The sequence below is a fragment of the Arvicola amphibius genome, chromosome 2 (assembly GCF_903992535.2).
Source record: "Arvicola amphibius chromosome 2, mArvAmp1.2, whole genome shotgun sequence".
In the NCBI taxonomy this organism is placed as follows: Eukaryota; Metazoa; Chordata; class Mammalia; order Rodentia; family Cricetidae; genus Arvicola; species Arvicola amphibius.
Genome location: NC_052048.2, coordinates 107,058,118 through 107,180,013, shown reverse-complemented (window position 1 = coordinate 107,180,013; position 121,896 = coordinate 107,058,118). Strand labels below are relative to the sequence as shown.

Genomic DNA, 121,896 nt, shown 5'->3' with positions numbered 1-121,896 from the left:
TTTAATTTTTAAAAAATTTGATGTGGTCCAGGCTAGCTCCAAACTAGTGATTTTCCTGCTTCGGTTTCCCCCAAAAGTTCTAGGTTCAAGACAAAACTGAGCACAAAGTATAGACTTGCTGTAAGCCACCCCCCAACAAACCCCTGCCCCAATACATAGTGTCTCCTGTTATCAATACCCAACACAAAAGTGACACAGAAGTGACAATCAATGAGACTCTATTGACACACCAGGCACTCAAAGTCCACAGTCTACAGCGGTGTGTCTCCTGGTGCCATTCACTTGGACTCATATCAATGCTACTGTTTGCTGTGCTACGGGTGGAACCCAGGGCCTCACATGTTAGGTAAGTATTCTATCCATGGGCTAAATAAACCCCAATCCTTTTTCTATCGAGACAGGAGCTCATTAAGTTTTCTTTAAAACTATTTATTTTTATTTCTTGTGTGTGTATTTTATGCACACTGGTATATGCATGCACTTCTGTGTGCTTGTGTGTTGGTCAAAGGTCAGCATTTCCTCTCTTCTTCCCTCCTTTTCTTCTCTTACCTACTTACTGGTTTCTTTCTTTTATCTTTTTTGTTTCTTTTTTCTTTTTTGTTTTTTGTTTTTGTTTTTGTTTTTTTTTTTTTTTGAGACAGGGTTTCTCTGTAGCTCTGGAGCCTGTCCTGGAACTGTCTTGTAGACCAGGCTAGCCTTGAACTCACAAAAATCTATCTGCCTCTACCTCCCAAGTGCTGGGATTAAAAGTGTGTGCCACCACTGCTCGGCTTCTTTTTGTTTCTTTAGATGGGGTCTCAATACATAATCTTGGCTGGAACTCCCTATTAGACCACAGTGGCCTCAAATGCACAGAGATCCACCTGACTCTGTCCACCAAGTGCTGGATTAAAGGTGTGCACCACTACTGTAGTGATAGGAGCAGCGGGCTGCATTACTGCATGGCTCCCGCATGGCTAGCTTTACACCCAAAATAATTACACGAAAACTATTCATTTAAACACTGCCTGGCCCATTAGTTTCAGCCTCTTATTGGCTAATTCTCACATCTTGCTTTAACCCGTATTTAGTAATCTGTGTAGCACCACGAGGTGGTGGCTTACCAGGAGAGATCTTAACCTGCGTCTGTCTTGGAGAGGAGAGGTATGGCGACTGCCTGAGGAGTCTGCCTGACTCTGCTTTCTTTCTCCCACAATTCTGTTCTGTCTACTCCGCCTACCTAATTTTCTGTCCTATTAAAGGGCCAAGGCAGTTTCTTTATTAACTAATGAGAGTAACACATAGACAGATGACCCTCCTCCATTACCACTACACTTGGTCCTTCCTGGTTTCTTGAGATCGGGTCTTATTATAGAGCACTGACTGGCCTGGTACTTTGATACATAACCTAGACTGGTCTCAAACTCATGGCAACCTTCCTGCATAAACCCTTTGAGTGCAACAATTACCAGCATGCACCACAATGCTTAGATTTATCCTTTCTTCCTCCCTTCCTCCCTCTCTCCTTTTCTCCCTTTGTCTCTCTTGCAATAAATATTGGGAATTGAACTCAGTGTCTTGCACATGCTAAGCAAATGATTTACCATTGAGCCTCATTCTTAGATCTGTTAATTGAAAGCAATTTTTAGTTAGGTGTGGTGGTAAAAAGACTTTAATCCTAGCACTCAGAAGGCAGAGCATAGAATTCTTTGAGTTCAAGCCAGCCTAGTCTACATAGTGTGTTTCAAGACAGTCAGAGGTACACATTTCAAGAAGTCAGAGAACTTCTCTCATAAAAATTGTATATATATATATATGTGTGTGTGTGTGTGTGTGTATCTTGTATGTATATGTTCATATGGGTATGGGTGTATGTGTGGATGTACATGCAAATGTGTGCTCCTGCATGCAGATGCCAGAGGCTGACATAAATTATTCCTCAATTGCTCTCACATTACTTTTTGACACAGGGTTTTTCAATAAATTTACAACTTGTAGATTCAACCAGACTGGTTGGCTAAGGAGCTCCAGAGAAATGCCTGTCTCTGCCCCCTGGTTTTGGAATTACGGACAGGAGTCATCATGTCTAGCTTTTTAGAATGATGTTAAGGGCCTTATGATTTTGTGGCAGGAACTTACTGACTAAACCATCTCCAAGATCTCTCTCTCTTTCTCTCTCTGGGTCTAATTTTGAGATAGGACTTCACCGAGTTGAACTCATTCTGTAGCCCAGACAGGCCTCCTGAGTCAGCCTCCTCAGTAGATGAAATTATCTAGCTTCTTGCTTTCTTCATCACTGCACGTTTCACATAGCCCAGGCTGCAGGCCTGCCTTCTCGCTTTTCCTTTATCTTTTTCTGTATGTTATTTATTTTGTGTGCTACGGTGTGCGTCTGTCTGTCTGTCGGTCTGTCTGTCTGTGCGTAGGTTAAAGGACAACTTGTGGGAGTCGGTTCTTTCCTTCCACTCTGTGAGTCCAGGGGGTCAAATAGGAAGTCGGGCTTGGTGGCAAGTGTTTATCCACTGAGCCATTTTGCTATCCCAAGGACTATACTCCCTATCTTATCTCTTATCGGCTCTGTTGCCCCAAGATAAGTTCTGGAGTGTTTAGGGACCAATTAGGGATTGTTTGCTGAGGAAGTGAAAGCTTCAGTAAGATAGGCTTCAGGATCAGGCTAGGCTGGGCTCTGAAACACGCAAACACACATGCCCACACATCAGATACCCACCCACCAACGTACCTGGGCTGGGCTGGGCCTGGGTGGCAGCAGAAAATCAGGAGATTCCATGATGAATCATCCCATTCTGTAAGCTGCCCTCCTAATTCATTAGGCTTGCCCATAAGGAGAGGCCAGCACTTCCAGGCTGATAGAAAGACAGGGTCTCAGGAGAACAAACCCTGGCCAGAACCTGGAGCACTGGCAAAGATAGGTAGAGCCTTGAGGCCTTGAGAAGGACCAGAATCAGAGAAGAAACTTGAAGCAGGGCTAGACTTGGGGTCACAGTCATAGTTAAAAGTGTTCATTGTGGGTCTGGTGAGATGCCACCAACCACCAAATCTGAGTTAGATCTCCAAGATCCAAAGGTTAGAAGGAGAGAACTGACTTCTGCATGTATACCATTACACATCTGCAAACCACACACACACACACACACACAATGAATAAAAAGAAATTCGCTATTCAGGTTAGGGACATAGCTTAGTGGTGAGAGTGTTCACTTAGCATATGCAAGGCTAATTCCCTAGTACTGCAAATTCTGCCACCTAGAAACAAATCAAATCCCACCATGATAACGGTCGCGACAATCTTTGCAAACAAGCCCCTTGTTAATAATAACAAAAGCTGCTATGAGGAGAAGGCTTCCAGGTTAAGCGTCCGAATGTTCCTTAGAGGACAACCTGTGTGAGTTGGAGCTCTCCTTTGTCAAGTGGGTCTGTCCCAGGGGTTGAACTTAGGCTTGGCAGCAAGTACCTTCACCCACTGACTCATCCTATCTGCTCAAGAGTTTGAACTTGATTTTCTTGTTTGTTTGTTTTTGTTTTTCGAAACAGGGTTTTTTGGGTTTGTTTTTTGTTTTGTTTTATTTTATTATTATTATTATTATTATTATTTTTTGTATAACCTTGGCTGTCCTGGAGTTCACGTTACAGACCAGGCTGGCCTTGAACTCACAGAGATTCACTAGCCTCTACCTCCTGAGTGGTGTTGAGATTAAAGGCGTGCACCACCCCCACCCCAAAGTTGTTTTGTTGTTGTTGTTGTTGCGATAAGAACTGATTCACTGTGTAGACCAGGCTGGCCTCAAACTCACAGAGATTCACCTGTCCCTGTCTCCAGAGTGTTAGGATTAAAGTGTGTGTCCTAGGTTGAATTTTTCTTTTTAGATTTACTTATTTATAGTTTATGTGTATGGCTGTTTTGCTTACATGTATGCTTGTGTATCACATGCAGGTGGAAGCTGGAAAAGGGCTTCCTTGGAATTTGTGTTTCAAATAGTTGAGAGCTGCTATGTGGGTGCTGGGTATTGAAACTTGGTCCTCTGAAAGAGCAGCCAGTGTTCTTAACCACTGAACCAATTCTTTAGCCCTTGGGTTGAGATTTTATGAGCCTTTTTCTCAGTGCTATGTATGGAGTCTTGGGTTTCCTGCATAGGAGGTCAGGGCTCCATAAGTGAGTAAAGCCCTAGACCGTCACCGGGGGTTCTAGGCTGGGGCTCTTTTCTCAAGCCACACCTCAGTCTTTGGGTCTATATTTTAAAATTTAGCTCTAGATTTTACTTACATATATCCATGAATGGAGTCAGTTTATGGGTTGACTGTTTTGTAAACATTTTTGGGAGGGCGTGTATAAAATTTATCTATTATAATCCTCAGTGGTGGCCCACAACTTTAATCCCAGCACTCAAGAGGCAAAGGCAGGCAGATCTCTATGAGATTGAGGCCAGTCTTGTTTACAGAGTGACTTCCAGGACAGCCAGAGCCCCACAGTGAATCTCTTTCTCAAAAAACCTAAAAAACAATTTTTGTTTTTTATATAAAATTATGTTACTTTAAACAGTTTTTAAATAGGTCAACTAATTTTATTTATGTGTTGTTGTTGTGAATGGAATTGTCATGTGTGCTAAGTATTTACACTCCCCTCAGACCAAGCTCAAAATTTTTAGTAGACATGAAAAAATACCAAACTTATTTTGGTGGCAAGTGAGGGGTATCTTGGTCACCGTTCTATTGCTGTGAAGAGACACCACAACTGTAGGAGGAGGAAGCTTGTTCATCCCGGCCTCCCAGAACCAAAATAATCACACAGAAACTGTATTACTTAAAACACGGCTTGGTCCATTAGCTCTAGCTTCTTATTGGCTAATTCTTACATCTTAATTTAACCCATTTCTATTAATCTGCGTATCACCATGAGGTTGTGGCCTACCACCAAAGTTCCGGCATGTCTGACTCTGGCGGTGGCTCCATAGTGTCTCTCTGACTCTGCCTTCCTTCTACCTTGCTATAGGCCAAGCCAGTTTTTTTATTCATTGACCAATAAAAGCAACACACAGACAGAAGGACCTCCCACACCACATGACCATGACCACTCTTAGAAAAGGAAGCATTGTTCACAGTTCCAGAGGTGTAGTCCATTGTCATCATAGTAGAGAACACTGTGGCAGGTATGGCAGGCGTGGCGCTGGAAAAGTAAGTGGTTGAGAGCTACACTCTCATCCACAGATGGGCCTGGCCTGGGCTTGGCATGGGCTCTTGAAAGCCCTAAACCCACCCCTGGTGACACATTTCTTCCATAAAGGTCACATCTCCTAATCCTTTCAAGGAGTGCCACTCCCTGGTGACTAAGGATTCAAATCTATGATCCTGTGGGGGCCATTCTTGTTCAAACCGCCACAGGAGGGAACAGCAAGAGGCTCAGTGGGCAAAGGCACATGGTATCAAGCCTGACTACTTGATTTTACCCTACCCCCTCACCCCTACTCCCTTGACGCACATAGTGGAAAGAGAACTGATTTCTTAAATTTTCCTCTGGCCTCCATAAGTATGTACACACAGGTGTCAGCCAACCAATCAATCTGTTAACACAACTTAAAAAGATACAACTAGGCTGGGAGAGATGGTTCAGCTGTTAAGAACACTTGTTCAAGCCGGGCGGTGGTGCTGTATGCCTTTAATCCCAGCACTCGGGAGGCAGAGGCAGGCAGATCTCTGTGAGTTTAAGGCCAGCCTGGTCTACAAGAGCTAATTCCAGGACAGGCCCTAAAACTACAGAGAAACCCTGTCTCGAAAAAAAACCAACCAACCAACCAACCAACCAAGCAACCAAGCAACCAACCAACCAACCAAACAAACAACCAAACAACCAACCAACCAAACAACAGAAATAACACTTGCTCTTGCAGAGGACCTGGGTTTGGTTCCCAGAACACACAAGCTGGCTCACAACATCTGTAACTTCCATGTAGTCTGATGTTTACTGTTGACCTCTGCAGGCACCAGACAGCCATGTGGTGTGCAGACATACATGCAGGCAGAACACTCACATAAATAAAATAAAGAAATCATATGTATATACAGGCTGGTGAGATGGCTCAGTGGGTAAAGCCTGAAGGCTTGAGTTCCATCTTGGAAACTTACATGGTGGAAGGGAAGGACTAACTCCTGCTGTTGGCCTCTGACCTCCATATGTAGCCCGTGCACATGTTTTCACCCAGTACGTAAATGAGAGAAAATTTAAAAGTATTAATGCATGGACTGGAGAGATGGCTCAGCGGTTAAGAGCACTGGCTGCTCTTCCAGAGGTCCTGAGTTCAATTCCCAGCACCCACATGGTGGCTCACAACTATCTGTAATGAGATCTGGTGCTCTCTTCTGGCCTGCAGGCCTACTTGCAGGCAGAATACTGTATATATTAATAAATAAATCTTTACAAAAAATAAGTCTTTACAAAAAGTATTAAAACAGAGTCCTACAGGTCAGCGTGGGAAGCATAAGGGACTTCAAAGTGTTCAGCACTAAATGGGTCATCTATGTCACATATCCTCCTCCCAGTACTAAAGGATTGCAAGAACCAGAGGTCATGGATGACTGCCATGAGACTGTATTCTGGACACAACAGTGTGCCCCTGGCACACATGAGTTCATGATGACTGGGGTTTAAATGCACAAAATTAAGCCAGATATAATCCCAGTACGAAGTGAACGGTGGTCAGGAGGTCCCACCCCTAGCTGAGAAGCTATGCAATTGATGGCTGTTGGGACAGGGTGAGCCAGTTTTATTAGGGTTGTGGCACCTGAGAGGCCACCCATGCTCCAGTAGGTGGCCCTGTATCCATTCGGAAATAGGCAGCATTTAGTGTTAACACATTGATTTAAAAAAAAAAAACAAAACAAAGTCCATGAAATTGGGAAGGAATTGGGTAGGGGGATAAGGGAGGAATTGGAGAGGACAGAATGGAAAGACTTAATCAGACCACATTGTGTCTGTGTATGAAATTCTCAAACAGTAAAAAATAATTAAAAAAAATAACAAATTCCTGATCTACCTCTAATTGCAGCAAGTAGTTTCATGTCTTGCCCTCATTCTGTCCTCCTTGAGAATGGAAGTGGAGGCCCTCCTACAGACACCATGAAGATGAAATCAGGCCATAGGGATCAAATGCTTAGAACACCGTGTGGGATGTGGTTGAGGAGACTGTGGTCAGGGTCCTGTGTCCTACACACCTGTCTTGAAGGCCCCAGCTGTGGCAGAGTCTAGCCAGTGGGAGTAATCCATGCCATTAACCGGATATCTGGACTCCCACATCTGAGGCGAATCCAGGCTCATTATTTCCACATCTGGAGCTCCCCCAGCTTCCTGCAGGCTGCCTGGCCTCCGGGCTGGGATTGGATCCCATCTGGAGCAGCTGCCAAGCCACCTAAGCTGGTTTAGGCCAGCCCAGGATTTAGAGGAGCCCAGAGTCAGAGTGCCAAAGGGAAAAATAAAACTGTTTGCTCTTGGAGCTGCCTCCAGTGGCCTCCAATAGGCAGTAGGTGGCTTAGACTGAGTTTCTGGAAGGGAAGGAAGAGATTTAATCATGGGGCATCTCGTCCTGTAGCTGGGGATAAGTTTTGTAATTGATTTGGGACACTGTGCTGATGTGTTGCGTTCAAACCATGATGGAGTGCTAGGGGCCCAGGATCGATGGGGGTGAGTGGACCCGGAAGCTGATGCTCTCTGGGCAAACAGTACCATATGCCCACAAACTAGCGCCATCCCTTCCTCAAGAGAAGGACATAGAAGTTGGGAGTGTTGGTGCTGGATAGATGGGGGTGCGAGGATCAGAAGTTCAAGGCCAGCTTTAGCTGCACATTGAATTTGTTGCCATCCTGGTCTGCATGAGATACTAAGAGACAGTTTTTCCTTTTGTTTTGTTTTTTAGAGGCAGGGTTTCTCTGGGTAGCCCTGGCTATCCTGGAACTTGGTCCATAGACTGAGCCTCAGTTCTAAGCCTCTACTTTTATTTTCCTTTCCAAACAATGTCTCATGTAATATAGACTGGCCTTGAAGTATGTTTGAAGATGACCTTGAACTTATTTTTTTTAAATATTTATTTTATTAGCCCAGCACTCTGGAGGCAGAGAGGCTGGTGGAGCCCTGTGAGTTCAAGGACAGCCTAATCTACTTAGTGAGTTCCAGGACAGCAAGGGTTACCTAATGAGACTCTTATTTCAAACAAGCAAGCAAGCAATCAAACAAACAAAGATTTACTTATTTTATATGTGTGAGAGGTTTGATCACAGCTACGTATGCCTGTGCACTACATAAGTGCCTGGTACCCAAGGCAGAAGGAGGTATCAAATCCCCTGGAACTGGAGTTGCCATGGTTGTGAGCCACCATGTGGGCACTGGGGCTCGAACCCGGGTTCCCTACAAAAACAATAAGTGCTCTTAACCACAGAACCAGCTTTCTGGCCCCTTTAAAAAATATTATTTATTGTTTGTCTGTAGAATTACTCTGTATAGCTCTGGCTGTCCTGGAACTTGCTCTGTAGACCAGGCTGGTCTCAAATTCAGAGATCCTCCTGCCTCTGCCTCCTTAGTGCTTGAACTAAAGGTGTGCACCACCACTGCCCAGCTAATTAATTAATTTTTAATAAATTGTAACAGATGCTGGAGAGCCTGGGGGGAGACAGGAACCTTTATGAACTGCTGGGGTTGGGGTTTAAGCTGGTGTAGCCATTAAGGAAAATTGAAATTTTTTGAAAAAAAAATCTACAAGTGGAATTTCCACAGGATTCAGCTCCTGGGCAGGTATCAGAAGGACTCTAAGTCAGCCTAGCACAGAGACACTTGCTCAGCCATGCTAACCGCAGCTGTTTTCACAACAGCTAAGAAGTGGAATTACCTTAAATAGATGACTAGATAATAAAAATGTAGTGTGGTGTGTGTGTGTGGAGTGTGTATGTGTGTGTGGTGTGATATTATACAACGTGAAAGTAGAAGGACCATTTGGGAAGAAGAAGGGGGATAGAAGACAATAATACGATGAATCAAGTTACGAGAACCTGATGGACTTGAGTGAACGGCTTGAAGTATCCCGTAATGTTTCCAATACGTTGAATAAAGATAAATGCTGAGAAAAGTTCAAAATGTACTCACAAGCTTTTTGACTTGATCTGGTAGGCTCCTACATAGTCTTCAAAGTCCTTTGGCAATAGCTCCCTTTCCAGAAAGCCTTTCTCTCTTCTCTGGTTTCCCCAGTTCCTTTGTTCCTCGAGACTCCGAGAAAGGATCATCCGTAACTTTGAGAAGTTGGGTCCATCTTATTCTGGCCTTGGCAATTCCAGACCATGAGTTCCTTGAGACACAGCCCAAGGACAGCGCTGAGAGCTCTCAGAGTAGAGTGGGGGAAACATGGTGGATGGCTTACTTCCTGAACAGAGGGCCTGCCTCTTAGCTGTGGGTCTCCCCGGCTCTGCTTCTCTGAGCAAAGAAAACGTTCTAGGTCAAGATGGCCAACCTCCTGAATTCTGCTCTCTGTTCTCTTTCTGAGTCATTGTGCTGGGGTGGTAACTTCACTGTGGGTGTATTATCACCTCTGTTACTCCTTGGCCAAAAGAAAGGTTTCAGTACAGGCTTCCCGGCCGCATAAGGTAGAGCCTTTCCTTTCCATGTGCCTCATTTTCTCCATCTCTACAATGGGAACAGCAGTGTGCTTATCTCTTGGCTGTGCTGAAGGAATGGATGGGATTCATTTCTCACCACCCACCTGTTACTGAGAGAAATTCACAGGACAAAGTGTTAGCAAAGTAATTAATAATTAATTATTGTTTGAGAAAGGATCCTCTGTAATCCAGGCTGACCTTTAACTTCCTGAGACTGATCTTGCTTCTGTTTCTGAAGTGCTTTGATGAATACACACGCATCATCATATACTCAGTTTATTCAAAAATATTTTAAAAACCTCACATTTGGCAGGTAGTATGGCCCGGGGGAGGGGGTGAGAGCTAGGGAGGGGCATAAAGGTTGTGCTTCCCATCCTGAATTCAGCCCTCACACCCTGAATCCACATGGTGGAAGGAAAGAATCAACTTACAAAGAGTTGACCTCTGCATACTCACAGAAAACAAACTAAAGTAAGAGAATTTATATTCTCTGCCGTGTGTGTGCGTGTGTGTGTGCAGATCGAAGGATAGCTTTCAGAAGTCTGTTCTCCTTCTGCCGTGTGCCTCAGGGATCAAAGGCTGGCAGGTTTGGTGGCAGGTACCCTTTACCCACTGACTTATTTTTCTGCCTTTGTTTTGTTTTCTTGAAGCAGAGCTTCATGGAGTCCAGGCTAGACTTGAATTTGTAATTCTTTTGACATTCCCAAGTGCTAGGACGGCAAGTGTGTACCATCATGCACAAAATTAATCACTGCGAAGCAAGCAACTTAAAACTATAAACCCAGCAATCAGTGACATTTAACACACAATAGAGTTTTGCAAGCACCACTTGTCTACAGAGCCAAAAAAAAAAATTTCTCCATCCCAAGTGGAAACCCCAAACATATCACTCCCTGTGCCCATCCCTTCAGGCTCAGGTAGCCTCTGCTCTGCTCTCTGTGATCTTTCCATGCTGACATTTCATATAGATGGATCTATACACTGTCTAGCCTTCTGGGTCTGGCTTCTCCCGGTACCACTGTGCTTTCAAGGTTCAGCCTTGCTACAGTGCGTGTTGGTGCCTCGTTCCTTTATGCAGCAGAGTAATGCCACACTGCACTGCTGATAACATTTTCTTTATCCATCACCAAGAGCTCACTTGGATTCTCTCTGTTCTTGCTCATTTGAACTGTGCATTGATGTGCACAAGTTCTCAGCATACCTGGGGGAAAGGGGAAGTGTGTGTGAGCGCGCTGTGTGTGTACCTGCGTGTAGAGGTCAGAGGAAGACTGCTTTTGGGAGTTGGCTTTCTCTTTCCATCACAAGGGTTCTGGTGATCACACTCACATTGGCAGACTTGAAAGTAAGCACTTTTACACCACCACCCCCCCAGCCATCTTGCTGGTCCTTGTTTGTTTTGTTGTCTTTGTAAACACAGGAACTCACTTAGGTAGCCTAGGCTGGCTTTAAACCCTCAGTCCTCCTGCTTTGGCCTCCCAAGGGCTTCTGTAACCAAGTAAAAGTGTGTGCCACCAGGCCTAGTTCTGTTTTGTTTTTTCTTTTTCCTCCTCCTTCTCTTTTTCATTTTCTACTGCTATTGAGCCAAATCTCATGTAGCCCAGACCAGCTTTGAACTTGCCAAGTATCCTAGTGTAGCTTCATCCTTCTCGAGTGCTGGGATTATAGGTGTGTGCTGCCTGGCCAAGGTTTGCTTTTAGACATCTATTATTATTATTATTATTATTATTATTATTATTATTATTATTATATTCTGTGTATATTTGTGTGTGCTCATCTTGGTGTGTATATGGAGGTCAGAGGATAACTTTTTTGAGTTGGTTCTTTTTCTGCTGTGGGTTCCAGGGATTGAACTCAAGTTGTCAGACTTACATTGCAAATGCTTTTTTATCTACTGAATCATTATTTTATTTATTTTTTTTTTTTGGAGACAGGGTGTCTTGTAGCACAGGATGGCTTTGAACTCACTGCGTAGCAGAAGATGACCTTGAACTCTTGATCACACTCCTCTTTCCTAGTGCTGGGATTACAGATGTATACCACCACCAGGTTTAGATTTGTTTCTGTTGGGCTCTGTAGTCCCTGTGTGTAGCATTCTGAGGAACAAGAAGTGTGTACCGTCTATTTTTACACACTTTAAATTCCTGCTGTCTCCTAAGCAAAGTGAGGACAGCTCTAGGAAGAGACTCCTTCACACCTGCATTTTGCAGACAAGGCAGTTGAGGATGGGAGGGGTGATTCCTGTGCCAGTTTGAGATTGAAGGTGAAGGCCTCCCATCAGCTGCTGGACACCGGAACTAGGCACCGATTTATGAATATAACAGAATATCATTTGGGATCATTTCATTAATTTATCTTTTATTCTTTAATTTTGCCAGCTGTGTTTGGTTCTACCCTAGGTATCTGGGTTATCCAGCCTCCGGTTCCTGGTCATCCAGTTAATGTCAGACATGAGCTCCCTCTTGTGGGAGGGACCAGCACCAGGGTATAGTACCACTGTGTGCCAGCCTCTTGCTGAGAAGGGTCTTATACCAATCCCCAAAAAGTTTCACCAGTCTCGGGGCCAAATAGAGCTGAGTTTAACAGTGAGCCTGAATAAGTTATGTCCTCCTTTTGAGTGTCTGGGACTCTCCCTGGGGTCAGGCACTTTCCAGAGCCATACCTCACAGTCTCAGGGTAGGAATTAATGATGGGGGAATTAATGATGCAGGTAGGTGTATCTGATGAGTGAGGGAAAAGTGGTCAACCTAGCTCAGAGAGGTGAAGTAACTTGATAAAAGCCACCTAGCAACGGACAAAACCTGGATTCAGCCTAAAGTATTTTCAGATTTCTAGAGACATTCTAGAAGGCAGGTCCTCCAAAAAAAGGGAACGTGCTACTGTTCTGATTTATTTTGAGGGGAGCTGACTTTTGACACCGTAGCTTACCAAATTTGCCTGAAGAAGCTTTTGGCTGTGAAGAGCAGAGGCTGTATCCCCGGCGGAGGTGGAGGGGTGCTCTAGCCACAGCCCACTTCCTCCCCTATCGGTTCCTATCTGCAGAGCCAGCGACCTCGGGCGCTCCAGATGGGGCAACAGAGCAAGTGTTTCCATTCCTCCAAGGCCTGGCTCCTGCAAGGCACCCCTGCTCTGGCTTCCTTCTTCTCTTTTGTTACATTTTATTATTTATCCTGGACTGGGTATGTGTTCTCTGTGTGGAGGTCAAAGGCTAATTTGCAAGAGTCTGTCCTCTCCTTTCAATACGAGGATCCCAGGGATGGAACTCGGATCCTCATGCTCAGCACCAAGTGCCTTTTCCTGCTAACCACTTTTCTCCTGTTTCTGTCAGGCACACGGTGGCATCATGCAAGGACATGGACAATTCAGCTTCCACTGTCTCCCCTGAGGCCTCCACACTCTGTCTTCTTGAGGATGCTGGTCTCCTACTGACCTGGACTAGATACACTGACAATATTCCACATTAGATTTCCAGGTCTTCCTGGCAACCTCATCCAATTTACAAAGACTCTTATCTGACATTTCTTTAATTAATTATTAATTAATTAGTCAGTCATTATCTTGTAGCCCAAGTTGTAGTCATGGATGACTTTGAATACTGTTTTTTTTTTTATTTTAAAAGAGATTTTGTGTGTGTGTGTGTGTGTGTGTGAGAGAGAGAGGGGGGGGGTATCGTGGTGCTTTTAGAGTCCAGAAGAAGAAGGCATGGGATTCCCTGGTGCTGGAGTTGCAGATGGTTGTGAGCCACCTGATGTGGGTGCTAGGTACTGAAATTGAATCCTCTGCCATCTCTCCATCCTTCAACTGACTGACCCTCTTAAGTTATTACTATTTTCTGCATTGGGATTGAACCTCGGACCTCATGCATGTCAGGCAGATGTTCTACCAACTGAGCTATGCCCATAGCTCTCTCCCTTTAGTTTATTATTATAAATATAAATCTCATGTAGTGAGGCAGAGCGGCGGGCTGTATCCCGCCGCCCGGCTAGCTTAACTCCCCTGAAATAACCACACGGAAATTGTATTAATTAGATTACTGCCTGGCCCATTAGCTTTAGCCTCTTATTGGCTAATTCTTACATCTTTATTCAACCCATTTCTAATAATCTGTGTAGAACCACGAGGCTGTGGCTTACTGGGAAAGATTCAGCATGTCTGACCTGGCAGCTTCATGGTGGCTCACTCTTCCTGCCTTCTTCCTCCCAGAATTCTGTTCTGTCTTTCCTGCCTACCTAAGATTTTGCCCTATCAAAAGGCCAAGGCAGATTCTTTATTCAACCAATGAAATCAACACAAATACAGAAGGACCTCCTCATCATTTCCCCTTTTTCTGTTTAAACAAAAAAGAAAGGCTTTCACCTTAACATAGTAAAATTACATATAACAGTCATAAAGCAAGATTTGCAGTTACAATACTTATATCTACTTTATCTTTTATCATAATAATGGAAAACTATAACTATCTATTCTTCAACTTTATCAAAGACTCCAGAAGGATATAATATTACCTAAGTAAACAGGAAGTACATTGTAAGCAACTTCCAAAACTCTAGAAATGACAGAGACATCTTGCTGTCTGAACAGTCACCCAAAGTTCTTCTGTACTGTTGGGGCATCCATCTTCAGCCTATAGGCACATAGTATCCAGCAGACTTTCCCATGAAGCAGGAAATTTCAAAGACAGTTCAGTCACTTTCTTCTGTATCCTGAAGAATGTCTTGCAGACTCTTTCATGAATCAGTAACCCCAAAGGATCATCTCACTTTTAGGTTCAAGTTCAGCAGTTCTCTCTCTGTGGGTTCTTCATGTCCAGTTTATGCAACAGTCCAGGAAAGAGCAGTTTCTTGTCCAAATGGCTAACCAACTCCATAAGGAGCCTCTTCATTGCCCATCTTCCTCTTGAAGTAGATTGGTGCTGCCAGGAGCAGACATGTCTCATTGTCATAAAAAGCCCTAAGTTATTAAAACATTTTAAATGCCAAATTCTGTAGTCTTTGAAAGAGATGAAGAATGCCTATCTAACTGAAATATATCTCTATATACCTAGAAAATCTAGCTAACATGACTACAAGCTTGACTATTATTTATAATTATCCATTAACAACCTATATTTCCTAATTATACATTAAATTTTTAAAAGGAACTATACAATCACAATACCTTAATCAAGATCAGAAATACATATACATATAACAAAATTGACCTTAAACTTGTATCAATAAATCAAGATTTATACCAGTGCAAATTATTCATATCTATATCATATCCCCCTTTAAATGTAAAAGAACATTTATAAACAATATTTGGGAATATGGGTGGAGTTATTTCTCTCCAAACTGCTTCCTGTTGTATGGGGGCTCTGTTATTCAGGTCTTTCATGGTGTAACCTGTGTGCTAGGTTCCTCTCAGTCAACATTTGAGCAAAGTAATTTTTTGAGGGTTTTCACAGCAACCTTTCAGGAGGGTGTGGTCTATCATATCATACCATATTGATCTAGAAGGAATCCACAGGGCCTCATCTTCTGTGAAAGCAAAAGAAGAGCCTCCTTTCCAAAGCATCATATCCTTAGACCCAAACTTTGAAGTCAAGATACCTTTAGAACATATATGTTGGTTTAGCTTAGCAGTGAAATGTCTCTCTGCACTTAGCTCTTTTACAGTTAAAAAATTTAAAGAAAACACAATAATACTAATAATACAGACTCTGTGTGAATTTTCCATTTTTACATGGCTTATTTTTCTTTTTTTTTAATCTATGACTATCTGTACTCTGTCTTTTTAAAGATTTTACCCTTTTTTAAGGCATTAACTTTATTCTCTATACTCTTTTTCTTCTCTCTCCCAAGTCTATGTACACCCATCCAACACTGTGACCCATTTAGAGGTCTTTTATGTCTGAATCTGGCTTATTGCATTGTTTGTAATTCTCTACTGTCTTGAAGAGCTTTTAAAATGCTGAGCAGCTTGGTTGTGGCTGCTCTGGATGTTGACTCCACCTCTCTCCAATTTCAAAATGATGGACGTACCATTTCTGCTAGCTCTGGGGCTGCCAGGCAGGAGCTGCACTCAGCAGTCCAACCCGGAGAATGAGCATGCCACACATAAATCCTTTTTATCTGATTTTCAGCCAAATCTGCCACGCAGAGCAGTGCACAGCCTGAAAACATCTCTCTGTATGGTGGCAGGAATCTCCCATGCTCTCCCACCTGCCCAAGTCTGATTCTGCCATCTGCCCAGGCAGGAAGAGCTGAGCCATGGGCATGGTCTCAGCTACTTTCCTCCTGATCCCAAGTAGACACACAAACATCTGAACCCACGAATGCTCCATAGCTGGAGTTTGCACCAGCGGCAGGGCCCAGGAAGCCTCGTTTTAAAATGGTGCTGCTTTTTTTTTTCAAATCGCTGAATCAGGAAAATCTCTCTGTAGCAAACAACAAAAAGCTGTGTTAATCTCTCTCTCTCTCTCTCTCTCTCTCTCTCTCTCTCTCTCCCTCTCTTTTAAGCCCCCTCAGGTTTTACGTGGTGTTAGTAGACCATGTTGGAGTGCCACTTTGTCATAGCAATCTCCTTTCCTCCTAAGTGAGTTTATAAAGGTGAAGGGTTCTTTGCTCAGCTTCACGGTGTGGTTTCCTGAGGACAAGGACTGACATCTCAAGGCATCACTCTGCACCTACCTGCTCTTCCCTTCAACCCAGACTCACATTAAACCATTAAAACCCACCCACCATAGCACTTCTTACAGGAATCTTTCTATGCCCCTTCCAGGTCTCACTGTGTAGCCCAGGCTCCCTGGAACTCCTGTCCATTTCCCTCAGTTCACCAGGAGCCACCATGCTCAATTCTTGTCTGGGTTTTTACTGCTGCTGTGCTGTTCCTCTGGAATTGCTTCCACCTTCTCCCCATACTGGTCTTTCTTTCTGTTGCTCTTTCTTAACTTTTTCCCCCAGGTCCCTTCTAGAAAAACTTCAGCTTATTACTCCCCAAGCCAAAAAGTTTTCTGTCACTATGAGTTGTCATCTGACATCCCTGCATCCAATCTGTCAGCGAATTTCATTTGTTTCACCGTTTGAAAATTTCACAGCCAAAATGTGGCTCAGTGGTGGAGTGCAAGGCCCTGGGTTCCATCTCCAACACTGGAAATAAAACCAAGAGAGCCGGGCGTGGTAGAGCACTTTTAGTACCAGTACGAGGGAGGCAGAGGCAGGTAGATCTCTATGCGTCTGAAGCCAACCTGGTCTACAGAGTGAGTTCCAAGACAGAACTACACAGAGAAACCCTGTTTAAAACCAAACAAACAAACAAAAATAAACACAAAAGAGAACAAAATTCACTCACTCACTTTCTTCACCAATCTCCTGTTCCTCCTTCAACCTATTCATAACGTTGCAGCCAGAGGGCGCCTGTTACAGCCTTTGCTTAGAGCCTTCTCAGCTCAGAACCTGGTGTAGCTCCCACCTTCCCCAGAATAATAACCCCAGTCCTGGGCAGGTGAGATGGCTCAAAGGGTGTCTTAGTTAGGGTTACTATTATTGTGATGAAACACCATGACCAAAAGCAACTTGAGAAGGAAAGGGTTTATTTCAGTCACAGTTCACCTTCAAGGTCAGTGATGGCAGAAATTTTCAAGGACAGGAAGCTGAGGCAGGAGCTGAGGCAGAGATCATGGAGGGGAGCTGCTTCCTGGCTTGCTCCCCAGGGTCTGCACAGTCTGCTTTCTTATAGAACCCAGGGCCAGCAGCCCAGAGATAATATCACCCACAATGGACTGGGCCCTCCCCCATCAATCACTAATTAAAATACTCTACAGGCTTGCCTACAGCTGAATTTTTTAAATTATTTTTATTGAGCTATATATTTTTCTCCACTCCCTTCCCTTTCTCCCCTCTCCCCTTCTGCCCTCTTCCATGATCCCATGCTTCCAATTTACTCAGGAGATCTTATCTTTTTCTACTTCCCATGTAGATTATATTCATGTTTGTCTCTCTTAGGATCCTCTTTGTTGTCTAGGTTCTCTGGAGTTGTGAATTGTAGGCTGGTTTTTCTTTGATTTATGTCTAAAAGCCACTTATGAGTGAGTACATATGATATTTGTCTTTCTGGGTCTGGGTTACCTAACTTAATATATTTTCTAGATCTATCCATTTGCCTGCAAATTTCAAGTTGTCATTATTTTTTTCTGCTGTGTAGTACTTCATTGTGTAATGTACTACATCTTCTTCAGTTGAGGGGCATTTAGGTTGTTTCCAGGTTCTTGCTATGACAAACAATGCTGCTATGAACATAGTTGAGCACATGTCCTTGTGGTATGATTGAACATCCTTTGGGTATATACCCAAAAGTGGTATTGCTGGGTATTCAGGAAGGTTGTTTCCTAATTTTCTGAGAAATCACCATACTGATTTTCAAAGCAGCTGTACCAGTTTGGACTCCCACCTGCAATGGAGGAGCATTCCCTTTACCCCACATCCTCTCCAGCATAAGCTGTCATCAGTGTTTTTGATCTTGGCCATTCTAACAGGTATAAGATGGAATCTCAGAGTTGTTTTGATTTGCATTTCTTTGATGGCTAAGAATGTTGAGCATTTCCTTAAGTGTCTTTCAGCCATTTTAGATTTCTCTGTTGAGAGTTCTCTGTTTAGGTCTGTACCCCATTTTTTTATTGGATTATTTGTTCTTTTGACGACCAATTTCTTGAGTTCTTTGTACATTTTGGAGATCAGACCTCTATCTGATGTGGAGTTAGTGAAGATCTTTTCCCATTCTGTAGGCTGTCATTTTGTTTTGTTGACTGTGCCCTTAGCTTTACAGAAGCTTCTCAGTTTCAGGAGGCCCCATCTATTAATTGTTGCTCTCAGTGTCTGTGCTACTGGGATTATATTTAGGAAGGGGTCTCCTGTGCCAATGCGTTTAAATGTATTTCCCACTTTCTCTTTTATGAGGTTCAATGTGGTTGGTTTTATGTTGAGGTCTTTGATCCATTTGGACTTGAGTTTTGTGCATGGTGATAGATATGGATCTAATTTCACTCTTCTACATGTTGATATCCAGTTATGTCAGCACCATTTAGTTTTTTGTTTTTTTTCAAGGCAAGGTTTCTCTGTAGCTTTGGAGCCTGTCCTGGAACTAGCTCTTGTAGACCAGACAGGCCTCGAACTCACAAAGATCTGCCTGCCTCTGCCTCCCGAGGGCTGGGATTAAAGGCATTCGCCACCACCGCCTGGCCCCAGCACCATTTGTTAAATATGTTTTCTTTTTTCCATTTGACAGTTTTTGCTTCTTTGTCAAAAATCAGGTGTTTGTGGGTGTGTGAATTGATATCCAGGTCTTTGATTTGGTTCCATTGGTCCTCCTGTCTGTTTTTATGTCAATACCAGGCCGTTTTCAATACTGTAGCTCTATAGTAGAGTTTGAAGTCGGGGATTGCGATGCCTCCAGAAGTTCCTTTATTTTACAGGATTGTTTTGGCTATCCTGGTTTTTTGCTTTTCCATATGAAGTTGAGTACCGTTCTTTTGCAGTCTGTGAAGAATTTTGCTGGGATTTTGATGGGCATTGCATTGAATCTGTAGAATGCTTTTGGTAAGATTGCCATTTTTACTATGTTAATTCTACCTACCCAAGAGCATGGGAGATCTCTCCATTTTCTGGTGTCTTCTTCAATTTCATTTTCCAAAGATTAAAGTTCTTGCCATACAGATCTTCCACTTGTTTGATTAGAGTTATGCCAAGATCTTTTATGGTATTTGTGGCTATTGTGAAGGGTGATGATTCTCTGATTTCTTTCTCAGCCCATTTATCATCTGTGCAAAGAAGGGATACTGATTTTTTTCGAAGTAATCTTGTATCCTGCTACATTACTGAAAGTGTTTATGAGTTGTAGATGTTCCTTGGTAGAATTTTTGGGGTCACTTATGTAAACTATTATATTATCAGCAAATAGTGAGAGTTTGACTTCTTTTCTGATTTGTATCCCCTTGATCTCCTTTTATTGTTTTATTGCTCTAGCTAGGACCTCAAGTGTTATATTGAATAGATGTAGAAAGAGTGGATAACCTTATCTTGTTCCTAATTTCAGTGGTATCATTTTGAGTTTCTCTCCATTTAGTTTGTTGACTGTTGGCTTTGCAGCTGGATCTTATGGAGGTGTGCTCACCCTCCCTCCCTCCCTCCCTCCCTCCCTCCCTCCCTCCCTCCCCCTCTCTCTTTCTCTCTCTCTCTTTCTGTTTTTCAAGATAGAGTTTCTCTGTGTAGCCTTGGATGTCCTAGAACTTGTACTATAGATCTGCCTGCCTCTGCTTCCTGAGTGCTGAGATAGAAAGTGTGTACCATTCCCCACCACTATCCACCAAGCTTGGAGGTATTTTCTCAATTGAGGTTCCCTCTTTTTCGATAACTTTAACTCGTGTTGAGTTGACCTAACACTAGCCAGTACATCAGGTAAAGGTGCTTGCCACAGAGGACAATGACCTGAGTTTCATCCCCAGAACCCACACGGTGGAAGGGGAGAACTAACTTATGCAAGCTGTCCTCTGATATTCACACAATACATACACAAAATAAGTAACCCCAATCCTTTTCATAAGAGCCCACAGGGCAGGATCTAGTGAACTTTGCAACCTTCTTGCTCTGCTCTCCTCCCCTCTCTTCCTGTGTTTCTCTCAGTTCCAGCTGGCTGTTCTTCTAGGTAGAGCACAGCCTCGGGACCTTCGCGCAAGCCCTATCATCTACCTGGAATGTGTTTCTTCTTTCTCTTAAGGTCTGTGCTCAAGTCACACTTCTTTAGAGAGGCCTCTTCTGCCACCTTGCCTTCTTAACTTTCCCTTCATCACAGGGTTGTATTAAGATTTGCCTTCTGAAGTTGCCCATTTCTAATTATTCAGCATGGAAGATAGCTAGTGTTTGTTGAACAAATATATGTTGTACAACAGATAGTTGGGGGAAAGGCAGAAAATGAATGAGAAAAACCCTGGAGCTGGTAACAAATGCTGCCAAGAGCAGTTTTGTCAGGCCTGAATCAAGCAAGGACTCCCAAAGATCTCAGGCATCTGGGAGAAGCAGGTCCATATAGATTATCTAAGCTTTGCCTTGTAGCTTTCCATTTGACCCAACTAATAGGGAGCTAGCTACCAGTGGCATTAGAAGAGGGAGAAGAGGAAGGGTGCATGCATTTCATCTCTTTCCCTGTGTGGCTCACATCTATGTCTGTGCTCCTGAAAGGGAGGTATATGGCTCTGAGTCAGCCTTGTTCACATAGTCCTGTTTGGTTCAGATTCCAGTAACCATTGAAGGCCCTTGATTCAGGACTGGTAATAACTCTTAGCTGTTTCTATCCTCCAGGGTGCTTCTTCTTTCCTTCTTTCCTTCTTTCCTTTTTTCCTTCCTTCCTTCCTTCCTTCCTTTCTTCCTTCCTTCCTTCCCTCCCTCCCTCCCTCCCTCCCTCCCTCCCTCCCTCCCTTCCTTCCTTTCCTTCTTTCTTTCTAAGACAAGGTTTCGCTGTGTAGCTCTGACCATCCTGATACTCACTCTGTAGACAGGCTTTCCTCAAACTCAGAGATTTGCCTGCCTCTGCTTCCTAAGTCCTAAGATCAAAGACACGCACCACCCCACCCCATTCAGGCTGTTTCTATTAATTAAGCTTCACTTTGTCTGACCATTCTGTTTTAATCTATTGTGAAACTCAGGGATGTATCTATAAATATACCTGTGGAAGTGATCTACCAACAAGCCACTCCCCTAGCTCATAATCTTTTTAAACAGCGATAAATTGGGGGGCTGGAGAGTTGGCTCAGCCATTTGAAGAACTGGCTGCTCAGTTCCCAGAACCCACATAGTGGTTCACAACCATCTGTAACTCCAGTTTCAGGGGATCTGACGCTTCCTTCTGACCTTCTCAGGCACTGCATACATGTGGTGCACAGACATACATGCAGACAAACATTCATATACATACAAAATAGATAGACATCTCAAAAAAATGAATCGGCATAGTCATGCATGTAATGCCTGCACTCAGGAGGTTAAGGCAGGAAGATCAGCTCCGGGTTAGTATGGTCTATAAAGTGAGATACTGTCTTAAAAAAAAAAAAAACCAACACAAAACAAAATGGTGAAGGCTGAGGAGTTGGATCAGTGGTTAAGAGAATTTATTGCTCTTGCAGAGACCTGGCTCAGCTCTCAGCACCCACATGATGATTGTAACTCCAGTTCCAGGGGTATCTGACACCTTCTTCTGAACTCCTTTGGGCACCAGGCACACACATGTTATATAGACATACATGTGGGCAGAACATTCATAAACATAATTTTTTTTAAAAATAAGGCTTAAGCAGGTAAATGCATGTGGCACCAAATCTGATGACTGGCGTCTTGTCCCTGGGACTCCAGTAGCAGGACAGAACAATGGTTGTCCTCTGACCTCCATGCAAACTTGCCCCCTCTCTCACATCATATATGTATACACACATAGAAACAGATACACAGATCTAGGAATAGAAAAAATAACAAGAGAAAGAAGGAGTTTGGAGCTAGATGTAGTAGCACAGGCCTGTAATCCCAGAGCTTGGGTGGTGGAGGTGGGCATGTCAGGTATTTTAGACCACCCTCAATGACATTTGAGGCCAGCCTGGACTACATGAGGCACTGTCTCAAAAACAGAAAAAAAAAAACCAACCACACATATCATTAGTTTTTATGACTGGCTACTATTCTATCACCCAGATGAGGGGCTTTCCTTTTTTTTTTTGATGGGTCAATGATTTTTTTCCATCTTATTGATCATGCCTAGTGCTACTGTATGTACAAAAGTGAACATGTGCGTGTCCTTTCAACTTCCTGGGGTCTGTGCTTAGGAGTGGAATCTCTGAGTGACGTGATCACTCTGTGCTGAACTTCTAGAGCCCCTGCTGCACCCCTCCACCTTCCCGCCAGTGTCAGAGAAGTGCAAGCTATTTTTTGCTTTGTTTTTTGAGACAGGATTTCTCTGTGTAATAGCCCTAGTTGTGCTTGCTCTATAGACCAGGCAGGACTTGATCTCACAGAGATCCACTTGCCTCTGCCTCTTTTTTTTTCATGGTTTATTTTATTTTTTTAATATTAAAAAATTTCCATCTCCTCCCCTCCTCCCCTCCCCTCCACCCATACCCCTCCCTCTCCAGGCCAAGGAGCCATCAGGGTTCCCTACTCTATGTTAAGACCAAGGTCCTCCCAACTCCCCCCAGGTCCGGGAAGGTGATCAACCAAGCTGAGAAGGCTCCCACAGAGCCTGTCCATGCAGAAGAATCGAAGCCCAACGCCATTGTCCTTCTGCCTCTGCCTCTTAAGTGCTGGAATTAAAGGTGTACACCACCACAGCCCGGCCGAGGAGGGCAAACTCTTGCTCTCACTCTCATCTGATGTCAGCGTTAAAAGCCCTGGGAAACGTCTTTCTATTTTATTTTGAAAGTTGCATTTAGGGCTGGAGAGATGGCTCAGAGGTTAAGAGCATTGCCTGCTCTTCCAAAGGTCCTGAGTTCAAATCCCAGCAACCACATGGTGGCTCACAACCATCTGTAATTGGGTCTGGTGCCCTCCTCTGGCCTGCAGGCATACACACAGACAGAATATTGTATACATAATAAATAAATAAATATTTTTTTTTAAAAAGAAAGTTGCGTTTATTTATTGGAAGAGGTGCATCATCAGCAATGCGGATGTTAGAGAACATCTTGTAGGAGCTGACTCTCTCTTCTCATCATGCGTGTCCTAGTTAGGGTTACTGTTGCTGTGATGAAACAACACGACCAAGAGCAAGTTGGGGAGGAAAGAATTTACTTGGCTTACACTTTGGGATTGCTGTTCATTATTAAGGAAAATCTGGACAGGAACTCAAAGAGGGCAGGAGCCTGGAGGCAGGAGTTGAAGCAGAGGTCATGGCAGGGGTGCTGCTCACTGACTTGCTCAGCCTGTTTTTTTTTTTTTCTTTTATATATGGAATCCAGGACCACCAGCCCAGGGGTGCTACTACCCACAATTGGCTGAGTCCCCGACTCATTAATTACTGTTTAGAAAACATTCTACAGGCTCGACTACAGCTTGATTCTGTAGAGGGATTTTCTCAGTGGATTTCTCCTCTCTGATGACTCAAGCTTGTATCAGGTTGACATAGAACCAGGCAGCGTAATGTGGGCCATGGGGATCAAACACAGGCTTTCAGCCTGGCCAACAGGGAGCTTTACCCATTGAGCCATCTTTTTGACCTAAAAAAAGTACTTTTAAAAGATTTTTCTTTTTAAGACAGTCTCTGTATATAGCTTGACTGGCCTAGAATTCACTATCTGGCCTTGAACTCACCAGTATGCCTCTGCCGCCCACTTTTTTTTACAATAAAAATTCTTTAATTATGTTTATTTGTGGTGGAGCATGCATGTGCACATGGGTGCAGTGCCTGTCAGGTCAGAAGAGGGAGCTGGAATTGCAGGTGATTGTGGGTTGCTTACCATGAATGCAGTGAACTGAGCCTGGGTCCCCCTCCAGAACTGCAAGTGCTCTTAACTGATGAGCTGTCTCTCCAGACCCTGGAAAGACCTTTAAAAAAGTTAATGATGCTGGGATAGGAGCACACACCTTTAATTCCATGGAAGGCAGAGGCATGGTGGAGCTCCAGGAGTTCAATACCAGCCTGGTCTACATAGTGCATTCCAGGACAGCCGGGTTTACGTAGTGAGACCTTGTCTCAAACCTGCTTTTTAAATGAGTTCTTTGAATTTCATATGTGTATGTGCTTACATTTTGAGCACATTCATCTCTCTTTCTCACTCTCACCCTTTCTTCCCAACAATTCCCCCTCCCACTTTCTTGTTTATTTTATGATTTAATAGGAGCTTCTTGCATAAGCAATGTCAGGGGGTGCCATTTCTAAAACACTAACTAGCCCCTTCTGTGCTCTGCTTCTGGGGTCCACACAGCTGTCGGGAACCGTCCCCTGAACTTTACCATTGCTTCTGTCCCATCCAGTTTTCCGGTCTCAGTCCTATTCTGCCTCTTTTCTTTTGCCCACTCCCATTCTGTGAAGAGGGAGGTGGACCAGTGTGAACTCCTCTGTTCGGACCTAGTGGTTTTTGCGTTGGCTTCAACCACAGTAGGCTTTAGAGGAAAGGAGGAAAATGAGGGGCTCTGTCCAAGGATCCTTTTGTGACCTGGTGACCACATAGCTTTCTATTTTTTGAAGGCTCAGGGTCCTTGTGATGGACAATTCATGTGATGTTACCTGTCACTACCCTTCCTTAATCTCCACCTCCAGGTCTGTGTCTGTCTGTCCTTGTTGTAAATGTGTTGTCACCCACAGTTTTTTCCTTCCACAACCTTGTCCTTCTCCTTCACCCAAGTGACCCATCCACCCACTCCCATGTTGTCTACTTTCTTCCCAGTGAGGTAACTCAGACTCTCACATGTGTCCTGCTGCCTAACCAAACATCCCACGGCCCTTGTGGACTGAAGGTGACTGCCTTAGAGTTTTCCTCAGCACCGCTGACACTGTGACCCATTATTCTCTGTGGCTGGGGTGGGGGTGGGGGGAGCTGTGTGGTAGGACATTGAACAGCGTCTTGTCTCCATGGAGCACATGCCAGTGCTACCTTTTACCCCAGTGTGACAACCACAAGTATCAGCAGATACTGCCCATGTCTGCTAGGCTAGCCCAAATCAGTTCCCAAACTCAAAGAGCCAATATTTGCTCCATGCCAGATGGAGGGCTCAACACCCTGCACGCACCACCCCACTTCACCGTCCATTTCATCTGCCGAAGGATGGGTGGCTCAGAGCAGCTGTGTGACTTTCACAGCACCACATAGCCAAGAAGCCCACTGCAGTGCCTCTACACCCAGGCTGGTTTATTCCTCTTTCCTGGTATCCATCTGTCTTCTCCAATCCCACATCCAGCCTGTGATGGAAGTGGCTAAAGGGTCTTGGGCCTCAGTCTCAATAACCCCGTGGCTTTCCACCAGGTCTCCACTAGCTACCTTCAGCCACTGGAAAGATCCTTCTCAAACTCTCTGCGTTTGGGAATTGGTGTGTCTCCCATGTCCCCAGTAAGATCTCCGTTAGCATCATCGGCAAAACTAAAACCGCACGGCTAAAAAGATACAAGTACGTTCTAATATGTTTTAAATCCAGACAAGCAATATGAGGGCTCTTCTGCTCAGACACTGTCTGTGACTCCCCATTGCCCATCAGATCAACCCATGCCCACTGAAACAGAACCCCAAAGCCCTCCCATCAGCTCCTGGGCCCTTCCAACCTCCTCATCTCTCACACCCCAGGCCAGGAAAAGCTACTTGCCAGACTACACCTTCTGGTTTCTCTGTGCCCGAGCCCCACCCCCTCTGGTGAACCTGTTGAAATTCAACCTCTCCCCACAGGCCTAGCTCGAATGTCACCTGCTTCAGGCCACTTGGTCTGCCCTCCCTTCTGTGGCTTCCAAGCAGAAAACTTCGATTATTTCTAACTCTAGTTCTTTACGGCAGATCCTCACCTTCCAGGGCAGAACGAGACAGGGTTACTGGAGACAGAAAGAAATCTTTCAAGTGGAGGCCAAGTGGGCTTTCTTCAGTTGGTTCTCCCCTCTGTCTGTCAACTGGCCCGAGTCAGCCGCCTGCCCACCCACCAGCTGACCTGACCAAGCCATTTGGTCTGTCTCACATCCAAGGGCGGGGCCAACTGGATACCTTTGGAGCAGACAGGCTGGCCAAGCACAGTATCCTTGTGCAAGGTCAGGGTGCCTGTGAGTGGGTGGGTCGGGTGGGATGGGTACTAAATAGTCTAATTCTTCTGGAGGTCCTTCTCTCATCTTTATTTTTTTCATTTAAAATTTTATATTTTTAGATTATTATTTATTCTATTTTGTATACATGAGTATTTTTGTCTGCCATGTATGTTTGGGCATCATGTGCATGCCTGGTACCCTCAAGATCAGAAGAGGGTGTTTCATCCCCTGGAACAGGAATTACAGATGGCTGTGAGCTGCACTGTGGGTACTGGGAACTGAACTCGAGCCATCTGTATTTATTTATGTAGTGTGTGGGTCACAGTGGCTTGTGGTGGGCCTGTAGCGGTCAGAGGACAACTTGTGGGTATCGGTTCTCTCCCTTCCATCACGTGAGTCCTGGGGACTGAACTCAAGAACCGCCTTTGACCTGATAAGCCATCTGATTTGCCCCTTTACCTTTTTCCTTTAAAACAATTATTGTTCTTACTTAAAGATTTATTTATTTATTTATTTTGATTGTGTGTGTGTGTGTGTGTGTGTGTGTGTGTGTGTGCTTCTGTGTGAGGACATACACACATGAGTGCAGAGCCCCTGCATCCTCTTCCCTGGAATTCATAGGCAACTGTGAACAGCAAACGCTTTAAACCTCTGAACCCTCATTCTAGCTCCCCTTTCCCCAACATTCCCTTTCCCTTTTACATATATTGCAACATTTATAAATAAATAAATAAACAAACAGACACATGTTGCGAAAGGATTTCTTTCCTTAAGTAGCCCAGGCTGGCCTGGAATTTGCCATCCTGTTACCAAGTGCTTGGACAACGGAGATGAGAGAGGGCTTGGGAGTCTGGCGGAACAGCTGTAGACTCAAGTGGGCAGGTAGGGCCAGGTCCAGGAAAAGCAGGCAGCCCCCACCTGGGCCGGATGGAACTTGAGAACTCTTAAGAGCCCTCAAAGAGCGCTCCTGTTGGACAGTGAGTGTCTCAGAGGTGATGGTTTAGGGAGTTCTGTGTAAGCTTGAGAGCCAATTCTGCCCTGGGGCTCTGAAGGATTGGTGCGAGATGGGTGACCCTGAATGGTAAGGAAGCTCTAACAGGAGCCAGGACCAAGGGTCGGGGATGTTAGCTGTCTGAGTCTTCACGACTCCCTCTCTGTCTGTTAAGCTCTTGCTTTTGGCACCTGTCCCCGCCTAGTTTAGTGCTCTGGATCTTGGGGGCCAGCCTGGTGAGTGACAGGGCAGGGGCGTTGCCGAATGGGCGTGGCCCTGCCACTGAGAGGAAGGGCTCAGGGCTCAGTCCGGCGGGTTTAAAGGGCTGGGGCTGTCAGACCGCGTTGTCAGAGCCGAGGTGGTGGCACTTGCAGATCTGGATCTAGATCGAGAGCAGCAGGCTGCGACCCGGGTAAGTGAGCCGGTCCAGCGGCATTGGTCTGAGCAGGGCGGGGCGTGCATCTGTGGGCGCAGCCAGTTCCAGGACCCACGACCAGCAGGTGAAGTTGAATGACCAGGACGCTGGTGGAGTGAGCTGTTGGTGTATCCTAGAAGGTTGCTGGGGTTATACCCTTTTAAATTTACTGAGTGCTCCCGGTGTCCTGCAGTAGTTCATTTTTGAGTGCTGGTGGTGGAGAGATAGGGTGCATCATAGGCCAAAGATTTCTGCTCTGGGACATCTCTTTAGGAGCTGCCTGAGTCGCTGACAGATTGTCATGAAAATGAGGCCTGAGCTCTGAGCCAGCATGTAGTTCAGCGGTACAAGTTTTTAAAGTATACTTGAAGCTGTGCATCCTGTGTATGAAATTCATCTGCTGTATATGCTGTGTCCATCCACAGAAGTGTCAGCATCTCCAAGTTCCCTTTTTAAAAAATAAAGTGGTGGCCCAGCCCCTCTGTGTTTGGCTATGAGTTCTGGAAATCAGTCAAAGGTGGTATTTATCCCAAAAGTGCTGACTGGTGTCTCTATTGATGGGGTTGGCCAGCTTGGACTTTGCAAGGGGCTGTGGCTCATTACCTGGGGGATTTCTGGCTTGAGGTGAGTGATAGGAAGGAAGAGACTGTCTTTGGCCTCTGCACGGGCATGCGGGGGGGGGGGGGGGGGTCCTGACTCACAGTCTCTTTCCTGGTCTCTCTTCCTTCGTAGTTCACTGTGCTCACTTTGTCTCCCAGTGAAGGTCTCTCTCCATGTTCCCCTCCACTCCCAATTTCTCTGTCTTGAAGCTGACTCTAGCAAGAGCTTGTGACATCTATTGTCTTGAAGATAAAACCCCTGAGATTCTTGCCCAGACTCTGATGTGATCGACTGGGGAGGACTAGAGAAAGTGAACACATACCTGTGGACACTCAGTGGGCAAGCTGGGATTGGAACAAACCAACCCTGCCTGACCTCAACATCCTGAGCCACTTTCTGATGGCCTTGACATCTCTGTAGAGCCTAGCTTAGGTTTCCGAGCGGTAACATTAGCCGTGGGCTCATGTCTTGGTGTTGACTGGAGTTGGGAACTGCATAGGGGCTCGGATGACCTGGAAGATATTGAGAGAATGAGACCTCATCTCCCCTGTGTTCTGTAAATCTCAGATGTCCAGGTAGCAGGAATGAATATGTTTACATTAACAAGTGGTGCCATACCTGTAGTGAGTGAACACTTTGTTCTTTTTTTTTAAAGTTTGTGTGTGTGTGTGTGTGTGTGTGTGTGTGTGTGTGTGTGTATGTGTGTGTGGGCACAAGTGTGAAAGTCATAGAACACTTTCAGGAGTCTGTTCTCTCCTTCAAGTACGTGGGTGTCAGGAACTGAACCCAGGTTCTGAGGCTTGGCAGCAGGTACTTCTACTCACTGAGCTATCTTGATGACTCATAAACATTTTATATGTCATCATAGCTTTGTGAGGTGGAGAAATAGGGTTTCTGTCTGAAGCAACCAAGGCTCAGAGAGGCATAGACGCCTGCCTCAAGTCACACAATCACAAGGGGAGAGTGCACCATAGAATCCCTTTCGTGGCTCGTGTCCAAGTGTGGCCATGTATGCAGAGGCCATAACATCCCAGGCTGCCAGTGACCTTAGGACTTCTTTTAGGCTGGGTGAGGGTGGTGCACCCCTTTAATCCCAGGACTCAGGAAGCAGAGACAGGCAGATCTCTGTGTGTATAAGGCCAACCTGATCTTCAGAGTGAGATCCAGGATAGCTAGGGACACAGAGAAACCCTGTCTCAAGACCATAATAAATAAATAAATGAATTATTAAATACTTCTTTTGAAGGCAGGACCTATGTAGGGACAAGGAATCTACGTGCATCAAGTCTGCGTTCAACTCTTCCCTGCTTGATCTGACAACCCGGTCTGATCCCGTACTTTCCCTCTGATTTCCAGAAATTCGGCACGTTCAGTGTGGAGAAGCAGACCCAAAAGGCTGCTTTCAGTCCAGACCTGGAGTCTGGCACCTTGTGGGGGAGAGGAGTCCCTAGGATGTGGCAGATGTTTGTGTTGAGAGTCAAGGCTAGGCTGCGAGAGGAAGGCTGGTTTGTGGGGTGAGATATCAACTTTGGGGTGTTCTTATGCCAAGCCCTGACCAATGCCCGACATTCAGGAAAAGGCATGTATGCAGTACCTGAGCAGAGCCCATGTTCCGAGTTCTTTCTTGTGAGCCCACACACCTTGTATAGCAAGTCCCTGGCCGGTGACTTGCCAGTGGAACCTGACAAACCAGCCCTCCCTGGGTGTGGGTTGGGCTAGGCCAGGCTGCAGGACTGGTTGATGGTACCACCTATGCCAGATAAGGCAGCCCCAGCAGAGTGGGAGGGATGTTGTGACTAGGCAGGCTGGGTATCTTGCTGATATCAGGATGACACTGGGAGCTTCTTTAAGGAGAAATGGCCCTGACAGTTTTAAATCCATTCCACTTTTTAATTTTGATGAGAGGGTATCTCTTGTAGCCCATACTGGCCTCAAACTGCTTTGTGGCTGAGGATGACCTTGAACTTCTGATCCACCTGCCTCTACCTCCCAGGTGCAGGGATGACAGGCAGAGATGCCAACATACATGGTTATCTATGATGCTAGGAATCAAACGTAGGGCTTTACTAGAAAAGCAACCCATCAATTGAGCTATACCCTCAGTCCCATTTCCTCAACTTCTGCAAAGTACTAATAAGATGTGGGAACTGGTTCATGCCTGCCACCCCAGCACTTCAGAGGCTAATGCAGGAGGATTTTGAGTTCCAGGCCAGCCTGGACTACAGAGCAAATTTTGGACTAGCTTAACCTATGGGACACTATTTCAATCCAAAACTAAAACCCAAAATCAATCACGAAATAGTGGTCATAGGAATGGCTAACATACTAATGTGTATGTAACATGCCCTCACATACTACTGAATTCTCGTCCCAACAACTTCAAGAGATAAACCTAATTGTTGTTATGTTGCTATATATTATTGATTTATATTTAGGAAACAGGGTCTTACTATGTAGCTTTGGCTGGCCTGGAACTCACTTTGTAGACAAGACTGACCTTGAATTCTCAGAGATTTATCTGTCTCTGCCTCCCTAGTGCTGGTATTAAAAGTATGTGCCACCACATTCAGACCCAAATTCTTAAATTTTATCACATTTATTAGAGAGAGAGGAGAGAGGAGAGAGAGGAGAGAGAGAGAGAGAGAGAGAGAGAGAGGGAGAGGGAGAGGGAGAGGGAGAGAGAGAGAGAGCAAGCACCTTTACACACTGAACCTGAGCCCTCTTGCTGGACCCTTAAAAAGAAACAAAACAAAAGTCTGACTGTATAGCTCAGGTTGGTCTCAAACTCTCAGTCATCTTGTATTGTACCTCAGCCTCCCAAATGTTGGGATTGCAGCCTGCATGACCACACCTGGCTATTGTGTTGCTGTTATCCTTCCTTCCTTTCTTCCTCCCTCCCTTCCTCCCTCCCTCCCTCCTCCCTCCCTCCTCCCTCCCTCCTTCCCTCCCTCCCCCCTCCTTCCCTCCCTCCTCCCTCCCTCCTCCCTCCCTCCTTCCTCCCTCCCTCCTCCCTCCCTTCCCCTTCCCCTTCCCTCCTTCCCCCCCTTCCTCCCTCCCCCCCCCCCTCCCCCCCTCCCCCCCTCCCTCCCTCCCTCCCTCTCTTTTTCTTTCTTTCTAATTGTGTGTACAAGCATGTGTATGTGAGGTTTGTGCACATGAATGCAGGTACCTGTGGAGGTCAGAAGGATGCGTCAGCTCCCCTAGAATTGGAGTCATAGGCACTTGTGAAATATTTAATGTGGGTGCTGGGAACTGAACTCTGGTCCTCTGGAAGAGCAGAATGTTATTTTAATTTGGCTTTTAGGCATTGAGCTGACATCATCAGGCTTGTGTGGCAAACACTTTTATTCACTGAAATACCTTTTGGGCCCCCATATGTATTTTTTTAAATTAAGGCTTAGCTATTCAATATACAACTAACTTTTTTGGTGTTAGGTGCTCACACTCCACCATCTTGCTGTATCCTTTGCTTGAAATAAACCCTGTTACTGTGCATAGTGGATATTTGATTCTAGCACCTGCACAATGGTGGTACCTGCCCCCTCTTAGGGGCTGTAAAGGAGACCTCGTGCCCATTAGCATCCCTTTCCATCCTCCCTCCTCTGTCCCTGACACTCACTCATCTGAGTGGACCAGAGATGACCTGTAAGGCTTTCACATCTGCCCTCTGTCATGTAGAATCATGTCTGCAGGTCCATCCATTTTCTAACAGCCTCATTCTTTTCCATGTCTAAGTAGCATGTGGTGTGAATATGTCATATTTATTTGTCTTTTCATCTGTGCTGGGCACTTAGAGTTTTCCTCTTCTTGACAGTTGTGAATCACGCTGGTATGAAAATTCTTTGAATACTTGTTTTCTATTACACCTAAAAATGGAACTACTTGGTCATGTGATAATTTAAGGTTTAACTTTATGAGAAATAACCAAGTTGTTTCTTCTGGTGGTTGTACCTCAAAACTTTTTTTGTTTGTTTGTTTGGGTTTTTTTTGTTTGTTTTTTGAGACAGGATTTTAGCTCAGGCCATCCTGGAACTCACAGAGCTGGGAACTCTCAAATGCTGGGATTAAAGGCCCGTGTGAAGGTTTGAAGACAACTTGGAGGACGTGGTTTTTCTTCTCCCACCGTGTGGGTAACAGGAGTTGAACTCAGGTTGCCAGACTAGGCAGCAAGCACCTTTACCTGTGAGCCATCTTGCTGGCCCTCAAAACTTCGTAGTGTGTGTGTGTGTGTGTGTGTGTGTGTGTGTGTCCTTTGGGGTTGGGAGGTACTCTAATGTGAAAAGGGTATGTTTCTCAGTGGCAGAATGCTTGTTCAGCATGTGTGAGGCCCTTAAGTCCATCCTTAGAACAGAAAAACAAACAAACAAACAAACAAACAAATGATTCCCAAATGTACTGTTTATGCAATTTTCATTATTTTTTAAAAATATGTGTGCGTGCGCACACATGCATACATAGGTGAGCATGTGGAGCCCAGCGGAGGACCTCACTCTCTCACTGAGCATGGGGCTCACTAGTGTTGGTAGCAGACCACTGATAAGCCTCAGTCACCCTGCTGTCTCCACCCACAACAGCACTTGGGTGGTTCAAGCAGCCATGTTGGCTTTTTGTGTAAGTGCTAGAAATCTTACCTGAGTTCCTCATGCTTGCTTAGCAGGTGCTCTTATCCACTGAGCTATTTCCAGCTCTGATTGATTCTCTCTCTCTCTCTTTCTCTGAAACAGGGTCTGGATCTGTAGCTCAGGTTGGTCTGGGACTCATGATTGTCCTGGAATTACAGACATGCTCCATCATTCTGATTCCAATGAACCTAAATGTTTTTGTTTTTAAAAACCACATTAATTAGGTAAGGCATGGTAGTCTCTGCCTTTAATCTCAGAACTTGGAAAGCAGAGGCAGGCATATCCTTGTGAGTTCAAGGCCAGCATGGTCTACATAGGAAGATCCAGGCCAGCAGATGCTACGTAGTGCGACCCTATGTAAAAACAAAACAAAACAACAAAACCCACAGTTATTTATATTGGTGGGGTGACACACATGCCAGGGATCATGTGTAAGGTTCAAAAGACAGCTTGAAGGTGTTGGTTCTTTCTTCCACCATGTGGGGATAGGAGGTTGAATTCATTGTCAGGGTTGGAAGCAAGCCTTTTATCTGCTGAGCCAGGCCCCTCAATGCACTGTTTACCTCGGGGATCCAATGAACCTTTCCACGTTATTCCCATTTTTTTTTCAGATGAGGATCCTGAGGAGAGTCTCACTTGGACACCACAGTGCCTTCTCCCAGGGGTAGAACTGGGAGCGTGTCGGGAGGGCTGGAGCCCACACTTGGCATGGGATGAGGAGAGGTGGGCACAGGACTTCAGAACCCTTCTTTTTTCTTCTTCTTTTTCTTTTTTTTGGTTTTTCGAGACAGGGTTTCTCTGTAGCTTTTTTAAAGCCTGTCCTGGAACTAGCTCTTGTAGACCAGGCTGGCCTCGAACTCACAGAGATCTGCCTGCCTCTGCCTCCCGAGTGCTGGGATTAAAGGCGTGCGCCACCACCGCCCGGCTCAGACCCCTTCTTATCCTTGCACAGTGCCCCTGTATTGTACCCAGCCCCTAGAACTAAAGCCGAGAGTCCTCTAGCCCACATTCCTCCCCATGGACCTCAGCTTGATGTGGCTTTTGCTTTGTCTGCACTGGGTTGTGTTCTGACTTCCTCCAAATGCTCCTGACCAGAGGAAATGAACGGCTGTGAAAGCTACAGCCTAGGGCTGGTGCTCGCTCATTGTTCTGAGAATGATGGCGGGGTGGAGGCTGACTGGGTGAAATAGGCTGGTGTCAGGGCTGGGCTTGGCAACGAGAAGGAGCTGGCGTGGGCAGAGCAGGGGAAAGGCATGCTAGCGGAAGGAACAGCATACGCAAAGTCTTAGAGGTGAGAATCTGCTTGGCCTGTGGCCAGTGTAAACTGGAGTTGTCAAAGACCGTGAGTGAGGACGAGAGAGGAGCAGGAGACAGTACTACAAGGATAAACGGGAGCCAGCCCATACAGCCGTCACAGTCCAGGCAAGGTGTCTGAATGTCATTCAGAGTGTAGTGGGGACTCATGTAGTTTTGAGCAGGGGAATTTTATGATCCGATTTAAATTTTATGATTTTAGAAACATTTTCATTTTTTTTGGTTGTTGTTGTTGTTGTTGTTGTTGTTGGTGGTGGTGGTGGTGGTGGTGTGTGTGTGTGTGTGTGTGTGTGTGTGTGTTATGGTCCACCCTGTGGGAATTGAAATCGGGTTGCCTGAGTTAGGAGCAAGCACTTTTATCCACTGAGACTTCTTGCTGGCCCCTGATCTTATTTCTAGAAAATGCTTTTAGCTTCTGTATTGACTTTGGAAGACTGTGGGAGCAAGAGCAAACCAGTGGTGGATTGCTACTGTGGCAGGCAGATGTGGGGTGAGAAGATGGGCTTGAAGAACTATTCTGCATTGCAAAAGAATCCACAGGCACATGGCATCCCTTTGAGGCAGTGATTGTGAAACTTGGGCTTAAAAAAAATCTGTTAACTATTGATCCAACAGGAGCTGAACAAGGCTAGTCCCTGAATATATTTGTTGAATTGATCCACTCAGAAAAAGGGACTAAAAAGAACTGTTTGTAGGAAGGGGCTTTGTAATCTGAAAATCTTTCTCCTTTTTCTTCTGTTTAAAGCTATATAAAAGCATTTTACTGTAGTGGTGTTTAATATGGAAATGGTATTGTTAGAAATATTTTTTCTAGTGTTTTTAAAGATTTATTTTATTTGTGTGTGTGTGTGTGTGTGTGTTTGTGTGCATGTCTATGTGCACTCATGAGTGCAGGTGCCTTTAGAAGCCAGGGGCTTTGGAATCTCCTGGAGCTGGAGTTATCTGTTGTGAGCTGGCTGTTGTGTGTGTTGAAAACAGAATTCAGGTCCTCTGCAAGAACAGCAAGTGCTTTTAACGGCTGAGACATCTCTCCACATAGAGCCATCTCTCCGGCCTGGAGAATTCTTTTTTTTTTTTTTAATGTTTAATTTGGATGTAGGAAGGGGGCGAGGTAAATCTGAGAGTTTGAAATTCTTTCAAACACATCAGGGAAAACTCACTATTAGGTACTGAGGCATAGGAATCAGCTCTGATAGGAGGTTGCTGAAGACCTGGGAGTCAGGTGGAGATCCTGGGGAAGGTATGTAGAGGAAGAAGGAGAAACAATGCAGCTAAGAACCCCCCACATCTATAACTTGCATAGCAAAGAGGACTCCACACAGACTGGGAAAAAGACTCTTGGTGAGGGAGAGAGTGTTGGAAGTGGGAACTCCTAAGGGGCTCTGAAGCATGGCTGAAGACAGTGGGGACCCATGGAGGAAAGTGGCAGAGCATAGGACTGGCAGGCATTTAGGAAGCTGATATGGTAGGGCTGGTAGATGGTTTAGCTGGCAAACAAGCAGATCTGAGTTCAGGGCCCAGTACCCACATAAAAAGCTGGGCACGACAGTGTGAATCCTCCCCTCTGGGGAAGCGGGGACAGGAGACAGTGATGGCAGGGTAGGGGACAATTGAGAAAGAAGCCTGACATGGATCACATAAGCACAAACACAAAGAAAGAAAGAAAAAAGAAAGAAAGAAAGAAAGAAAGAAAGAAAGAAAGAAAGAAAGAAAAAAAGAAAGAAAGAAAGAAAGAAAGGAAAGCTGCTCATGGTGGTTTATGCCTGCAATCCCAACATTTAGAAGCTGCGGCTGGAGGATCTGTAGCTCAGGGCCAGTCTGGGTGTCACAAAATAAATAAATGAAGTTGGGGAGATGGCTCAGTGGGTAAAGGTACCTGCCACCAAGCCTGGCCACTTGAGTTCAATGCCTAGGATCCACATGGCAGGAGGGAAAAACCAGTTCTTGAAAGGCTGACTTCTGACTCCACATGTGAACTGTGGTGTACTTGCCTCCTCAATACATACATAAATGAGTAAATATAATTTAAAAAACAAAACAAAGAGAAAAATGGGAGGGGATGGAGGAAGGAAGAAAGCCACCCACTCCCCATGCCCCTACCCTGATCCCGGCGATTAGAAAGTACCTCATTGGAGAGATGGCTCAACTGGTGAAGTCACTTGTTATAACCCTTGATAGCCTGAGTTTGATCTCCTGATCCCATATGGTGCAAGGAGAGGACCGATTCTTGCAAGTTGTTCTCTGACCTCAGCATGGCCCCAGGATGGACGGACACACACACACACACACACACACACACACACACACGCACGCACAAATAAACACTCCGTGAGTTCAGTGAGTTCAAGGTTAGCCTGCTCTACAAAGTGAGTTCCAGGACAGCCAGTGTTACACAGAGGAACCCTGTCTTGAAAATACAAACAACAAGCTGGGTGGTGGTGGCATACTCCTTTAATACCAGCACTTGGGAGGCAGAGGCAGGAGGATCTTTGTGAGTTTGAGGCCAGCCTGGTTTACAGAGCTAGTTCCAGTACAGTCAGGGCTACACATAGTAACCCTGTACTCAGAAACCAACAACCCCTCAAACAAAAAAACTGAAAAGCCAAAACACCCTCCCCAAATAACCCAACAAACCAAACCAAATCAAACTAAACCAAAAAAAAAAAAAATAGCAAAATACCTGTAAAATTTCCAAAAAAAAAAAAAAAAAAAGGACCTAAATGCCACTCTCCCCTGCTCCTTGGCAACCTCACTAGATACCTTGTAGCTGGTGGTTGCTTCATCGCCATAAGTGGCCTCCTCCCTCCAGAGCCAGGGCCACGTCTGTCATGTTCACCACTTTAATCCCAACGCCCAGACCTGAGTCACTGGCATTGCTGGGCCCTGAAAGGATTTGCCAAGCAGCTTTCTGAGGAAAGCTGGTGGAGCACCCACAGTGGGTGTGGCCGCGAGGCCTGTGGAGCACCTAGCCTAGGTGTGCCTGGCGGAGGCCTTTGAAAACGGTCTCAGAGGGTGCGGTCAGTCACTGGCTGGCTTCCCTGACCTCGGCAGACAGTTTCTCAGCAGCTACTGGTAACCTGTTATGGATCCTTCTTAGGGGGTGTGACCTTGGGAGTTGCCCAGGTGAAACGTCACCCATTTTTTTCTCTTTCTACTTTTAAAGATTTATTTTAGGCATAGAAATGTTTTCCTGCATATTTGCCTGTGTATCACACATGTGTGGGGAACCTGAGGAGGTCAGAAGAAGGCACTGGATCCCCTGGAACTGAAGTTGTGGATGGCTGGGAACCGCCATGTGGGTGCTAAGAATGGAACCCAAGTGTACTGCAGGAGCAGTCGGTACTCCATTTAGCCTAGAAGCCATCTCTCTAGGCCTCCCTTTAAAGATTCTCTCTCTCTTTCTCTCTCTCTCTCTCTCTCTCATCTATCTATCTATCTATCTATCTATCTATCTATCTATCTATCTATCTATCATCTATCTATCTATCTTTATTTATTTTTGTGAGACAGGGTTTCTTTGTGTAGTTTTTTTGGAGTCTATTCTGGAACTTTCCCTCTACACCAGACTGGCCTCGACCTAACAGAGATCCACCTGCCTCAGCCTTTTGAGTGCTGGGGATTAAAGGCCTGCAAAAATTATGTGTATGTGTGCATGTCTGTGTGTGGGTATGCACTTGTGAATACAGTTGCCTGTGGAGGCAGAGGCTTGGATTCCCTGACATTGCAGCTGTCTGACATCAGGGCTGGGAGTCAAATATAGGTCCTCTAGAAAAGCAGTATGGTCCTCAGTATTATTTTTGCTAGTTTTTTTTGGGGGGGGGGTAGGGTTCACGTAATCCATGCTAGAATTTAACACAACATGTATCTAAGGATGGTCTTGAAATCCTGATCCTCCTGCCTCTCCTTCCTGAGCACACCAGTTTCCTCTTCCCTGTGACGCAGTGCTGGGGATGAAACCTAGGGCCTTGTGCATCCTGGGAAAGTGCTCTACCCATTGCACTATGCCGACAACCCCTCTTTTTGGGGTATTTATTTGTTTACTTATTTTGATGCAGGGTTGCTGTGGGACAATGGTCTGTACCCCATCACTTGTATTTTAAATAAATGCTGATCGGCCAGTAGCCAGGCAGGAAGTAGAGGCGGGACAATGTGAATTCTGGGAATTTCAGTCTGCAGTCGTCACTCAGACACAGAAGAAGCAACATGTGACTGCTTCACCTAAAAATGTGCCAAGCCACGTGGCTAACACAGACAAGAATTATGGGCTAATATAAGTTATAAGAGTTAATTAAAAAACATGAGCTAGGCCAACTAGTTTATGATTAATGGAGACCTCTCTGTATTTATTTGGGACTAAATGACAGAAACCTCAGTCAACACAGGATCTCACTCTGTAACCCAGGCTGGCCTTGGACTCAGAGCAATTCCCCTGTCTCAGTCTGCTGAGTGCTCGCAGAAGAGGTGTGAGCCACAGTGCTCAGCTAGCATGACCACTTTTGAGCATCTGCCTGGGACTTGAGGCACTGGAGCTGCTATGCTTCAGTTTGAGGAGTTGGTTACTTCTCACTTCTGCCTCCACCTCAGGCCTTCCAAAGAGACACACCTGATTTTCCTGGCCTGCACGCGTGCGTGCATGTGTGCGCGTTCGTGTGTGTGTGTGTGTGTGTGTGTGTGTGTGTGTGTGTGTGCATGAGCCTGTGAGTGTATGTGGAGGCCAGATGAGGACTTCTGTTGTCCTGCTCTCTACTTTTTTCATTGATGTAGGGTCTCTCACCGAACCTGGAGCTTGTCATTTTGGGGCTCCAGGAATCTGCCCATTTCCAGCCCTGTGCTTATCTCTGTCCCACAACACCAGGGTTATAGGTGCACAAATCACAGCTGGTTTTTTTTTTTAAAAAAAAATTCTATTTACTTTTAATTTTATTACATTTATTTTTGGTATACCTGCATTTATCCATGACTCCTGTATGAAAACTCAGTGGACTAGAGCCAGGTGTGGTGGCATACTCCATTAAACCCAGAACTCTGGAGGCAGGTGGATCTCTGAGTTCAAGGCCAGCCTGGTCTACAGAATCAGGTCCAGATCAGCCAGGGCTGCACAGAGAAACTGGAGGACAGAGTCTGTTGGAGTCAGTTCTCTTCTTCCACTGGGGCTTTCGATGCAAGTGCTCTCCCACAACGACCCACCTCACAGGCCAATAGACAGCTTCAAACTGTAGTAGAAGAGAGTCCATGTAAGTTTCCCCATCAGAACTGTTTAGAGCATAGCTCAGCGACACAGAGAAGGTCATCATGTGGCACAGCCTCCTGTCTCCACCCTGTGGGAACTCTATTCCAGTTGCACACTCAGTGAGCACATGGCTTACACTTGCCCTTGGGATCTCTGCTTCTGCTTCCCATATCCACACCTCAAATAACTCTAGGGCCTTAAAAAACAGAACATTATTGGTCTGGCATTCCATTTATTTGTTTCTTGTTTTATTTAAAAGACAGAGACTCATTATAGCCCAGGCTGGACTTGAATGCACAATTCTCCTGTCTCAGCCTCCTGAATGCTGGGATTACAGTCATGAGCTACGATGTCTAATACTAATCTTTTTTGCAATGGGTTATTTCACTGAGTGTAATGACCTCAAGATTCATCTGTATCATGGAGCATTCCTGACTTTTTCTTTTCTTGTCTTCTCTGAGTATTATTCTGCAATACACACACACACACACACACACACACACACACACACACACACACACACACACACACCGTCTTCTACTTATCAACTCACCTGTCTAAGGACAGTATGGTGGTTTGTACTTTTTTGTCTGTTGTTTATATTGCTGCTATTGGACAAGCTGTACAAATACCTTTTTGAGATCTTTCATCTAGATATGCATCCAGAGGCAGACTTCTGGATCATATGTTATTCTAGGCTTATACTATTTATTTATTTTTCTTTGTGTATGTGTGTGTGCCTGCCATGGCATACATGTAGAGGTCATAGAATAACTAATAGGAGTTGATTCTCTCCTTCTACCATGAGGATCCTGGGAATCAAATTCAAATCATCAGGCTTGATGTTGAGGGCCTTTACCCATGGAACCATCTCTTTGGCCCTTTGTGTGTGTGCACTCCCACGTGTGTTTAAAAAGATAAGATCTCATGTAGTTCAGGCTAGACTTAAACTTACCATTTAACTGAGAACGGTCTTGAATTCCTGTTCTTCCTTCCTTCATCCTCTGAGTGCAGAAACGTGCGGGCACCACCACACACCTGCTTCATTCTTACAGGACTATTAGAGCACCTTACAAAGTGAGCAAACTCTTTATATTCTTCTCAGCGTGCACAGGCTCCAGTTTCTCCACTTTCTCACCAAAACCTTATTCTTTTTGGTTCTTTTAGTTTTCTGTATTGCTGAGACTGAAACCAAGAGCTTTGGGCATGCTGAGCTAGTGTTAGCCCTGAGCCATGTCTTAGCCCCTCACTGGGGGATTCTAGGCAGGTGCTCTACAGCTGACATGGTCTCTGGTACCTATCAGTTCTCTGACTGGGAGGAAAGGAGGTGGGATTCAACCTCCTGGTCTGGAAAATCTACTCCAGGGAAGCTGTGTGAGATTCCCTGAGACGAAGGCCTCACATTCCTGTGGTGTGTGATGCCATGCACTGGGAGCACCGTATCCCTGCCCCTGTGGTGTGTGGTGCCATGCATGGGAGCACCGTATCCCTGCTCTCCCTTTAATTCATGTCACAGCTTTGCTTCTTTCAGGAGCTGACCCTACGTCAAGGATCTGAGTTTCAGTAACTGGGCTGAGAAGCCATTTCAGCAAATACCAGTAAAGAAAGAAGAGAGTCAAGAGAATTGAAAGCAGGTACCCAAAGGAATACATATAGGTACATGCTCAGAGTAGCACGTTTCCCCATCCCCAGAGACGGAGACAGCCCAAATATCCATCAAGAGATGAGTGGTTGAACCAAAGTGTGCCATGTCCAGAGAATGGGATATTACTCAGCAATACAAAGATCACAGTGACGATCCTTGCCAATGTGGTCAGATTGGGAAGAGGGAGAGGGAATAAGCCAGGCAAGAATGGTGCCATTGTGTGAAAGTGAAGAAAGCCCATAGCATCACAAGGAAGATCAGGCACTGAGAAAACTGGGTGTGACTTCATCCCCACACTTGGGAGGTAGTGCCCTGTAAGAGGATCAGATCCAGCCTCAGCTACACAGCATGTTTGAGGCTAGCCTGCCCCAAAGATTTGCCTGTCCAGATTCACTGGGGAGTGATTGCTAATGGGCACTGGTATTGTTCTGCTAAACATGTTCCAGATAGAGGCAAGGGTTGACAAAGTTGTGAAGGTGCTAAATGCCAGCGAAGCTTTTACTTCCTTACGGATTTCATAATCTTTATTAATGGTGTTTGTGGCAGGATGTACGTACTCTGAGGCCGTTCTGGCTCAGAACGTACTCTGTAGCCCAGGCTGGCTACAGCCTGAGTCTCTCGGGTGCTGATATTTCAGGCACACAGCTCCACACTTGGTTCTCAATCCATTATTTTCTCTTTATTTTGAGACTGAGTCTCACCATGTTGTTGGTCTGGCCTGGACCATATTGTGTGATCTGAACAAACCTTGGATGTAATTTTTTCTTTTGCTTTTATGTGTACATACATGTGTGGCCATATGTGTGTATGCACATGTAAGTAGGTAGGTACCCGAGGAAACTGGAAGAGGGTGTCAGATCCTCCGCAGCTGGAGTTCCAGGTGGTTGAGAGCTGCCTGAGGTGATTTGTTAAAAGTGAAAAAACCTCAGGTCCTCTAGAAGAGCATAAAGAGTTCTTTTTTTTGTTTGTTTGTTTTTCGAGACAGGGTTTCTCTGCGGCTTTGGAGCCTGTCCTGGATCTAGCTCTTGTAGACCAGGCTGGTCTTGAACTCACAGAGATCCGCCTGCCTCTGCCTCCCGAGTGCTGGGATTAAAGGCGTGCGCCACCACCGCCCGGCCATAAAGGGTTCTTAACCACTGAGCCAGCTCTTCTGCCCAGCCCCTATTACTTGGTCTTTTTGTGAAGGGTTTCTCTGTGTAGCCCTGGCTGTCCTGGAACTTGCTCTATAGACCAGGCTGGCCTGGGACTCAGAGATCCACCTCCCTCTGCCTCCAGAGTGCTGGGATTAGAGGTGTGTGCCACCACAGCCTGGCTGGCCTTGGGTACTTATAATCCTCTTGTCTCAATCTTCTGAGTATTAGAATTGCTGACTTGTGCCACCTGGCCCAGATTTCTTTCATACTCTAAATAATCACTTTTATATCTCAGTGAACTTAAAGGAAAAAGTATTCATATGAGAGAGAATTTAAGGGTTTTTTTGCCTGCCCTCTTTTCTCATCTGAGAAAAATCTAGCTATGAAGTCCAGGCCTCACTTGCAATTCTTCTGCCTCAGCTCCTTGACTCTGGGAATATAAACATGTGCCTCCATGCTTGGCCTGCCATTTATTTTTCTATGTTTGACTTATTTCCCTTGCCCTGCATGGTTGCACAAACCTGCAGTTCCAGTCACTCAGGAGGCTGAAGAAGAATATCATTTCATACCAGGAGTTAAAGGGCAGCCTGAATATATAACAACCAGCCGATCAATGAAAGAAGGCTGAGCGGGTTGTTTTACTTAACATGATGTCTTCCAGTACCCTTTGGTCAAAAATAAAAGGCTATTCTTTTTTTGTGACCAAATAATATTCTTTAGTATGAATTGCTTATTTAAATGGCATTTTAGGGCCTAAGAGAATACTCAGTGGTGAAGAGTATGCACTGCTCTAATGAGAAGGGGTTCTGCTCCCCGCACCCAAGTTAGTTGACTCTCAACTGCCCAAAGTTCCAGTCCTGGGGATCCACTGCTTCTGGCCTCCAAAAACACCTGAACATGAGTGCACATACAGACACATGCACACACAGACTCATGCAAACACAGACACATGCACACAGTTAAACACTTTACATCCAAAAATTAAGAAAAATGGTGTTGTATATTATGTGAATCTTCACTTTAATTGAAAAAAGAAAGAAGAAAAAGAAGAGGGAAAGTAAGACAGGGAAGTAGAAAGCCAGTCAGGGATGTTCTTGCTTTGGGCTGCTGGACTTAATCTTACCATGGAAAACCCTGAATAGAGTTCATGTCTTGGTGCTATTATACACACACACACACACACACACACACACACACACCAAAGAGAGAGAGAGAGAGAGAGAGAGAGAGAGAGAGAGAGAGAGAGAGAGAGGGAGAGGGAGAGGGAGAGGGAGAGGGAGAGAGAGGGAGGGAGGGAAGAGGGAGGGAGAGAAAGAGCTGGAGAGTTGATTTACCAAGACTCTAGAGCCATTGCTTGAGGGCTACTTTGTGTTTGTGTGGGCGTGCGTATGCCTGCATGCATGTTTATTGCTTCCTGGGACTCTATTGGTGCCCAAACAGAGAAAGTCCTATGACAGAAGTTTCCAGAGTGTGTCTTGGGGCTGGAGACATAGACGGAGGTTAGACTACCTTCTGGATATAGCATCTCCTTCCAGTACTGCAAAAACAAACAAACAAACAAAAAAAAAAACAAATGAAAATTAAATAAATAGAAAAGAAGGAAAATAAAGGTGGTGGGGATTAGGGCTGGAGAGATGGCTCAGCAGCTAAAAGCAATGACTTCTCTTCCAGAGGACCTGAGTTTGGGGCTCATAACTCTATAACTCGGAACCCACTTTTAGCCTCCACAGGCACTGCACTCACAAGCACAGTCCCTTCACCCCGATACACATAAAAAAGTTTTCTTTTTTAAAAAATTTAAAAGTTGTCTTTGTTTTCTAAAGAAAGGTGTGTGTGCTGCCAAAGTGAAGGTTGGGGGTGAGCCCAGAGACACTCGGGGATCCTCCTGTGTGCGGAACAGGCTTGCAGGAGCCTGGTCCCTCTCCGCCTGTGTTGATTAGTCCCGCGTGTTTTCTAGGATGCTGCCCATCACCGACTACGTGTTGCACCTGCTGGGGCTGGAGAAGACAGCCTTTCGAGTGTATGCCGTGTCCGCGCTGCTTCTGTTTCTCCTTTTCTTCCTCTTCCGCCTGCTCCTGCAGGTGTTCAAATTATGTTGGGACTTCCGCATCACTCGTCGCAGGCTGAGCTGCTTCCCGGAGCCTCCAGGCCGCCACTGGCTGCTGGGCCACGTGAGCATGGTGAGGGTAGAAGCTCTGTGGAGTAGGAGACCAAACTTTAGAGAAGGCAAACATTTGCCCAGGGTCACACGGTTGGGAGGAGGCCGAGCTGATGATAAAGTTAAATTCGTACCCTCTGCTGGCTAACTTTGCTAATACTGGAAGCTGCAATGTAGGCCACTGGTTACTGGACTGTGGATCAGTGCTCTTACTTAGAGCTGAGTGTTACAATAAAGACCTGCCAGGTTATATGTAGCCACTAGTACAACAGCGGCTTTACAGTTACCGGGGTAACCAACTGCCCTTTAAAGAAAAGTATCCATGCTGCCTAGAACAAAATAGTAGTAGTAGTAGTAATGATGATGGCGATTATGATGATGATAATTTCTTTCTGTAGTTCTATATGTAAGCAGCAATTCCAGTGTAGCGGGGAGGTACTGATGCCCATAAAATTTGGGGTCTGGGGCCTAGAGTGGGAACACGGAGGGGGCTCCTGGAGATTTTATTCCCTAACCTTACCTGTTAGGATGATTCTACTCTTGTTCTTTTGCTTGTTTGTTTTGAAACAAGGACTCTCTACGTATTCCTAGCTTCCTAGAACTTGCTCTGTAGACCAGTCTGGTCTTGAACTCACAGAGATCTGCCTGCCTCTGCCTCTCAAACTGGGTTTAAAGACGTGCACTACCATAGCTAGCTACTCTCATTATTGGAATCCTATGATACTATACTGGGATTCTAACTCTTTCTTTGCATTTTTTTTTTACAAAGTCTTGTCATTATAGGCCAGGCTAGCCTCAAACTCATAACCCTTCTGCCTCAGCCTCTTGAGTGCTGGGATTATAGACATATGTAAGCATGCCTGACTCATCTAAATTTTTGTTTTTAATTTCATTTTGAGATGGTCTCACTCTGCAGCTCAACCTGGCCTGGGATTCACACGTAGCTCAGGCTAGCCTCATGCTCACAGCAAATCCTTTGGCCTCAGCCTCATGAGTGTTGAGGTTACTGCTGGGAACTCATACCTGAGACAGAAAGAGTCTCTTTTAAAAGGTGGGGAGCTAAACATAAATTGAGAGTCCCTGCTTAGGGACACACACACACCATTCAAGACATAAAGATTGGTTCACATGGTGGCAAAGCTCTGGACCCAGTTATTCAGGCTGATCACAGAACACAGACATTCATCTTGGGTAACACGGGAAGACCTTGTCTTTTGTAGCTAGGCTGACTTTGAAGCTGCTGTCTTCTAGCCTTCCTGAGAAATTCTGGATTCCAATCATTCCAACCCTTTCCTGCTCACACACCAACATGGCTCCCCATTGCTATTCGGAGGAAGGCTAAGGTTCAAAGTCTTCTGGACTGGGAACCCCTTGACTTGTCCTGCCCTCCTCCTGCAGTCTCCAGAACTGGCTTCCTATTTCTTAAGCTGGCCCCTATGAAATTGTGTCCTTGGTCCAAATATCTTTTTCTTATAGATGAATTTTCATGCTGATCTCCAAGCACATTTTGGCAGAAGGCCTTCTCTGCTTTCAGGCTTAGTTTGTTTTTCCTGAGAAAAGAGTCTTACTGTGTAACCTAGGCTACTATAACTGTTATTATCTTCCTGAAAGCTGGGGTTGCAGAAGTTAACTGCTAGGCCCAGCTCCTCTCTCTCTCTCTCTCTCTCTCTCTCTCTCTCTCTCTCTCTCTCTCTCTCTCTGTGTGTGTGTGTGTATGTATGTATGTCTCTGTGCCTCTATCTTTCTGTCTTTCTCTCTCACTCACTTCCCAGGGAATTCCTATAACACAGTCTGGTCTTAGACCTATTGTGTAGCTAAAGATGATATTGAATTTCTGATCTGCCTGCCCTCTACCTGTCGAGTGCTGAGTCAGCAGACATTTGCCACTATAAATGCTTTAATAGCATTTTTTAAACTAATATTGTATTATTGTATTGTACTTTGCTTTTCTGTGGCTATGATAAAACACCCTGACCTAAAGCCACTTAGGGAAGGAAAGGGTTTGTTTGACTATGCTTCCAGGTCACCGTACATCATTGGGGAAAGTCGGGGGATAAGCAGAAACCATGGGGGTACACTGCTTACTAGCTTGCTCCCCTTGGCTTGGGGAGCTTTCTTATACAACTGGGTCCACCTGCCCAGGGGTGGTACCGACCACAGTGGGTTGGACCCTCTCACCATCAATTACACATAGCTACAGGCCAGTCAGATCTGCACAACCCCTCTATTCTCAGCCGTCCAGGTGACAAAACTAAACAGGACATACATCAAATATTTGATAAATCCAACTCTTATTGCTGTATTTACTATTTTCTCTCTCTTTTCCTCTTTTGCTCCCTCTCCCTGTTATATGTTAACTTTGAAAGCCATGTTCTCACAAATACTAGGCAAGAGTTCTACCCCTGAGCCACACCCCTGCCCCTCACTAAGGGATTCTAAGCTGAGTCGTCATGTCTTTGTTGCCCGTTTCTCTCTGCCACAGTATCTTCCCAACGAGAAGGGCCTTCAGAATGAGAAGAAAGTCCTGGATACCATGCACCACATCATCCTGGCATGGGTTGGACCTTTCCTGCCTCTCTTGGTGCTTGTACATCCCGATTACATCAAGCCTGTGTTGGGTGCTTCAGGTAGGCTGGTTGGGCCTCAAAGGCATGAGTGAACTTCCAACTCCCAGAACCTTCCTGTGCTTGTAGACATGAGGGTGCTATAAAGGAAGGGTTACTTGAGTAGGGATTTGAGGAATGAACAGAAGCTCACCAAAGAGGGCCAGGCAATAAAGGCTGGGAGAACAATACGGGAAAAAGTGTGAGAGTGTGAGAATCTCAGGAACTGTGCAAGGCTCTGCACCTACTGCAAGTCACATCTAAGTAATTTGTTCATCCAAATTTTTCTTCCAGATTTGGTTAAGTGTTGCTCAATTCTAGGCCATGGTACTCTCTTTATTAAGACTGTGACCTGCTCACCATGACCAAGCGTTTCAGTGATCCATGGGCAGCCGGCTGGCAGGGAGGCAGATATGGATTCTTCTGTCTGCTGTCCTAACTTATCTCCCAGGTGTGCTTGATGACTTCTCAGTCATTCTCAGCACTCAGCTCCAACGGCCTCGTCTTCCAGGAAGTCCTTCCCGAATCCTCCAGGGGTCTCTGTCTTTTAGACCTGCCATTCTCAGTCCTAATTCTTTGGGGTGAGTGAGTCTGACCAGCTCTATTCTTCTTGAAGTGGATCTTCAAGAATGACCTTACCTGGAGCTGATTGTCTTCATAGCCCCAAGGGGACTGGTTTTGTATTTGGAGAAAAGGGTCTCTTTATTTAGCTCAGGCTGGCTCACACCAAAGATCCCCTCAGATGTGTGTCACCACTCTGGTAGTGTGGGGCCTCGGGAGCTTCCAGCCCTCCTGCCCCTCCCTGTGAGTCTGTCCACCTCCATTGTCACTGTTTCCCAGGCTAGACGCCGTTCCCCTTCACTGTGTTCTCTCCTTATTGAGGCAGAACCAGCCCAGGGTACAGTGCACTGTTGTGCGTCGGTGTGTTCATAAGGTTGTGCAACAGCTCACTCTTTCTAGTTTCAAAGGTTTTCATCATTCCCACAAGTAGCTTGTGCCTGAGGCAGTCTTGCCTCTGGTTCCTCCCTGCTGAACTTCCTGGCTCCCAGAACCTGCTTTCCATCTAGATGGACTTGCTGCTTCCAGAATTTTTTTTTGGTCTGGTTTCTCCCAGTCAGCCTTTTGTCTTCCCGGTCCCTCCATACCACTGTGCTCTTTTTATGATCCATCGTAGAGATGGATCCAGCTTCACTTGTTCAGCTACCCGATGGCTGTTGTGAACAATCCTGCGGGGAATGTTTGCTCTCAGTCTTCCTCCTTCTGCTTCTGCCCCTTTATTCCTTCTTTCTTTTTTCCCACAACAGAATTTTTTTAAATGTGTGTGTGTGTGTGTGTGTATGTCTGTGTGTGTGTAGGTTAGAGAACAATTTGTGGTAATCAATTCTCTTTCAACCACGCAGGTCCCAGGTATCAAACTCAGGCTGTTTGGCCTGTGCGGCAGGTGCCATCTTACCGGCCCTCCTTGGCCTTTCTCCCCCGATACTGGGCATGGAACTCCGGGCCTTGAGGACCACTGGCAAATGCTCTGCTACTGAATCCTGTCTCCTGAGTCTTATATTTCACTTTTTAAGAAAGGCTTTATTGCTTTTATTTGTGTATGCATGTTTACGTGCATGAGTATGGAGCTTGGAAGCTCGTACCTGTTGAGTTAGCTGTGGGGTCCAGGGTCTCTTGTTCACTGCTGTTGGCCAGAGACCTTCACCTGTCCCCACCTCCCGCCTCACTGCAGAGGTATTACCGTGTCTGGTCTTAAATGGCTCCAGGAGATCCGAACCCAAGTCCTCACCATTGGGAGGCAAGCATCTTACCTACTGAATCATACTCCCCAGCTCTGTATTTTACTTTCTAAGGAATTCCGTTGCCGTTTTCCACAGAAGCTGTGCATTAATTGTTTAGTACTCAATCCACAAGTGGTTGCTGCCAATAAGTGATAGCTGTAATTAGAGTAACGAACCAGCCAACAGTTGGTTCATCTGTCAATGACACACGTGCAGCTTTATGGAGTATCTGTCGGGATGAGGGGCAGGATGGCTCGGCAGGCAAAGGTGCTTGCTGCCAAGCCAGATGACCTGAGTTTGGTTCCCAGAACCCCATGGTGGAAGGAGAGAACCTCCTCCTGCAGGGTGTCCTCTGACCTTCACCTGCATACCTTGCTTGGCACTCACACACATACACGTGCCCACTCATACACGGAAATGTTATTAAAAATAATAAAGAAAATAAGATGGAGGGTCAGAGTGGTGGCCTGTCTAGGTTTTCATAACAAGTATCAGCAGGGCTGAAGTCTGACCCGAGGCCTGGCTGTCAAGCACAGTTGTGTGTGTATGAGCATCTCTGAGCTGGGCACCGTGTAGTAGGAGCTTTCCTAAAGCACTTTCCCTTGAAGTGGCACTGCCGGTCTGGTAGAGATAGTTTTCTTTCTAGCATGACTGTCATGTAAGAACAGGGATAGAGTTGAGGATGAGCCAGAGGATGGGATAGTAAAGGATCCCCCTGCGAGAGACCTTCCTGAAAAAGGGGTCAATAAAGCCAGGCTTTGAAGGATGGGTAGGAGTTAACATGGTGTAGAGTCTGAGACGGAGAGACTTGCCAGTCCAGAGGTACAGAAGTGGGAAGGTCTAGGGGAACTCAGGTGCTCTGAGTGCATAGAGCGGAGGGGGTGTGCATGGGGAGTGGGAAATGAGACTGAGAGTTCAGAGGAAGCTGGACCAAGAAGCAGATGGGTCTCCACTTTATCCTGGGGTACTAGGGTCAATGGCAGGTATATGAACCAGGCAGCAGTTGACCAGATCTGGGTGTCAGTAAGACTCCTGACAAGTTTAGTCAAGATGAGAGGGGTTGACTGTCCTGCTACCTTGCTTTCAGTGCTACTTCCGCTTAGAAGCCTGTTTGGCCTTTCCAAGAGCCCTACCTCTGTGGCTCTCTTAGCACCTGGCACACCCTCTGCCAGCTTGATAATTGACTGGTGTGGGCCTCTCCTTCCCTTTCCCACCCCACCCAGGAGCTCCTGCAGGCAGGGAGTGGAGCAGAGCCATCCTTGGATCACTGGCTTCACCTTGCATGGGCTGGGCACAGAAAGGCAGCAGAAGGGGCGTGCCGGTGTGCCCATGAGTGATGACTGTGCATGCGTTTGCCAGTGCAGGGAAGGGTGCGAGGGTGGCTGAGTCACACTGGGTGCATGCATCTCTTTCTTGGGTGCCTCTCCACTCAAACCTTTCTATCGTGTGTAGCTTTGTTTTTTACTCTGTGGGGGCCCACCACCCACCTCCCACATAAATACATGGAGACTTATTCTTACTTATGAATGGCCAGCCTTAGTTAGGCTAGCATTTCTAACTTAAATCATCCCATTTCTCTTTAACTACATTTGCCTCTGGGATTTTCACCTTCCTTTATTCTATATGTCTTTTTTTCCTTCTTACTCCGTGGCTGGATGTATAACTGGTTGGCTGTATCCCAGCATCCTCCTCTCCTCCTTTTTTCGCTTCTCCTCATTTCTCCTCTTCCTCTTCTCTCTCTTAGATTTCTCCTCCTATTTATTCTTTCTGCCTGGTAGCCCCATCTATTCCTCTCCTGCCTAGCTATTGGATGGCCAGCTCTTCATTGGACCAATCAGGTGTTTTAGACAGGCAAAATAACACAGCTTTACAAAGTGAAACAAATGCAACATAAAAGAATTCGATACATCTTTTCATTGTTAAACAGATATTCTACAGCATAAACAAATGTAACACATCTTAAATTAAACATTGGTGTACAAGAAGGACATATCCATTAATCCAGCTAGCCAGCCAGCCAGCCAGCCAGCCAGTCACTCATCTTTCTGTTCATTCATCTACTCATCTCTTCTTCCACTTGCCCAATCACAAAATCATACATCCATGCATGCATACATGTAATTTTCCATGTATTCATCCATCCATTCATCCATCCATCCATCCAATCACTCAATCATTCATGTACATATCAACCATTAATCTACCACCTACCCATCTACCTATCCCTCTTTTCATCCATCCATCCACTAATCCCATCCATCCATCCATCTCTCCTTCCTTCCTTTTTTGCTTTATTCTTCTAAAATAAGAAACAAGTATGCATGTGTGTCTGTGTGTGCATGAATACATGTGTGCACACACATGTATGTGTAAGACTCTGTTTTTACTCCCAAGCATTGGGATCACAGGTGCTTGCAGCTATGCCTGTCTTATTTTAATTAGTTTTTATTTACTTATTTTGTATGTGTGTTAGGGCAGGTGTGAACCACAGCACACAAGCAGAGGTAAGAGAACAACTTGCAAGAGTCTGTTCTCTCCTTCAACCATGGGCATTCATGGGATCTAACTTGGGTCTTTGGGCTTGGTGACAAGCACCTTTTCCCACTGAAGCATCTCACTGGGCTGTGACTTTTTTCCAGGGTTCTGGGGATCCACACTCAGTCCTCCTGCTTGTACAACAAGCACACTTACTCTCAGATCCCTTTTTCCAGCTCCTATTTTTTCTCTCACCCATCTACTATTTGATTCATTCATTCACTGAATGAAAAAAAATTTTTTTTTGAGGCAATGTCCCAGGCTGACTTTGAACTCACTACATAGCCTAAGGTGTTTTTGAACTTCTGAACTTCCTACCTCTTCCTAGGATTGCAGGTTTGTGCCACCAAGCCCAGCTCATTACATCAGCTTTGATTTCTCTGGGTTTCCTCTGTTAGCAATCTTTGTAACATCATCTACAAAGATCTGCGATTCACATTTGATGTTCTGAACCTCATAGTGCCAAATAGCACCCCCATCTTTTGAAGATCTTGGGGACATGATGTCCCATGGTGACATGGGATTCCTTCCTAGATCTCATTGCAAAGCTTATGATTTGCTTCTTCACAGATAAACTGTGGTACTATACCAGGCTTCTGTCCAAAGCCATCAGTAGCAGGACGTTCACCCTGGCATCCAGGGTCTCTGGCCACTCTGGAGTCTCTCCCCTTGAAGAACTGCTGGGGGTTCAACCCTGGCCCCATGACCTGCCTCTTTAGTTCATGCTCAGACAAAGCTTCCATGTCTGCTTTTCTGGAGCTTCTTGGTCATCATGGCTGCCAGATCCAGTCAGAAAACTTGGTGGATGTGGGTAAAAAAGCTTCACGATTCCCTAACCTGTGACTCAGGCAATATCTAGCTTTTGGTGTGTGTGTGTGTGTGTTGGCTTGTGGGTGTGTGTATATGCATGCATGCATGTAAAGTCCTAAGGGTATCCCAGCTGTCACTCCTCATGTGCCTTCCATCTTGGTGTTGTGAGATGGATCTCCACTGGCTTGGAGCTTGTGAAGACTGGTTGGCCAGTGAGCCCCAGATATTCACTTCTCTTTACCTTCACATGGCTGGGATTATAGGTACATCTTAAAAAATAAATTAACTTTTATTCGGTATGTGGGGAAAGAAGAGGAGGCACTAAAGTGTCGTAGTACATATGAAGAGGTCAGAGAACAGCACTTAATTCTCTCCACCTTGTACATACCATAAGAGGGAACCAGAACTCATAGATGACTGTGAGCCACCATGTGGTTGCTGGGAGTTGAATTCAGGACCTCTGGTAGAACAGCCTGTGCTCTGAGCCATCTCTCCAGTCCATTTATTTTTAATATAAGGAAGTCCAGTATTCAGGGCCAATGAGGTGGCTCCGTGGGCAAAGTCAATTGTTGGCAAGCCTGACAAACTGAATTTACTCTCTGAGACCCAGATGGAAGAGGAGTACTGACTCCTACAAGTTGTCCTTTGACCTCCATGTAAGTGCCATGGCATGTGTGTGCTTACACACACACACACACACACACACTCACACATACACACAGGTAGATAAATACATACATATATACATGCAAATTTTCTAAAACTTGGGTTTCTTTTGTATTTATTATTAGTGTGTACATGCATGCACATATGTATAAGTATGCACTTCATCATGTATGTGGATGTCAGAGCACAGGTTGTGGGAGTCAGTTCTCTCCTTTTTCCTTCTGAGTCCCAGGAATTAAACTCAGGTCATCAGACTAGCAGGAAGCATCCTTACACACAGAGATATCTTGCAGGCCCAAGGTTTTTTTTTTATTTCTTTCCTTTTAGTAAAACTATTAATACACAGCAGCCCAGGTTGGCCTGGAACTTATTGTGCACATAACTGAAGCTGCCCTGAAATGTCCAATGCTCTTTCTGACTTAGTGTGTCAGCTGCTCATATTACAGGCATACAAAACCATGCCCAACTCAAGGTTCTCCCGTGAGAGCAATCGGGAGCTATGGGAGGTGTTTGAGCAGGAGAGGCTTGAGTTCAGATCAGCATGTTGTAAGATTTATCAAGGGATGGATGTGAAGGTGGGGAGAGATGGGAGGGCAGGAGCCCAGAGAAGAGGCCCAAGGAAGTCATAAGCAGAGGTCGGAACTCGGTCTGGGATCACCGCTGCCTCTTCTCTCTCCACAGCTGCCATTGCACCCAAGGATGAGTTTTTCTACAGCTTCCTGAAGCCTTGGTTAGGTGAGTGCCACAGGGAGGAGGGTAATACTCAGAGCAGTGGAAGGAAACCAGTTTACTTTGCAACTTTGCAAAGTTGGGTGCTAGCATGGAGAACAGGCAAAATGGCTGCCTCCCCTCTCGATTCAATCCCAACTGGTTTTTATATTTCTTTTTATTTATTTATGTTTGTTTATTTATTTTAGTATATTGGTGGTTTTTCCTGCATGCATGTCTGTATGAGGATGTCGGATCCCCTGGAATTGGAGTTACAGACAGTTGTGAGCTGCCATGTGGGTGCTGGGAATTGAGCCTGGGTCCTCTGGAAGAGCAGCCAGTGCTCTTAACTGCTGAACTATCTCTCCAGCCCCAGGTTTTTATATTTCTAATGGATTTCTCCTTGGCTAAGTTCTTCAGGGAGGTGTCTAGCTTTGTCCCTTCCTCAGGTCCCTGTCCCATGAGGACAAAAAGGCTCATCTGTTGTGTATCTTGGGACTGGAGACTCCCTCCGCTTCTGACACAGGGGCTTAGACTTCCTATACCTTTCAATTTTAGGATAAATTGAGATCACATACAGCAGGCACTGGTAGGCAGCTGGGGAAGATGGGGCGGGAGGTGGGTTGTCCCCTGATTTTCTATCATTTTCCAATGGACTCTAAACACACCTCATATTGAAAAGGGAGCCAAAGTGGTGGTCTTTGAGACAGGGAAGTCAGGGGAATGTATGGGGTTTCTTGGAGGGATTCGGTCGAGAAGAGGAGCGGTCTCTAGCCTTTGGTTTTCTGGGTTCAGGGGATGGACTTTTGCTCAGCAAAGGGAACAAGTGGAGCCGGCATCGCCGCCTGCTGACACCTGCTTTCCACTTTGACATCCTGAAGCCCTACATGAAGATCTTCAACCAGAGCACAGACATCATGCATGTGAGTCCCGAGACTCATCTGTGCAGGCCTCAGAGCAGAGGGGGCAGTGTCCTTGCTACACCTGAAATGGCTTGGCAGTGGGTCCCCCTTGCTCCTGTCTGAGCAGCTATGGTCTGCGGTCTTCACGCCTGGTGGCCTCGTGTTTCCCTTCCAGGCTAAATGGCGGCGGCGTCTGGCAGAGGGCTCGGTGACCTCCTTTGATATGTTCGAGCATGTCAGTCTTCTGACCCTGGACAGCCTTCAGAAATGTGTGTTCAGTTACAACAGTGACTGCCAGGAGTGAGTGTGGCCCCCAGGGTAGGTGGGGGTGGAAGGAGAGCAGGACCCTCCCTGCTGTGAAGCAAGCTTGACTGTGCACCCTGAACCTTGTTTTATTTCCTTTTTTTTTCCTGGTGGCCCCCAAGGTGACATCGCCTCTCTCAGCCTCCGTGCTCCTATAAAAAAGGATCAAGTGAGATTTTGGCTGGGTGTGGTAGTCCACACCTGTGATCCATAATTGCAGCATTTGAGAGGTTGAGGCAAGAGGATCTTGAGTGTGAGTTTAGCCTGGACAGCTTAGTGAAGCCTTGTCTCCCAAACCCCACAGAGCAAGGTGGCACACATCTTTAAACTGAGCACTCAGGACGCAGAGGCAGGAAGATTGCTCTGAGGTAAGGCCAGCTTGCACAGTGACTTTTAGGATAACCTGGGCTACATCTTGAGAACTTGTCTCAAAAGCAAGCAAGCAAGCAAAACCCCCATACAAATACATAATTAAGTAGGTAAAATGGTGTCAGCTAGTGTCCTCGCATTTAGTGGATGCTCAGTAAATGCTGTTCTCCCTATTCCTCCACAAAGAGGGCACAGCACAGAAATGTCCACCTCTTGCTTTCTTTGGTTCCACCCTCTCCTTCCTCTTTTCTCTCCTTCCTCTCCTCTTGTCCTTTCTATCCTTTTTCTTCCTTCTTATTTTATCTTATCCCCTCTTCTTCCTCATTTTCCTTTTCTTCATCTCCTTTCTGTATTGCTATTTTCTTCATCCCCATCTCCCTCCTTCTCCTTCTTTATGCCCACTTTCTTTTCCTCCTTTAAAATATATATGAAAACTTTATTTTTGAATGCTATGCCTATGTGTCCACACATGGGCAGGCATGTGCACATGAGTACAGGTGCCCATCGAGCCTAGAGGTGTCAGAGGCCCCGGAGCTGGAGTTACAGGCAAGCTGTGAACTGTCCAGCATGGGTGCTGGGAATTAAACTTTATTCCTCTGGGAGACTAGCATCTGCTCTTAACTATTGGGTCGTACTTCCATTCCATCCTACAGGCTTTCATTCAGTACCCAGGGTAGCCTCTTGATCACCCCTGATTCCACCTCTCTAGTGTTGGGATTACAGGGATGCCACCACCCCTAATCCTTTGCCAAAGAAAGATGAAAATATCTGATTTTGAGAAATGCTCCAAGGATATAATAATGTGGCATCTTTCCTGGCTTGTAAAAAGCATTCAGTGAATAGCTGTTGACTGAACTAATAAAATAATAATCACTTAGGTTTGTTCATTTCCCAAATATTCCTTATGGGGCTGATTGTGCAACTCTGAAGTAGGGTGCCTCTTATGTAGGAGGCCCTTGGTTCCATCTTTAGTCTTGCACAGTGAAATATAATAAGCTAGGAACAGGGTTTAAGAGATGATCCAGTGGTTACAAGCCCATGATGCTCTTGCACAGGATGGGAAATTTTGTTCTGAGCACAAATGATGGGCAGTTAACAAACCACCTATAGCTCCGGTTCCAGGGGTATCTGGTGCCCTCTTCTGGTCACTTAGGGCACCTGCATGCATGTGGTGAACACATACAGATGGTGGCAGACATCTGTAATCCCAGCTCCTGGGAGGCAGATGCTGGAGGATTTCTGAATTCAAGGCCAGCCTGGTCTACAGAGCAAGTTCTAGGACAGCCAGGGCTACACAGAGAAACCCTGTCTCAAAAAACCAAAAAACCAAAACCAAACCAAAACAAAAAAGCCTCACAGGCTGGAGAGATAATTTAGTGATTAAGGGCACTTGATGCTGCTGTGTAGGACCTGGTTTGATCCCTAGCACCTTACTGGCAGTTCAGCACCATCTGTAATTCTAGGTTCATGGGATCCAGCTCCCGTTTCTGACTTCTGAGCACACCAGTAGTGTACAGATGTGCAAGCAAAGCGCTCATACACATAAAATAAAAATAAAAATAAAAGAATAATAAAACAAACCCCTTTAAATAGAATAAGTCATGTGGTAGTGGTGCAAGCCTGCAATCCAAGTACTTGATGGGTAAAGACAGGGCAACAAGAGATTGTGTCTCAAAAATCACAAAAAGACTGATGATATAGCTCAATTGGTAAAGTGCTTGCCTAGTACACGCAAAACCTTGCAATCCATCTCCAGCCACAGCCACACACACACACACACACACACACACACACACACACAGAGAGAGAGAGAGAGAGAGAGAGAGAGAGAGAGAGAGAGAGAGGCAGACAGAGACACAGAGAGACATAAAGAGAGACAGAGAGAGGCAGAGACAGACACACAGACAGACAGACACACACACAGAGAGGGGGGGGAGAGGGAGGGACAGAGGGAGAGAGACAGAGACAGACACAGAGAGAGAGCCAGAGACAGACAGAGACAGACACACAGACACACACACACACACACACACACACACACACACACACACACACACACACAATACAGGGGCTGAAGAGGTGGCCCAGCTATAAGAGCACTTGCTGCTTTAGAGAACTCAGCATTCAGTTCCAAATACCCACGTGGTAGCCATCAATCAATTGTAACTCCAGCCCCAGTGGATCAGACTCCTTTTGGTCCCTTCACGCACTACACACAGCTGGTGCACAGACATACACGCTGGCAAACACTCATACACATAAAATAAAAGCATAAAAAATAACAAAATAATACAGAAGTTCTGTCTGTCATTATGCAATGGAGACGGGGCTCATGCATGTCTCTGGGCCGAGCGGGTGGCTCACTACCCTTCTCTCTGCAGGAGAATGAGCGATTACATCTCTTCCATCATCGAACTGAGCGCTCTGGTGGTGAAACGCCAATACCGCCTGCATCACTACCTGGATTTCATCTACTATTTCACGGCCGACGGGCGGCGGTTCCGCCGGGCCTGCGAAACGGTGCACAAGTTCACCACCGAAGTCATCCAGGAGCGGCGGCGGGCCCTGCACCAGCAGGGCGCAGAGGCATGGCTGAAGGCCAAGCAAGGCAAAACCTTGGACTTCATAGACGTGCTGCTGCTGGCCAAGGTGAGGCTGGGTGGAAGTAGGCTCCTGGCCCTAAAATTACACCCAGTGCTGAAAAAAGATTCTCAGACTCGTGGGGATTACAGTTATGAGCAGCAGTTCTACAAAAGCAGCAAGTGCTCTTAACTACTGAACTATCTTTCCAGTCGTTTTGTGTTCGTTATTTGAGACAAGGTTTCTCCACAGCTTTGAAACCTGTCCTGGAACTAGCTCTTGTAGACCAGGCTGGGCTTGAACTCACAGGGATCCGCCTGCCTTTGCCTCCTGATGCTGGGATTAAAGGCATGCGCCACCACCATCAGGCTCTTTCCAATCTTTCTCATTTGTTGCCTCTTCTTTCCTTTTGAGGCAGTATCTTATTTAGCCAACACTAACCTCAAGCTCTTTGTGTAGCCGAGGATGACTTTGAATTTCGGATACTCCTGCCTCCATCTCCCTAGTGCTGGCATCACAGGGATGTTTCACTCAGCTTCTTGTGTGGAATTTTTGATACAGTTCTGGACCCCAGCCCTGACTCTGCCACTCAGAGGGTATCTGATTGAGATCATCATACCCATCTCTTGTAACCTGGTGCTCATAAGACCTGATGACAAAGTTGCTGGGTATCGAGCAGGATAAATGGCTGTCAGGAGTTACTCAGTAAATGCAGGTTTGCAGCATGCAAGAGTAAACGGTGGCGTGCAAATATGATGGTAGCCTTTGCGGAGATTTAAGTCATCTCTAGGTAACTTAGAATAGCTGGGTATGGTGACACAAAACCGCAGAACTTGGAAGGTTGAAACAGGAGGATTGAGAGTTTGAGACTACTCTAAGCTATATGACCTGTGAAGAAATAGAAAGGATCAAAATGAGAAAGGAAGAGAGGGAAGAGGAGGAGGGCTGGCAAGATGGCTAGGGGCTAAAGAGGCTTGTCAGCAAGTCTGATGACCTGAGTTCGAGCCATAGAACTCACTTGATAGAAAGAGAGAACTGAAAATTGTTCTGACCCCATAGGCAGTATCTCCCAGGAGAGGCTTGAGAGGCAGGTGTGTCTAGGAAGTACACAGTCCTGACTCCATCTGCAGCAGCAGCAACAACACCACACACACACACACACACACACACACACACACCACACTCCTAATCATTTAGTGAAATTGTATCTGGTAGTTTATATAAATGGCAAAATTACATAATGTATTTCCTCTTCCTTTTACATTTATTTATTTATTTGTTTGTTTGTCTGTCTGTCTGTCTGTCTGTCTATCTATTTATTTATTTATTTATTTATTTATTTATTTATTTCGCGAGTCCATGAAGGTGTGTGAGCATGCTGTCATGGTGAAATTACCTAATGCATTTCCTCTTCTTTTTTTACATTTATTTATTTATTGAATCTATGAAGGTGTGTGAGCATGCATGTGCACAACATGAATGTGGAGGTCAGAGGGCAAACTGTGGGAGTTGATTCTCTCCTACCATGTGGGTTCTGGGGATCGAACTCAGGCTGTCAGGATGAGTAGGAGACACCTTTATGTACTGATTCATCTTTCTCTCCCCCTCATTCATTTTTTGAACTGTCACATAATTGTCAAGTGATGCCTGTATGAACTCCCTTTGACATTCCTTCCCCTTTCTCCCCTTTCATCTTTTATAGTACGTTGTATCCTTCACTCTGCTTGGAGTATTTATACCCTGTTTAGTTTAGGAGAGGGGTGGATGGGAAGCCAGGCACAGTGGTGCACAGAGGTGCATGGTCCTTGGGAGACTGAGGTGGAAGGAAGTTTGCGACAAGTCTGGGCTGCATATGGAGTCTCAGAGAGAGTGGGGTAGAAAGGAAGAGCTGCAAAGACTGAAGACCTGAGTTCAGTCCTGTGACCTACATGTTCAAGGGAGAAAGGATCCAGCAAGTTGTCTTCTGATTCTCTCATGTGCAGCACATTTGTGTGTGAACGCAAGTACACACAAATGTAAACACACACACATTAAATAAGTAAATGTATTCACACACTAAATAAATGTATGCACACAATAAATAAATAAATAAATGTAAAAAATAGAAGTAGGAAGAGAGAAAGAAAGACAAGAAAAAGGCAAATGGAAAGAGGTAGGTTTTACTTTGGGGGACCTCTAGGATGTGGAAAGTGGGGTAAAGCGGTCTCAGTATCCTCCACTGCTACTCCAGGATGAAGAGGGAAAGGAATTGTCTGATGAGGACATCCGGGCAGAGGCTGATACATTCATGTTTGAAGGTAAGGATGCCGAGTTAGGCAGAGAAGTGCAGCTGTCCTCCCGGTTTGGGGAACACCCCAGGGGACACTGTAGTCTGCCTGGAGGTGACAGCTTTGCCATACCTATCTGCCACAGGTCATGACACAACATCTAGTGGGCTGTCGTGGGCACTGTTCAACCTGGCGAAGTACCCGGAGTACCAGGAGAAGTGTCGGAAAGAGATCCAAGAAGTCATGAAAGGCCGGGAGCTGGAAGAGCTGGACTGGTCAGTTGGGAGGGTCAGGAGGATTGAAGGGAGGAGTCTCTCTGCTCTATCACTTTCGCGTTATGTGGCCTTAGACAAGCCCCTTAAGATTCCAGAATTCCAATTAGTACCATGGGGCTGACTGTGATGCCTACCCCATCTTCCATAGTTCTCAGAACCACTTCACCTAGCAAACATCCCTCAAATTCAATGGCATTTAGTTATCACTTTACCCACATGTGATTTTTTTTTTGTGGTTATTGAACCCCGTTGTATGGACTGGACCTACTTCCAAACTGTTGTCTGGATTCAGGTTTCTTCCAGGAGTCCCTTAATTCTGCTAGGATCCGGTGTTCCTCTGGGGCTTGTTCTTCTCAAAGATTCCAGAAGTGTAAAAAAAAAAAAAAAGTTCTGCATGCACCAAAACATTGTGGAGGAGGCAAGTCCCACGGTGAAATGCAACAAGAGTGGAAGGTCCCAGTGGCCTGAGAAGAATGCCTGTAGACACATCACCCTCTGGGAAGGAATGTTTCAGTTTGGAGGCAGCGGCATGCCAGGGTGATCATGTTTCCAGGGAGGAAGTGCAGAAGAGAGAGCAGGAAGACAGTCTTGAGATGTGAGCTGACTCTGAGGGATGCAGAGCAGAGTCCTGTAGCCAGGCATGGTGGCAAACAACGCAATGCATACATACATGCATGCACGCGTGCACAAGAAGAAAAGAAAGAGTTTTGATTAAAAAATGAATTAATAGTTATAACCAGTCCATTTTGGATTTCTGAGTACAATAAACTATTCTGAAATTGGCAATGAAACAGAAAATACAAGAGATGAAATCTGCAAAGGATGCATACAGGCTGGTAACTTGCTCCTGCTCTTAGGTTCCCAACTGCTCTGATACCTCCCGTGATTGCACAACAATTCATCAATGTTAGGTTAGTGATGGCGCCAGCAGCCATCCCCATTGCTTGCTGTTTCTTTTGTCACTATTGTGACCAGTTGTTCGTCAGATAATTGTGTCTGAACCTAGGGCCTCATATATACCAACCAGTTGGACTATCACTGAGAAACATCCTCGGTCATCTTTTCCTTTTTTGTTTCTATTACATTTATTTATTTATCTAACATATGTGTGTGCGTGCATGCACATGTGTATTACTGTATACATGTGGATGTTGGAGGACAACCTGCAGGAGTTGGCTTTCTCCTTCTCCAGGGACTGAATCCAGATAGTCAGGCTTGGAAGCAAGCTTAACTCACTGAGCCTTATCACTGCTTTCCTCTGGTTTTTGTTTTGTTCTGTTTTAGGACAGGGCCTCACTACGTTGCTTGGGCTGACTTTGAACTCACTCTCTAGCACAGTGTCCCAGGTAACCAGAATATAGGCATGGTGGTCAGATATTTTGTATCCTAAGGGTTTGTTATGAGACTTGAGGTCACAGTCAGTGCCTTCAACAAACCAGGTTCAGTAGCACATTCTCCATTACTCAATTAAAGCAGCCAAATTTACTAATGGGAACCAGAAAAAAGGAGATTTATTCAAAGTGGTCACATTGGGAAGGAGAGGGGCAGACAACAAAGAGTAACAGTGTTACTTTCTCAAGTCCATTTTTTGGGTCTTGGAATGAGGTTAAGGTTTAAGGAAAGGCCAGAGTTACATATGTGTAAGCAGCCCTGTCAAGGTGTGGTTCCACCTGGGATTGGCTCATTGCCATATGTACTGTAAAGTGATCTAACTGTAAGTCTCTTCCTGGGAGAGAGTAGAGTTTCCCTCCTGGATGCTGAGCCTTTACATTTTCCCCTTTCCTGGCATTAGATCCCTGGGGGAATTTCAGTTTCCTGGACTCCATTGCTTGAGTAGTCAGATCGTCAGATTGAGAGGCGCAGTGTCTCTTTAGAACCCTCTTCCTTCCTTCCTGGCCAGTCACACTCCTGACACCAGCCTGGGACACTGCAGACTGCAGAAGCTGTGGGGCCATGGCGGATCTCCGAATTGGTTCTACGAAAACCATTCCCGTGTGCGCATTCGTGTGTTCAGGAATTACACGTGAGTGTGTTCGAGGAGTCACACACGGTTCCTTTCTCTTCAGGGACGACCTGACTCAGCTGCCCTTCACCACCATGTGTATCAAAGAGAGCCTCCGCCAGTTCCCACCGGTGACGCTCATCTCTCGCCGATGCACTGAGGACATCAAGCTGCCAGATGGGCGCATCATTCCCAAAGGTGCCTGCTCCGGCATGGTTTACAGGGGTCCAGCCACGCCTGCTGTGGGTGCAGGACCCCTACGATGGGGAAGATCCCTGTGGGTCTGTTGCTAGTGATGCAGGCGTCCTAGTTTCATTTCCTGCCGATGTGACAATATACATAACCCGGCAAAAGCGATTTTAGGGGTAAAGTCTTTATTTGGTTCATGATTCCCAGTTATAGTCTATCATGGTAGATGGGTTAGGGTATTGCACCCACATACTAAAGCAGAGAGCAAGGAATGACTCCATGCATGCCAGTGTTCAATTCTCTCCTTTTTATTCTGTCCAGGTCCTAGCCCATGAAACGGTACCACTCACATTCAATGCGTCTTCTCACCATAAGTAATCTAGTTAAGAAGATCTTTTATGGGGACTGGAGACATGGCTTAGAGCTTTAAGAGCGCTGGCTCCCAGCACCCATATGGTGGCTCACAACTGTCTGTAACTCCAGTCCCAGAGAATCCGATACCTTGTTTTTTAACTCTGTAGGCACCAGGCTTGCATGCGATACACATACATACAGCAGGTATACTTATACACAAAATAAATAAATAAATAAACCTAAAATATATATATATATATAATAATAAAAGGGCTTGCTATTATTGTAGAGGACCAGAGTTTAGTTCCAAGAACCTTGTTGGGCAGTTCACATCCACCCATAATTCCAGAGCCAGGGTATCCGACACTCACTTCTGGCCTCTGTGGGCACCTTCATACATAAGTCATACATAAGACATATACACACAGAGAGAGTATATATAAAATAAAAATAAATTTTGAAAAGGAAAACTTCTCACTGGCATGTCTACAGACCAGTCTGACGAGGTAGCCCCTCACTGAGACTCCTTTTCCAGGTGATTCTAGATTGTTGATATAACTGTCCAGCACAGAGGGTAACCTGGGTGTGTGGAGGAGGTAAATGTGTCTGTAGCCAGAGTGGAGAGGCCTGGATCTGGGTGGGTGCTGGTTGTAGAGGGTTAGTTTCTTTAAAACAAATTATTCTCAATTTATTATTATTATTACTACTACTGCTACCCCCTTTTTATTACTATTACCACCACCCCGTGTGTGTGTGTGTGTGTGTGTGTGTGTGTGTGTGCGTGTACATGCACATATATGGAGGTCAGGACAGTTTTCAGCAGTCAATTTGTTTCTTTCACCATGAGTTCTAAGGTTTGAACCCAGGGTCTCAGGATTTCACAGCAAGCATTTCTACCTGCTGAGCCTTTTTAAAAAATTCTGACCCAGAAGGTTAGGTTCATTCAGTAGCCATCTCTCTCCTGAGAGCCAAGCTATATTTGGGGTGATGCTTGGGCCTCAGACTGAAGAACCACCCAGTTTCTGGAGAGCTGCAGTAGGCTCCACACCTTCCTGTCCATGTGGCATCAATGATGGAGGGAAGACCTCATCCAGGGAAGAAATGTGGACAGCCATTCTCCAAGACGAAAGACAAGTATGTTTATGGAGCAGAACTTCAGGGTGCAGGTGGTGAATGAATGGCCTTGAGGGCCCAGTGCAGGCACCTGACTCCGTCCAGAGGGCAGGGAAGCCAAAGGAAGTGGCTACACGTAGTAGGAGCATTCATATACCTGTGAGCAGAAAAGTTATTCTGCATGGGCAGTAAGGTGATGAGGTTTGCTAGAGAGAAACAGGGAGAACAGACACGGCAGCAAATGTTTTCAGAAAAGGACAGACAGGAAGTGGTGGTAGCTGGCATGCAGTCTCTCCCTAATTGAAGAGAGAATCAGAAGTGTTTGTGTGTGTGCACGTGGGTGCGTGCGTGCGTGCATGCGTGTGTGTGTGTGTGTGTGTGTGTGTGTGTGTGTGTGTGTGTGCGCGCTCCCTCAAAGGCTCCCTTGGGCCTAACTAATTCCAAATGTCTCTACAGGTATTATCTGCCTGCTCAGTATCTATGGGACACACTACAACCCCCTAGTGTGGCCTGACTCTAAGGTAAGTTCCTCCCTTTGTCCTCCTGTGGCCTTGGCTCCTTCTCAGGGCTGGTTGCAGGAACTGGCCCTCGCTCTGGAGCTGCAGTCAGTTCTTGTTAGGAGGTCAACAGTCACTGAGCCAGCTGCTGTGTGTTGTGTTCAGGGCTCAGTATAGATAACTTTGCCCTCAGGGCAGCAAGCCAATAGATAAGATCACTTTGGGAACTGCTAACTGCTCTAAGAAAGTAAAAACAGATGGGGTGGGGCATTTCGCTCAGGGAGTCAGGAGAGGCCTAGAAGACAAGATAATGTTTGAGCTGAGAAACCTGTTCCAAGCTCAGGAAAAAGCAAGTGCAAAGGCCCCCGGGGTAGAAAAGAGCCTGGACGTAGACTCTTGACAACGGGAGATAGGCAGAGCTAAACTGTAGTGTGTGTGGTAGGTTGGAACAGATGGCCCTGAGGTGTTCCAGCTGCAGGGGCCCTCAGAGGTTGAGGTGCAGACTAGGCAGTATTGTTGGGCCAGTCGCCAGACTCACTCAGGCAATTCCTCTCTAGGTGTACAATCCTTACCGCTTTGATCCGGACATCCCACACCAGCGCTCCCCACTGGCCTACGTACCTTTCTCAGCAGGTCCCAGGTAAGGCTTCCACTGACCTGAAATATTGCCACAAACGGGAGGGACTGGGCCAGTGTCAGGTCAGGGGTGTGCTCCACGGAAGTAGAGACCAAGCCTCACCCACAGGTAATTTCTGGCAACACAAGTCCCTTTGTACCCTTGGCTAAACCAAGGGTTCGAAATCAGATGGCAATTCCATCCCTGAGGACAGGGTACCCCTCCAGTATGTTAGCCCGGGTTTTTGGACTCACACATTTCTTACAGCTCTGTATGCGGTCTTCGGTTCTACAGAGACAGGAACTGAAGTTCAGATAAGGGTGCTCATCCATCAGGATGTACTATAATAGTAGGGTTTGAAACTTTGATTCCAGGGTTGCACGTCCTAAGGATTCTTGCCTCTCATTTGTACCCTTCCTGCAGGAACTGCATTGGGCAGAGCTTCGCAATGGCAGAGATGCGAGTGGTCGTGGCTCTGACACTGCTGCGCTTCCGCCTGAGCGTGGACCGAACGCACAAGGTGCGGCGGAAGCCGGAGCTCATTCTGCGTACGGAGAACGGGCTTTGGCTCAAAGTGGAGCCTTTGCCCCCGAGGGCCTGAACGTGCCGGGCGGGGCCCGGCGGATCCCGGGGTTCAAGCTCCGCCCACTCAGGCCTAGACCACGCCTCCAAGGGTCTGGGTCCGCCTCCAGGATCTTGAAGGCGTAGACTATGCTCCTCGAAAGTACGGGAGGTTAAAGCTTTATGGAGGAGCCTCTTGTTGGTGCCGACCACACCCCTCAGGACAAGGCCCAGCCCCTTGGGATCTGATTCCTGCATTTGAGGTCAAAGTCCCGCCTTAAATTACCCTCATCCATCTATCAGCGTGAGGGAATCAGGCTAGGCTCCGCCCCCTCGGGTTTGGGCCGCGCTCCCAAGACAAGGCAGATCAACCTGAATCCGCGGATCCAGGTTCCCAGACATGACCCGTAGAACCTTCCCTAGACCTAAGACTCAACGCTGGGACTGGATTCTCGTCTTACCTCCGGCTTCGCCCAGGTTAGCTTCTAAACTGAGGTTTTAGAAGCTGGAGCGTGGGGTTGCAGCCCTGAACCTTCAACATCACCTTTCTAAGACTCGCACCTATGTGGAAGGACTGCACAAGCTGAATCTCAGGACTTTGGCTGTTTGCTTTGTTGTTGTTGTTGTTTGAAACCCGGACCCTTACAAGCCCCTTCCTTCTTGGTCACCGTTCCTTTGTTGAGTTTTCTCAGTTTTTAAGAGTAAAAGCAAAGGGATGCTTTCACCTTTCACCTCAACCCATCTCAGATCCGGAGCCCAAGACGGGGAGGAGGGGTTCTTGGCAGTTGGGAAGTGACGGGGGGGGGGGGGGGGGGGGGAAGGGAGTTGTTTGTTCTCGAACTAAACTCGGATTTTGGGGGGCAGTTTTTGCGCTGTTTATTTGGTCAATAGATTGCAAATTCATTCAATGTCTACTGTCGTGGGGCCGGGACCACAGACCAGCCTAGTTACTACTCTCGTTAGGGAGAAGCAGATGTTGAACAAACAATTATACATATCAGCGATTTATTTGAAACCTATGACAAATGCTTCAAACATGAGACTCTGGTTCTGGGTGGATATAACGGAGGTGTGGGGAGTGGAGGGCCAGGGGAACGTTGATGCTGGAGATTGGAAGCTGGTCAGGAGGGAAGAGTCACAGGCAGAGGAAGAGTGTGGGCAAAGGCCTGGGCTGGGGAAGACCGTGAAGAACCTTAGAAACTCACACCAAGCAGAGCTGTTTGCTTCCATCTGGGTAGTGGGAGCAGAATGGTGGAAGGATAGTGGCCAGGGAGCAGACAGCAGCAGGGAGTCAATGGCAGGTGTGAGCAGGAACAGAAAGAACATGGTTAGATCAGGCTTAGTATGAAGGAGGTATACTGTGAGTTAGGCCCAGACAGGATGGCTCTGGATCCGGGTAGTTAGCTAACTGTGGAACTAAAAGGAGGGAGGAAGTAAGGGAGGCACCCACGCCTGACTGAGGGAGCCAGGCTGTGGAGTAATTGCTGACATGCAGAATATTAAAGTTGGGGGCAGTGATGATATTGACAATATTAATTCATCCAATATTAATAGGCATCTGTTGAGATCCATGTATATGTTGGGCCTTGGCGTATGTGACATTTAGAGGGCAAGATGATTTTTTTTTTTTTTTTTTTTTTTGGTTTTTGGTTTTTCGAGACAGGGTTTCCCTGTAGTTTCTAGAGCCTGTCCTGGAACTAGCTCTTGTAGACCAGGCTGGCCTCGAACTCAGTAATCCGCCTGCCTCTGCCTCCTGAGTGCTGGGATTAAAGGCATGCGCCACCACCGCCCAGCTAGAGGGGAAGATGATGAATGACAATAGCCAGCACATTCACTGAGCACGCTGGAGGATACTGTCTGGAGGATACCTTCTCTTGTGAGAAGAAACAGGGAACCACAGAGGGGCCTAAACCGAAGTGGGCCACGATTGGTCAGCTGCTATGTTGAATGGACACTTCAAGAGGCAAAGGGGACCGGTCAGATGGAGGTGACTGTGTTGGTTCTGATGATGACTGAATCAACATGGTGCTCTAGAGGGGATCGAGGTGATAGGATTTTTGGGAGGAGCGGCCATTCCACGAAGGAAGTTCTGGCAGGTTTGCCTCTGTGGGGTTCATTAGAAGGGGGGAGGCTCTAGGTTTGGGCTCAATCTCTTGACGAAGTGGACCTGCCACAGGCACGTGAGGGTGCAGAGCGGAGCCGATGTCTTGGTGAGATCAGGGTGTCAGTTTTTGAGATGTGAAACAGGCCCTATGATGTGTGCAGCGTGGGAATCAAATCTAGGGCCTTGTGTGTACTGGGCAAACACACTACCACTGAGTTACACCCCTGTCGAATAGGCCTTGAGCTTGAATGTGGATTCCAAGCTGGGACATACATTTTGGAAGTCTACGTGTTTAGAAAACATTTCAAGACTTAGGAAGCTGGGCTCGGTGGTGCATATCTTTCATCCCAGCACTCCAGAGGCAGAGGCAGGTGGGTCTCTGTGAGTGTGAAGCCAGCTTGGTCTATACAGGGAGCTACACAACAGCCAGGACTATAAAGAGAGGGTTGGGGCGGGACTGTAGCTCGTTTAGCAGAGCACTACACTTGATCTACGGTGTGCTTGAGCTCTTGCGTTTGATCTCTGCATTGCAAGAAACATCACCCCCCACCCTGACGAAGACTGTGTGTGTGTCCTTACATTTGCGTGCGCATGTGAGTGTAGTGTAATGCACACACACACAGGTGATGAAGCCTTGGAGCACTCCACAGTTAATGTCCGAATGAGATTCGGGTGAGACCTAATTCTTCCTATGCGCTCTCCTAAGGCTTGGCAGAGGTGGACAATCACATCTAGTCCTTGTTTCCTTGAGACGGGGTTTCCACCTGGGCCAAGCTAGCCTTGAACTCCAGATGGAAGGACTCTCGTCACTTGGTTCCGTTGTCTTCCCACAGGCTCTCATTTAATCCAGGCACAGCTCCGCAGTTTAGATGACTTCTGATTATCTCCTTTAATAGACGCTGAAACTGAGGTCCCATAGGGAAGCAACTCACTAAATATCATTATCTTGGGGTCTCAGCGCAGATCCTCTCCTGTAGCATCTTTCAGGGTTCCTGTGTGGTTGAGTCCCTAAGCCACTGTGCTGCGCCGGGAGTCAGCAGGTGTCTGGAAAATCCGTTCAATTGAAGTTGAAGACAGTGGCAACGTCGCTGTGTGTCCTGGGGCGACCCCTGGTGGCACGTTGTGGGAACGTCGGCCCGTGTTCACTGTCCGCGGAACTAGCGGGTTGAGCTCCTAAACTGGCCAATCCGGGTTCTACCTAAGCCACGTGACCTTCGGTGGTGTTGTTGCTCCCACATCGTCGCCACGATGAGGGGCTCCAAAAGCGCATTATTTCCCAACACCTTTCTACTTCTGTCATGTGCAACCTTGTCGCCCTCCAGTACCATGGCAAAACAAAACAATCACAAACACTTGGTCTTGGGAGCCAATATCTAACTTTGTTAGCTCCGCTTCCTAGAGGTGGTTTTGGACATCGGATTGCTCCTCTCTGCAGCTCAATTTCCCTGGTACCTTAAGTCTTACCATTTCATAAACCCTGTGAGGGTGAATAAATGAGAGGAAGAAGGGAGGGATAGCGCCAGAGTTTAGGGGGCTGCCGCATCTTCAGGCCCCTTCTTCTTTCTTGGGACAGAGTCTCATGTAGCCTAGGGTGGCCTGGAACTACCTATATAGCCACTAAGGGTGATTCTGAGCTCCTGGATTTCTTACCTCTACTCTCATGTGTATTGAGATTACAGGTGTACATCACCAGGACTATGCGTACGCAGTCTGTGGGATTGATTTTTTAAAATTAATTACTTTTCCATCTCTACTGCAATTTTAGTGACTGATCCTTTTCAGACCACGAAGCTGGGGAGGAGGCACCCTATTCTTCTCGTACGTGTGTAAGAGGCTCCCCCTGCTGGTGAGCGACACCAGTCCAGACATTGTTCCTCCAAGAATCCCCGAGTTTAGGTGTGAACACCTGCCAATGGACTTGTGTGTACCTGTGACCTTGAACGTATCTAGGCAACTACATGCACATATCTCAGGGTCTGTGCAAATGTTTATGTGCATGAACATTTGTGTATTATGTAAATGAGTATGCCTGTGTTTCTGTGTGTATGTGATTATGTGTGCGTGTATTGGTGGCAAAGCAGGAGAGACACCGCTGCGCTTGCGACTGTCCACATAGCCGTGTTCACGGTCAGTGCCGCAGCTCTCTGCCCTAGTCTCCAAGCTTGACCCTTTTCGCGCAGGCGCCACACTCCAGAGGGACACAGTCCTTGGAAGCAGCCCCAGGTCTTCGCTCCGGCAAGGATGGGGTTCTCTGTCCAGAACTGAGCACTGCTTGTCCACAGTGCAAACTTTCTTCAAACTGCCATTCACTCCCATCGCCCTTTCCCACCCCACTTCCCATGGAATGTTTCTGGTATTTCCTGGGATCCCCTCCCAAAGAGATGCCTGTCAGTTAAACCTTGTCTTAGGATTGCTGCCAGGGAAAGTCTTTGATCTGGAATCCTTGTATTAGGGTCTGATGTTGAGCTCAAACTCACAAGACATGATACTGGCTGGTTCACCTGACTCCTATAGTCATATTCTTGTGTCCTGATCACCAAGGAGGGATTTGAACCCAGAGGGTAAATCACTTGCTCAAGCCACACATAGTTGGTGAGTGGCAGAGCCCAGCCTTGACCTTGGTCTGTCGGATCCCAAGCCAGACGGTCAGTGCTTTCCCAACAGCATGCTGAGGGTCAGTGAATTCACGACGGGCGTTCATTGCAGTGAGTTCCTTGACAAAATGACCCCAACATCATAGCTGGTGTATATGTCCTCATTCTGCCATCAAAACAGGTGTCAACACATGCTGCAATCTGCCCATTCTACTCATGTGTTAAGGAGTATTGTACATCCCTTTTCCTCACTCCCTCCCCGGCTGTTTGTTTTTTTTAAAAAGTGGTGCCTATGGGAAATTGCCTGTAAATGTACAAATTCATACTTTGGTGAAAACTTAGCAGCGCTGACTTCCTATACTCAAGTGAACATTATCAAGAGCAGCCTGTCTGAGGGGAAGAAGCCATTGCCAAGATGGCTGACTCTCACGGTGGACAAATGGCTGGGTATCTCAGGTCTTTTCAGGCAAGGCCTCTTTGTGGGGCTGCTAGGGCTTCCTCTTACAGTGCCCATTGGGGCCAAGATTGTGCAGTCCAATGGGACTGGAAGGAAACTGTACACATCTGTGACATAAACACCAATGTCCAAGGCGTCATAGGGACTGCCCAGATTCCAGGAGAGAGGTATTAGGCTTCCATTCTTGAATTGGTAGGGTTCCCTGGAGAACCAATAACTAGATGGCTTCATGTGTATAATATTTTGACATTTTAAAATGACATTGTCATCTTTGAAGTTGGTACTTAAGAAATACATAATCAAGTTACCAAAAAAGAAAAAAAAGGAAAAATGTTAGTGATGTTAATAAATGCAGCAATCTTGGGTGGACTAAGACAGCATGGTGGGGAGAGGGGCCCATGCAAACCCTGCTGACCAAGTGTTTCTTTTTCTGGCATGAGCCTAAATAGCCTTTGGGAGTGGTCCTGAACCTCCATGGGGGCAGGGTCAGTGCTTGGCAGGCTGGGAATTGGAGTCCAAGTGCTTGGCAGGCTGGGAATTGGAGTCTGGACCAGGGCAATTCCCAGGCCAGGGGCTGGGGTGACACTTCCAACTCAATATTACATTCCAGACTCTGTGGATATAGGGGTGTTAGAGGGCTGGGATCTTACTTTTGACCAACCATCCCAGAATTCTTGAGTATAGGGGCATCGGCTCAAGTCTGGCTACTTCCTGCGGACATGGGGCGAGGTGGGATAGGGGAGAGCTGGGAGTTGGTGCTCACGCTCAGTGAGAGGTGTGGCTGGGAGGCATCCTGTTTACTGTCATCCTGGAGTCCTTAGGAAGCTGCTTTTGAGGGAGATGAGAAGGCAAGGAGAAAAAAATATTGTTATTACTGGTCCTATGCATTAACTGCCAGAAAGAATGGAACAGGGAAATGCCCTGGTTATACAGGTGAGGCTCAGGTGTATCAGATACAACCAGATTTTAGTTGGTGGGTGTCCTTGATCTAGGAGAGTTGGTACCAATGGTGAAGTCCCAGGAGCTATTGCAGGTACTTGGAATTATCTGGAGAGCACTTTGTGAGTTGATTTCAGCTCAGGTAGCAGGAATGACCTGTAAAATATGCTTGAAACTGGCTGGGGTTAGTGTAGCAGAACTTTTTCCTGGAACTGAAAGAGAGCTGGAACAGATCAAAAGGCTATTGCTTTAGGTTAAAAGGTAAAAAGAAATTGGGAACTCTGAACCTCTGAAGACACACTTGAAACCTGTCAGTCCTGGACTCTGAAGCCTGTGAGAGAGGCACTCCTGTCTGTATTTTAGCAGGAAACTTTATTAAATGCCATGGATGAAGTAGTAAGTTAACAGTACCGTAAGTCGTCAAATGCCATTAGACAGGTCTGGGAGGGATAAATGAGCAAAAATGAGACAGCTTTTTAGCTATGTAGGCAATCCCAGATCCTCTCCTCAGAACTCCAGACTTAGAAGCAGTGCTTGCTGTTAGCTGCTGAGTACAAGAGGCCCAAAGATTTTCCTGTGGCGGCAGCAGGCGGTGGAGGAGATTTAATCTACTTGGCTTGGCAGGATGAGGAGATCGATTTTCTGGGTGAAGAAGCATCCAGGATGCTGAAGAGGTGAAAGGGCACTTTTTGCTGCTACAATACAGACAGGTATGCCTCCTTCACAGGCTTCAGAGTCCAGCCTGCCAAGTGCTGACCCCTCCACCAGGGAGGTTCAGGACCACTCCCACAGGCTATTTAGGCTCATGCTGGAAAAAGAAACACATGATCTCTGGGGTTTGTGTGGGCTCCTCTCCCTGCCATGTTGTCTCAGTCCACCCTAGAGTGCTGCATTTATTAAACGCTGGCATTTTAATTTGGTCAAATCCAGTCTAATTGGAGTTATTTGTGTAGGCAAAGTGGCTTTTCTTAAGATTAAACCAAACGTGTAGGCTTAAGAATAAAGATTTAGAAAGCAATTTGATGGGCACAGTAGCTTATGCCTTGTCCTGGTTAGTTTTATGTCAACTGAACGTAAGCTAGAGTTATTTGGGAAGAAGGGCTCTCAGTTGAGAAAATGCTCTCATCTGTATTGTCTATACAAGGCAAGTCTGTAGGGTATTTTTTTAAATTAATAATTGATGCAGAAGGGCCCAGTCTACTGTGGGTAGTGCTACTTTGGGCCAGTTGTCCTGTGTTGTGTAAGGAAGCAGTGAAAGCCATGAAAATCAAGCTAGTTGTTATTCCCCCATCCATGAAGCCCCCCCAAACCAGCAAGGAGACCGAGTCCTGTATGTAAAAGCAAAGAGCCTTTAATTTATTCAAGTTTGCAAACTCGGTCTCTCTGCATGTCCAATGTATTGGAATAAACGGAGAGCCCTGAGCTCAGTTAGAGTTGGGTTTTTATAGTAGTAAAGGTGGGAGTGAGGGGTTTCTGAGGTTCAGGACCCCTGATTGGCTGACATTTGTCTAGGGGTGTCCTGGTGAGTATGCTGGCAGGTGATCCTGTCTACAGTGGTTGGAATGTTAGGCATTTCCTTTGGATGGTCTGTTCTTGGATGGTGTTCAGGTAATCTCAGTTTGTGGTCCTTCCTGCAACTAGGTATTGTTTCAGGGTAAACTACTGAGATTCAGGCCTCCATTAAACTTATCGATGGCAAGTGATAATGGTTGGAAGTAAAGAACTTCCTTTGGGTGCTCTGTTTCTATTTAGCTTATCATGGCTGGCTCCTGCACTAGTAAGCAGTGTTCTTCCATGGTTTCTGCTTCAGTTCCTGCTTCTAGGTTCCAGCCATGACTTCCTTCAGTGATGAACTATTATGTGCAGGTATAATGGGACATAAACCCTTCTCTCCCCAAGTTGCCTCTGGTCATGGTATTTCATCACAACAATAGAAAGCTCAACTAAGATGCCCCCTAAGTATGATCTCCATAGCTTCAGCGTTTTGATGGGTTCAGTTCAGACTATCAGACTTGAATTCCTTCCTGTGGAGTGGATTTCAAAACCAGTCAGAAAGGAGTTCGTTACCCCCATAACAGTTCTGCCACTATTGCTTCAGTGTATACATCTTGCCCGCTCAGTCACTAATATCTTGTCTTAGTTGCTGTAATAAAGCACAGGACCAAGGTGATTTACGGGGGGAGGGGGGAGAGAGAGCACACTTTACTTTCTAGTTCCAGAGTCCCCAGTGGCAAGAAAAGCATGGCAGCATGTGGCAGACATGGTGGCTGGAGCAGGAAGCTGAGAGCTCACACCTTGTAAGCACAAGGCACAGAACAAACTGCAAGCAGGGAAGGCTTTTAAAATCTCAAAGCCTTCCCCCAGTGATATACTTCCTCCCAGCAAGACTGAAGCATCTAAACCTCCCCAAACAACTTGGGATCAAGGGTTCTCGTTCAAACCACCGCATACTCTGAGTAGACAGGTGAGTGGGACTGTTGACAATTCTGCTTCATCACCCCACATAGCACCTGAAGTCCTGTGAAGGTTACCTAGTTGGGAAGAAGCTTCCAGCTTAGTTCCAACCTGAACTACTTTTTTTCGTTCAGTTTGGAACTGCGGAACAGAGGATGGGGTTACCTACATTCAAGGTGACTCTTCAAATCTCAGCCAAACCTTTCTGGAATCATTATAGACACACCCAGATGTGTGCTTCCATGGCAATTCTAAATCAAGGAGACAATTTAGGTTTACCACCAATTCAGATGCTCTGTGTGATGGTTAGTGCTCATTGATAATGTCCAGACTCACCTAGGAGGTGGGCCTTGGGCATGCTTCTGGTCTGGCCTCAGGCTGCTGAGAAGAATGGGTATTTTGCTGTGTTCGCACAGAATGTTCTGCAAATGTCTGTTAGGCCCATGTGATCAGTGGTGCCACTTAATTCCGACACTGGTAAGAACGCAATGTTAGGCCATCCGTGGTGGCGTATGCCTTTCATTCCAGCCCTCAGGAGGTAAAGGCTGTTACCCACCAAGCCATCTCACTCTCCCCGGAAACACATCTCCCTATTGCTTCACTCTAAAGTTGTACCAGTCCTTTGTGGTGAGGAATTTCTTGGTGGCAAAAACAGATGTTTCCAGATGTTTGCTCCAATTTACTAGCCTGTGCCTTTGAGGGCAGAATTGAGACCAGTGACATTCAGAGTTGTTATTAAAAGGTATATGTTAATTCCTGCCATTTTATTGTGTGTTTTTCCCCTTTCTCCCTTTCTTAAATATTATTCTAGCTTGTTTTATTTTTCCTGGGCCTTGTGGACTGTTTTTTTTCCTCTTCAGTCTGAAGGGTGCCGTCAGGCATCTTCCATAGAGCTGGCTCTGTGCTCATACATTCCTTTAGTCTATTTTTACCCCGGAAAGTTTTCACTTTTCTTCCATTATGACAGATAGATTTGCTGGGTGCAGTGCTCTGGGTTGGCAGTTGTTATCTTTCAGGACTTTAAATAGATTACTGCACACCCTCGGGCTTTTACTCTTTCAGTTGAATGGATAATGGTGTTGTTCTGACAGCCTGCCTTAAATGTAAATCAGTTTTGTTCTTTCAGCTCTCAATACGTTGTGGGGGACCCAGAGCCCATACCCAGTTCTCTCTTCTCCCGCCTGTATTCCCACCTGTTTTCCTGCCTCTCCCGCCTGTATTCCCTGCCTCTCCCGCCTGTATTCCCTGCCCCGCCAGACAACTCCAGGTTGACCCCTCCCATCTGCTTCCTATCTGAACTCTGGCTCCTCCGCTGGGAGTTTTAGTTTCAGAATCAGTCCCACTCTGACCCAGTAGGGCTAAATTCTTTGTTTCTGGAAGTCTTGTCTCCACTCAGAACTTGGATTACTTGGAGGCTGGGCTTGAATTCTTGCAGGCTGTGCAGCTGGTGGGCAGAGGCTCCAAGTTTCTCGGTTCTGCACTGAGAAATGCTGCCCTACTGTTCCCCAGCCTGCTGTGCCGAGGGCTTGTGGGGCTTGTGGAGGGAGGGAGAGGTTGGAAACTTTGGCTCTAAGACATCTTTGTCCTGGCTGAGATACCAGGTTCTCAGAACCTGCAGCCTGCCTGGGAAGGTCACTCTAAATCCGCTTCGGGTTGGCTCCGCCCCCTCATTTTGGCCTCTTGCCGGGTCTGGGAGGAGACAGCCAGGCCCGGGATTGATTGGCTCAGCTCAGCCGAGATCATCAGTCCACACACACACACACACACACACACACACACACACACACACACACAGTCCGAAGCCAGAAACTTAAGCATTTCCGGAGAAGAAGAGAGGAGGTCCCCTGTGACTCTTTGCTCCAGAGAGAAGGTGTCAGGCTTGGGGACACAGGGAAGGGACTGAATAGAGGAAGCTCTGTCTACAGCCAGGGTGGCTCCAGGGAGCCCGCTGCTTCTGGAGGTCCATGGTTTCCCAGTTACTACGACACTTCTCAGTGCTTCAGTCTGGGCCAGTCTAAACTCTAGACAGTTCCCAACTACCTGTCGCTTTTCTCGTCCCCCTCTCTCACTGTCTCTCCCCTGCATTGCCCCGGGTGTCTCTTCTCCTTTATCTGTTTCAGTCCTGCCCAGTGACCCAGGCGGCTCACCTCTGTTTCCTGGACCTCAGAATTTCACGCTCTGCTTATCTGCCCTGCAGGATGCTACAGCTGAGCTTGTCCTGGCTGGGACTGGGACCCGTGGCTGCCTCCCCATGGCATCTTCTGCTGCTGGGTGGAGCCTCCTGGTGCCTGGTCCGAATTCTGGTCTGGATCTATACCTTCTATGAGAACTACTGCCGGCTCCGCTGCTTCCCACAGCCCCCTTCGGGGCACTGGTTTTGGGGTCACATGGGCATGGTGAGTATGGCGGCAGGTGGGTCTGGGTTGTCAGGAGGAATGTGTTCTCACAGGGTCAGGAACGGTTCTTAGGAATCTGGAGGTCATGAGAGGGCTAGGGGCCGACAACAGTAGTAGTGAGGGAGGCCGAGGGGTCCCTCTCTACTCACACACAAAGCAGATCCTCTCTTTGCCTCTGTCCACACTGTGTCTGAAGCTTTCTTCTTCTTCTTCTTCTTCTTCTTCTTCTTCTTCTTCTTCTTCTTCTTCTTCTTCTTCTTCTTCTTCGTCTTCGTCTTCGTCTTCGTCTTCGTCTTCGTCTTCGTCTTCGTCTTCGTCTTCGTCTTCCTCCTCCTCCTCCTCCTCTTCCTCCTCCTCCTCCTCCTTCTTCCTCCTCCTCCTCCTTCTTCCTCCTCCTCCTCCTTCTCCTCTTCCTTCTCTTTTGACCTTTCTAATCCCTAGCTAACTTTGGGCCACATTCTCATCAGGTCTCATGGTCTGAGGCTTCTTCCTGTCATTTGTCCAGTCCTGCTTTATATTGTAGTTAGAGGCACCCAAGACAGGTTGCGTAGGACTGAGCCCCTACCCCCACTGTTGGGCTTGTGGCCTTCTAGTGGACCGCATGAGATAGGACCCTTCCTGGCCCATCTCCGCTGTCCTCAGGCCAGTGCCTATACCTCGGAAAGATGCCTTTTGCCCTGTGGGAATGAGGTATTATCCTTCTACCTCCACCTGGAGGACCTTGAATGTCAGAAGAGAGATCTCCCCTCTCCAACAATTCAGGTTCTGTCCTTCCTTCCTTATCTAGCTCTCTGTTCTCTAAGTGTGTCAGAGGCCTCCATTGCCGAGCTGTGTCATAGTTGAACACTCTGTTTTCCTTTGTGGGGTCAAGATGAAACACGGAATGGCCCAGGTTTCCTATGAAAGGGTTCCATCACTATCCCAACCACTTCTTCTTTTCCCCTGTGACCTCTTCCATAATGGCTACACTTTCTGGGAATGGTTTCTTAGTCTCATATCTGTGCCCCTTGCTCCATGGCTTCCAATGCCAGAGCCACACTTAGATTTCAGTGTCACCACCTCCAGTGGCATTGATTCAAGTGTGGCTTTTCTCTCACCTCTCACCGTGACCCTCTTTCCTTCTAGCTTCCCTGTCTGCCTTCCCTTATCTCATATCTCCTCAGGACTTCCTCCCCTCTATCTCCCAATCCAGAAACTTTCCTTCAATCCCTCTGTACTAGGCAGGGTTTTCCCAGATGAATAGAACCATATATATATATATATATCACATATTTACATTACTAGAATGGTGTGCACCAATAGGGGCTGGGAAGTCCAGTCATGACTCTCTGCATGTTGGAGAGACTGAGGACCCAGTAGGTGCTCAGACCATGAACTTTAGCAGTTCCAGTCTGGTGCTGAAAACCTGCAAGATTCCGGGAGCGTTTCTGATCTCCCATCAGAAGCTGAGTTCTGATGAAGAAGAGACGTAGTCACCACCAGGAAGTGAAGGCCCAGGGATCAAGCAGCAGGTTTTCCCTCAGACCTTAAATCCGGGCCACCTGTCAGAAGGCAGTGTCTACTCTCAGGGGTGGTCTTCTCCCCTCGCTTCATCTTTCCAGGTAATTCCCTCACAGACTAGCCCAGAGGATCATCTCTTAGTTAATTCTAGATCTTGCCGTGTTGACAGTGAAGATTAGCTATCTGAAAGTCAACCTGTTGTCAACCTGACACCCAATCATATCTCTTGTGTCATGCTTAGTTATTGAATGAAGATAATAAAGTCTCAGTTCCACCCACCATCATCCAAGCACCACACTCACAAAGGAATATACTATTATTTCCCCAGAACAGATGGCAAAGTCCCATGAGGAATGGCTAACTACTGATATTATTTCAACCAACGTGTTGCACGGTAAAGTAATAGGAGAGAAAACATAAGTATCTGTGTATTTGCGCATAAACATATCCTTAACAAAATAGGACAGAAACAGTCATGATAATTATAGCCATTGCTTCTGTAACTGATTATATGGTCTTAGTTGGTATTCATTGCTGCTCTCCTTTACTACCCATTCTGTATTTCCTCTACCCTCAGCAAACATCTCATAAGGTCTTGGCTCTTTATCTGGAGAGGTGATCCATATCTTCATCCTCGAAGAACTATTACCGTCCTGCCCAGACTGGGTTGTTGGAGCTTTCCATTGACCTTAACCACAGGACATAGTAACACCAAGAGATGCTCTAAAAGCTCTCCATCAGTCTGGACATACTCTTCCTCCTATTGTGGATAAGCATCTTACCCACTTTGCCTCTGGAAGTCTGGATCAGTTGCTTCTGCTAACACCATCACACATATCTTAGCCTGTTGATTCAAGGAATAAGGAACCCAATTTGGCCAAAGGGGAGGATTAGCTTCTGAGTCAATGGATAGTTATCACATATCTTGGTAGAAGCAGCCTCCCATCTGGAACTAAGTCTTATAAGTTAGCAGAGAAAAAGGTTGTGTAAACAAGGAAGACAAAGTTTTGCTAGAGCACTACTAGAAGTGGCCAGGCTTCTCATTTCCACCTCTTGCTTGATTCCTGAATTTTAAATCCTGGTTATAGGAGAAACAATGCCGTGTATTGGACACAGATTCACTGCATATTTAGTTTTCTGGAAAACTTGTGCAGCTGTCCAAGGTATTTCTGCCGATTTCACTGTAGTTGTACCCTTACAAGGCCATTCTACCCTTCTTTCAAGCCATCTGCTTCAGGATGGTGGGTGATGGTAAGACCACTGAATTCCACGATCATGAGCCCACTGCCTCACTTCTGTGACTAGGAAGTGAGCTCCTTTGTTAGCAGCCTATGATGGTAGTCAAGCCATTCTGTAAGTGAATAGGTGGTAGTTTTGGCAGAAGCATTACATGCAGGAAAGGAAAATTCATAATCAGAGTAAGTATTTCAGTACGGACAAAGCACTGTCTGTTCCATGATGGTAGTAGTCCAGGGTAGTCAGCTTTCTCAGGTCGCTGGCTGATCTCAGAGAATGGAGTTATATTGGAATCTCAGTGTTGGTCTCTGCTGCTGGCAGATCTGGCACTCAGAGGCAACCAGAAGCAAGTCAGCCTTGCTGAGTGGAAGCCTGTTTTGTTGAGCCCATGTATAACTCCCATTGATGCCACCTTGACCACCTTGGTTGTGGACCCATTGGTCAGTGTCAGGGACAGCTGGGGAAAGCTGTTAGCTACTATCAGCTGTACAAGTCACCCTATGAACTTAATTACTGAAGCCTTTCTCTGCTGAGATCACCTTTTGCTGAACTGTTATATGGGACACAAGTATCTTTACACCCTTTGCCCATTTGGAGAGATGTACCATATGCCTTTTCCTAAAACGTGTTTCCATTTTTTAAACACACCCCTTTAAAGAACCCTGCCATGCAGCCAAACTATTGGCCACAGCCCAAGAAGCTGTATATAATCATATGTGTGACCATCTCCCTTTCCCAGCAGAAACATATGACTGCATACACTGTAGATTTCCCGTCACCAGTGTCCTTCAGGGTTGACATAGAGAGGCTGTCATACTGCAGCTGTCCACTTTTGGGAGGTGCCAGTGTAGCATGTGGAAACATCTGTCAAGTGCCTAGTCTTGTGCTCAACAGATCATAGGGCACTCTTCGTGAAGCTGTAGGTGCACGTTTAGGAACAGAAAGGGTTGTAAAAGGAGTAGGAGCCATAGGTGTTTTGGCATCTTCTTTAGTAATTTGCTGTGCTTTCATTACCTGTGTAGGTTCAGTCTCTCTCTCTCTCTCTCTCTCTCTCTCTCTCTCTCTCTCTCTCTCTCACACACACACACACACACACACACCACACACACAACAACACACACACACCACACACACACCACACACACACCACTTCCATTTGATGATGGGTTACTGCTGTGGCTGTTATCTTGTAAAAGATGGAACACTCACCCCCAGTTCTCTGCTTACTGGGGTCATGTAGATAAATCTAGATTGATCTAGGGTTGACTTACTGGAATGACTCTCCACTAGAAGGAGCTGGGTAGGCCAGCCATGGCTGTCTGCACACCAGACAGGCTGAAAGCCCAGTAGCTGCTTAGTTCACAAAGCTGGGTGCCTCAGCAGCAGTCCAGATCTGCCTCAAAAAAGCAAGCAAACAAACAAAAGAGATTCTCTCTTAGGCTTTAATGATTCTGGGAGAGTTGCTGGTCCACACTGAAATTCAAGATGCTGCAGTGTGATGTCGAAGAACAGACACACTCACCATGAAGGCAGTTAAGTCATTTCTTTTCCCCTTTGGACCATTTTGTATCTGGGGTACTTGGTGGAAAGTGCTTCCCTCTCTGAGGAAGAATCTTTTCTCAGCTAATTCCTCCTGGAAACAGGTCTCCAGACTCACCCAGAGAAACAGCTCTTAGTTAATTCCAGATTCTGCCAAGTTGGAAATCAAGAGTAGCCACCTCAGTCTCCAGAGCTGAGCCGGCGCAGATTCCTATCAGGAGTCATGGTCTGCAGTTCCTGCCAATCCTTTCCCTTGACAGTCACTGGGAAAACCTTGGACCTGGATGAACTCAACCACTCATCATGTTTTCTGATGTCTTGATCACAGTGATGATGGACAGTTGGGTGACGTGTAAGCTCCCATCCATCCAGCCACCATCCCTCTTTTGTTCTCCAGCCTGCTCATTCTGTCATAGCCTCATGACATGGGCAGATTCTTCAGACGCTGCCCTCTCTCTCTCTGGCTGCTCCTTATTCTTGTCACCTTGTCATTTCCAGGTCCTCAAATCCTGGCCCCATGGAATCTTTCCACTGCTCTCCACTGCTCTGTCTCTATTTTTCTTCCAAGAATATCTTTTCATTGTTCTAGGATGAGACTTCCTTGGTCTCCCCTGATTTCCCTGTGGCCCCCTGTGTCCACTTTTGAGTCCTCCCTCCCCTGAACTTTGTACATCGGATCTTTCCCTATCTTCTCCCTTCTCTTTCCCAAGGCTGCTTCCTTACATGGGGATCCAGCATCTAAGCTGGCTGTCAGTTCTCTCCTGAACGGAGTTATTTCTTTCCCCTGGGACAGGGTTTCTCTGTGTAGCCCTGGCTGTCATGGAACTTACTCCGTAAACTAGGCTGGCCTTAATCTCACAGAGATTCACCTGCCTCTGCCTCCTGAGTGCTAGGATTAATTCTAATCCTATTTTCCTTTTGAACTAACAACCAAGACTATAGGTGTCTCTAAGTATTCTTTGCTTCAGAACTGCAGAGGGACTTGGCCAATGCTGGGGAAAATTAGCTGAGTTCACTCTGAGTTTATATGAATTGTAAGGAGAGAAGGGGAAGATATCAGAAGAATCAGATGTAAAAAAAATCTAATAAAGACACATGAAGAGGCATACAGAGGCAAAGGGGAGAGAGAGAGAGAGAGAGAGAGAGAGAGAGAGAGAGAGAGAGAGAGAGAGAGAGAGAGAGAGAGAGAACAAAAGAGAGCCAGAATGATACAGATACACAGAGTTACACAAAGTGGGACAGATAATTGGTGGTGAAATATATATACAGATACACTCATAAATTTAATTATATCTAAGATATTTTACCTCTCTATCAGTTATCTATTATGTATTCCTATTCCCTTTACTTATCTATTAAGTATCATATCTATAAATCATTTGTGTATCCATACTTATCCATCAACTATCTATCTATCTATCTATCTATCTATCTATCTATCTATCTATCTATCTATCTATCTATCTATCTACCTACCTACCTATCCATCCAAGAAACACAGAGAGGTTGAAGAGATGGCTCAGTGGCTAAGAACCGTTGCTGTTCTTGCAGAGAAGCTGGCTTCAGACCTAGCCCCCATATCAGGCAGTTGGCATCTGCCTGAAACTACATTTCCAGTTGTTCCAACACCTTCTTCTGGTTCACATGGGCACCTGCATAAAATATGTAGCTATATACAAATATACAAATAATAAACCAATAAATCTTAAGAAACAAGACAAGCTAGGTAGTGGTGGTGCACCTTTCATCCCAGCACTCAGGAGACAGAGACAGGCAGAATTTTATGAGTTTGAGGCCAGCCTGGTCTAAAAAGTGAGTTCCAGGACAGCAAAGGCTACACAGAGAACCTTCTCTTGAAAAACAAAATAAAAAATAAAAAAGAGAGGAGAATAAGGCTTCAGAGAGAGAGAGAGAGAGAGAGAGAGAGAGAGAGAGAGAGAGAGAGAGAGAGAGAGAGAGAGAGAGAGAGAGATACAGAGACAGAGACAGAGAAAGACACACAGAGCTATGTATATAAATGTAATAGATGCATATAGAGACGTAAATTTAAAAAAAAGATGCACACAATTTAACCCAGGTTTCTAGGGTGATTTAGCAAGAGCCATAGCTGAATGAACCAATGAGAAGTCTGAGAGTGGTGTGTGATTTGATTGGCAAGAAAATGTGACTATCTGAGTCCCCCATCAAGACTAACCTTCGCCTTCTCCATCCCCAGGTCAAGAGCGATGAGGAAGGCATGCAGCTGATGACTAAACTGGGCCACTACTACCCTGATGTCCACCTCTTTTGGTTTGGGGCCTTCTACCCCATCCTGAGGCTCACCCACCCCAAGTTCATTGCTCCCGTGCTCCAGGCCCCAGGTATTTTCCCCAGGATTCAATTACTGGTCTGTTCTCTTCCTTTTCTCCCAGCCTTTCCATCTGTGCACAGGCCAGGTGGGCAGGAGAGAGTGAGCCATGTCTAATAGAAGCTACAACCCTGCTGCTAACCTGGCTGACCCTGGACAAGGCTTTTGGTTCCTTTAGATCCTGAGTTCTGTTAAGTGAGTGATGGAATTTTAACCCAGTGTTGTCTTAGGAAAGAAGGAAGATCTACTGGCTGGAGGTGTAGCTTTGTAGTGGGGCGCTTCTCTGCAATGTAGAGCCTTAGGCTGCATGCCTAGGAACTGAAATTAAACAAACAAACAACAACAAAAGACAACTAAAGAAATTTGTTGGCAGAAAAATCCAGGGAGAATGCTCTTTAAGCACATCTGGGTTCAGGTCTCAAACATGCTGCAGAATCTTTATCTCTTGGTTCCATCTTCCTCTGGGATGATTTCACACTCATCTGGGGAAAGGTGACCCCTAATGGCTCAACCCCTTGAAAAAAATCCCTGTGGGTCCAGGATGAGTTCTGGGACTCCCTTAACTTTGCCTCATTTGGGTGACAGGACAGATTCTTCATCCCCCTCTGTGACTTGATTGTCTCGTACTATTTTAGACATAAAATGACGAATAACAAGAGTGAATTTTTTTTGTTGGATTGGGTTTCTCTGTTGTAGTCCTAGCTGTCGTGGAACTCACTCTGTAGATGAGGCTGTCTTTGAACACAAAGAGATGTGCTTGCCTCTGCCTTCCAAGTTCTGGGATTAAAGGCTAGAAGGCCTTTTGCATTCTTAGGGTACGATCTTTCCCTACTTTTTGATCCTTGACAAAACATCTCTAGGAAAGAAATAAAATAAAAATATGAAGATCTGCTATGTGTAGCGTGCACCCCTTTGAGGCCAGTGGTAGGGAGGCAGAGACTGGTAGATCTCTGTGTGTTCAAGTTCCATGGGTCTACAAATTTATTTTTCACAAACAGATAAACAAATCCATTTAATGGCCATTTGTCATAGGATTCAGAATACAGCATGGACACACACCATTGCAAGCACTCATTATTTTTATGGGGTCATTAGCATAATCAGGTCAATTTATCAGGATACTTCTCAAGAGGCTATTGCCAGGAATGGAGGCTATGACTGCCCTTCTAACAGAGATCTGACACCGATCAGATAGACCAGAACCGAACAGAGCAGAAGGGTTTAGAGCTCAGGAAAATGATGCCCAAAGAGGCACACAGCCCACCAGGGATTCCACCCACCTGAGTTTAGTGTCTTACAGTTGCTTCAGCCACTTCTGATAAAAGGGACCTTAAATTGGAAAGTGACTCAGGAGGGAGAGAGGGTGGGTTGAGTACTTCAGGAGATCTGGATGGGTTCAGCTGTGTGTGGCTGGCCCTGGAGCTGCTTGATGGCTGCGGGGGGGACAGTGGCAGCTCTTGGAAGGGAGCACATGGAGCCAGCATCCTGTGGTCTTTGAGGATAGGGGAGCCTTTAGCTCTAAATACTCAATGCTTAGCCTGGTATAAAGGAGGATACATGAAAATTATGGGGCATGTTTAGGTCACATTTGGAGTGTGAATGGGACACATTTAAATCCTATCTGGGGTTATCTAAAGGGCACAATTAGATCATGTCAGACTGTTGTATTCCAATGCTAAACCATACTGTATCATCTCAGGCAAGATCAAATATGTTGTGTTCCTGTGTCCCTGTCTTACCTGCAGGATGTGTCAGGACATGTCAGAGAGCTGACATAGACAGTGTGTCCCAGGTCTCTGTAAAGGCACAGAAGGGTGTTGTACTGGGGTTCAGATGTGGAGTATGTGCTGGACTATGTAGCAGCCGTGTTGGGGCATGCTGTGCCCTGTCAGGCTGTTGTTGGCTCTCCCTGCTACTGCAGCCTGGTCTAGCCTCGTCTCAGCTCCTTCCTACTCCTAGTTTCCTTTGTCCCTTTCCCCTTCCTGCCTTGCTGGACTTGGAGGGGAAGTACACAGCCCTGGGACTGAGAGTTCCCACCCACTCCCGAAGTTCACATTTGATTTCTCCATGGCCCGTGATTGTCCATCACGGCAGCTGCAGTGGCTCCTAAGGAAATGACTTTCTATGGTTTCCTGAAGCCATGGCTGGGTGAGTACCTCAAGGTCAGGGTCAGGAGACATCCCTGTGGGCCAAGAGAAAGGTGCCACCCTTGCTTACTGCCATGGCTGCCCTCCTAGGGGATGGGCTGTTGGTGAGCACTGGAGAGAAATGGAGCCACCAACGCCGCCTGCTGACACCTGCATTCCACTTTGACATCCTGAAGCCCTATGTGAAGGTTTTTAATGAGAGTGTGAACATCATGCATGTAAGTTTGCTAAGTTTGCGTGTATTTGTATGGGATAGTTTTCTTTAAGATTAAATATTTTAAAATTATATATATATATATATATATATATATATATATATATATATATAGTATTGGTGTTTTGCCTGCCTGTATGACCATAGATTCCTAGTGCTTGTAAAGTCCAGAAGAGGGCGCTGGAAATCCTACAACTGGAGTTACAGACAGTTGTGCGTCACTATATAGGTACTGAGAGTCAAACCTGGATCCTCTGTAAGAGCAACAAGTGCTCTTAACTTCTGATCCACCTCTTCAGCCCCGTGTGGGGTAATTTCAGTAGGCACACACCGGTTGACATTTATGGAGTACCTCCTATCCATCCGCAATATTATGCCAGTTCCATGATCTATGTTGTCTGTTGTAATTCCTGCACCATCCTGAGGCGACTGTGACAGTTACATCATAGATTAGGTAACTGGGGCCATACGGTTCCAGGTTCATCAGCAGTAAGTGTGAGTGGTGGAATGTGGCTTATGGGACAACAGATGCAGTCAAATTAATTGTTGCTGAAGGCTTTAACAGGTGGGAACCAGGAGAGGGAAATATGCTGAGCAGAGGCACACAAGCATCAGACTTGAACTCAGGGTTTCTAACTCCCAGCGTGTCTTCTTTTCTTCCACCCACGTCTGGCTTATTATGGAGGCAGAGGACCAAGTGCTTGCTCTCTCTCTCTCTCTCTCTCTCTCTCTCTCTCTCTCTCTCTCTCTCTCCCCTCTCCTCTCCTCTCCCCCACCCTCTCTCTCTTTCTCTGAGTGTGTGTGTGTGTGTGTGTGTGTGTGTGTGTGTGTGTGTGTATGTGTGACATTAGGGAGGGGCGCAGGAACCAATGCCTTGTTCTGCTTCCTTCTCTGGCCAGGCCAAGTGGCAGCACCTGACCGCCAAGGGCAGTGCCCGTCTGGACATGTTTGAACACATCAGCCTCATGACCTTGGACAGTCTGCAGAAATGTGTCTTCAGCTTAGACAGCAACTGTCAGGAGTGAGTCACTGTCTTTGTCTGGGTACCTGAGCTGTAGACCAAGGCAGGAGGGTGGGGAGAGAAGACTGGCCAGAGGGAACAGAGGGGACTCCCGGGAGGATGTGGGTCATAATAGGCATTGAAGGATGATGAAGAGAAAGAGTCGGTGTTGCTCTTTCAGGGAGGTAAGATTACCTGGATAAATGTAAGGTATGGCTAAGCAGTAAATGAAGCAAGCAAAGCTGGGCAGTGGTGGCGCATGCCTTTAATCCCAGCACTTGGGAGGCAGAGGCAGGTGGATCTCTGTGAGTTTGAGGTTAGTCTAGTATACGGGACAGGCTCCAAAACTACACAGAGAAACCCTCTCTCAAAAAACCAAACCAAACAGAAAGAAAGAAAGAAAGAAAGAAAGAAAGAAAGAAAGAAAGAAAGAAAATCAGTCAATCAATCAATCAGGCAAGGGGGGGTTCTCTTGTCAATATCTGAGTGAAACAATTGAAGAAGGAAAGGCTGATGTCGGCTCCCAGTTTCAAAGATTTCAGTCCATTCTGGTGGGTGGGGCAGGGCATCATGGAGCCCCTTCAATTACGAAGGCCAAGAAGTGGAGAGGGAGAGGTAGTCTGTCTTAGCAAGCTTCCCCCTCTGTTTTCTGTTCTTCTTTCTGGGACCCTATCCTGTGGGACAAGACTGTCCATATCGGGGTGAGCTTTTGCCCCCTCAGCCAGTGCTCTGGGGGAACACCCTTATAGACGAACCCAGGGATGTGCTTTATGAGGGCTAGGGATGGGGCTCGGTCAGTGATGTGCTTGCCACGCAAGGCCACAGATTTGAGTTCTGATCTCAAGCTCCCCAAGCCAGTGTGATTGATATCTGCGATCCTGTGCTGGAGGGAGCTTTAGACAGGGGAAATAACTGGAGCTCATCAGCTAGCAGAGTCAATGAGCTTCCCATTCAGTGAGAAATCCTTTCTCAGAAATCAAGGTGGAGCTGCATGCTGGTGGCGCACACCTTTAATCCCTGCACTCTGGAAGCAGAGACAGGCGGATCTCTGTGAGTTCAAGGCCATTGTGGTCTACAGAGTGAGTTCCAGGACAGGCTTCAAAACTCCCTGTCTCGAAAAACCAGACTAAACCAAAACAACAACAACAATAACAACAAAAACTCAAGGTGGAGTGCAATTGAAGAAGATATCTGAGGGCAACCTCCGGACTCCACATGCATGTGCACATATGTGTATCAGCACATGTAAATGAGACAACTACATGGGCATGTACATATAAGACATGTGTGAGTGTGTGTGCATGTATGTGTACATGTGCACACACATGCGTGCACGCACACACTGAAAATAAGTGATTTGATCTAAGCACTTCTTAATTTAATCAAGCTGATAGTCAAGGTTAATAATCACAAGGAGTCTACAAAGAGAGTTACAAGACAGCTAGGGCTATTCAGAGAGACCCCATCTTGAAACTTGCCCCCCTGAAATGAAAAAACAACTCCCCCAATCATGGGGAGTTAACAATGCCCCTCCCCTGTCGCCTTTCTGCGTCACTTGCCTTTCTGTTGCTGTTATAAAACGCTATGGTCTTTTAGAAGGAACAGTATATTTTGGATGACCGTTCTGATAGGGAAGTCCATAATGCAAGGGAGGCATGGTAGCTGGAGCAGGAAACTGCCCCAGCACGGTTCAGCAGCTGCACCCAAGGAGCAAGGAGCACAGACTGGAAGTGGGGCAAGAATATAGATTCTCAAAGTTTATGCCACCAACAAGGCTTTCATCCTAAAAGTTCCATAAGCTCTTCCGAAGTGCCACCAACTGGGGACCAAGTGTTTTAATACATGAGCCTCTGGGATACACACTTCTCCTCAAACTTCCTTCCTTCCTCCCTCCCTCCCTCCCTCCCTCCCTCCCTCCCTCCCTCCCTTCCTTCCTTCCTTCCTTCCTTCCTTCCTTCTTCCTTCCCTCCCTGTTGAAGGAACGGTGGGGCTGCGTCCCACCACCCGCCGCCGGCTAGCTTTACACCCGAAATAATTACACGGAAACTGTATTCTTTTAAACACTGTCTGGCCCATTATCTGTAGCCTCTTATTGGTTAATTTTCACATCTTTCTTTAACCCATATTTAGTAATCCGTGTAGCACCACGAGGTGGATCGCTTACCAGGAGAGGTCTTAGCCTGGGGTCCATCTCAGAGAGGAGAATCATGGCGACTCACTATGGTGACTGCCTGAAGCTTCTCCCAACTCTCCCAGAATTCTGTTCTGTCTATTCCGCCTACCTAATTTTCTGTTCTCTTAAGGGGCCAAGGCAGTTTTCTTTATTAATAATGAAAGTAACACATAAACACTCCTCCATCACCTCCCTCTCTCCTTCCTGTCTTCTTTCCTTTCCTTTCTTAATGGTATCTTCCTATGTTGTCTAGGCCAGCTCGGAATTGAACAGGTACTTCAGGCTGAACTTGAACTCGTGATCCTCCTGCCTCCCTCTCCTGGGTGCTGGGATTGCAGTCAGAAGCCACCATGTCCATCTAGGGGGCAGATCTTAAGGATGTCGTATACCCAGAAAGAAGGGCATTAACTCCTCTCTGAGTTTTCCAAGCAGTCATGGAAGTCATAGTCACAGCTGAGACCAGACAATTGACCCAGTAGAGGAATGTCATGTAGACACAGGATGGAAGGGATCTGAAGAGGAGGATGTGAACTTGATTGCAAGAAATCAGGAAAGAAAAGATGGAGCAGATGCTGAGTTAAAGAATGGTGGGAACAACTATATCTACCTTAGAGTCCTAGTGGGCCAGGCTACTCATGGGGAATAGAGAGCAGGAGAGGTATGCCTGGCTAGAGCCCTTTTCTGGATAAATTATGCTTCTGTGACTCTGGCTGAAACTTCTCTGGGGTTTCATGTGTGTTACGTTGCTTTCTATCTCTGGCCTGCCCTGCAGGTCTCCCAGTGAATACATTGCTGCCATTTTGGAGCTTAGCTCTCTAATAATGAAACGGCACTTCCAGCCCATCCTCTATGTGGATTTCCTGTACTACCTCACTGCTGATGGGCGGCGCTTCCGCAAGGCCTGTGACCTGGTGCACAACTTCACAGATGCTGTCATCAGGGAGAGACGCCGCACCCTCTCCAGCCAAAGTGTTGATGAATCTGTGAAGGCCAAGACTAAGTCTAAGACTTTGGACTTCATTGATGTGCTCTTGCTGGCCAAGGTGGGCTTTTGTGAATCTCAACTGAGAACTTAACCAAGAACCTTGACATTAAATGTTAGATAGAAGTTGGACTTGATCAAGAGGGTATTTGGGGAAACGATAGATAGTGTTTATAATAAGTAAGGGCAGGATACAGAGACATTTTAGAAGTGCTTCTGTTGAGCGTTGTGTGGAAGGAGTGGACAATAGCAGGAAACCAAGGAGGGAAGTGTGGGACAGACTCTGGAAAGGACAGGGAAGGCATTCTGTGTGCACAAGGGGACAAGAACCTGTCTCAGGTCAGCGTCACTTCTCAGACATGGAATGAGTTGAGGGTACTAGTTTTGTTTTCAGGATGAACATGGAGAGGAGCTGTCTGATGAGGCCATCAGAGCAGAAGCTGACACCTTCATGTTTGGAGGTGAGGATCCCTGTGTAGGTCTACAGTGAAGGTAAGAGTCTATCAATCCCAATTAGGTGTTGTGAGGAGACACCAGATCCCTCCATTCCACCATCCACCCTCCCCTCCCCTTTCCTCGAGGTGCTAAACCAACCCAGACACTCAGACCTTCCTGTGTGCCCCTCAGGTCACGACACCACTGCCAGTGGGCTCTCCTGGACCCTGTACAACCTGGCGAGGCACCCAGAATACCAGGAGCGCTGCCGGCAAGAGGTACAGGAGCTGCTGAGGGACCGAGAACCCGAGGAGATGGAATGGTGAGCGCAGGTTCAATGCCATGAATACAGTTATGCACTAGAATGGTAGTTGCTATTTTTGACTTGTACAATCTCACTGATTTATTTATCTGTGTGTGACTGTGATGGGGTTATGCATGTGCCAAGAACACATGTGGAGGTCAGAGGACAACTTTCAGGAGTGGATCTGTCCTTCTACCATGTGGGTTCTAGGGACCGAATTTGGGTGGTCAGGATCAACAACAAGTGTCTCTGAGGAGTCACCTCCATGGCTCTACTTTTAATTTTTTTGTCTAGTTATAAGCTGGCCTGGAACTCACTGTGCTCTTCTCCTGTGTCTCCCTCTTAGGATCACATGAGCAGCTTGGCCATCGCTTGTTAAATCTCTACTATCTGACCCCTGAGAATTCCTAGATCATAGCCTCTACTCTTCTCTTGGGTTATGTGTCCTTTGTTTGTTGATTTGAATCACTCTCTTACACACACATACATACATATACACAGCATACACACTCACCCCCTCACACACTCACACACATATGCAGTCGCACACATTCACACCCCCCACACTCACACTCACACACATGCTCACACACACACTCACTCACACACATTCATCCACATTCACACTCACACACCCACTCACCCACTCACCCACTCACACACAATTCATCCACATACACACTCTCACAGACACTCACACACAATTCACCCACATACACACTCACCCCTCACACTCACACACAAACACATGCTCACACATATGTCATTGTAACAGGCAGACAGGATTGTAGGCATGCCTGAATCATTCCTTTGAATACTATTCATGGTATCTCATGTATATAGATTCTTCAGTTTTATGAATAATATACCGCCCTTTCCTTCTGGTCTTTCAGTTCAAGCTTTTGGAGTTTTAAGAATTCTTGGAGTTCTGTTATGAGAATGTCCCTTATGCTGTCTTACTTGGACTTTGTAGATTTTTCATTCTCCTTAATCAGTCCAGTAAGGGGTGGGGCACATGGAGAAGAGGGTACAAAATTGCAGTTAGTCGGGGACACTCCCCACTCTAGCCGTGTTTGAGTTAGCAATAACCTGCTGTGTGTTTATTCTTGCCCCAAATCTTGGAATGCTAGATGTGATTAACAAACGTTATAGGCCCAGTTTTTCAGATGCAGTGGAAAATCCATGCTCTAGTCAGAATAGGCAAGCTTTTATTTTTTACTTATTCGCTTTTAAAAAGATTTATTTTTATTTATGTCCGGGTGTGGGTATGTACACATGAGTGTGTATGCCCCTCAAAAACCAAAAGGGTTCAGGTCCTCTGGAGATGGAGTAATTGGTGGTTGTGAGCTTCCCTGTGTAGATGCTAGGAAGTGAGATTGGTTCCTCTAGAATAGTGGCGAGCACCCTTAACCTTGCGGAGACACAGCCTCCTAAAGCTAAGGCTGGCTTTTAATTCAATGGGTAGCCTAAACTGGCTTTAACATTTTAATCCTCCTGCCTCCAACTACTAAATCTTGAGTGCCTCCATTTAATTTCTAAAGGTCTTTCACATAAGTGTATGTGATAATTTTTTTTGGCAAAGATACCTTTTGATAAGTATGTTTTTCTTAGAAATGTTTCTAAAATATTAAGTAAATTTTCCCACTTTTTCTTTTTTGTTTTGATTTTCTAATGTTTTAATCTTTGACTCAGGGTCAAGGGTAGTGGCTCACTCCTCTTCTCTCAGCATTGATGAGGCAGAGGCAGGAGGATCAGTTCAAAGCCATCCTCTGCGTTATAGGAGTTCAAGGCCAGCATGAGCTATATGGAGACCCTGTTACAACAACAACAACAACAACAACAACAAAACAATGTATATCCAGGTGTGGTAGCACAAGTCTTTTAAGTCCAACCCTTGGGAAGCAGAGGCAGGTGTATCTCTGAGTTTGAGGCCAGCCTGGTTCACAGGGAGTTCTAGGGTAGCCAAGGCTACTTAGTGACACCTTGTCTGAAAAACTAAGTAAAATCTATAAAACAGGGCAGGGGAGATGGCCCAATGGGTAATGTACTTGCTGCTAGCATGAGAACTTCAGTTTGGATTCCCAGAATCCGCGTGAAAGGCTCAGGGAACGGGAGATCAGATTGTGTTGGACAGCCAGTCTAACCTAACCATCCAGTTCTTACATGCAGGGAGAGACACACTATCTCAAAACAGAAAATATAGAAGGATAGAGGAAGATGCCCAAATGTGACCTCTGACCTACAAACACACACACACACACACACACACACACAAATAAACATCATAAAATGAGCAAGTATGTTTATCTTAACTTTGTTATAGGACTAATAATCACAGGGAGGCAGTAGAAATTTCAGCAAATGGCAGTGAGGCTGGTCAGTACCATGTATACCGTTTACACACACTCTCTCTCTCTCTCTCTCTCTCTCTCTCTCTCTCTCTCTCTCTCTCTGTGTGTGTGTGTGTGTGTGTGTGTGTACATGTAGTACACGGTACATGTGTGGAGGTTGGAAGACAATCCTCAAGAGCTCGTTTTCTCCTATTACCCTGTGTGGTCTCGGTACTGAATTCAGGCCGTGAAGCGTGGGTGCTAACCCTCCAAGGCCACGCCATCTAGCAGGCCTGGCATTGTTTTTACTCCCTGGATAATTGTGTGTTGTTTCTTTAGGGACGACCTGGCCCAGCTGCCCTTCCTGACTATGTGCATCAAGGCCTGGCATTGTTTTTACTCCCTGGATAATTGTGTGTTGTTTCTTTAGGGACGACCTGGCCCAACTGCCCTTCCTGACTATGTGCATCAAGGAGAGTCTGCGACTGCATCCCCCGGTCATCTCCATCTCTCGGTGCTGCACCCAGGACATTGTGCTGCCAGATGGCCGGGTCATCCCTAAAGGTGTGGGCTGTATTGGAGGGGTGGAGTGGCTCCTGGTAGTCCCCAGTAGCAGGGTTGACTTCCTCCTCACTGCAGCTTCTTGTCCAAAGGGAACGACTGTATCATCAGCATCTTCGGGGTTCATCACAACCCTTCAGTCTGGACAGACCCCGAGGTGCGACTCCCCCCTCAATTCTGGGGCCTGGGGGAGGGGCAAGGCTCGTACCTGGGAATCCAGAACTGTCACTCTTCTGTCACCATATCTATCTTTTCTGGGGCTGGCTGGGTGTGCAGAAGGACATGGCCCATCAGTTTAGTCTTGCTTGGTCCGTAGGTCTATGACCCCTTCCGCTTTGACCCAGAAAACCCTCAGAAGAGGTCACCTCTGGCTTTTATTCCCTTTTCTGCTGGACCCAGGTGAGAGCGATAGTGACCAGGAGCTGGCAGCGCGGGTCGGGGGGTGGGGGGTGGGGGTGGGATGGGGGTTTAAGGGGGTGGATGGGAAGTCGGGATGGTTCTGGGTCTCCTTCCGGCCCTCTGCTCCGTGTGTGTGCAAAGGTCTAGAGAGCCAGGATTGGAAGGAGGAGGCTCTGTGCTCAGAGCTTCGCCCTGGTCTATCTTGGGCGCGGAATCTGAGTGAACTTCGGGTATGCGAATATACACACGGGGTCCCAGGAGCGTCACTGCCACTCCTGCCCCCCCAGGTTGCCCAGGCGCAACCGGGACTTGGCCAACACTGAGGGCTGGTTGGGTCCCAGTGTATTCAGAGTCCCCCACCCCGCCCTCCCGCAGGAACTGCATAGGACAGACTTTCGCCATGAGCGAGATGAAGGTGGCGCTGGCGCTCACACTGCTGCGCTTCCGCCTCCTGCCCAACGACAAGGAGCCGCGCCGGCAGCCGGAGCTGATCCTGCGCGCGGAGGGCGGGCTGTGGCTGCGGGTGGAGCCGCTGAGCACCGAATCTCAGTGACTGGGCCTGGGTGCCCCACTCACTTTCCTCGGAGAATCCGGAATAAGCAGCGGAGCCTCACCGAGAGCCAGCAGGCGGCGCTGCAGGATAGTAGAGAACAACCGGCGGCTTGGATGAGATAGGATGAAATAAGGTTTCCTCTTGGGTCATCCACAGGACCTGCAGCTGAAGGGAGTCACCCAAGCTCAAGCCCAGACTTTATTATGGCGATAGAGCCACCATAGATGTTTGAGCTGTGAGTTCCTGGACATCCAGGGCTATGTAAAGAAACCTTGTCTCACCCCACTCCCCAAAAGCGCAAGGGGGAGCATTACTCATAACTAATAGGGTCTTGGACTTTGCAGGTGACCTTTGGGTTTGACTCCCTTGGAAATGTTCTGAGTGCAACCATTGACTTCGAGGGAGAGTACCCAGTAGGTATTTTGGAAGACTTTGGGGTGGACTATTTCAGTGACTGATAATTGTGTAATTTCCGGTTACCATACTCTAATGATTTCCATAGTTTTATAGTGTATCTTAAAAGGATAATGGGAATCCTGCAACTGTATTTTCATTTTTGAGTAATTTTTGGATCTCCTATGCCATTTGTGTTTTCATATAAACTTCAAAACCAATGCATTTACTCATACAAAGAATCCTGCTGTGATTTTGAGTTTTCAGTAAATTAAAGGATCAGGCTGAGGAGAATCACCATCTTACCATTACTGAGCCATCCTATCCATGAATATTGTATAATTCTGCATACAATACTGAATTATCCTGGATTTCTTTCATCCAGTGTCTTGAAGTTCTCATCACAGATATGCCACATATATTTTGTTCAAGTTTTACCTGAGTAAAATTTCATAGCGTATATTCAATAATGATTCTTGAAATAATTATTTACTAGTTATTGTTATACATAGAAGAAATTGGAATACTTTTTAAAAAATGATTTACTTATTTATTTTATGTATATGAGTATTTTGTCTGCATACACCAGAAGAGGGAGTTGGATCCCATATACTTATAGACAACTGTCTATAACTGTAATGTGGGACTCGGGACCTCTGGAAGAGCAGTCAGTGCTCTCTTAATCACAAAGTCATCCCTTCATGCCTTTCTTTCTTTCTTTCTTTCTTTCTTTCTTTCTTTCTTTCTTTCTTTCTTCTTTTCTCCCTTCCTTCCCGCCTTCCCTCCCTCCTTCTGTTCTGTCTTTTTTTGTAACCCTGACTGTCCTGGAACTCACTTTGTAAACCAGGCTGCTCTTGAACTCACAGAGATCCTCCTGCTTCTGCCTTCCGAGTGCTGTAATTAAAGGTGTGCACCCACATTGCCCAGCTTCCCTCTTTTTTTCCTAAAGTGGAATATAATAAATATTTAGACTTGCAGATGTTTCGGTATTCCAATTCATGTTGTACTCACTTCCCTCTCTTACTCCAACTTCTTTGCAATTTAAAAACCATTTTTAGCCCATAAGTAATACACAAAGAAGCTTGATGCGTGGGTAACCACAGTGTGCTGAGCACTGCATAGAATAGATTTTTGTGCATTGTCTAGGTATCATTGCTATCAGAATACAAATAATGGCATGTCCTTAATCATAAAACCTTTTCCCTTGACCCTTCCTTCTTTCCTTCCTTCCTTCCTTCCTTCCTTCCTTCCTTCTTTCTTTCTTTCTTTCTTTCTTTCTTTCTTTCTTGAGTTCTTTCTTTCAGATGTATTTATGTAGCCAGGAGGTGGTGGCGCAGGCCTTTCATCCCAGCACTCGGGAGGCAGAGGCAGGCAGATCTCTGTGAGTTCAAGGTCAGCCTGACCTACAAGAGTTAATTCCAGCCCTGAAAGGGCTTTGAGATTTTGCCCAAGGTCATGACGGTCAATGAATGAGTGGGGAGATGTTCTGTGGGTCCTTGACGCTGTACTACAGCTGCCCGTTTAGTTGTGAAAGTTTAGCCAGGCTTTCTGTATTGGCTGTTGGGGGCATGCTGGTCTCCTCTACTGGATAGAAAGGGGACAAGTTCTAGTGTTCTGCGGGTCTGGTGTCTCTAGTTTAGCGTAATATACCCGAGAGACTGTGGGTGTGTTTGACTGTGTGTGAGTTTAAGTAAAGACAGACTCTAAAAAGAAATTCCACACTAGCTCAGAATTGAGTATAATAAAGGGTTATTTATTTAGGGGTAGACTACAGATCACTGTCCTCTGTTTGAACGGGGAACAGCAACCAGTCCCACAGCCGGAAGAGAGGGCAACCGTGTAATTACATCGGCATTGGCATTTATAGTATAGGAGGCCATGCCCAAGTGGGCGGGTAACTTAAAAGCTACTGGCTGTAGGAATTCCTACAGCATTTAAGTGTGCAAGTATATGCATGCACATGTGCACTTCATTATGTACTAAATGTGTTTTTACACAGTATTGGTGTCTGAGCATGTGTGTGAGAATGAGTGTATTTGTATTAGAATCATTGAGTGATTAAATTGTCCACGCAGCTGTGCTCACGATCAGTGCCACAGCTCTCTACCTAGGCTCTAAGCTCGAACCTTTTAGTTCAGGGACCACACTCCAGAGGGACCCTGGAGCTATATTATTGTGTCCTGATCACCAAGGAGGGATTTGAACCCAGAGGGTAAATCACTTGTTCAAGCCACACATAGCTGGTGAGTGGCAGAGCCCAGCTTTGACCTTGGTCTGTCTGATCCCAAGCCAGACGGTCAGTGCTTTCCCAACAGCCTGCTGAGGGTCAGAGAACTCATGAGGGGTGCTTATAGTAGTGAGTTCCTTGACTGTGTGCCAAAGGACCCCAAGCATCATCATTCTGTCATGAAGAGGGTGTCAAATACATGCTCTTTGCTGACCATGTGTTAAGGGATATTGTGAGCTTTCTTGTTCTCTGTTAAGTGTCGGAACTTGCTTGTACATGCAAGAATGTACACTTTGGGCAGGGCTCAGCAGGACTGGCTTTCTGTACTTTATTGAACATTATCTAAGGTAGCTCTTCTCAGAGGGGAGCCATTTTGGCTGACTCTCATGATAGATAAATGACTGAGGATGAGCTTTTCTGTCCTTTCTGATAGGGACTCTCTATAGGATGCTTGGTCTTCCCTTTAACATATATGGTGGATACAGAGGAAATTGTACTCCCTTTATGCGTGAACTCATCAGTCCAAGAAGTCATGGACTCAAGGAAAGAAGTATTTGGTTTCATCCCCGAATCAGTCAATGCTCTTCACAGAAACAGAAAATCAATCTCTCATTCTCCTCCCTCTTCCCCCTGTGAGTGTGTGTACCCAGGGAGGCCGAGGCACCAGATACCCCAAAGGATGGAGTTTTACAGACAGTTGTGAGCTACCTGGTGTGCCTTCCGGGAACCACACTAATGGTCTTTGCAAGAGTAGCACATGTCCTTAACCTCTGAGTGAGTCAGCCCATTTTTTGTTGTTTTTTTCTTTTCCATATAAAATTTTCTAATATGGGTATCTACTTCTGCAGAGAGTCCTGATGTGATTTTAAGTATTTAACTTGTTGAAAATTTTTGTGTCTATCTGAGAGTGTTTGTTCATGCATGCAGCTATGAATTTGTGAGTGTGGAGGTCAGAGAACAATATGGATTGGTCCCTACTTTCCCACGTTTGAGGCAGGTTCTCTTGAGCAACTAGAACAGTCGTTACAAACCTGTGGGGTCTCGACCCCTTTAGGGTTGCCTTATACCATCAGAAAACACAGATATTTACATTATGATTCATAACAGTAGCAAAATTATAGATGTAAAGTAGCAATGAAAATAATGTTATGGTTGGGGTTAGCACAGCATGAGGAACTGTATGACAGGGCACAGCGTTAGGAAAGTTGAGAAGCACTGATCTAGAGATTCTCCTGTCTCCAGTTCCCAACTACCTGCAGGGGTACAGTAGGAATTGCAAACACCCCACCTCTGTCCTACAAGCTCTAATTTTGACCTCAATGCTAAATGCATCTATTCAGTTTCTAAACCTGCCATCGTTGAAAACAATTCCAACACTATTCAAAAGTCTTAAGTTCACAGTTTCTTATGAGATGTGAGCAGAGTTCTTAATTGTGAGGTCCTATAAGAAACATTCAACAAGCAAAAAAAAAACCCACCTACTAATATATTTCTAATATATATAGGACAGAATAAACATCTCAGTCTAAGATGGAATAATATGGGCATAGAAAAGAAGAATAAGAAAAGAACAAGCAAAAGCAAAGACCGAAACGAATCAAGCAAACAACAACAAAACATAGCCGCTCCATCTCCAACATCTGGGGCTCCTGATAGGATCATTTCTGCTCCAACAGCCATTGGCAGCCTTGTCCCTTTAGCAATCTCTGGCAGCAAATGGAATCTTTTTTTGAGTCTGTTCCACTATGTGCCTAAAGCATTCTACAGCCTCTCCCAATATACCGGGGTCTTTGTATCAACTAAGCATTCAAATTCTCAGCAATATGCACCAGACTGTCGAGGCCTTTCTAAAACACATTGCCAGGCTTCAGCGGCTTTCTGGTAACCTAGTGCAAGCCTACAAGCCCCCCATCAATCTCATGTTTCATGCTCAGAGAACCAGTACTATATGTGATGTTGTTGACAGGTTCTGCTGACTCTAATGGCCTTTGTGTCCCGGGAAAACAATTCCCTAGGTGACCACTTCTCATCAGGGAACCCTGTCAGCAGCATTCTTAGTCCAGAATCCCTCCTTTCAAATATATTTTTATTGTTTCAAGTGGAGCCATCAGTGACTGGGGTCTGGCCTTCAGGGCACCTGCCTTCTGTCCCAGGCAGGACAGGTTTCTCTTTAATGGGTTAATCTGAGTATCACAGCTGTTTTCTCTTCTCCCTCCTTGTCTGCCATGTCAAACACTCTCACACTCCTTTCTGTACAGACTTCATGTTTTCATGTCTTTCTCTTCTGTTCACTGTGCTCTTTATCACAGGAGACCTGGATAAGAGCAGTGAGCAGTAACCATGGCACAGCCTGAGTGAAGCCAATCTTCAGATTTCCTCAGCCAACCAAATTAGCCCATGAATTTTGAATCCAGCTTCACTCAAGTTCTCGGAACACGAGCAGACTGAAGCCAGTGGATGCCTTGTGGCCCTCGGAATTTTACCTAAATCACACCATCATTGTTCATATTTCTGTCAGTAATGTGGTGCCCTTAACACTAATCAGTGTTATGGGTATGACGTCATTTAGAGAGTCACCAGCCTGACCATGAATACATTTTAACAAGTAAGAGGCTTTATTAAGCATTGGCCAGGTCCATACCTGAGTCTAATGCATAGAGTATTGTGATTAATTATGTTAGCGAGGGACTTAAAAAGACAAAACACACAAGGCTACATACTTCCTGCCTTCAAGTGATCAGAGACAAGCACACGTGCTGTCCACGTGTTATCAAGCAAATATCCTGTGCAACCGGAGCAACCAAATGCATTAACAGAAGGGAAAACACGTGGTTTGTTATTTTAGGTGACCAACAGTCTCCAGCATTCCATGAAGGCTAGAGGGACTTACAGGCTAGAGGTGCTTTTTGTTTTATAGATCTCTTAAACAATCAAAACTTATAACATTAGCAACCACAATCAGAACATCCCATTCCGCTCTGCTTATAGTAATCCAGGGGTTGTATATCACAGAATCTCAAACTCTTCCATGTTCCTTCAACAAACCAGCCCCAAATTGCTCCGAATGTGGTTAGGTTATCACACTAATGACCTCATTCCTCATATAGATTTCCTGTATTAGCTACTTTTCTCTTCTCACCGATAAAGTACCTGGAAAAGTAAGTCAAGGAATGAAGAGATTCTTTTTGCCCAAGGGTCCCTTCCATCATGGTGGAAACATATGGAGGCAAGAGCATGAGGCAGCTGGTCACATGATATCTTAAGTCAGGAAGCAAAGAGGTTATGTGTGGTATTTGTCTCATTTTCTTATTTTTATTTAGCCAGAGAACACAGTCCTGAAAATGAAGCTGCCCACATTCAGGGTAGTCATTCAAACCTTCTGAAAGACTCTCCTGGGCACCCCCAGAGGTCTACTTCCATGGTGATTCTAGATCCAGTCAAGACGACAGTGATGATTAACTATTGTGACCATTATATCAGGGTCTATGTAATTTAGCTGAAGATCAGATTTTGCTAAATGTCATACATTTATCTTATCATATCTAGCCCAGGTTGGCCTTGGTTCATATTCCTCTTGCGTCAATCTCCCCAATGGCCTGATTATAGGGGTAATCTTTGTTTATTTATAGCTTGATAAGTTAATTTTAGAAACTGACACCTGTGATTATGGGGTTGGGAAGGGCAAAGTCTGTGTAACCCCAAACCCTGGGTGGGGCTTCAGACAGGTGTGTTTTCAGTGCACACTTCTTCCTGACTGTGGAAGTCAGTGTGTGCTCTCAGGTCCTTCCAAGGATTTGCAATGTCCTGAGGAGGTCATCAGTTTCTTCTAGTCTTGATCCCAGCAGCAGTATCAGTTTCTGTGTGTGGAAAGAGAATTTGGTTGAGACACAGTGTCATAGAAAAGACTTAGAATTTTAATAAGAGAAAGGAAGGAAGCAGGAATATACTCTTAGAAAATGAGCAGGTTTGAGAGCTGAAGTTACATTTTAAGTTTCAATTACTATGCCTAAGAAATCCATGAAACAAAAAAAAAATCTGCAAGCCCCAAGGACAGATCGTTCCTGAAATGATGGAGGCCACATGTGTTCACTCCCCTAAACAAGTTTGTTTGACCCATCTGTACCGGATGTGCTTGATCATATGTGGCTGGGAGAATGTACATAGCAGGAAACATTGTAGCCTCTGATTGGACCTAATGGGAAGTGCAATGAATTATGAGTTTTTCTTGTTAAGTCCTTGCCATACTTGATTCTGGGCCATTTCCCAGGAACCTGGATATGGACCAGGGCAGAGTCCATCTACCTGCCCAGTATTTAATTAGAACTTACTTCAAATTTGACTTTAAAGTGTGGTAGTTGTCTTGTTCTTGCATTAACACTACCAAGTCCAGCAATCAAAAGCTCCCTTTGGTTTACCTAATTAATGAGCCCAATTAAAGCTAAATATCTCATCCTAACATGGGGCTTCCCCCTTTCCCTTTATAAACAACCATTTGCCTATGGGCCACACATCTGTCTCCTCTCTATCCAGAGGCAGCCCTTTGCCTTCTGAGACAAATACCTCTGCCCCTCTCCCTGTTAACTTCCCCTTCTCCCTCATCCTCTGTCATCTGTCTTTGTCTCTTATTCCCTGCCCTCTGTCCCTCTGGGGAAAATAAATCTCCTTTTTGCTGAGAACTCGGTCTTGGGGGTCCTGAACTGATTCCAACTTCTTACAGAAATAGTTGTGCAAAATGTTAGAACACGCATGTAGGTATAATTGTTCCTGAGGTTGAAAGTTTAATTGCAGAAAGGGGAACAGCACTCTGTCAAGCTCCCTGGAAAGGAAGTCATGAAGTTGCTTTAGTCTGACCTTATCACGGACCACTAGACTCTGTTATCCTTCACATCTGGTTTTTGGATCCTGAGCTGACCCATCAGGAGCTGGCCACTTACCATTACCCTTTCTATGTATGGACTGTCATTATTCTCTTCACACCCTGTTTCAGGGCCTAGAGCTAGCCACCCATTGTTCTTTATGACCTATTTGAGGGGGGAGCTGTTGGGATTCCTCAATGACCTTGTTTCCTCTCTAAGAAATCGGAAATGTGGCCATGGGAGATTTCAGTGGCTGATGAGCCCAGCATAAAGCAAATCCAGAGCAGTTTCTGGACAAAATGTGTATGCTTTAATGATAACGCTAAACTTCCATGCTAGGGACATAGGCGATTCCTAACTGTCTTGCTTTCCTGCACGCTGCTTCTGGCCTTTTTCAGTTTGACCCCTTTCCTTCACGCTTCTGCTTTCTCCTTAGATTCCAGGTGAGTTTTCCCAGCTAAGCCAGACAAGACAGCAAAACCGGTGAGAGAGCTCTGCAGGTTCTAAGGGGTGATTTTGCAGTGGAAGGAGGGCATGCTAGCTGCAAGAGCCTGAGAACTAGCCTAGGGGTTCTATCTGTTGGAGGCTTGAGTTAAAAAGAACTAGGTGTCCTTTCTGGAGGTTGGGTGGGGAGTGTAGGAGAGATAGGAATGCAATGGCTTGTCCTGGCAAACAGAAGCCCACGTTTCAAGGTTTCTGAGGAATGCTGAGTATTTACTGGGTCAGAGTCCAGCCTAAAATGAGCCCAGACTGCCATCTCAGGTGCGTGTGTGTGTGTGTGCGTGCGTGCGTGCGTGCGTGCGTGTGTGTGTGTGTGTGTGTGCGCGCGTGTGCTTGAAACCTCACCCTGCCCAAGTAGGAGAGAAGCAGCTGACCCTGGGAGGGGTGGATTCATTCAGTCCAACCATCTACACAGCTACTGCAGGTCAGAAACGGCATAAATAAATTCCAGAGAAGACAAGAAGAGGTCCTCCTGCACGAGCTGCTTCCGAGAGAAGGTACCAGGCTGGGGGCTGGCAGAGAGCGTCCTGACTCCGTGTGGGGGGGACAGCTCTATCACAACTTGGGTGGCTCCATAGAGCTAGCCTGAGTTTCAAACTGGTCGGTTCTAGATGCTGACCGGTTGCCCCCAATAGCCCCTCCCCATCTTGTTCCACCTCAGCTCTTTCACTTGACTCTCCCAGCAAGAGTGCAAGTCTTCACTCCCTTCCCACTGCTCCCCTAATCCACAGAGTCACAGCCCACAGCTCTGGAGTTGCTCTCCTAGGCCTGAAAATCTCACCTGTGTTCATCTACCCTACAGGATGCAGTCATTGAGCTGGTCCTGGCTGAGTGTGGACCCAGTGCTGGCCTCCCCCTGGCATCTTCTGCTGCTCTTCGGGGCTTCGTGGCTCGTGGCGAAAATTCTGGCCTGGGCTTACTCCTTCTATGAGAAATGCGCCCACCTCAGATGCTTCCCTCAGGCCCCTAAGAAGAACTGGTTTTGGGGACACCTGGGCACGGTGGGAGTGGCAGGAGGATGGGTCGGGTTGGGTGGATATCTGATAATAAACGGACATGACGAATGGGGATCAAGGATCCGGAGGTAGGAAAAGGCAGGGGCGTAGGACGGCAGAGCGGTGAGGGAGCTCCTCTCTTCTCGCTGTCCCAGCAAATCCACCTCTAGAACCTCACACCCCTATGCTCTGAAGTCTTCTTCTCTTTTCTTTCCCAATCTAAACCTGCTTGGCATCACATCCCCACTGGGACTCACGGTCTGAGGTCTCTCGCTCTGATTTGTGCATGTTTGCCCTACTCAGGAGCTCCCAGAGTGGTCTGCTCAGAGCAGGGACATCCCTGGTCCGTTAACTTTCTGCTGTTGGATTTGAGGTGTCACTTTAGCATCTCCAAAGTCTGGCCTTTTCTTGACCCATGGCTGTTGATCGCAGGCCAGTGTCTGTACCTCTCTGGGCTGTTACTTGCCCTATTGAAATGAGCTGTTTTCCCGACCTCCACCTACCGGGGCTCTGTGGGGCAGAAAAGAGATGCGTGCAGTCTCATTCCTCCAGCAGCTTGGACTTTGTCCTTTCTTGTTTTGTCTTCGGCTCTCAAGGTTTATCAGCTGACTATAACGTCCATTTTGGGTCAAAGCTGAGGAGTTTTTAAATTTTGTCATGCCAGAATGTAACAGCCAGTATCTTGTGTGTGCCGCTCTTTCAGCGAGTCACAGCACAAAAGGACCGTTTTCTTTTTTTATTAGGGATCACTCTGGCCTCTCACACAGACCTAAGCTTCTGGAAGGGGCTGTAACTCAACACCCTCCATCCACAGTGCCCCTTGCTCCATGCTGCATTGGCTCCCTGTTGCAAGAGCCACACCTTGCGTTGGATGGATGTCACCTGTAAGGCTGCCACCACCAGTGCCATTGTCACCGCAACCCTCTTTTTTTCCAGCTCCTCTTGCCACTGCCTCTCATCACAGGTCACCTCAGGACCTCCTCCTTCCTCTCTACATCCCAATGTGGTAGTCTCCTTCCAGCCCCCCTCTCAAAACCACCTTAGCTCCCACGTCCCTCAGCACTTAGGGTCTAAAGTTCTCGCCAATAAGGTTTTCTTTCATAGACATTGTGAAGTCTTCACTTCTGATGATCTCACCTCACCTCCATGTTTTCTGATATGTTTTCCCCATGTTTGCTCCTATCCATCCAGTTCAGTATGATTCCTTCTGTACTGACCTCCCAACTGCTTACCCTGCAATCCCGTGAGTCATTTTCATTCTCTGCCTGCTTTCCTCCTCCTGTTCCTCATCCTGTCAACCTTGTGATTGCCAGATGCAGACCCTGTCAACCTTGTGATTGCCAGATGCAGACCCTGTCAACCTTGTGAATGCCAGATGCAGACACTACCTCATCCATCTCTCCACAGCCTTCTACTCTAACGGGGAGGTCCCTTCTTTCCAGGAATATCATTGTCACAGGCTTCAGGATGACACCCTCACTTGTATCCCACAGATCTCTGTCGCCTTTTTGTGTCTACTGCTGGCTCCGTCTTCTCCCGACATCACACAGTTTCCCTGCCATTCTCCTCTCACCCCCGTCCCCATAAGCCTGCCTTCTTACCCAAGGGTCCAGCTCCTGAGCTGCCCATCTGCTTCCTCCTTAGATGACTTTTATGTTTACATCTCTCCTGAGTAGGGAACCAAGATTTGGAAACCTTTAAGATTCTTTGCTGTGAAGCTGGGGAGATGCCTGCTCAGAGCTGGTGTTAGTAGGCTGTGCTCTGTGGTTCGGGGACAAGTAAGAGAGAGAGAGCTGGGTGGAGTGAAATTATTGGTTTACTGCTAAAGGGAAGAGTGGAGAAAGTGGGGAGGGCTAAACAAAATATGAATTGGAATTTGGAGATGAGAAAGATCATATGGGAAGAATCCCATAGAGACAAAGGGAGATACACAGACACACATACACACACACGGACACACAGACACACACACGGACACACAGACACACACAGACTAAGACAGAGACAGAGAGACTAAAAGACAGAGACAGAGAGAACAGAGACAGAGAGAAAGAAAGATAGAGGAGCGGGGTATATTCTAGTTTGTTTCTCTATTACTGTGATAAAACACCATGACCAAAAGCAACATGGGGAGGGAAGAGTTTATTCAGCTTACATCCATGAATGGAAGTCAGGGCAGGAACTGAAGCAGGGCTATGGAGGAGTGCTGCTTACTGCCTTGTTCCCTAGGCTCACGTTCAGCTGCTTTTCTTACACCTCTCAGAATCACCTCTCCAATAGTTGCTCCACACGCAGAAGGCTGGGCCCTCCTATATCAATCATTAATACAGAAAATGCCTGCAGACTTCCTTAGAGGCCAGTCTGCTAGAGGTGTTTATACAGTTTGTGTTTCCTCTTTTCAGATGACTCTGGCTTGTGTCAAGTTGATAAAAACTAACAAGCCCAGGAAGTGAGCAGATGAAGGAAATGGAGAGAAGAAAAAAGGACACTTATAGTTAAGAAAAAATATTAGATTTATCTAATAATTTTCTCCTTTCAGTTACACATCTTTCTGTTGTCTGCATAAAGGATCTATCATGTATTTATTTATATCATCTATGTATCTATGTATCTATCTATCTATGTATCTATCTATGTATATATCTATGTATCTATCTATGTATCTATCTATATACCTATTTATCTACTATCATTCTAGGTTCATATATATTAGTCTATACAACTGTATCATTTATCCTATGTATGTATGTGTGTGCATGTATGTATGTATTCATCCACCTAGCCATCCATCCATCTACCCACCCACCTACCCATCAATCCATCCATCCATCCATCCATCCATCCATCCATCCATCCATCCATCCATCGTCTATATTTAGATCACAAAACAGAGAGATGAAGAGAGTTACACATCAGAGAAAGGTATGTAGACAGAAACATAGGTACAGTAAGAGACACACGTAGTGAACCCTGGTGGACTTAGCAAGAACCAAAGATGAATAACCTGAGAAGGAGGGTGAGAAGGGTGGAGTGTGATGGGCAGAGTAGGAGCATCTGGTACACCTGCCAGGACTAGCCTCTGCTTTCTTCATCCTCAGATCCAGAACAATGAGGAAGGCATGCAGATGGTGACTGAGATGAGCAAGGTCTTCCGAGATGTCCAACTCTGTTGGCTGGGACCTGTCATCCCTGTGCTAAAGCTTGTCGACCCTGCATTCATTGCCCCCCTGCTCCATGCCCCAGGTATCTCTCCCAGGATCCCAAATCTTGGCCTCTTCTCTGTTTCTTATCTTGACTGGGGATGTAGCTCAGTGGTTGAAAACTTATCTACCAAGAACAAGCTTTAGGTTCCATCCCTAGAACTGGGATGAAGACTCTCTTTTATGAATGTTTATGTGTGTATATATGTGTTGGTGGGTGCACACGCATGTGTATATGCATGTATGTGGAGGACAGAGGACAACCCTTCTTGTCATTTCTAGGACCACTGTCAACTTTGTCCCTCACTGGCGGGAGCTCACCAGTGAAGCTAGCCTTGCTATCCAGTAAGCCTCAGGGATCCTCCTAATTCTTCCTTCACAACAGTGGCACCACCATGCTGACATTTTTACATGGGCTCTTGGGATGAAACTTAGATTCTTAATGCTTGCAAAGCAAGTATTCTACTGACTGAGCTATCTCCTCATCCACAAGAATTATGTCTGCGAGAGGGGTCTTTAGGTACAGTTGATTCTAGATACCTTACAGTGCAATCAGGAATCTTCATCTTCTAGTTCTATTTTCTTCTTTGAGGACCTTATCTTCTTGCTAGGAAAGATGTGTTCTAGTCATTCAACCACCAAGGAAAATTCTGTGATTCTAGATAAAGTTATAGATAACCCACCCTGTTTCTTCTGCTTAGTTCAATGAGTCTTGGCCGTCCCAGCCACCTTAAAGGCAACTCAAAGATGGAGATGGTTTGGGACAGAGATGGTATGCCGAGTACTGCAGGGGCTGCCCACTGGAGTCCAGATGGGTTAGCTGTGTATGGTTGGTCCTGGGGCTGCTTGATGGCTGGAGAGGGCAGAGGCACATGGCTCTGAGAATAGAGATGCCCTTAATTCTGAACACTTAATGCTTAGTGTGGCATAGGAGAGAGAACTAGAGGTGTCTGGGACATTTCTAGGCCACATTCGAGACTCAAAAGGGAGCATATTTCAGTGCCAATCTGGGATTATCTGAAGAGCATAATTAGGTCATGCCAGACTTTTACACACCCATGTTGTGTCATGCCAGGGAATATCATGTGTGTTGTGTCTATGACATGTTGTGATGACATGTGTCATACATACCAGGATGTGTCAGGCCATGTCAGAGAGCTGCCAATGACAGTGTGTCCTAGGTCTTTGCAAAGGCCTGTAGAGTGCTGTGCTGAGCTCAGATATGGAAGATAGAATGCACCATGTAGCAGCCATGTGAAGGCATGCTGGGGGCATGTTGTTCCCTGCCAGGATGACATTTTCTCTTTCTGCTGCTTCAGTCTTGTCTGGTCTTGTCTCACCTTCCTCTTCCATGTTTTCTTTGTCCCTGTTCCCTTCCCACCTTCCTGTGTTTGGAGGGGAAGTAGGGAGCCCTGGGGCTGGGGGTCCCCACTTCACAAAGTTCACCTTATACCCTCTCCATGACCCCTGATTGTTTTCCTTCATGGCAGTTTTGGTGGCTCCCAAGGACATGACTTTCTATGGCTTCCTGAAGCCCTGGCTGGGTGAGTACTTCAGGTGAGAATTAGGGGACACCTTGGGGATCAGAGGAAGCTTCCACCTTTGCCCACTGCCATGGTTTCCCTTCCAGGGGATGGGCTCTTTCTGAGTTCAGGTGACAAGTGGAGCCGCCATCGCCGCCTGCTGACACCTGCCTTCCACTTTGACATCCTGAAGCCCTATGTGAAGATTTTTAACAAGACCGTGAACATCATGCACGTGAGTTCCTCAAACTCAGTGTCCCACAAAGAACACTGCAGAACAGGGAATGACTTTAGACAAATGTAGTCTGAAGGTGTGTTTCTGCTGCATGGACTTTGGGACATCAGTTTTCCTCACCGAACCTCAAGTTTCCCCATCTTTAGTAATCTGAACTTAAAGGTGATCAGAAGGACACCATGGAGTCATGCTTCTAGCATGTAAACAGGAATCACAGAAGGCCAGTATCTACTTTATCTTACAGAAGTTCTGGAAAGCCAACATGTTACTGTCGAGGTTTACACAGTAGGCTTTTCTTAGTTCATTGACCTTCAGCTGGTCATGGTGACATGCTGTTGTATTCCCAGCACTGGGGAGGTGGAGGCAGAAGAATTGTAAGTTCAAGGTCCATCAGGTCTTGAGTATAATTCACTTCCAACTAGCTAGCCTCCCATGGGCAAGGCCCTGGTTTTGTCAGCAGTATTCTTGGTAGGGCAGCCAGGCCTTCCCCTTCATTCCTTATCATCCTTAGGGAATCATTGCTTTGCTAGAGTAGAGATATTGATTCATTCAAAGACAGAGGAGGCAGAATGCTCAGTGGCTTTCCAAGCTACATCTCAGCACAACAGCACAGAGTCTTTTTCACAATGCTCCTGAGCGAAGAACAAGTTCTCAGTTCAGTTCAGATTGAAGATCTGGTGAGATGGGTTCCCTCTCCCAGGGGAACTGCTCTCCCAATTTCATCGCAAAGGCTGATCTATAGTCACTTACCATTGTGCTAATGATGGTGATAACTACTGCTAACACTTATTGAGCATCTACTGTATGCCACTTCTAGGATCTGTTGTCTGTTGTAATTTCTGCACTACTCTGAGGTAGAGGTGACTATGACAGTTACATTATAGATGGTAAATCTGAGGGTCATAGGGGTCAGGGAGCGAATTCAAGTCCACCAGCCATAAGAGAGTGTGGTGATGAACAGACATTGAAGTATGGCTTATGGGGCAACAAATACGTTCAAGTTGAAGGCTTGATTAGTCGTAACTGGAGAGGGCAGTAGCCTGACCAAGAAGGTGGTGGAGTTAACTGAAAGCTCTTGACTCCTAACTCTGCATCTCTATTTCCTACAGTCCCACCTTCTGTTCCTATTCAAGTCTGGCTTCTCTGGGGTCAGGTAGAACCTGAGGCAGAAGACCAAGAGGCTGGTTCCAGCAGAGAGGATGTCCTGATGTTTTGCTGGGACACGGGTTCAAGGGGCCAAGGCTTAGCCTCGTCCTTGTTCTCTTCTTGAAAGGTCAAGTGGAAACGTCTTGCCTCAGAAGGCAGCACCCGTCTGGAAATGTTTGAGAACATCAGCCTCATGACGTTGGACAGTCTGCAGAAATGCCTCTTTGGCTTTGACAGCAACTGTCAAGAGTGAGTCCCTATGTTGGTCCAGAAACCTGTGCCATGGATCAAGAGAGAAGGTTGGGGGGGAGGGACTGGCAAGAGTGAGAAGAGGGAGCTCCCTGAATGAGGTGGGTGACACTGCCATAGAAGGACACGGGAGAAGGAGACAGAGTAAATGGTCCTTGCAGAGTTTCAATTATTTGGGTAAAGACAAGGAGATGCAGATGAGTGGTACCTGAAACAGGCAATGAAGCCATACCTCGGAAACAAGGTTGGAGGATGTGTTGGATTTGTTTTTGTGACAACATGTCTAAGCAAAACATATTTTAGTTATTTGTTTATTTATTTATATTTTCGTTTTTCAAGACAGAGTTTCTCTGTAGCTTTAGAGCCCATCCTGGAACTTGCTCTGTAGACCATGCTGGCCTCAAACTCACAGAGATCCGCCTGCCTCTGCAGCCTGGGTGCTGGGACTAAAGGCGTGAACCACCAACGCCTGACTAAGAAAAATATGTTAAGAAGGAAGGACATGGTTTGTCTACTGGTATCAGTCCATCGTGATGGGGAATGACAGGGCAATGCAGCTCCCACCGCGATGGCTGAGCTTCCTAATCTTTGCTTCTCAAACAGTGATTTGAGGCTGACTACATGGAGAGGTTTTTACTTCTTGTCTAGAAACTCCCTACCCCATGCAGATGTGTGTTTTTCTGATCTCAAATATGCCTCTCAATATTACATAGATTACCGAGGTAACCATCACCGATAGTTCTAAAGTGCACATACCTTTTCTTTCTTAGCCTTGTCTCCCTTGCCCTTCCTCCTTTCCTTTTTCGTTTACCTTGCTTTCTTCCTTCACACTTTTCTTTTTTGACAGCATCTCAATCTGTAGTTAGTCTGGTCTGGAACTCACTATGTAGATGAAATTGGACTGTACTTCCGTTCCTCCTGCATACACCTCCTATGTGTTGGGATCACAGCCAAGAGTCACCATTTCCAGCTAGGGGCCAGATCTTAAAGGCGTTGCCTAGCCAGAAGGGTGTGAACTCCATCCTGAGTTTCCCAGATCATAAGAGAAGGTGTCTGTCACAGAGGGGAGTCCTGGTTACAGTGAGCTTGGGCAATCTAATCAACAAAGGAGATTCATGGAGATATAGGATGAAAGGAACCAGGAGAGGAGGGTCTGAGCCTGGGCAGAGTCGCAAGAAGCCAAGGGAGAAGAGGAGGGGCAGATGCTGAGTGAATGAGAAGAGGAAATGATGTCCATTTATGCCCTGGAAACCTGGGTTAGAGAGCTACTCGTGGGGAACAGGAAACAGAATTTGTGCTTTGTGGATGCTCTTTTCAGGATGGATCCTGGACCTGGGACTCTGGCTGGAGCTTCTCTGGTTTTATTTTTGTGTATGCTAAGTTGCTTCCTCTCTGGCCTGAACTGCAGGTCTCCCAGTGAATACATTGCTGCCATCTTGGAGCTCAGTTCCCTGGTAGCAAAAAAGTACCAGCAGCTCTTCCTATATGTGGACTTCCTGTACTACCTCACTGCTGATGGGCAGCGCTTCCGCAAGGCCTGTGACCTGGTGCACGACTTCACAGATGCTGTCATCAGGGAGAGACGCCACACCCTCTCCAGCCAAAGTGTTGATGAGTTCCTGAAGTCCAAGGCTAAGTCCAAGACTTTGGACTTCATTGATGTGCTCTTGCTGGCCAAGGTGGGTTTATGTAGGTTACAGTAATGTTAATGTTCTTTGTTAGATAGAAAATGCTGCATTTGGTCAAAAGGATACTGAAGAGCCTTCGATGGTACTTGTAAAACATGGGCAGGTTAGAAAGAAATTCCACAGGAGTGCTTTTGTTGAACACTGTGTGGAAGGAGCAAGCAATAGTAGGAAACCAAGGAGGGAAGTGTGGCGCAGGCTCTGGGGAAGACAAGGCAGGGTCCTGTGAGTACAATGGCTATGAGAGCTGTCAGATCAGGCTCAGCAGCCCTGAGACATGGCAAGAATTGAGGGCCACATTTTGTCTTCAGGATGAACATGGAAAGGAGCTGTCTGATGAGGACATTCGGGCAGAGGCTGATACTTTCATGTTTGGAGGTGAGGGTCCTGTACAAATACAGAGGAGGTAGCAACCAGTCAATCCAAGGGCCTCATGGAGGAGGCTCCATTTATACCCTTGGTATCTTGTCAATTTGCACCAAGCTTAGATACTCCTCTCCTGACTCCTTTTATCCAGTTTCTATGTCTACTCATCCACCCCTTCCTATCCTCCCGGGGGTGTTAATCCTGAGCACTGCCCACCTGTGATGCTGAGATGGCCAGAGATCTAGGTTTGCCTGTGTGCCCCTCAGGCCACGACACCACAGCCAGTGCTCTCTCCTGGACCCTGTACAACCTGGCAAGGCACCCGGAATACCAAGAGCGCTGCCGGCAGGAGGTGCAGGAGCTGCTGAGGGGCCGTGACCTTGAGGAGATTGAATGGTGAGCGCAGGCCCATGTGGTCTTTGTTGCTGTTATGGGTGTGAGCCACCATACTGGGTACTGCAGGGTGGCCTGGAAGTCAGTATCTTAATGCCTCTACATTCAGGGATTACATGCCCACTTTGAACACCTCTCCATCTAATTCATTAATTAGTTTGCATACAGTGTGTTAGTGTTCATTATGGCGTTTCAAACCTAATTTCTTTTTCTTGATTCTCGCCCCATTTCTAGTATCTTCTGTATGATCCTTTTTACACTTTCTCCTTCCACACCTTACCTCTGTTCTACTTTCATGGTATCTCTCTCTTTAACATCTTGAGTCTGACCCTATAGAAATCCTAGAATATATCCTTTGGGTCACATGTTATTTGCTTGTTTATTTGCAGCAATTTATATATATATATATGTGTGTGTGTGTGTGTGTGTGTGTGTGTCTATACACACACACATATCAGTGATTGTAGATATCACTGAATCTCCCATCTGAATTCTATTTTGTCCATAGTCTCTTAATATACAGAAATTATTTTCTCATTCATGTTGGTTTCTTCTTTATTTGTTCTTGTATTTTCTACTCTAGATGCTTAAACATCCTTCCTGCTAGGTCATAAAAATATCGCTTCCCTTCCTCCTGTCTGGGAAGGGGTTCACCCAATGGATGCTGGGAAAGCTGGCAGAGTTGCATTTCTTTTCTCTACTGTGACACTGGCATTGCCAGTTGAAAAGGATGTGTTGCACACCTCAAAATAACCAGAGGAAAGGATTTGAATATTCCTACCACAAGGAAATGACAAATCTTTGAAGTGACCGATACGCTAATTCACTTTAAAAGTTTAATGTTTTATGGGGGGGAGAATCTGCCCTGTTTGGAGGAGACATTTTCCCCCTTTTCTGAGACCCCTTCTCATGAAGGTCTTGGTGGCTTCCCACTTGCTGTGTGGCTGAGGCTATCCTTGACCGTTCTAATCCTCCGGCCTCACCTCCTCACAGCTGCAATTCCACACCTGGTTGAGGTAGCACTTTTTGTTTGCTTATTTCTAGTTCTTTTTGAACTCTCCTAATCTACCTATCCACTTCTCAGCCATGTGTGCAGCCTTCAGTCAATGTCGTATTTTCAGGTATCCACGTGCCCACCTCATTCTGGATCCTACATATCTCTTTCCATGTTCTTGTGGAGTAACATAGTTTTAAAAGTTATTCTCATTTTTGCTATTATGGTTTTGTAATAGGTTTTAGTAAATGGTAGGTGGGCTCCTTTAATTTTTTTTTTTTTTTTGGAGATGGTCACTCTATATAGCTCTAGTTGTCCTGCAACTTACTATGTAGATCAGGGCGGCCTCCAACTTAGAAATCCCCCTGCCTCTGATTCCAGAGAGTTGGGATTCAAGGTATGAGCCACCATTCATGGCTCCCAATTTAAGTTTTTAGATTGACTTGTCTTTGTAAACTTTAACTCTTTTAATTAGAATAAGGTTTTCAGGTGGAGGCACAGTTTAGTTGTGGATACTTGACTAGTGTGTAAGTTCTGTGATGCCCACTGCTGGAAAAGAAGGATTGCCATGTTGTTACAATAAATAAATAGGTGAGAAAGAATGGAAGGAAGGAAGGAGGAAGGAAGACAAAACATGGAATTAGGGAGGTTTCATCAAGAAGGGGAAGAAGTCAAAAGAGGGGAGTGGGGGTGAATATAATCAAAATACATGTTAATGAAAATATTAACAAAGAAATAAATCCTAAAAAGGAAACAACTCTCAAGAGTTTTATTGGATGATGTTGAAAATGTTGATTATTTGGAAAACCTGACACATTTCTAGGAATAGCTCACCCTGGCCTTGAATCTGGAGAGCATTATGTATTCCAGGCATCTCACAGCATGTCCTAGGGCTCCGTTGCTGGGAGAGACACTGTGAACCAAGGCAGCATACTGAAGAAAGTATTTCCTTGGGCTTGCTTACAGCTTCAGAGGGCTGTGAGGATCACTACGGTGACATGGTGCTGGAGAAGCAGACAGAGGAAGAAAGAGAGGGAGGGAGGGAGAGAGACAGACTGGGCCTGACATGGGCTTTTGAAACCTCAGAGTTTACCTTCAGTGATACACCTCCTTCACCAAGCCCGTATCTCCTAATGCTTCCCCAAACTGTTCACCAAATACCAACACACAGCACCTTAAAGGATACTTTTCTTCTACTAAAAAATTAAATTATGTCCATTCATTCATTCATGTACTTATCTATTTGTGTGTGTGTCTGCACGCACATGTGGCAGACAACTAGGCTACAGTCTGCTCTCTTTTGCTATCATATGGGTCCTAGGGATTGGCCTTATATAATCAAGCTTGGCGGCAGGTTCTTTTACCATCTGAGCTGTTTCATCAGCCCAGGAATATTTATTTCTGCTTTTGTTATTTCACAATATAGTTTTTTTTTTTAAGACAGCATTTTCTGTAGCCTAGGCTAGCCTCTAACTCCCGATCCTCCTGCCTCCACTTTCTGAGGCTAAGTGCCACCTCACCAAGGTCAGTGAATAAAAATTTTAAAGCTTTTTTATTTTGAATTTATGGAAGCACTTGAGGATATCTTTTGAAGGGTGCGTTTTCTTGTAAACATTTCTAATGCCAGGTCAAGCTTTCTTCTTGTATTTTTGTGGTTTTCAGTTTTAAGGCTTACTCTTCAGTCTAGAGCCATTCTTGGTAGTTGATAATCTCAGAATTTGGAAGGCAGAGGCAGGAGGATCAGGAGTTTAATGTCATTCTTCATTGCTTGAGACGTTGGTTAACAATCAAAATAACAAATAGACATCTTTGATATGTCTGACTGAAGAAGGTGAAGGTGGTTAGTATCCCTGGATGGTAGTGAGGCTGAGTGGGACTCTGTTTTGCTCACGGTTAATTGTGTGGTGATTTCCTCAGGGACGACCTGGCCCAGCTGCCCTTCCTGACCATGTGCATCAAGGAGAGTCTGCGGCTGCATCCTCCGGGTACAGACCTAGTCCGGGGCTGCATCCAGGACATTGTGTTGCCGGATGGGCGAGTCATCCCCAAAGGTGCCCACACAAGTTGGGAAGAGTCCCCTGGGTTAATGGGTTCCTAGAGGTAGCACAGACCTGGTACTGACTGTCTTCTACCCAAAGGCAGCGCATGCGTCATCAGCATTTTCGGAGTTCATCACAATCCTTCAGTCTGGCCAGACCCGGAGGTGAGGCTCCTCCTTTTATCTCTAGGACTTGGGAAGGGTTCTACTTGGAACCAAGCCATTCTCCTGTCTTCACTTCCGTCTTTCTGAGCTGGACAGACATGACCCATCAGCTTAGTTTTGCTTGACCCGCAGATCTATGACCCCTTTCGCTTTGACCCAGAAAACCCTCAGAAGAGGTCACCTCTGGCTTTTATTCCCTTTTCTGCCGGGCCCAGGTGAGGCTAGAGGGCTTAGGGTGAAGGGGAAGCATCTGAGCATGACTAGGAGGAAGGAAAAGGGGTTGGGATGGTCGGGGTTTGGGTCTCCTTCCCGTCCTTTGCACAAGGTATGCCAACGGTCACCAGAGCTTGGGGTTGGAAGGTGCAGGGTGGCTGCTCTGTGCTCAGAGCTCCGCCCTGGTCTGAATTGGGCGCCGCGGCTGAGCCGGGCTCCTGGGATGCAGATGCACAAGCGGTGTCCCAGGCGTGCCACCGTCCCTCCTGCCCTTCATGCTGACCAGGCGCGGCGGGGGCCGGGTCAAGTTAAGTACGAGGACGCCTGTCTTGTTCCCGGTGCAGTCAGAGTCCCTACCCTGCCCTTCCGCAGGAACTGCATAGGACAGACTTTTGCCATGAGCGAGATGAAGGTGGCGCTGGCGCTCACACTGCTGCGCTTCCGCGTCCTGCCCGACGACAAGGAGCCGCGCCGGAAGCCGGAGCTGATCCTGCGCGCGGAGGGCGGGCTGTGGCTGCGGGTGGAGCCGCTGAACATGGGCACGAAGTGACCCCACACCTGGCCTGGAACCTCCTCACCCACCCGCCTACCTCTGTGGATCCCAGAATAAACAGTCTCACTGAGTGCCAGCAGGGAGTCTAGAGGAAAACACAGATCCTATTGGTGTGTTGGGGAGAGGCTGGGTTGGTGTATTTGATCCAAACCTCTTCTGCCTTTGTTCACCATTGGCGTTCTAGGCTGATGAGAGTTCTTCTCAAGCTCAAGCATGGGGTTTTATTAAAAGTAATTTTCTATTTACTCTTTGACAATTTGGTACGTGTTTATAGTGTATTTTGATTACATTCATCTCCAGTTCCCCTCTCACCCTCCTCTTGGTTTCCCCTCTGGAACCCTTCCCAAGCCCATACCTTCCTGCCATGCCTGGTAGAATCAAACCTGCAACAACAGCACCCAGGGGAGAGAAGCTGGAGGATCTGAATCTGAAGCCATTTTCTACTTTCATATACATACCTAAAAAAAAGAAAAAGTCACACATATAAAACATATATTATATATAATATATATCAAATATATACACACAAAATTCACCTCTCTCTTTCTCTCTCTCTCTCTCTTACACACACACACACACATTGAGAAGACAGACAGGGAGGAAGGGAAGGAGTGAGGAAGACAGACAGAGTCTCCATGTAGTCCTGGCTGTCCTGAAACTCCCTATGTAGACCAGGCAGGTCTTGAACTCAAAGATATTCCCCTGCCTCCGAAGTGCTGGATTAAAGGTGTGTGCCACCTGGTGGCCACTTCACTCCTGTCTTTGCTATTGCTCTTCCCCTCTCCCTCCTATCACCTCCTTCTCTTGCTCCTTCCTTGCTTTCCTCTATTTTCTTCTACATCCTTCTTTTTTTCCCACTGAGATAAAATTAGGGTTGTTTGCAGGCATGCATCATGGGCGACTTGTCAGTGGCTACACTCCTGAAGAAGAATGATAGCCACCTCTTGGAAACCATCAACTGTCAACTGCCCCAAAGCTAGGAGTGGAACCTCGTGTACCCTGCCCACAGGGACAATCTCACTCAGAAAGGACCAGTGGACTTCTGGACAGCACAGAATACTTCTGGGACCGCATGGCCTGCATGCTCTCTTCTCTCTTGTAACATTGATGATTCTCTTGGTGGATTTGGTGTCATTTTGTCAATCATGCATGGGACAGATATGATCTTCCTGAAAATGCCATTTTTTCCTAGAGTATCTCTCCCTATAATTCTGTGGGAACCGATGCTTCTCAGGTTTCTTGTCTGGGGATGTCAGCTGTCACTCCAGACACAGGAGCTGTTCTGATTCAGTGCTGACAGAATTGGAGGCCGGTCACCCCTATTTCTTTTCTTTTTTTTTTTTTGTTTTTGTTTTTTTTTTCTTTTTCGAGACAGGGTTTCTCTGCAGCTTTAGAGCCTGTCCTGGAGCTAGCTCTTATAGACCAGGCTGGTCTCGAACTCACAGAGATCCGCCTGCCTCTGCCTCCCGTGTGCTGGGATTAAAGGCATGCGCCACCACCGCCTGGTGGATCACCCCTATTTCTGAAAATATGTTTTCAACTGATTGTTGTGCTTGAAAATGTGGGCCTACGTCAATCACCTTTTAGTTGTCTAAAGACAGGATCTACCTGGCTCGGTATTTGGCCAAGGTAGCAAAATGATAAGTGTTGTTTTGGGTTTAAAGATGTTCTGAAGTAAAAGTTGTGAAAAACATATTTGACATATTTTTTTTTTGCCAGACTTTAACGTTGGAGGATGGGGAAAGCTAGTTTGTTAGTTTGGGAAAGCATGCTTGGCTTTGATGTTTAAATAAAGACACTGGAGCTACTCGGGGCCAGCCATTTGTGCCGCTCCTCTGGGGGTTGGATAAATCACTTCTTTGCTCCTTCTCCGTCTCAGGACCTGAACCCAGTCTGTGGCTGGAATTCCGCAGTTTCATGACCAGCCGACTCTATATTGTTACTCTCTTTTCCTGTTACTTACTCACTGAAGGAATTGGAAAAGATTTCATTTTGAGTTTTGTAACAAACAACTAAGTTTTGCATTGACTGAAGCGCTGAGCTTCAGTGAGATTCCAAGTAGCATGCCAGTCCCAACTCCACTTCGAGGGTGGAGTGACTACCACCTTTGATTTTTATAGTTTTCAGATCACACTAACCCACTGCAGTGCTTTCGGGGTGTATAAATGTCACCCAGAGAACTTTGCGCAACATAGAGGGGGCAGGTGAAGTTTGGGGTTGACTCACTTGGGAACGTTGTGTGTCTGTTTTGTTGTATTGTCTGTGTGACAGTATTGTTCCTCAGCACAGGTGACAAGGGAAGCCAGGAGGGGGTGTCAGAGCCTTTGAATTTGGAGTCACATGTGGCAGTAAGATGCCTAATATGTTGTTGGGAAACAGCTCATGTCCTTTGAAAGAGCCACAAACGCTCTTAGCTGCCGAGCCATGCATCCAGCCCCGGTTATGATTGTTTTGCTACTTTTTGGGTGTGGAGCTCTGGGCATGCACGTGGAGAGCAGAGGCCAACTTTCAGATGTTGGTCCTGGCCGATAAGCTTTCATTTCCTCTCACAGTGCACAGCTCATTGACTCTGGAAAGTGTTAGCATTAGTTCCTCTGCTGGTTAAGAATCAGAAGTCCAAAGTCTCTTAGGTGCCCTCTCAACTATGAGCCCATATGCAATAAAATAAAATAAAATAAAATGACCAAGTTACAATATCCAATGGTATGAAATAAATAGCCCAGTCATAAGGGAATAATATAGAAAAGTAACGAGCACAAATTGAGTCTAACACCAGCAGGGGAAATAAACAAACAGAACCAATCGGCCAACCAACCAAGAAAAAAAAAATCCTGCCACTTCATTTCCAGCATCTGGGGATCATTCCTGCTCCAGCAGCTTTTCGGCAGCCTTGTCCCTTCAGCTCTACTGCTAACAGGAAACAGTCTTTCATGAACCAGCTCCACTCTGTACTTAAAGCTCTTTGCGTCTGCACCAGTCTGGGGTCTCCCATCTCACCTCAGTATTCATAGTTTAATATAATGTATGGGCCTTCCGTGGCTTTCTGGAAGTCTGGCGCAAGCCTCCAAGTTCACAATCACTCTCATTACCTTTCAAGCTTGAAAAACCAGTATGCTGCTGCCAAATTCTTTTGCCAGGCTGAGAAGTAGCCTGGCTCCATTGGACTGTAGCCCCAATGGCCTCTGTGTGCCTTTAAAGTTGATTCCGGGGCAACAACTCTCTAGGTAACCACTTTGCAGCACTGACCGGCAGAGGTGGGGCAGACAGGGCAGAACTGGTAGGTGAGCGATATGGGCATGCTTGCTGTGAGGTTCCCAAATAATCAAGAGAAATATTATGTGCAGGCAAGGTCTTAGCGCACCCGGATGAGGATGAGCTGGGTCCGAGGAGAGGTAAGTGCGCCTCTCGCCCATTCCCCAGCTTCTTTTTACCCAGTAAACATCTTTTAAAGCAAAAAACCCCAGAGGGCCATGGGGGAAAAGGAGCCAGCCAATCATTTTAGAGGTCACCCTATCTGACTTTCTTTCTGGTGCCATCTTAGCTGCCCACGTGCCCTACAGATGCCCCCTTTTTGTTTTTAAATTAGGCTCCCCTCTTTTTGAGGTTCATGTTCAGGGGCACCTCTTTATGAGGTTCACCCCTTTGGCACCTTTTCCTTAAGGTTTGCCCAGAACATAGTGGGAGTCTTCGGCACTGAGCTTATAATGAGCTTATCCATGATCTGGTTCTCCTGAGTTTTAGCCCTTATTGTTAGGAATATTTCCTAACATGGGCTCTCTGCCAACACAAAAATCCCAATCAAGCCAAATCAAAACAAACCAAATTAAAAGATATCCAGGTTTAATTAGACTCCTGTGTCCTCGGGTGGCCCCGAGGGAGGGGAACCGGAAAGGGACAGACAGACAGACTGACAGGACAGGGACGACACATTCTTATTTTGGGGGGGAGCAGTTTAAATAGAGTGGGGGAGTGGTCTTGACCTTTTCTGGGGAGGGGTCAAGGTCCAAGGGGCACAGGGGCGGGGCCTCTATAGGTCAGAGACTGGGATTTACACTTATGTAACTCACCTGTTGAACATGCAGAGCCCAAAAGTACAGACCAGGGTAAGTATTATGAGCGGTCCCAGTAATGTTGAAATTAGCGTGGTTAACCAGAGGGACCAGTCAAACTATTGTTTATGCCAACTAGTACTTAAATTCTTTTTTCTCTCCTTGATTCCTTTCCTGATCTTGTCGAGATTTTGAATGACTATACCAGAGTGGTCAGCATAAAAACAGCATTCTTCCTCCAAGTGCCTGGCATAAGTCTCCTTGCTGTAAAAATAAAAGATCCAGTGCTTATGGGCCGGTAGCTAGTTGATCAGCCCAATTATTTCCCATGGATAGAAATCTAGGGAGATTTGATTGTCCTCTTAAATGTTGGATATGAATGGGAGCCCCTCGTCCTTCCAACAAGTCTCTGAGGATAACCATAAGGGGGGAAATAGGATCATCATCCAGTTTAACATGTGCTTGGGGAAGGTGGGTAAGTAAATTAACCATATATAAGTTATTGGAATATAAATTAAAAGGCTCTTGAATATCTTGAGGGACCATGATTATAGCAAGCATCTTCTTATATTGAGCTCACCCCTGACAAGGCTGGAACCCTTGGTAACTTGGTGTTTCTTGTTGGCCCCTAAAGTCTTCATATTCAGAGCCTGGCTAACCTATGTCAGTAAAAACATGAAAAGAACCAGGGATAGGCCTAGGAGAGAACAGAAAAGGCATCTTCAAGGGAAGTCGCCATAGCATGGTGGTCCATTTAGATGGCCTATAATGGCAATCGATATGTCCTAGAAACCCTTCCAGGGAGAGAGCAAGGTGGGCATTGGCCCAGCAAGCTCAGTCGGTAAAGCATGAGACTCCTAATCTCAGGGTCGTTGGTCCAATCCCCACATTGGGTGCCAGGTGCAGGGTCTTAGCCCACCTGGATGAGGATGAGCTGGGCCTGAGGAAAGGCAAGTGCGATGCTCGCCCATTTCCCAGCCTCCCTTGATCTTGGAGAGATATCCAGCAGGGAGTCGAATCAAAGCAAGAACTTGTTTATTTTTACACAGTAAACATCTTTTAAAGCAAAAAACCACAGGGCCATGGGGAGAAAAGGATCCAGCCAATCATTTTAGGGGTCACCCTGTCCCATGCTCAGGAACCCTACATTTACCCTGTTGTCCACAAGCTGTTCATGCATCGACATCATCTTGCCTGATCCTGGTGTCCAATCAGGTCTTGGTATAAACGACTCAGGGTTGGCCCGTCTGACTTCCTTTTGAAGCCATCTTTGCTGCCCATGTGCCATCCAATTTTGTTTATAAAAAACAAAACCAAACAAACAAAAGCTAGAACAGAGATTCAGCTGTCCATGGCTTTAAAAAAAAATACACAACTGATGTTAAAATGGATGTCTGCTAGCTAGCTCAGTTCCCAAGAAAATTCTGTCCCCCTCTGAATCCTTGGGAACTCTGCCTCCGCTGTCATTATGTCTCTGAACACTCATCAGCACGTCTCGTTCAGAACAGCTTACAGTCATCTGGGATTTTATATCACAGAATTCAAAACTCCCCCGTGTTCCTTCAGCAAATCAGTGAAATTCCTCTTAACCACATGGCCAGGTTATGACCTCACCCCTTATACAAACTTTCTGAGTTGAAGGGACACTAGCTCACTTAAACATGTGATTCTGGCAGGCCTTGCCTTTCTCCCCATTCCTTCTGCCCTACTAAAACAAAACAAAGCAAAGCAAAACAAAATGTTAGATTACATTCCTAAAGCTAGCCACCGAAGTCTATTCCTTTATTTGGTCACTTCCTCCTTCTGTGGCTGACTACCAAAGTCCAGCAATCAAAAGCCCCCTTTGGTTTACCTACT

General features: G+C 46.2%; 3 protein-coding genes across 10 annotated transcripts; all 3 read left to right on the top strand.

The window, feature by feature from the left end:
- Positions 1-266: 266 nt before the first annotated feature.
- Positions 267-66,360, top strand: LOC119806238 (cytochrome P450 4F22). Of its 4 annotated transcripts, none has more exons than XM_038317838.1 (14): positions 267-346; positions 41,062-41,164; positions 44,266-44,488; positions 46,949-47,093; positions 53,540-53,593; positions 54,362-54,489; positions 54,644-54,768; positions 57,522-57,789; positions 59,951-60,017; positions 60,133-60,262; positions 62,329-62,462; positions 64,377-64,441; positions 64,975-65,057; positions 65,457-66,360. In XM_038317838.1, the coding sequence occupies exons 3-14, from the start codon at positions 44,267-44,269 to the stop codon at positions 65,632-65,634; spliced, it is 1,599 nt and encodes a 532-aa protein (XP_038173766.1). In that variant the 5' UTR covers positions 267-346; positions 41,062-41,164; position 44,266; the 3' UTR covers positions 65,635-66,360. The 4 variants fall into 4 exon arrangements, with proteins under 4 accessions (XP_038173766.1, XP_038173765.1, XP_038173767.1 ...); XM_038317837.1 differs by having other exon boundaries at positions 270-346; positions 41,047-41,164; XM_038317839.1 differs by having other exon boundaries at positions 270-346; positions 41,047-41,186.
- A 9,518-nt stretch (positions 66,361-75,878) lies between these two features.
- Positions 75,879-99,523, top strand: LOC119806239 (cytochrome P450 4F6-like). Of its 4 annotated transcripts, XR_005284187.1 has the most exons (15): positions 75,879-76,012; positions 76,340-76,538; positions 83,029-83,173; positions 85,255-85,308; positions 85,398-85,525; positions 86,421-86,542; positions 89,467-89,737; positions 90,071-90,137; positions 90,304-90,433; positions 93,176-93,309; positions 93,399-93,463; positions 93,623-93,705; positions 94,081-94,493; positions 94,603-94,671; positions 99,188-99,523. XR_005284187.1 is itself a non-coding variant. In XM_038317840.1 (13 exons), the coding sequence occupies exons 2-13, from the start codon at positions 76,341-76,343 to the stop codon at positions 94,256-94,258; spliced, it is 1,575 nt and encodes a 524-aa protein (XP_038173768.1). In that variant the 5' UTR covers positions 75,879-76,012; position 76,340; the 3' UTR covers positions 94,259-95,204. The 4 variants fall into 4 exon arrangements, 1 of the variants encoding a protein (XP_038173768.1); XR_005284185.1 differs by having other exon boundaries at positions 94,081-94,671; XR_005284186.1 differs by lacking the exon at positions 99,188-99,523 and having other exon boundaries at positions 94,603-95,204.
- Positions 99,524-102,202: 2,679 nt separating this feature from the next.
- On the top strand, positions 102,203-116,120 carry LOC119806241 (cytochrome P450 4F5-like). Of its 2 annotated transcripts, XM_038317842.1 has the most exons (14): positions 102,203-102,217; positions 102,651-102,732; positions 103,038-103,236; positions 106,329-106,473; positions 107,921-107,974; positions 108,061-108,188; positions 109,462-109,583; positions 110,992-111,262; positions 111,580-111,646; positions 111,901-112,030; positions 114,939-115,072; positions 115,160-115,224; positions 115,357-115,439; positions 115,810-116,120. In XM_038317842.1, the coding sequence occupies exons 3-14, from the start codon at positions 103,039-103,041 to the stop codon at positions 115,985-115,987; spliced, it is 1,575 nt and encodes a 524-aa protein (XP_038173770.1). In that variant the 5' UTR covers positions 102,203-102,217; positions 102,651-102,732; position 103,038; the 3' UTR covers positions 115,988-116,120. The 2 variants fall into 2 exon arrangements, with proteins under 2 accessions (XP_038173770.1, XP_038173769.1); XM_038317841.1 differs by lacking the exons at positions 102,203-102,217; positions 102,651-102,732; positions 103,038-103,236 and having other exon boundaries at positions 106,113-106,473.
- The last annotated feature ends 5,776 nt before the right edge of the window (positions 116,121-121,896 follow it).

Bases quoted from the DNA above. Each gene is read 5' to 3' on its own strand.
- LOC119806238 (XM_038317836.1), top strand. From the start codon at position 297: ATGCTACTGTTTGCTGTGCTACGGGTGGAACCCAGGGCCTCACATGTT. The intron at 57,790-59,950 runs GTGAGGCTGGGT...CTGCTACTCCAG, and splicing joins ACGTGCTGCTGCTGGCCAAG to GATGAAGAGGGAAAGGAATT. The intron at 60,263-62,328 runs GTCAGTTGGGAG...CTTTCTCTTCAG, and splicing joins GAGCTGGAAGAGCTGGACTG to GGACGACCTGACTCAGCTGC.
- LOC119806241 (XM_038317842.1), top strand. From the start codon at position 103,039: ATGCAGTCATTGAGCTGGTCCTGGCTGAGTGTGGACCCAGTGCTGGCC. The intron at 107,975-108,060 runs GTGAGTACTTCA...TTTCCCTTCCAG, and splicing joins CTTCCTGAAGCCCTGGCTGG to GGGATGGGCTCTTTCTGAGT. The intron at 111,647-111,900 runs GTGAGGGTCCTG...TGTGCCCCTCAG, and splicing joins TGATACTTTCATGTTTGGAG to GCCACGACACCACAGCCAGT.
- LOC119806239 (XM_038317840.1), top strand. From the start codon at position 76,341: ATGCTACAGCTGAGCTTGTCCTGGCTGGGACTGGGACCCGTGGCTGCC. The intron at 86,543-89,466 runs GTGAGTCACTGT...CCTGCCCTGCAG, and splicing joins TTAGACAGCAACTGTCAGGA to GTCTCCCAGTGAATACATTG. The intron at 93,310-93,398 runs GTGTGGGCTGTA...TCTTGTCCAAAG, and splicing joins TGGCCGGGTCATCCCTAAAG to GGAACGACTGTATCATCAGC.